The sequence below is a fragment of the Oncorhynchus masou genome, chromosome 7 (genome assembly GCF_036934945.1).
Source record: "Oncorhynchus masou masou isolate Uvic2021 chromosome 7, UVic_Omas_1.1, whole genome shotgun sequence".
Taxonomy (NCBI): Eukaryota; Metazoa; Chordata; class Actinopteri; order Salmoniformes; family Salmonidae; genus Oncorhynchus; species Oncorhynchus masou.
The window spans coordinates 22,886,366-23,030,544 of record NC_088218.1 but is presented as its reverse complement, the minus strand read 5'-3'; the positions used below and the strand labels follow the sequence as shown (position 1 = coordinate 23,030,544).

The 144,179-nt window shown below is 43.3% G+C and overlaps 6 protein-coding genes across 15 annotated transcripts in view; 5 read left to right on the top strand and 1 right to left on the bottom strand.

The window, feature by feature from the left end:
• Nucleotides 1-18,854, top strand: part of LOC135543523 (RNA-binding motif, single-stranded-interacting protein 1-like) — a 19,872-nt gene extending 1,018 nt beyond the window's left edge. Inside the window, exons 1-13 of one of the 5 annotated variants that reach the window (XM_064970860.1) lie at nt 4,312-4,533; nt 6,218-6,369; nt 8,132-8,190; nt 8,478-8,569; nt 10,273-10,433; nt 10,572-10,651; nt 10,751-10,863; nt 12,278-12,418; nt 12,573-12,623; nt 15,228-15,329; nt 15,532-15,615; nt 15,779-15,854; nt 15,972-18,854. In XM_064970860.1, the coding sequence (XP_064826932.1) occupies nt 4,501-4,533; nt 6,218-6,369; nt 8,132-8,190; nt 8,478-8,569; nt 10,273-10,433; nt 10,572-10,651; nt 10,751-10,863; nt 12,278-12,418; nt 12,573-12,623; nt 15,228-15,329; nt 15,532-15,615; nt 15,779-15,847 (1,137 nt within the window). In that variant the 5' untranslated portion in view covers nt 4,312-4,500 and the 3' untranslated portion in view covers nt 15,848-15,854; nt 15,972-18,854. Of the gene's footprint in view, nt 1-4,311; nt 4,534-6,217; nt 6,370-8,131; nt 8,191-8,477; nt 8,570-10,272; nt 10,434-10,571; nt 10,652-10,750; nt 10,864-12,277; nt 12,419-12,572; nt 12,624-15,227; nt 15,330-15,531; nt 15,616-15,778; nt 15,855-15,971 lie in introns of those variants that run through there. The other 4 variants (XM_064970855.1, XM_064970857.1, XM_064970858.1 and 1 more) reach the window with 4 other exon arrangements.
• Nucleotides 18,855-28,524: 9,670 nt separating this feature from the next.
• Nucleotides 28,525-41,169, top strand: LOC135543521 (integrin beta-6-like). Of its 2 annotated transcripts, XM_064970853.1 has the most exons (16): nt 28,525-28,596; nt 28,749-28,824; nt 29,291-29,370; nt 30,072-30,270; nt 30,561-30,807; nt 31,312-31,477; nt 31,700-31,861; nt 32,150-32,245; nt 32,552-32,641; nt 34,014-34,148; nt 34,304-34,721; nt 34,874-35,096; nt 38,021-38,118; nt 38,988-39,104; nt 39,895-40,061; nt 40,162-41,169. In XM_064970853.1, exons 2-16 carry the CDS (start codon nt 28,767-28,769, stop codon nt 40,264-40,266), a joined length of 2,361 nt encoding a protein of 786 aa, XP_064826925.1. In that variant the 5' UTR covers nt 28,525-28,596; nt 28,749-28,766; the 3' UTR covers nt 40,267-41,169. The 2 variants fall into 2 exon arrangements, with proteins under 2 accessions (XP_064826925.1, XP_064826926.1); XM_064970854.1 differs by lacking the exon at nt 28,525-28,596 and having other exon boundaries at nt 28,603-28,824.
• Nucleotides 41,170-41,351: 182 nt separating this feature from the next.
• Nucleotides 41,352-67,255, top strand: pla2r1 (phospholipase A2 receptor 1). The gene is made up of 28 exons (XM_064970852.1): nt 41,352-41,603; nt 43,142-43,522; nt 46,039-46,212; nt 46,357-46,521; nt 46,792-46,905; nt 47,209-47,361; nt 49,572-49,766; nt 51,674-51,831; nt 51,943-52,053; nt 54,034-54,146; nt 54,271-54,443; nt 55,655-55,863; nt 56,087-56,232; nt 56,708-56,928; nt 57,392-57,427; nt 57,593-57,753; nt 58,277-58,341; nt 58,454-58,557; nt 58,662-58,798; nt 59,607-59,864; nt 60,030-60,174; nt 60,510-60,745; nt 63,413-63,590; nt 63,719-63,853; nt 64,277-64,399; nt 64,748-64,924; nt 65,224-65,259; nt 65,412-67,255. The coding sequence occupies exons 1-28, from the start codon at nt 41,465-41,467 to the stop codon at nt 65,627-65,629; spliced, it is 4,461 nt and encodes a 1,486-aa protein (XP_064826924.1). The 5' UTR covers nt 41,352-41,464; the 3' UTR covers nt 65,630-67,255.
• A 477-nt stretch (nt 67,256-67,732) lies between these two features.
• Nucleotides 67,733-112,891, top strand: LOC135543517 (lymphocyte antigen 75-like). 2 transcript variants are annotated; one of them, XM_064970848.1, is made up of 34 exons: nt 67,733-68,209; nt 70,595-71,020; nt 74,278-74,451; nt 76,387-76,548; nt 77,421-77,540; nt 79,255-79,395; nt 79,707-80,083; nt 80,485-80,589; nt 80,792-80,880; nt 81,144-81,313; nt 81,496-81,695; nt 81,924-82,066; nt 82,638-82,716; nt 82,806-82,877; nt 83,642-83,765; nt 85,034-85,069; nt 91,205-91,374; nt 91,892-91,956; nt 92,168-92,244; nt 95,186-95,322; nt 95,824-95,929; nt 96,085-96,239; nt 98,129-98,258; nt 98,554-98,774; nt 99,073-99,235; nt 99,467-99,628; nt 105,462-105,584; nt 105,833-106,024; nt 106,158-106,381; nt 106,566-106,776; nt 109,785-109,958; nt 110,810-110,926; nt 111,177-111,368; nt 111,589-112,891. In XM_064970848.1, the coding sequence occupies exons 1-34, from the start codon at nt 68,116-68,118 to the stop codon at nt 111,759-111,761; spliced, it is 5,304 nt and encodes a 1,767-aa protein (XP_064826920.1). In that variant the 5' UTR covers nt 67,733-68,115; the 3' UTR covers nt 111,762-112,891. The 2 variants fall into 2 exon arrangements, with proteins under 2 accessions (XP_064826920.1, XP_064826919.1); XM_064970847.1 differs by having other exon boundaries at nt 67,738-68,209; nt 99,464-99,628.
• Nucleotides 112,892-113,716: 825 nt separating this feature from the next.
• LOC135543518 (E3 ubiquitin-protein ligase MARCHF7-like) lies at nt 113,717-123,573 on the bottom strand. 4 transcript variants are annotated; one of them, XR_010456219.1, is made up of 12 exons: nt 123,514-123,573; nt 120,210-120,402; nt 118,979-119,119; nt 118,050-118,218; nt 117,518-117,706; nt 116,175-117,354; nt 115,774-115,943; nt 115,558-115,661; nt 115,202-115,303; nt 114,918-114,966; nt 114,697-114,787; nt 114,391-114,469 (listed from the first exon to the last, which is right to left on the bottom strand). XR_010456219.1 is itself a non-coding variant. In XM_064970849.1 (11 exons), the coding sequence occupies exons 2-11, from the start codon at nt 120,390-120,392 to the stop codon at nt 114,372-114,374; spliced, it is 2,385 nt and encodes a 794-aa protein (XP_064826921.1). In that variant the 5' UTR covers nt 120,393-120,402; nt 123,514-123,573; the 3' UTR covers nt 113,717-114,371. The 4 variants fall into 4 exon arrangements, 3 of the variants coding, with proteins under 3 accessions (XP_064826921.1, XP_064826922.1, XP_064826923.1); XM_064970849.1 differs by lacking the exon at nt 114,697-114,787 and having other exon boundaries at nt 113,717-114,469; XM_064970850.1 differs by lacking the exons at nt 114,697-114,787; nt 123,514-123,573 and adding an exon at nt 123,275-123,507 and having other exon boundaries at nt 113,717-114,469.
• A 15,607-nt stretch (nt 123,574-139,180) lies between these two features.
• LOC135543516 (bromodomain adjacent to zinc finger domain protein 2B-like) overlaps nt 139,181-144,179 on the top strand; it is a 92,416-nt gene continuing 87,417 nt past the window's right edge. The window contains 1 exon segment of the mRNA XM_064970845.1: nt 139,181-139,493. The gene's annotated coding sequence lies outside the window, so the exon portion shown is untranslated.

Here is a 144,179-nt window from a genome sequence, read left to right as displayed (position 1 = left end):
TTCAAATGTAGGCCTACGTTATTCTATCTCTACCTCCCCAAGTCTTGAAGGAGAAATCCATGATTTCTTCAGCATGTTTTTAATGAAAATAGGCCACGCAGGTCACACACAAATGTATGGCATTTAAATTGAAGTTCATATGTCCCATTTGTTCGATTCCTTGTAGGTTTGAATAGAATAGCAATAGAATAGAACATAGTAATATAGAATAGAATAGTTATGATGATGCATAGCTACAGAAGGCACTGCAGGCCTACTACAGCTTAGATTCCTTGTTGGTATTGTTAGAATAGACATGCTCTGTATAGACCGAGTACTGATACAGTAGGCCCTGCTCACCTGTGTTTTGGTTCGGCCCAGTAGGCCTTCTAGTGAGCGGCGTGCTCAGCTTCTGCCTAATGTGGGTCAGTGTGCTGGAGTGAACATGGGTGTTCATGCATCTAAAATGAGCCTTTTCAGGTGTAGCTACCTATGCAGTGGTTCTGTACCACTACTCTGTAGTTCACCACTGATTCAGCCATCTAGTCCACAAGATGGAGGTGATTGCGATTTGTAGCTATATCCGCCCTGAATGATTCCAATTGGCCTAATAATCAGGTAGTCATCTAAATGAGTTGGTACTTCAGTCCTTCTTTACCACTCCACACTGTAGTTCACCACTGATTCCAACCTGGACTCAGGGGAAGAGGTAACATGTAACTCCGGGACACCCCAATTAGTATGATATGTTACGTTTCGTATGGTATGTAATTCATTTGCGGATGTCCGTCATCCATTTCGTATGATATGTTCAGAATTTCCAAAACCTATGCTATGTTATGAATTCCAACTTGTTGTGGCTAACGTTAGCTAGGTGGCTAATATTAGCGAGGCTAGGAGTTAGGGTTAAGGTTAGGAGTTAGGTTAAAGAGTTATGGTTAGCTAACACCCTAACTAGTTGCAAAGTAGCAAAAAATGTGTAAGTAGTTGCAAAGTTTCTAATTAGCTACAATGCAAAAGTTGTCCGTGATGAAATTCAAACACGCAACCTTTGGGATGCTGGACGTACACGTTATACGCCCGATGCAGAAATTGTTGTGCCATTTCCTGATTGCTAAAAATCTAATAGTTAGCCTAATTTCAGTTTGTGGCCAAATAAACTAGTATAGTGTAGAGAATCATTGTACCATCTAAACCGCTGTGATATATTTTCCATAAGCAAATATATTGTTGTTTCAGCTGTTTGAAGCTGGTGTACAAAACCAAAAGTAAAAGACGCAAAAACAAAACTTAAGAACGGGAAGCATAGAAAACAGATCTACTGCTTCTTAGACTTGCGTTCAAGTAGAATGATAGCTCTATAACTCACATTTCTAGGTGAATTTGGTTGTGTTGCCCAAAAAGTGACATATTGCCACTTTAAGTAACCTTCTGTCTTATGTAACCATACCAAACTTAACCTATACTAATTTCAGTGCTCCCGATTTACGTTTACTAAATCAAATCACATTTTATTTGTCACATGCGCCGAATACAACAGGTGTAGACCTTACCGTGAAATGCTTACTTACAAGCCCTTAACCAACAATGCAGTTCAAGAAATATAGTTAAGAAAATATGTACTAAATAAACTAAAGTAAAAAATAAAATAACAATAATGAGGCTATATGCAGGAGGTATAGGCCACGCAGTCAATGTGTGGGGGTGCAGGTTAGTCCAGGTCATTTGTACATGTAGGTAGGGGTAAAGTCACTATGCATAGATGATAAACAGCGAGTAGCAGCAGCGTAGAAACAAAGGGGGGGGGGGGGGGGGTCAATGTGAATAGTCCAGGTGGCCATTTGATGAATTGTTCGGCAGTCTTACAGTATGTCTTGGGGGTAGAAGCTCTCAAGGAGCCTTTTGGATGTAGACTTTGCACTTTGGTACCACTTGCCGTGCGGTAGCAGAGAGAACATTATGACCTATGGGTTGACTGGAGTCTTTGACCATTTTTGGGGTCTTCCTCTGACACCGTCTAGTATATAGGTCCTGGATGGCAGGAAGCTTAGCCCCAGTGATGTACTATGTTACGTCTAGTCTATGAGACCGGGCTGCTGATTCAACCATCTAGTCCACAAGATGGAGGTGATTGTGTGTCGATTCTGTCGGTAGGCTTAGTATATCTCCACCCGTAAAGATATCCATAGGCATAATCATCTGTTGTTTATCTGAATTAGTTATGCAAAGGCTCTTCATTCTTCGCTTCGTCAAAGATTCTAGTCCACAAGATGGAAGTGATTATGTGTGCATTCTGTGAGTAGGCTTAGGATATCGCCATCCTAAACGATATAAGTAAGTCCCAGCCCTAATTCAATGTGGTGGCCATCTTAATGTAATTTAGCTCACCATTTTGTTTTGGTAAATATGTTTTCAAATGGTGGAAGGCAGAACATGTTTTTTCTTAATCCACAGATGAATTGGTCTGCCGCATGCCATTCTAGATTTTCCTGGAGTGGCTTCTGCGGGGTTGGAGCTATTTTAATGAGTAAGAGGAAGGAAATGTCTTGCAGAGGAGGGCTCTGGTTTGCCTCAGAGAATGTGTGGTAGGTTACCACTGACACACCAGACCAGACTGTAGTACTAGGAAGGAACCGTGATGGAAGGAGTATAGACAGCACCCCACGCAAGAATGTCACCAGGGAAATAACCTAGTGGCAGGTAGGCTAGCGGTTAGAGCATTGGGCTAGTAACCAAAAGGTTGCTAGTTTGAATCCCTGACCTGAAAGTGTGACAAGTCTGTTATTGTTCCCTTAAGCAAGGCACTTAACCCTAGGGTAGAACCAGGGTGACGGTTTGTTCCTGACCATGTGACTAGGAAAAACTCCTACCCCTATTCATCTCATTATATTTCACTGCCGACATTCTGGAGCTTGGTGAAATGGAAAAACTTCATGCTAGAAAATTCTAGAAAGAACAGTAGTGCTGAATGTCTTTTCACCAGGCATAATGGGACCCATGTCATCTAAAAAAAAGTTAGACTTTTAAATAATCTGTCCATAGGACATTCTTCCGAGAGTCTTGATGAGTGCTTTTTTTTGCATCCAGGTGCTTTTTGGCAAACTTGAATCAACTTTGGATGAGATGGGTCCAATTATCTCTGGTGAAAACCAAACACTGCATTCCACACTAAGAACACTAAGCATGGTGGTTGTCGTGTGATAGTTTGAAGATGCTTTGCTGCCTCAGGACCTGGACAACTTGCCTTAATAGAAGGAACCATGATTTCTGCTCTGTATCAGAGAATTCTACAGGAGAATGTCAGGCCATCTGTCTGTGAGCTGAAACTGAAGGTGGGTCATGCAGCAAGACAATGATCCAAAACACACAATCAAGTCTATATGAAAATGGTTAAAAAGCAACACATTTGAAGTTTTGGAATGGCCTAGTCAAAGTCCAAACCTTATCCCAAATTGAGATGTTCTAGCAGGACTTGAAATGAGCAGTTCATGCTTGAAAATCCACATATCCTTGAGTTAAAGCAGTTCCGCATGCAAGAGTGGGCCAAAATTCCTCCACAGCGATGTGAGAGACAGATCGACAACTATAGGAAGTATCTGGTTGCAGTCATTGCATCTAAAGGTGGCACAACCAGTTATTGAGTGTAAGGGGCAATTACTTTTTCACACAGGGGAATTATTGGGTGTTGCATACTGCAACTTTGTTAATTAAATAAATTAAATAAATATATATATTTAATTATTTGTAAAATCAGGTTCCCTTTATCTAATATTAGGTTTTGATTGAAGATCTGATAACATTTAGTATAAAAAAATATACAAAAATAGAGAAAATCAGAAAGGGGGCACATACTTTTTCACAGCACTGTGTGTGTATATAACACGGAACAAAAAATATAATGAGCTGAAATAAATGATCCCAGAAATTTTCCATACGCACACAAATCAAATTTCTCAAAAATGTTGTGCACAAATGTGTTTACATCACCGCTAGTGAGCATTTCTCCTTTGCAAAGATAATCCATCGATCTGACAGGTGTGGCATATCAAGAAGCTAATTAAACAGCATGATCATTACACCTTGTGCACCTTGTGCTGGGGACAATAAAAGGCCACTCTAAAATGTGCAATTTCATCACACAACAACATGTTAAAAATGGCTCAAGTTCTGAGGGAGTGTGCAGTTGTCATGCTGACTGTAAGAATGTCCACCAGAGTTGTTGCCAGAGAATTGAATGTTAATTTCTCTACTATATGTCGCCTCCAACGTCGTTTTCGAGAATTTGGCAGTACGTCCAACCGGCCTCATAACCGCAGACCACGTGTAACCACGCCAGCCCAGGGCCTCCATATCCAACTTCTTCACCTACGGGATTGACTGAGACCAGCCACCCAGGCAGCTGATGAAGCTCATCTGCATGCTCATCGTCCTCACCAGGGTCTTGACCTAAATGCAGTTTAGCGTCGTAACCGATGGCCACTGGCCCGCTGGAGAAGTGTGCTCTTCACAGATGAATAGCTGATGCTCAACAGACTACACATTCTCACCACTACGGTCAGTTGTAGCAGGGTGCTGTCAACTACTATATGCTCTCCAGTGGTGTAAAGTACTTAAGTAAAAATACGTTTAAGTACTACTTAAGTAGTTTTTTGCTATATCTGTACTTTACTAGTCATATTTTTGACTACTTTTACTTCACTACTTTCCTAAAGAAAATAATGTACTTATTACTCCATACATTTTCCCTGACACCCAAAAGTAGTCATTACATTTCGAATGCTTAGCAGGACAGGAAAATGGTCCATTCACACACTTATCAAGAGAACATCCCTGGTCATCCCTACTGCCTCTGATCTGGCGGACTCACTAAACACACATGCTTCATTTGTATCTATCTGTACATTTTTAAAACAAGAAAATTGGCCTTTCTGGTTTGCTTAATATAAGGAATTTGAAATGATTTACTTTTGACACTTAAGTGTACTTTAGCAATTCCGTTTACTTTTTGATACACAAGTATATTTAAAACCAAATACATCTAGACTTTTACCCAAGTAGTATTTTACTGGGTGACTTTCACTTTTCCTTGAGTCATTTTCTATGAAGGTATCTTTAGTTTTACTCACTTATGACTATTGGGTACTTTTCTTCCACCACTGATGCCCTGGAGTTACTTTTATAGCTACAATGATATGCATTGACCTAGTATGTGACTGTGTGTAACTCACAGTGGTAAGTCAGTTGATTAGGGCCACGAGTGCACACACATACAACCTTGCTATCTCCCTGCTTCACTCACACATTATATCACAATACACATTAGAATGTCATCATGGTTTGGATGTTCAAAACCAGGTGGGAAATGACCCGATAAGATGGCATAGACTGTACTGGATAAAAACACATCATGATGTGTTTGTGGTCTATGTGAAATAGATTCTCGGTGTCACGTCACCAGCTAAGAATGGCACGTGAGCCTGTCATGTCACAAGCTTCGGTTGATTCAGTTTAGCTATAGACTAGCTTGGGGGTGGGGGGCACTGTTTTGCCTTGCGTGTCAGGAAGCAGAAGCTAGGTATATAGCTGAGCCTTGTTGACAGTCTGTGCTCAGTGCCGTGGGTCTTATCAGCTACCTGCGTCTCACCTTGAGTAAAAGCATGAAAAACATCATGATACTGTGTACGTTTCCTGCCAGGAGTTGACTTGACTGTAGACTGTTGTGTGTTCAGGAATCTGCTGAGGCTGTTGTGTGCTGTTGGGGAGGGGGGGGGGGGGGATTTCCTAGATTCCCAGATGTATTTTCAGGGTGTGGCACAAAGGCCACAGGAGGCCATGTTTCATATATCCGTAGGCAAGGGACACCAGTTTGTCTCTGTGTGTGTTTGTGTGTCTGTGTACGTGAGGAGTGTGTGTGTCTGTGTGTCTGTGCACGTGACGGTGTGTGTGTCTGTGTGTGGGTGTGTCTTTGTCTGCGTGCATATATGTGTGTATATTTGCCTGCTTACCGGTGTGTGTGTTAAGTCAGTGGCATTGTGTGTACCCGATGTCCTCTCTTGTCTCTCTCCTGTGTAAATACCATACCAATACCAACTTCAAATCTTTCTGAGTTTAAACTCGTCTCTAGTCTTTCCAGGGATTTCCATTTCTTTCCTGGTTGAGACACAAACACCGCTGTTAACGGAGGGCAACGGAATGGCCGTGTGTTTACTGTGTACCTGACCGTGTCTCTTCCTTGCAGTCGTACCCCATGGCTCCAGCCAGCCCCAGCACGGTGAGCACCAGCAGCAACAGCAGCACCACAGGATGGGACCAGCTCAGCAAAACGAACCTGTACATCCGCGGCCTGCCTCCAGCAACCACTGACCTGGACCTGGTCAAGCTCTGCCAGCCGTGAGTACTGCTCAGCACACACACACACACACACACACACACACACGCATGTGCACGCGCACACACACACACACACACACACACACACACACACACACACACACACACACACACACACACACACACACACACACACACACACACACACACACACACACACACACACACACACACACACACACACACACACACACACACACACACACACACAAGCACTGCCTGACTTACACACATTATTATATGATGAATTAGAACAGGTTGTTCCAACTATATATGCCAATAGCATATTCGTGTGGACCATGCATGAACCAAGCATAGAGGCCACTAGCTAGCATCCATCCAACCAACTAAACCATGGGAACTATGATACATGATACCGATACTGTATCTGTAGAGACGAGAGATTAGGGAATGTGACTGTTTTCTACAGTATTGGGATTGGTGAATGCAGCAATTGTCATGTTTTGTTGGGTTTGTCTCTATGCAACTCTGGCCTCTGGACCACAAGCATATGGAGCGAAGCATTCAACCATGTTACCAGGGGCAACAGCCGCTGTTGCTGTGTTGTTTGCTTGTGTTTTGCTCCCAACGGTGGTGGCCTGCTCGCCGGGCACCAAGCAGAAATGAAAGAGCCTTTCATTGCAACCAGGCCTAATGTTAGCCAAGCGTTTAGTTCAACCAAAGCACGATGCACGTCCTTAAAATACCAGTTCCGCAAAACGGCTTGGCATCATTTCAACTCGGCTATTTCTGTCTGAGTTTGAGCGCAGTTTATGACGCAGGCTGTTTTTCAAGTACGGTAACACGGGCGCGTTGACATGAACAAATACTTAGGCTATGCTAGGCATCCATCGTTATCTCTTTGGTCGAGCGTTAGGCTGCTCTTTGACATAATGTCGGCTGTTGTAGCAATGTTTGTTATCTCTTTATATACCTACATCCCACCACACATATTTGACATATTCTGGATGTTTGTAGCTAAGTCCCTGTGTGGGGAGTCAATTTGTTATTTTTACAGTGCCCAAAGCTTTCAGAGTTTCATACATACATTTGTATGCCACTGTGTAAATGCTGCAGTGTGTGTTCGCATGGATTGCATTAACCTCTTGTCTTTAGCCTGTTGTAAGTATTGACGTCGTTCAGTGACTCGGCAGAAGTGCTTTTTAGTATGCCCGTTAGTACGAGGGTTTCATTCGGTTAAAGACACAATGTGGTTAAAGATACAATAATGAATTGATTCTCTTAAATGAGTCCACTGAAATAACATGGTGTGCTGTGTGGTCATTAAGGCTCAATATGTTCCCTCCAAGCCTCACAACCCGGTTGCCTCACCCGGCTTACATGGCTGCCTTTTTCTCAGCGATGATGTCATATGCATTCTTGTGCAAGCCTAGCGTTCTGACTCCCGGCCCTTGTTGTAGAAGTTTAGCAGTAGAGCGACACTCTGTCTGTGATGTAGGGCATACTGTATTTTTTTAAACAAATTCATATATTTGAAGCTAAAATGAAACCCCCCCAGCAAGTGGTTGAAATGACGTAACTACAACCATATCTGGTTTGTTAACTGATTGATCATTTCAACCAGCTTTAACCACTGAGCCTTCATAACACATACTGTACCAAATAAAGAGGATCGGGTAGATTGAAATATAGTTTGACCTTTAAAACAATAGTGTATGCATATTGTAGTGATAATCAATGCAATTAAAGGATAAGAGAGCAACATCCTGTTCTTAACATTTGATTCTTCTTGTGTTCATAGATACGGCAAGATCGTGTCGGCAAAGGCAATCCTCGATAAAACAACTAACAAATGTAAAGGTCAGTATCATGTATTCTGATATTGATCTCCTTTTCTCCAATTTACCGAAACAACTGATACATTTTACGGTTGTCAGATAGTATTACACACTGGGGTTTTAGGCTGGGTTTCTGTACAGCACTTTGAGATATCAGCTGATGTACGAAGGGCTATATAAATAAATTTGATTTGATTTGATTTGGTATGCTACTCAGCAAATGCATTTGCAATGTAATGTAAAGCAAATGAATGTCAAGTTGTACTACTGTATATGACGGTTGTTTCTGTGCTCCTACTCTTCCTCCAGGGTATGGGTTTGTGGACTTTGACAGCCCTGCAGCAGCCCAGAAGACGGTCCATGCCCTAAAGACCAGTGGGATACAAGCCCAGATGGCTAAGGTGAGAGGAACTCTGTGTTCTTCTGTTAGAAGAACAACAGACTGTCTGTCTCGTAGCACAGCAACTACTAAGTCATGTGCTCTGGTTAGGATACTCCTGGTTAGCATGTTGTGCTGTGTTATGAGTTAGCATGTTATGCTAATGTTCCATTCCACGTCTCTGTTTTGTAAATTACAACGACAGATTATTTGCAGCAGTAGACTGTGTGTGTGTGCATTTAACTGTGTGTGTGTGTGTGTGTGTGTGTGTGTGTGTGTGTGTGCATATGTTTGTGTGTGTGTGTGTAAAGCAGAGCAGCAGAGTTAGTCACATGACCCCAGCTGACTGGCTAGCTGTTCAGGCGGTGACCCCATTCACGTTCTCAAATGAAGCCAGATGTCCTCCCTTCCCTCTCCCACTCGCTGCCAAAAAACAGTCGGTCCGCACGCACAGAACAGGACGGGCAGCTTTCTGCTGCTATGCAAATATTATGACTGTCTCGTAGCTCAGCAACCACTAATTAATGTGCTCTGGTTAGGATACTCCCAGGTAGCATTTTATGCTGTGTTATGAGTTAGCATGTTATGCTAACGTTCCATGTCCAGTTACTGATGTTATGCTTATTAGTTTGAATACTTCTTTGGTGAAATAGGGTGGTCTTTTTTTCAGCCTCGACCTATGATTTGAACAACTCCTCTTCTCCAGTGGTGGAAAAAGTACCCAATTGTCATACTTGAGTAAAAAAGATACCTTAATAGAAAATGACTGAAGTAAAAGTGAATGTCACCCGGTAAAATTCTACTTGAGTAAAAGTATAAACGTATTTGGTTTAAAATATACGTAAGTATCAAAAGTAAAAGCACAAGTATAAATCATTTCAAATTCCTTATATTAAGCAAACCAGACAGCACCATTTTCTTGGTTTTTTAAATTTACGGATAGTCAGGGGCACACTCCAACATTCAGACATAATTTACAAACAAAGCATGTGTGTTTAGTGAGTCCACCAGGTTCAGAGGCAGAAAGGATGACCAGGGATGTTTTGTTGATAAGTGTGTGAATTTGACCATTTCCTGCTAAGCATTCAAAATGTACTTTTGGGTGTCAAGGAAAATGTATGGAGTAAAAAGTACAATATTTTCTTAAGGAATGTATTTTTTATATAAGTACTTTAACACCACTGCTCTCCTCCCTCTCCCAGTTTCACCGGTTTCACTTTACCAAATACATTTCTCTCTGTCAGCACATTTCTGCTATCTCTCTCTCGCTCTCTCTCTCTCAGGGACCTGTGTCTAGCTAGCTCCTGTATTTCTGCCGAGGCCAGCAAAACACAGTGTGCCTGTATGGTAGCTGCGTAACTGTACTGCTTAGCTGTTGAGTTCGTAATGGTAAAGATGGGAGTCCTTGATAACGCATTTACAGAGTTGTTGACTGAAGGCCCCACATGACCTGGACGTGACCGTCACTAAGGCAACACACAACCCTAGCTAACTCATGTTCAGTTGTGTTTTTTGTTGTTGTTATGGCTTGGATATCCTGGCTTGGATATCATCACAGACTCAAATCGTGTCAAGGCATAATTTTAATCCGAGTGAAATGTTCATGTAATTGTCCTCTAGTGCTATTGTGGTTTAAGTTGGTGTTGCCGTCCAAATTACCATAGATTCTTTGGAGGAAAATTATCCTAATACCCCTCTATTCATTTCTCTGTCCCTCTCTCTAAGCAGCAACAGGAGCAGGACCCCACCAACCTGTACATCTCCAACCTGCCTGTGTCTGTAGACGAGCAGGAGCTGGAGGGGTTGCTGAGGCCTTTTGGACAGGTCATCTCCACCCGCGTCCTCAGAGACTACAGCGGGGCCAGCAGAGGGGTCGGCTTCGCCAGGTGGGAACATCTCAATGCTCCGTAACAGTTTGACGGAGGGCCAAGTTGGTAACTCGAAGGGTTGTGGGTTCAAATCCTGCTACTTTTTCTCATTTAGGTCCCATTGATTCATGTGTGACTTATGTCTACTATTCTCAGGATGGAGTCCAAAGAGATGTGTAACTCAGCCATAGCCCACTTCAATGGGAAGTTTATCAAGACGGCGCCTGGAACTATGGGTAAGGTCTATTTTCTCTTATTCTCTTTCATGTTTTGGGCTGCGATGCTCACTTTTTGGTTTCACTAATGGTGAGGATGATGTGTTTTTTTCTCTCCAGCTCCCTCTGAGCCCCTGCTGTGTAAGTTTGCCGATGGTCAGAGGAAGAGGCACAGCCACAGTCCATACATCCCCAGCGGTCGCACTTGGCCCCGAGAGGGAGAGCTCAGACTTGTAAGTGCCTCTCTGTCCGTCTCATCTGTCTGGATGTCTCTGTGGGTGGACCCACAACTGCAAGTTTTCTCTCCCTGCCAGACTAATAAAGGCCATTTTAAGAATAAATGCAATGACCTCATTTCTAGTGTTGACTAACTTGCCCAGGGCCCAGTGTTAATCCTATCCTGAGAGACCAGTTCATTATAGCAGGGGTTTATTAACTTTTTCACTCGGGTCCCCCTTCCAACATCCCCCCCCCCCCCTCCCCCCCATGGCAGTTGAGCACACGCACCTTGTCTATTTCTATGGGCACAAGAACTGTTCATGACGAGTGGTGTAAAGTACTTAAGTAAAATTACTTTAAAGTGCTACTTAAGTAGTTTTTTTGGGTATCTGTAGTTTACTATTATTATTTTGGACTACTTTTACTTTTACTTCACTACTTTCCTAAAGAAAATAATGTACTTATTTCTCCATACATTTTCCCTGACACCCAAAATCCTTGTTACATTTTGAATGCTGAGCATGACAGTAAAATGGTCAAATTTGCGCACGTATCAAGAGAACATCCCTGGTCATCCCTACTGCCTCTGATCTGGCAGACTCAATAAACACACATGCTTCGTTTGAGTGTTGGAGTGTGCCCCTAGCTGGAGTGTTGGAGTGTGCCCCTAGCTGGAGTGTTAGAGTGTGCCCCTAGCTGGAGTGTTGGAGTGTGCCCCTAGCTGGAGTGTTGGAGTGTGCCCCTAGCTGGAGTGTTGGAGTGTGGAGTGTGCCCCTAGCTGGAGTGTTGTGCCCCTAGCTGGAGTGTTGGAGTGTGCCCCTAGCTGGAGTGTTGGAGTGTGCCCCTAGCTGGAGTGTTGGAGTGTGCCCCTAGCTGGAGTGTTGGAGTGTGCCCCTAGCTGGAGTGTTGGAGTGTGCCCCTAGCTATCCAAAAACTATGAACGGATGCTGCCTGGTTTGCTTATATAAGGAATTTGAAATGATTTATACTTTTACTTTTACTTTTGTACTTAAGTATATTTGAGCAATTACATTTACTATTGATACTAGTATATTTAAAACCAAATACTTTTGGACTTTTACTCAAGTAGTATTTTACTGGGTGACTTTTACTTTTACTTGAGTCATGTTCTATGAAGGTATCTTTACTTTTACTCAAATATGACTATTGGGCATTTTTCTCCACCTCTTGTTGGCGGACTGAATTTTGCAGGTTTAAAGCTTATGTCCTGCAGTTCTACACAATTCTACCGGTGCCCCCCTGCTGTCTCACAATTCTACCGGTGCCCCACAGTTTAGGAACCACTGCATTAGTGCATAGCCATTACAGATCATGGTATTGATTTAATGGTTGGTATTGGGATGCTAATGTGGCGGGTAAATGATAGGGATCTGGCTTTGTGTGAAGGTTCTGTTTTGTCCTAACCAGGGCGGGATGACTCTCACCTACGACCCCACCTCAGCTGCTATGCAGAACGGCTATTATGCCTCTCCCTACACCCTAACGGCCAATAGAATGATGGCTCAGCAAGCCATGTCTCCCTACATGTCTCCTGTCACCTCCTACCAGGTAGGCACATCATTATCCTGGAGTTAATTCAATATAAATGATCAAAAGATGATAGTAGCTTTGGATGAGAGCGCCTGCTGAATGACTCAAATGTAAATGTTATGTAAATCTGAAGAATGTGGCATGAGGTTAACCCTGCCCTTTCATGCTCCAGGTTCAGAATCCTTCCTGGATGGCCCACCAGCCTTACATCATGCAACACCCAGTAAGAGAAATGAAATGATGTCTTTCTTACTCCACACACACAGTGCTAGAAAATATGTGTCAGGCTTCATTTTTGTTGTACAAAAACACAGTGGTAGAAACTCATTCTTACTCAATTCATAGAGCTATACATGTAGACACTACAGACATACTGCAAGTAAACATTTGATTGGACGATGTATGCCATGCTTGTCTCATACATACGACTAGTAATACAGTTAGTCGGCTACTTCCCATATACAAAAACATAGTGAAGGAAATGGTCAAATAAATATCCAGGGGCGCAACTTTGGTTTTAGAAGTGGGGGGGACATATACACTACCGGTCAAAAGTTTTAGAACACATACTCATTCAAGGGTTTTTCTTTATGTTTACTATTTTCTACATTCTAGAATAATAGTGAACACATCAAAACTATGAAATAACACATATGGAATCATATAGTAACGCAAAAAGTGTTAAACAAATCAAAATATATTTTATATTTGAGATTCTTCAAATAGCCACCCTTTGCCTTGATGACAGCTTTGCACACTCTTGGCATTCTCTCAACCAGCTTCATGAGGTAGTCACCTGAAATGCATTTCAATTAACAGGTGTGCCTTGTTAAAAGTCAGTTTCGCCCCTGTATATATCTTATTCCACTGATAGTATATGTTGAGGTGCTGACATATGATATGTTACCTCAGTTAAAAATACCCTGATTCAAAAACAGAATGTGTTACTTTAATCAGCGAGTTCTGCTGATGCTGCAGAATAAACACCCCCAAAATCTGTGTGGGAAGAGAACAGAACAGAACAAAACAGAGCCGAGCCCAGTTCTGGGAACCGGAACATTCCCTCATATTTCAGTGAGTGCGGAACAAATCAATTGTTTTGATTATGATTTAAAGGGGAACCTCCCCTGGTGAGTTTAAGCTCTTGAGCTCTTTTCCTTTTATCATCTGGATGTGACACGCTGGATTAAGGTTGTGTCTGAATTTGCACCCTATTCCCTATATAGTGCACTATTTTTGACCAGAGCCTGAGACAAAAGCAGAGAGCTCTCTTTTCCTGTAGCTAACTGACTCTGAGGCTCTGGTCAAAAGTTGTGCACTATGTAGGGAACAGGGCAGGGGTATTCAACTCTTACCCTACTAGGTCAAGAGCCTGCTGGTTTTATGTTCTGCCTAATAATGAATTGTACCCACCTGGTCTCCCAGGTCTAGATCAGTCCCTGATTAGAGGTTGAACAATGAAAAATGGTCCAGAGTTGAGTTTGAGGGAAAAGGGTGTAATTTGGGACCGAGATACATCTGTGCCTCTCTGGCCTCTAGTTCTCTGCTCCCACTGCTGTATGGAGCCAACAGGAAATGCCTGCGGCAGATACGGTCTTATGACTGAACAATTTTCATCCTCTCAGCAGATGGTTTCAAGTAGAACAAGTGTCTGTGTCTGTTTCCCCCCCCATTTTGACAAGGAAATGGTACATTCCCTCAAGGCCTTTTGGCTTAGGCCTTGAGGCCTAAAAAATATGTATTTTTGGGGGGTGCTGAGCTTGTCTGATTAATCTAACTAACTTGAAGTCACAAGTTACACTTGGTTAGTGCTGAGCTGTTAGTGCTTTGTGAGATTGTTTCAGTTTCTGTTAGATTATTACAAAATAATCACGGTTTTATTTTTATTTATTTTTTATTTATTTTTACATTAAATGGACTATGCAGTATGTGGGTTGAATGCTGTAACAACACAGAATAAAACTATTATTGATGGTAGTGACTGACCATTACTGCTTATCACTTATTAACCATCATTTATTCACATTAATATAGTTTAATCAAATATTTTATTTGATGACTTTATTATTTTAATCCAAGTCATTATCTCATCTCTATAAAGCTGCTGCCACTGCTGTCTGACAAAATCACTATTTTAGTAGTTCTTCAAATTAAATAAGGCATACTATTATGACTGCTGAAAACCAACTATCAAACACTTAGATCCTGCATTTTCAAGCTCACAAAGCAACTCCGTTCTATCCCTCTCATTCTCTGTTCTCTGTCTCCATGTCTGCCCCGCACAGATCGGACAAGTTTAAACCGGGCACACAATGGATTATGGTCATTGTAGTTAATTACCATTTTTCCCTCGCTAAACTATGTAGAATATTGGCCTGTTTGAAACTACAACTCCCTACTATATCGCACAATTCAGGCTTGATCTGATTTATCTCTACAGAAAATCTGCACATCAAAGTCACCAAAAATAAATGAACAAAATGGAATTAAAATAATTTAACCAATGTCAGTCAATTAGTTGTTTAAATATATATTTTTTAAATAACCAACATTTGTTAGACTTGTTAATGTAATTAAGTGTAACCAGTCCCTGTTCAGCTCTGTACCGAAGCAGTGTTATGAATTAGTTATTACAGTTAAACCTAACCACAAATTCCAATAATTTTAAAGACAGATATTTTTGCCTGCAGACCTTCCATTGATCCTCAATGGATTTGAGTATGAGGATGACCTTGTATTGATTCTAGAATTATAATATTTCTCTCTCTCTCTCTCTCTCTCTCTCCCCCTCTCTCTCTCTCATTCTCTTTCTCTCTCTCTGCTACAGCAGGCTGTAATGTCGCCCTCTGTGGACCACACCATGACAATGCAGCCCACCGCCGTCATGACACAGCAGATGGGCCATCTCTCATTGGGCAGCAGTGGAGCGGTGAGGGGGATTCTGGGAAGTGGGAGGTGCAATTTAGTTAGTCTCATTTTACCTGATGCAAACTCAGATCTAAAGTGCACAGAGGCTAAGGAATATTGATTTAAGATTGGGTGAAAATGAGTTGGCTACCTTCCGAGGTGTACAGTATCCCTTAAATCCCGATTTGAGCTAATCTAATATATTGTTGTTTTTCTTGTGACAGCAGTATATTTCAGCCAACGCTGCAGTCCAGGCAGCCTATATTCCTCAGTACGCCCACATGCAGCAGACAGCCGTAGGTTCCGAGGTTCGTCCTTGCCATCTCATTGTGTTGATCTCCTCTCATTCATCCATGTCTCATCATGAGTACAGCCATTTTACATCAATTTTGACATCCCATACCATTACTTACTTGATGGTGCTAATACCAGATATTAAGATGTGAAGTTACACAGTTTTTCCCTCTTCAGGAAAATGGTTCACAGCAACAAGTGGATTCGTCCAATAATTCGTCTCCCTACAGTCAACAGAGCAAGTAACGATAAGGTATGTGCTTCCTTTATGAGTCCCTATATGAGATGGAAGTGACAGTTTTAATTGTACTGTAGCACTGCTCATAGTAGGAGTAGTGATCCCGATCCTGATTGTGTTGTGTATTGTCAGGTGACTTCTGTGAGCAGTAATGGATGCTGTGGGCGCTGACTCATGATGTCACAGTCACAGCCTCTCCTGATTGGACCAGACCAGACTTCAGTAAGAACTCTTTTGCACAGCTTCAACCAAACAACTGTGTATGATGGAACCAACAGCAATGATACTATGGTGTGTAAAAGGAAGACCTTTACAGAGGTGTAAAAATGGACAAAACCAACAATTATCCCCCCCCCTTCAAAACAGGAAGAAATGTTTTATTTTGATAAACGAAAAGACGTGTATTTTTTACCACGGATTCTCCAAGTGGATGCAATGGGACAAGTAGCCTACAGCGTGATGTTAAAAGATGCATGAGATTGATTCTTTTTTTTGTGGAATCTGTTGACTTAAGGAAAAAGAGATTTCCAATGGGTTTTATAGGTAGTTTATGAGCCAAGATATATGATGAAAAAAATGTTGCTTGCAAAAAGTGTTCATTTGGTGAGGTGTTACTGGTTTTTATTTTTGGTCTTTATAAGATATTATCATTCAATTAGGCTTCTAGGGTTAATGTCTGACATGATTTTCTGTATCAGATTAAATATGTAGAATTGGCCGTTTGGCAGCTGTCAATCAATCTATGAATAGAGAACTGATAGAGAAGCTAAAGAAGCAAATGTTTTGCCAAATAGATGATGGGTTGGATAATGTGCCTTCCGCTAACATCACAACAGTCATTTTTCATAGCCTGGCAGAATCCGAACTGATTCCCTAACGTTTCACTGTTTCACTTCATGGTGATCACAGTATTCAGTCTGGTCTAACCAGGCTACATTAAAAAGAACAGCCACTCTTAATTATAACTCCTGTCAGTCCATTATAAGGTCTCTTTAGACTTTGACAGTGTAGGTGTCTTGTTTTGTCATATTTCACACACAGCCAAGGATTTTGACCTCCATCAAATGCTACACCTACTGATCTCATCTCCCTAATTAAGACAATATAGCCTAAAATTGAAATAAGAAACACAAATAGATTTAAAAGAAATGCAAGCTTGAAATTGTGAGGTAACGTCAAGGTCGGCTGGATTTTTTTCTCTGCTATTTTTTACTTCAACAGACACAGTAATATTAATAGAAAATGCCCAACTTTAATGATGAAATTACAATCTGTTTTTACTTTACGCTAAATTGACGTGGTTGTCTTTAAAGAAAATTACATTTTTTGCTCTAATGGTCATCTTGACCATGTGTGTTCATGTGTGACTGGTTTTATCTACCTCAGAGTTCTGTCTGGGCTGGTATGGCTGGGTTTGCAGGTCCAGCCCGCCTCACCAGAGAAGAACACAAAAGCGTCGGACCAAATCGCACCATTTTCCTTATGTAGTGCATTACTTTTGACCCATAGGCTTTTCACATAGGGCTATGTTCAAAACATAGACTTAGATAGACATCACATCATTGTATTTATCCCATTATGGCGTCTGTGAGAGCACGGGCAGCTCCATTGAAGCCATCTCCATTTTGAAGTACATTTCTTCTACTACTTCTGAGTTGGTGAACAAACTGAAAGGGTGCCCACTGCCATCTGTGTTGTTTAAACAGGTATAAAGATAAGGTTGGTGACATACTGCCACCTGTAGTTATGGAATATTTACTCACAATTATAATTCATTGGCTGATACCTCGTGGTGACCTGGATGGAATTATGTGATCCTTCTTTAAAGGGATACTTCGGGATTTTGGCAGTGATGCCCTTTATCTACTAGCATGCTAGCAGATACCCATAGACTTTCAGTCATTGCGCTAACACTAGTTATCATTGGCTCGCGAAACAACCTCTAACTTCAATGATACTGGACACAGAGACATAAAAATGGTATCCACAAATTCATTTGACTCTGGAGAAGTAGATAAAGGGCCTCATTGCCAAAATCCTGAAGTATCCCTTTAACCCATTGGAAGTCCCACCCAGTTGACTACTTCAAAATGGGGAAAGTCCTCGATGGCGCTGCCAAGCCAATAGGCTTCTGGGCACTAGAGTCCTCTATGTATCTCTATGGGTCAAAAGCGTTGCACTCTAAAGGAAATAGGATGCGATTTGGAATGCACCCAAAGCCAAGCTCAGGAGCTGGCCAATAGCAATTTTTACAATTCTTCCTCCTACTACTCTGTCCTCAAATAAAAAAACATTCTGTTTTGTTTAGTATAGTATCATGCTGAATCTTGTTTTTGTTGTGTTTTTCCGATATGAACATTATTACAGGTAGAATATGGTTTTAGCTCCGCCTTAGTTTTGGAGTCTCTTAAAAGAAAAACCAAGTGCTGCTTGTCGAACAGATGTTCCAATAGGCTGGGGAATGAGGCGATTTTTTTTTTTTTTTATATTAGAGGAATGCAAACCCACCACGTGGTAGTGTAGGCGGCTAGACTTGATCTATTCTTCCCTTGAAACACACACACACCTTCGCTGTATGGGACTTTGTGTTGGCAGTTAATGTGGTGAGGGGGGGGGGGGTTGCAGAAGTCTGAAAGATGGAAGTTTAAATTGCAACCATACTATAGTCTTGCATAGCTAGCGATGTCTGAACCAAGTGCAATTCTGTGTCTGGATCAATAGGCTAGTTGTACAGCAAATTCCACCAACACTTGTGTGATATAGACTGGCTGATGACGATAAATAAAATGAAATAGTAGTAATTTATGCAGAAAGATAGATTTGTTTGTTTTACATGTCCGGGTGATGATGCTGCTGTGTATCATCAGTTAGAAAAAGAAAAATACGCTCATTTTGTATTTTTGTTTCTTTGTGTATGTTACAGCCATTGTTTCACCAGATTGTTCTCTTCAATCTTATCCTTGTGCTTTCCTTTATAAAAACATTTGAATAAAAACCCACCATGAATCAGCCCTATGAGGTGAGTTTGTTTAGTCATTTATGTCTCACATTTCATTTTTCGATGTAGTTGCTTACTAAATCTTAACTTGAACCCCTTCAGTTACAGCTATTGTGGCTATTGTTTTGGTTAGAACGGGATATGACAAGAACCATGTAATTTTACATAGTACCCTCCAAGCTCATCATTTAGCTCAGGGCCCTGGGTCTGAAGCCCGCCCCGTGCAACTGGGACCTGGACTTCCTGATGGGCCGTCCCCAGGTGGAGAAGGTAGGAAACAACACCTCCACTATGCAGATCCTCAACACAGGTGCCCCACAAGGGTGCGTGCTCATCCCCCTCCCGCACTCCCTGTTCACCCATGACTGCGTCAATTATAGAGTTTGCAGACGACACAACACGCCTGATTACCAACAACGACCAGGCAGCCTACAGTGGGGAGGCGACGGCCCTGGCGGAGTGGTACCAGGAAAATAACCTCTCCCTCAACGTCAACAAAACGAAGGAGCTGATTGTGAACTTCAGGAGACAGCAGAGGGAGCACGCCCCTATCCACATTGACGGGACCGCAGTGGAGAAGGTGGAAAGCTTCAAATTCCTCGGCGTACACATCTCTGACAATCTGAAATGGTCCACCCACACAGACAGTGTGGGGGAGAAGGTGCAACAGCACCTCTTCAACCTCAGGAGTCTGAAGAAATTCGACTTGGCCCCTAAGACCCTCACACATTTCTACAGATGCACTATAGAGAGCATCCTGTCGGGCTTTATCACCGTCTGGTATGGCAACTGCACCGCCCGCAACCTCATGGCTATTCAGAGGAAGGTGCAGTTCTGCCCAACACATCACCGGGGGCACACTGCCTGCCCTGCAGGACGTATACAGCACTCAATGTCACAGAAAGTCCCAAAAAATCATCAAGGACATCAATCACCTGAGCCACGGCCTGCTGACCTCATCCAGAAGGCGAGGTCAGTACAGGTGCATTAAAGCTTGGACCGAGAGACTGAAAAACAGGTTATATCTCAAGGCCATCAGACTGTTAAATATTAATCACTCGCCGGCCTCCGCCCAGTACCCTGCCCTGAACTTAGTCACTGTCACCAGCCGGCTACCAACTGGTTACTCAACCCTGCAGCTTAGAGGCTGCTGCCCTATGTACATAGACATGGAATCACTGGTCACTTTAATCATGGAACACTGGTCACTTTAATAATGTTTACATCATGTTTTACTCATTTAATATGTAAACTCAGCAAAAAAAGAAACGTCCCTTTTTCAGGACCCTGTCTTTCAAAGATAATTCGTAAAAATCCAAATAACTTCACAGATCTTCATTGTAAAGGGTTTAAACACTGTTTCCTATACTTGTTCAATGAACCATAAACAATTAATGAACATGCACCTGTGGGGCAGTCGTTAAGACACTAACAGCTTACAGACGGTAGGCAATTAGGGTCACAATTATGAAAACTTAGGACACTAAAGAGGCCTTTCTACTGACTCTGAAAAACACCAAAAGAAAGATGCCCAGGATCCCTGCTCATCTGCGTGAACGTGCCATAGGCATGCTGCAAGGAGGCATGAGGACTGCAGATGTGGCCAGGGCAATAAATTGCAATGTCCGTACCGTGAGACGCCTAAGACAGCGCTACAGGGAGACAGGACGGACAGCTGACTGTCCCCGCAGTGGCAGACCACGTGTAACAACACCTGCACAGGATCGGTAAGTTCTAACATCACAGCTGCGGGACAGGTACAGGATGGCAACAAAACTGCAGAGTTACACCAGGAACGCAAAATCACTCCATCAGTGCTCAGACTGTCCGCAATAGTCTGAGAGAGGCTGGACTGAGGGCTTGTAGGCCTGTTGTAAGGCCGGTCCTCACCAGACATCACCGGCAACATTGTCGCCTATGGGCACAAACCCACCGTCGCTGGACCAGACAGGACTGGCAAAAAGTGCTCTTCACTGACGAGTCGCGGTTTTGTCTCACCAGGGGTGATGGTCGGATTGACTTTCATCGTCGAAGTAATGAGCGTTACACCGAGGCCTGTACTCTGGAGCGGGATCGATTTGGAGGTGGAAGGTCCGTCAAGGTCTGGGGCGGTGTGTCACAGCATCATCGGACTGAGCTTGTTGTCATTGCAGGCAATCTCAACACTGTGCGTTACAGGGAGGAAAACCTCCTCCCTCGTGGTACCCTTCCTGCAGGCTCATCCTGACATGACCCCCCAGCAAGACAATGCCACCAGCCATACTGCTCGTTCTGTGCATAATTTCCTGCAAGACAGGAATGTCAGTGTTCTGCCATGGCCAGCGAAGAGCCCGGATCTCAATCCCATTGAGCACGTCTGGGACCTGTTGGATCAGAGGGTGAGGGCTAGGGCCATTCCCCCAAAAATGTCTTTCAAGGTGCCTTGAAAGGGTAACATCTCACAGCAAGAATAGGGAGATCTGGTGCAGTCCATGAGGAAGAGATGCACTGCAGTACTTAATGCAGCTGGTGGCCACACCAGATACTGACTGTTATTTTTTATTTTGACCCCCACTTTGTTCAGGGACACATTGTTAAATTTCTGTTAGTCACCTGTCTGTGGAACTTGTTCAGTTTATGTCTCAGTTGTTGAATCTTGTTATGTTGATACAAATATTTACACATGTTAAGTTTGCTGAAAATAAACGCAGTTGACAGTGAGAGGGCGTTTCTTTTTTTGTTGAGTTTATATACTGTATTCTACTGTATTCTAGTCAATGCCACTCCAACATTGCTTGTCCTAATATTTCTATATTTCTATATATATTTCTATAATTTCATTATTTTACTTTGAGATTTGTGTGTACTGTTGTGAATTGTTCGATACTACTGCACTGCATTTCGCTACACCCGCAATAATATCTGCTAAATATGTGACCAATAAAATGTTATTTGATTTACCTTAAGTACCTTCAATCAACAGCAGAGGGGGCTATGCATTCAGATCAATAAGTAGACCTAGTAGATGTCCAAAATCATATAAATAGAATAATATTTATTTTCAGATTCCACTTTAAGTCATCGTTAGCACTGTCTTGATAAGAACTTGATGTATCAATGTACTTGCTAACCAGTGATGTATATAAACGTGAGTATACAGTATATATCCATGACGCTAACCTTGCTCTTTGTCACACTGTTTCTAACATCCAGGGGGTTTGTTGTAATGTATCCTTTGTGATATCAGTGTCTTTTATGGGGCTTCTCTGTTAAAGCCTGCAGCTTACTTGAGCTGATGCCATAGACACAAAGGCACCATGTCCCATATATCTTACCAGTAAAGGGATGAAAAATAACTGGGGTGCAAGATCCCCCATTACCACACACACATACGCCCCGGACACCACCCAGCCAGACTGTAATGCCAGGCATATGCCCCCCCCCCCCCCCCACGCCACGCAGGAAAATCGACCCTATGAACATAAGGAGCAAATGATGGAGGATTAGCACTCTCTCTCTCTGTCTCCCCCCCACCCCCCTTCTCGCTCGCTCTCTTGCTCTTATTTATCTCGCTCTTTCTGATGTCTAATTCTCCACAGCTGAAGGGACACATGGCGCTATTCCCTGAAGTAGGGCCAAGGTCAGATTGGGGGTGCCTGTGCAGACATCGGGGGTGCAGACATTGAGAGAGTCTGTGGTCTCTCGTGTCTTGATTCATTCATTCATTTCTGTTCAATGGTATTTCATAGGAAATGGGCTGATTGACCTTTAAAGAAATCTTTCTGCCACATATCTTTATGGGGTTACAGTATGGCCTATGGATACATTTTACAATGGCAATGTAAAAAGTGACTAATGTGTTTTACTCTACAGTAGTAGAGGGTAACTGTACCACATGGCAAAGAGTCAGCCTGATTAGCCTGGTAGCCATTTTGAACCAGAATCGTTACCACATTGACTTCTGGGAATGATGCCTTGCCTGAATGTGCAGTTTGACTCTCATTCCTACGATGTACGCCTTGTCCACCTCCTTTCTCTCTCTCTCTCTCTCTCTCTCTCTCTCTCTCTCTCCGTATCTTTTTTATGCCCACACGCACGCACACACACACACACACACACACGCACACGCACACGTACACGCACACACACACACACACACACACACACACACACACACACACACACACACACACACACACACACACACACACACACACACACACACACACACACACACACACACACACACACACACACACACACACATTCCAATCATACCACCATAGGGAGAGTCAACATTAATACAGTGTCACTCCTTTCATCTCTGACCTTCCTCTGCACTTGATTCAATTAACTCACTGGCTTGATGTTCACTTCCAAACACAAGACAGCGACATAAACAACACACACATGCCCTCAATATTTGTGCTTTACATCTTGACACAAGTTCCTCACAGGGAGCTGTAACCTACTGCCTCAACCAAGAGAGGGCAACACTGGCACATTTGGCCTGTCAGTCAATCTGCATCTCTGCTACTCTGCTACCATCCCTTTCTAATGAAGACGGCTGTTATTTGTATGTCTCAGACCCACCAGCAGTTGCTGCCATCACTCATCAGCACCCCTCCACCCCCACCAGCCTGGGAGCATGGGCAGTGGGGAGGGTGAGAGGGACAGGCAGCGTCATGCTTCATAAAGCTGTCTGTTACTGTAGGTTTATAGTTACTCCTGCCCAGGGCTGCAGTTGCAACTGGACGTTTTGAAGGCCGGCGGCAGTGGCGGCGTCTCCCTGATTCCTCTCCCCTCATTTTTCAGGCGGTGACAAGGACACAGCGCCCCTTTGACAGGACAGCATGGTACTAGAGGAGGCCCCTGTAGGTGAGTTGGTCTCATTGCAGTGCCGACCGTTGTAATGTATTGTGTATTAACACGGCCTGCCCGGCACACACACACACACACACACACACACACACACACACACACACACACACACACACACACACACACACACACACTGATATATCTGTGATATCATATCACACAGCACTGCGTTCAATCCTGAGCAGGCATCTCATTGTAAGGAATGACAAGGAGTAATGACTAGGATTCAGTTTCTTGGGAATCCCTAAACTTGACAAAGCCAATGTCATGTTCATGTCTCAACAACGGGAGTAGAAGTTGGAGTCTCGTTAGGAATGCTGGCAGGTTTTGTGTGGGAGAATCTTCCTCCCTCACAATGGGACGGATGGTGGGAATGAAACCTTGGAAAAGCAACATTGAATATGAAAATAAGTTTTTTCTATTTCTCACTGTATGGTTAGACATGACCATCTGACCCAAATATTGGCTAAGGGTTTATTGACATGCTGGTGTACACTTTATGGGGACACAGGGCTGGTTAGGTAGGACAATTTATTGAAATAATGATTATCGAGGCTGGTTTGGTAGGACAATTTATTGAAATAATGATTATCGAGGCTGGTTTGGTAGGACAATTTATTGAAATAATGATTATCGAGGCTGGTTTGGTAGGACAATTTTTTGAAATAATGATTATCGAAGCTGGTTAGGTAGGACAATTTATTGAAATAATGATTATCGAGGCTGGTTTGGTAGGACAATTTATTGAAATAATGATTATCGAGGCTGGTTTGGTAGGACAATTTAATGAAATAATGATTATCGAGGCTGGTTTGGTAGGACAATTTAATGAAATAATGATTATCTAGGCTGGTTAGGTAGGACAATTTAATGAAATAATGATTATCTAGGCTGGTTAGGTAGGACAATTTAATGAAATAATGATTATCTAGGCTGGTTTGGTAGGACAATTTAATGAAATAATGATTATCTAGGCTGGTTTGGTAGGATAGTTGAATGAAATAATGATTATCTAGGCTGGTTAGGTAGGACAATTTAATGAAATAATGATTATCGAGGCTGGTTTGGTAGGACAATTTAATGAAATAATGATTATCTAGGCTGGTTAGGTAGGACAATTTAATGAAATAATGATTATCTAGGCTGGTTAGGTAGGACAATTTAATGAAATAATGATTATCTAGGCTGGTTTGGTAGGACAATTTAATGAAATAATGATTATCTAATGAAATAATGATTATAGGCTGGTTAGGTAGGACAATTTAATGAAATAATGATTATCTAGGCTGGTTTGGTAGGATAGTTGAATGAAATAATGATTATCTAGGCTGGTTTGGTAGGACAATTTAATGAAATAATGATTATCTAGGCTGGTTTGGTAGGACACTTTAATTAAATAATGAATATCGAGGCTTGTTTGTAGGATAGTTGAATGAAATAATGATTATCTGGGCTGGTTAAGTAGGACAATTTAATGAAATAATGATTATCTAGGCTGGTTTGGTAGGACAATTTTATGAAATGATGATTATCTGGACTGGTTAGGTAGGACAATTTATTGAAATAATGATTATCGAGGCTGGTTTGGTAGGACTATTTAATGAAATAATGATTATCTAGGCTGGTTTGGTAGGATAGTTGAATGAAATAATGATTATCGAGGCTGGTTTGGTAGGACAATTTAATGAAATAATGATTATCTAGGCTGGTTTGGTAGGACAATTTAATGAAATAATGATTATCTAGGCTGGTTAGGTAGGACAATTTAATGAAATAATGATTATCTAGGCTGGTTAGGTAGGATAGTTGAATGAAATTATGATTATCGAGCCTGGTTTGGTAGGACAATTTAATGAAATAATGATTATCTAGGCTGGTTTGGTAGGACAATTTAATGAAATAATGATTATCTAGGCTGGTTTGGTAGGACAATTTAATGAAATAATGATTATCTAGGCTGGTTTGGTAGGATAGTTGAATGAAATAATGATTATCTGGGCTGGTTTGGTAGGACAATTTAATGAAATATTGATTATCTAGGCTGGTTTGGTAGGACTATTTAATGAAATAATGATTATCTAGGCTGGTTTGGTAGGACAATTTAATGAAATAATGATTATCTAGGCTGGTTTGGTAGGATAGTTGAATGAAATAATGATTATCTAGGCTGGTTTGGTAGGACAATTTAATGAAATAATGATTATCTAGGCTGGTTTGGTAGGATAGTTGAATGAAATAATGATTATCTAGGCTGGTTAGGTAGGATAGTTGAATAAAATAATGATTATCTAGGCTGGTTTGGTAGGATAGTTGAATGAAATAATGATTATCTAGGCTGGTTTTTTAGGACAATTTAATGAAATAATGATTATCGAGGCTGGTTTGGTAGGACAATGTAATGAAATAATGAATATCTAGGCTGGTTAGGTAGGATAATTTAATGGAAGAATGATTATCTGGGCTGGTTAGGTAGGATAATTTAATGGAAGAATGATTATCTGGGCTGGTTAGGTAGTATCATTTCATGGAACAATGATTATCTGGGCTGGTTAGGTAGTATCATTTCATGGAAGAATGATTATCTGGGCTGGTTAGGTAGTATCATTTCATGGAACAATGATTATCTGGGCTGGTTAGGTAGGACCATTTAATGGAAGAATGGACATCTAAGATGGTAAGGTAGGACAATTAAGTAGGACAATTTAAGGAAGGACCTGAGTGGATTAGGTAGTGCAATTAGGTTAGACAATTTAATGAATGAATGGATGTTTAAGTTGTCAGATAGCAACAGATCATATTTTAAAAGGTCACACTTGTGTATGTTTTAAAGATTTTTATGGGTGGCCTGTGCACCTTCTCAGAACAGCGGTGGCAAAACAGTACAAATGTTTGTCCTCTAGTCAGATAAAGAATGGAGGGAGCTGCAAAGTGGCAGAGGACAAGTGCTGTCATTCCGCTGTCACTCCATCCATCAGCTGAGATGGGATGACAGTGGGAATGACTGAAGGCTGGGCGCCTCTAGGAGTGGAGGAGGACAGGATAAATGATGACTTGGCAGAAGACTGGAGAGAAGAGGAATAGACTATAGGAGAGATTATAATGGAAGAATCATTTGGAGAGTTGAGTAAATATGAGAGGAGAAGTGGAGAAGGGAGCAGAGGAGGGGGGAGAGTAACAGAGAAGGAGAGGAGGGGGTTTGGAGTAACAGATGAGGGGCTTACTGCGATTCGGAGGGGTGTGATGCTGCTTTAGTTGGATATTCCGTCTGGAACGGACAAGCTGAGAAATCCACACTGCAGCTGTCAATTGTTCACCACCTACACACACCGCCTGTGAAGACACACACTCCATGTGCTACGCACACACACATTCACCGCCTATTCACTCACAGGTTATATACGCACACGCACGCACCCACACACATCAGTTTATGAGGATTTTTGTATTGAGCAATAGACTACTTTTCAAAAGAGCCCGAAGTGTAGTTTTTCGTCCCTACTGTTAATCATTAAATCAAAATGAACCCTTGAGATATTTACATTTCTGAGGGGTTTGTCATGTTAAATATTAACATATTTTTTTCAGTTGCAGTATCTCATCTGAGTAATTCAGGGGTAAAGACTTACGGTGTGGCACGTCTGGGCAGTTGGTTGTCCCTATAAACAATGGTTATCACAATGGTTATCACGTTGCCCTACAACCCCCTTTATGCACAGCTCCAGAATGGATCAGGTCAGATCGCTATATAGGTCAATACAACATATGATTATGATGTTAAAGCCAATAGACAACAGTTGATGGAGACGTGTTATCGTGCAAAAATGGTACAAACAAGACAATGTGTGCCACGATATAATTCATCTCAAGGACAGGGCAGTGAAGACCTGATTAAACATATACTGCAACACATTGACAGACAGGCAGTCATGACCCACTGAACTATGGGTAAGTGAACTATGGGCATATTCTGGAAGTTCGAAAGTATGATGTTTTACAACCACTGGGATTTGACTTGATTAAGTGTATTCGGTCCTGTGTGGCTCAGACGGTAGAAGAGCTTGGCGCTCGAAATGCTAAAGGTTGTGAGTTCGATTCCCGCTGGAGTCGCCCATATGTCAAATGTATGCACGCATGACAATAAGTCGCTTTGTATAATAGTGTCTGCTGAAAAGAAAATGTTGGATTTATATCGTGATCACTAGGGAATCGGCCCACTGGCCTAGGTATGTATCAAGTTGCCATTATAGGTCATAAGGCATTAATACAAGTGAATTACCCATGTATAAGAATACGTCAATTTACACACCTTACGAATACTATGGCCTTCGTAACTGCAGCAGTACTCATATTCTACGAGCCCATATATTTTGCAGTGAATCCGAGGTCCTGTCATGGCAGATTTAAAATGAAGAATGATCAGTCCTCGGGCACATTACAGACTTCTTTAGAAAGGCAGAATGAAACATGCTATTTCCCCATTTTTGAAATATTGGTGAACGTTTGAAACACTATTTCAAAGATATTACATTTGTGTGTACAAATAGTTACATGGATTTGATCATTTATCCCATAACCTTTACTTCAATATATGTTATAACAATTTAAGATTGCAGGCTAACAAATTATATTGATTTAAAAAAAAATATATATATATATATGTAAAAATACAAGTTCATTTCTGTTATATTTCGATTATCATATAATCTTCCATTGAAATAAAACCCAGTTCAATGTAGCTGTTGTCTCTGGCTTCTCATAGCTCACGTCCGTACACTCACTTCTCACTCACTCTCTGTAGTCCCGTTCCGTTTATGTTCTCACCTGTACGGAAGTGAACATAAAAGGCTGGGCAGGTAAGAATGTCTGAACCACGCAGGCACTCAACGTCTTTCCTGCCAGGTAAGAAAGACGGCGCATTCTCTTGTCGTTTAGCCTAGACAGTGATACCAAGAGAAGCTTACTAAGGCTGGAAATACCTGTTTGTTTGGTCAATTTTACTGTACATATGAGAGTACCAGAGAATGTTTTGTTGTTCTTTCATATGCCTATAGTAGTAACCGCGAGGACCAATGGGGACTGCTGTACTTCTGCTCCTGATTCTTCGGCATTGGATCAACAACGTGGAGGGTAAGACCAGAGACCGGATCGAATGGCTTTGATTAATTAAATAACTCCTCCTTTCAAGCTTATCCATTCAAGCTTATCCAGATTTTCCCCAAGATTATAACAGCTTTATTTGACTTTTATAGAGGTAAATATTCCACGTCATACATGAATGCAATGTATTGATTGCATTTCAATTAGTTTATTTGATCCAGTGGTTTACATATACAAATATTTATTTTTACCCCCCCGCACAATTATTATTGTGATTTATCATGATAACATAACCTAACATTTGCTCTGGTTATTCATGCGCAAATTAACCAGGCGCATCACAAAGACAGAGGCACTAAACATTAACTCATATACTGATAGACAAAAGTATAACACGCCAGGCAGCAGTGCCGTGAGAAGATGTAACCCGTGCTAGATAGGGACAACCACGCTGACCACTTCTATATTCTATATTCCCCGTGTGGTGTCCATGTAGGAACATGTTCGGTTGGCAGTGCAGTGACTTGTGACGAGTGTCTCCAGCTTGGTCCCCACTGTGCATGGTGCACACAAGAGGTAGGCTATACATCTAGGGCAGGGGAACCCAATTACATTCAACCGTGGGCCGATATTTATTTGAGCGGATGGTCGGGGGGCCGCATTATAGTTATAAATAATTTGTGCCCTACAAATTGACCGCAAGAATTCCAAACAGATAAAATATTTGACAAAAACAGAAGGATTTCAAACTGGAATTACATTAGGATACGATCACATATGCCTGTCTATTTATGCGTGGGAATACTAGGGAACAGAGTTCCTGAATAAAAATAACGTTGACGCCATTTTCTGCTGATTGTACAGTCTTTTATGTCCAAGAACGAAACGTATATAGGTATCAAAATATAGATATATCTATATTTTGCACAAAACTAAAATAAAATCACTGCCTATTGAGGAACGCAGATCTAGGGGATAACAGTGATGCAAGTCAAGCAGGAAAACGTGTCATGAATTCATAAATGTGCAACTAGCCTAACTTGATATGGAATTCTGATGCGACATGTTGTTGATGGAGCAAACTGCAGTGCAGAGTCAAAAAAATATTGTGAAATGATTTAATGATGGCAATATTTGCAAATGATCTTCAGAAGTTCTACCTTCCAGGTAGTACTATAGTATGAATATGACTACTGACTGACGTAACACCAATAAAATATGTTAGAGTCTCTGTGTCAGATTGGTTGTAAAACCTTGTGGTGTTTTTAACCTCTCAGAATTTCACGGACTCCTTTTTAATCAGTGAGCGATGTGACACGCCGTACCTCCTCCTAGAGAGAGGCTGTCCCCAGGACCAGGTGGAATTCCCAGTGACCACTTCCGAGGTCCTCCGGGACCAGCCTCTCGGGAAGAAGACAGGAAATACCAACAGCACAGAGATATCACCACAGAAGATGGCCCTCAAACTCAGAACTGGTAACCCCCTATTTATACAGTTACTGATGGAGACCTGGGGGTAGTCGCTGTGTCCATTATTTATACAGCTATTGGGCACACTGCTCACACTGTGGGTACACGCTGGCGATGATTTGAAGTTGATTTAGAAACTCTTTTTGATGAATGAAGGATGTTTAATTTATATTTTCACACCATTTTTCACATCAAGATAATAATATCAATAGAATTTCTCACTAGCATGGTCAGACCTTGAACTGAACGGAGCCCGGAGAGAGAGACAGAAAACAGTTTCTTATTTTTTCTTTCAGGCAGTGAGGTGACCTTCCAGGTCAGTGTGCAGCAGACAGAAGACTACCCTGTAGACATCTACTACCTGATGGACCTCTCAGCCTCCATGATTGATGACCTGGAGATGATTAAAGACTTGGGCTCCACCCTGTCCAAGGAGATGGCAAAGCTCACCAGTAAATTCAGACTTGGATTTGGGTCCTTCGTTGAGAAACCAGTCCTCCCGTTCATTAAGATCACTCCTGGAGAGCTGGATAACCCTTGTAGGTAGGGTACAGTGTGCTTGTGAGAACTGAAATGAAAACCACATCCTCTATGGTTGAAGTACAAATGCACTTTCTTTATTTAATAATATAATATATCCCATTTAGCAGACACTTTTATCCAAAGCGACTTAAGGTCATGTGTGAATATGTATGGGTGTCCCGGGGAATCAAAACCCACTACCCTGGAGTTACAAGTGCCATACTCTACCAACTAAGCTACAAAGAACCATCTTTCTGTGGAAGAGACAGATTTTCTCACTAAAAGAGCTTAGTAAACGACACAGTGTGTTTGAGTATGTCTATAACAAGCTTACTTGTTGTAAGTAATAATAATATCTAGTAATAATTCATTAGTTAAACGGTGATGGAAACATTTGGCCCCCAATGTCTTATCTGTAGACATGGGAAGTCATGGAAAGTTCTGTTATTTTGAATTTGTCTTAGAGAGGGGGAACCCCGGTCGTAGATGTAATACACTATGTTTCTGTATGGTACTCCCATGCAGGAGTGTGGATGAGAGCTGTCTGCCAACGTTTGGATACAAACACGTCCTACCCCTCACCAGCAGCACAGAGAAGTTCAACAATATCATCACCAAACAGCGTGTGTCTGCCAACATCGACCTGCCGGAGTGTGGCTTCGATGCCATTATGCAGGCTGCTGTCTGTGGGGTAAGTGAGCGAGTCTGTGGTTCAGGTTTGATTTGATTTGTCCCCAAAGATGGTAGCCATTTTTAACAGAATAGAATAGAGCCGAATAGAAAATAATACTGCAGAATAGAATCTAAAGGAAGGGAATAGAATATCTTTATTTTTCAAGGGAACTTCGGGCGTGCTTTGACAATGGCCTATAGTATTATTGTGGTATAATAATCTCTCATCTCTCCCTGTTAGGACAAGATAGGCTGGAGGAACGACTCCATGCGTCTGCTGGTGTTTGTGAGCGACGCTGACTCTCACTTTGGGATGGACAGCAAGATGTCAGGCATCGTCGTCCCTAACGACGGGGAGTGCCATCTGGACAGCAACAATGAATACTCTATGGCTGCCCATCTGGTAAGGGGACAGTCACATCAGATTCATTTATTACTTCTATGACTGGGGTTGTAGTACAAGGATTCACTGTTTATGATACTATAACATGGCTTTCATTCCTATCCATGGAGAAGGAGTGTCCCTTTACTGTAAAGACTACTGGCTCTTTGGGGCCGAGGCCGGGTGACTGTAAATCACTTTTTATTACTGTTGATGTGAAAAGGGCTTTAGAAATACATGTAATTGTTTCATTCATTGGGATGAAATACTATAGTCTGAGGTTTTTAAATACTGACTTTGTCCATCCAGGAATACCCAACTCTGGGACAGCTGATGGATAAACTGGTGGACAATAATATCCTGCTTATATTCGCTGTGACGGAAAATCAGAAACACAACTACGAGGTGAGAACTTCTCCTTCTCCCTCCATTGTCCTTTTCCCAACAGCAATGTGACGTTTACCTGTCAGAAAACACCGGGTTGCAACGAGGTATGCGGCAAGCCGGTTATGGAATGGAGAAGGAAAATGTATCTCTGTGTATCGTTGGGGTTTGCATGTTTGATTCGCTACCTGCTCTCAGTGGACGTGTTGGAACAAGCCCTCTCTTCTTCCTGTTTTCGGTAGAACTTACTTCCTTATGATGTTGCTGTGACTGGTCGGCCAACCTACATGAACAGTAACAGTGTGTCTGTTGTGTGTTTTATCACAGAACTATGCAAGTTTCATTCCTGGCGCCACGGTGGGGGTTCTGGAGTCAGATTCAAGGAACATCCTGGAACTGATTGTGACGGCGTATAAAGTGAGAATACAATTCTGTCACTGTGGGTGTACAGTGTGTTTGTTAGTTAGCAGGACTATTGAGACTTGCAGAATACATGGACACAGTGACCTCTGACTAGCTCCCTCGGGTTAGATCCTTCCTTTCTGTTTATCTCTTCTCTCTCCCTCCTCTCCCCACCACCCCTCTCCCTCCTCTCTCTCATCCCCGTTCCTTCCCCCCTCTCTTCCTCTCCTCTCTGCACCTCGGTATGCTGTCAGCAGGTCTGCACTCGCCCCTGCTGTTTGATCCTCTATCGTGGCTCGGTGTTCCTCCCTACTGTCTAATCCCTATTGGCTTCAGGCCTACAGGCAGCGTGTGTGTGTGTACGAGTGTGTGCACGAGGGTATGCGCGAGTGGTGTGTGTGTGTGTGCGTTGAGGGGGATGAGAGCAGACCCACAGCTTCTAATCACTTCATCAGACACTTCCTGAACAGCCTACCATAGCCAAGTCACGTCTGGCTCCTCTAGTTATGCCAAGGGGGCTTTATTCATCACCGAGCTAATGGCAAAGAATTTAGCATCTAGCATCTAGCACAATACGAAATGTACAGGACATACTTTATGTGAAAGCGATAAGAGGTTAGCCACATTACCGATGTAGCTTATTTTTGTGATAGCTAGATTTTGATTTAGTGCTCCTCCTAGTACACTGTACATGAGTACACGGTGTCTCAGCTCAAGCTGTTTCTCTCAAGCATCACACAGACCACATCTTCCCCCAAGGAACTGAAAGGATAAAAATGTCAAGTACTCTGTCAACACTGTGCTCACTTAGAGAAAGAGTTATATTAGAGTCATATCTACCTCACTATACCCTGTGGTGATTGGCTACTAACACCTGGGACACCTGGGAGCTTGACGGAATACCTGGGAAGTTACAGGGATCATGACTCAAACCACTCAGAGAAAGGGACTTACCAATATAGTGGAAGACTAGGAATGAATAGGCCCAGCTGAGTAAACCTTAGCAGTGTTGGAACACACTGTAGACTTAAAAAGGGTGTAATAAGTCAGTGGTTGCAGAAGCTTATAATGGTTCCCTTTCTCTCTTTCACACACACACACACACACACACACACACACACACACACACACACACACACACACACACACACACACACACACACACACACACACACACACACACACACACACACACACACACACACACACACACACACACACACACACTCCTATTACACCCCCCACACTAAAGAGACCGCATAATCCATTGAGTGTGAGGTAAAATACAGCATTGAATAAACTACAAAAAGACTCTAACCTGAACTCTTCCCTCACGAGGTCTAGGACCTGGCCATGACCCCGTTATAGGTTACCTTTGTGTTTCCAGGAGCTGCGGTCTGAGATAGAGCTGGAGGTGCTAGGAGACACAGAGGATCTACAGATCTCCTTCACAGCGATCTGTCAGGATGGGACGGTACTACCTGGACAGAAACGATGCTCCAACGTCAAAGCTGGAGACACGGTTTGTTCCCATTTTGCTCGTCAGCTGGTCAATGATATTAAAGAACAATATTCCTATATTTTCATATTGTCGTAAAACAAGTTTCCAACTGACTTTACAGCCACCTCAATGCATGTATGATATAACATCCACCCTTCAATCTCTGTGATTCCCAGGTCTCCTTCAACGTGACTGTAGAACTCTCTGAGTGTCTCGACGGTCCCCAGCGTTTCCTCATCAAACCGGTGGGCTTTCAGGACCCCCTGGAGATAGACCTGGAGTCCCTGTGCTCCTGTGCCTGTCAGCAGACCCCCGAGCCCAACAGCAGCCACTGCAGCTTGGGCCGGGGATCTCTGGAGTGTGGCTCCTGCCTGTGTGATCCCGGGTACATGGGTTCCAAGTGTGAGTGTACGGAGGAGAGCGTCCAGAGCAGTAACTGCAAGGCCAGTGGTGCTTCGGAGTCCTGTAGCGGGCAAGGGGAGTGTTACTGCGGCCAGTGTGTGTGTCACCCGTCTGGTTTCGGACGCGTCTACGGGGCCTACTGCGAGTGTGACGACTTCTCGTGTGTGAGGTTCCGAGGGTTACTCTGTGGAGGTGTGTACGTACGAAACACGGACTCTCATGACGAGCATTGTGGTTTCACCTCTTCCTCTTTTGATGAAAGCAGATAATATACTGACATCACAATGACTCAGTAATATAACATATGACCTAATGTGCTCATGTGTGTGTGTGTGTGTGTGTAGGTCACGGGGACTGTGACTGCGGCGAGTGTGTGTGTCATAGCGGCTGGATAGGGGAGTACTGTAACTGCAGCAGCAGCAGGGACACGTGTGTGTCGGAGGACGGAGCGCTGTGCAGCGGGCGGGGGAAGTGTGTGTGCGGGAAGTGTGTGTGTTCCATGCCCGGAGCCTCTGGAGACACCTGTGAAAGATGCCCTACCTGTGGAGACTCCTGTAGCTCAGCTAGGTAAGAAGAACATACACCTGTCCAGTTTCCCAATGGGTCATGTATTACAGTGCCTTCAGAAACTATTCACACCCCTTGACTTATTCCACATTTTGTTGTGTTACAGCCTGAATTCAAAATGGATGAAATAAATACAAATTCGCACCCATCTACACACATTACCCCATAATGACAAAGTGACAACATCTTTTTAGACATTTCTGCAAATGTGTTAAACAATTTAATCCAGAAATATCTCATTTAAATAAGTATTCACACCCCTGAGTCAATACATGTTGGAATCACCTTTGGCAGTGATTACAGCTGTGAGTCTTTCTGGGTAAATCACTAAGCGCTTTGCACACCTGGATTACACATTATTCTTTAAAAAATTCTTCAAGCTCTGTCAAGTTGGTTGTTGATCATTGCTAGACAGCCATTTTCAAGTCTTGACATAGATATTCAAGCCAATATAAGTAAAAACTAACTAGGCCAATCAGGAACATTCAACGTCGTCTTGGTAAACAACTCCAGTATATATTTGGCCTTGTGTCTTAAGTTATTGTCCAGCTGAAAGATGAATTTGTCTCTCAGTGTCTGTTGGAAAGCAGACTGAACCAGGTTTTCCTCTAGGATTTTTCCTGTGCTTAGCTCTATTCCGTTTCGTTTTATCCCTCAAATAACTCCCTAGTCCTTGTCGATGCAGCCACCACCTTGCTTAAAAATATCAAGACCGGTACTCAGTTATGTGTTGTGTTGGATTTGCCCCTAACATAACATTTTGTATTCGGGGCATAACGTTAATTTCTTTACCATATTTTTTAACTGTTTTACTTTAGTGCCTTGTTGCAAACAGGATGTATGTTTTGGAATAGTTGTATTTCATACAGGCTTCATTCTTTTCACTGTCATATAGGTTAGTATTGTGGAGTAACACTGTTGTATAGGTAGTATTGTGGAGTAACACTGTCATATAGGTTAGTATGGTGGAGTAACACTGTCATATAGGTTAGTATTGTGGAGTAACACTGTCATATAGGTTAGTATTGTGGAGTAACACTGTCATATAGGTTAGTATTGTGGAGTAGCTATAATGTTGTTGATCCATTCTCAGTTTTCTCCTATGACAGCCATTAAACTCTGTAACTGTTTTAAAGTCAATATTGACCTCATGGTGAAATCTCTGAGCTGTTTCCTTCCTCTAGCAACTGAGTTAGTAAGGACACCTGTATCTTTGTAATGACTGGGTGTATTGCTACACCATCCAAAGGGTAATTAATAAGGCATTGGAAAACCTCCCTGGTCTTTGTGGTTGAATCTGTGTTTGAAATTCACTGCTTGACTGAGGGATCATTCAGATAATTGTATGTGTGGGGTGCAGAGATGAGGTAGTCGTTCAAAAATCATGTTAAACACTATTATTGCACACAGAGTCCATGCAACTTATTATGTGACTTGTTGAGCACATTTTTACTCCTGAACTTCTTTAGGCTCCATAACAAAGGGGTTGACTTATTGCTTCACGACATTTCAGCTTTTCATCCTGAATTATATAGTACCATGTTGTAAAAACATAATTCCAGTTTGAAATGATGGGATATTGTGTGTTGGCCAGTGACACAACATTCAGAATGTGGAAAACCTCATGTGGTGTGAATACTTTCTGAAGGCACTGTAGGATATCGGCTTCAGGAATGGTAACAGCGACTGGAGACAGTACAGCAAACAAATACAGTACTGAAAGTGATGAGATCCCAACACTTATAGCAAATGTCTAGACCACACTAGCCCACATCCTGTGAAATCTTGTTCCTGTTCCACACTAGCCCACATCTGTAACGGGATTCTTCTGTTGAAGGAGAGGCGGACCAAAACGCAGCGTGGTTATAGTGATACATCTTTAATAAAGATGGAAATAGAACAATTAAGGGTTGTTGTATTTGTTGTCACCTCTTTTCAGTACTGGGATATAGTGTTCACCTCATCTTGTCTGAATTTGTTCCTGAGGGCATCAAAAGACAGCCAACACACACAGTCCATCTGACACCACCATTATGTGCTAGACTACACAGACAGACAGACAGACAGAGAGAGAGAGAGAGAGAGAGAGAGAGAGAGAGAGAGGTCGTATTTATGCTTATTTATTTTATATTGTGTCCTTTAACCATTTGTACATTGTTAAAACACTGTACATATATCATATGACATTTGGATTGTCTTTATTGTTTTGAAACTTCTGTATGTATAATGTTTACTGTTAATTTTTATTGTTTATTTCACTTTATATATTCACTTTATATATTATCTACCTCACTTGCTTTGGCAATGTTAACACATGTTTCCCATGCCAATAAAGCCCCTTGAATTGAATTGAATTGAGAGAGAGAGAGAGGGAGAGAGGGAGAGAGAGAGAGAGAAAGGGAGAGAGAGAGAGTGAGGGAGAGAGAGAGTGAGGGAGAGAGAGAGAGGAGAGAGAGAGAGAAAGGGAGAGAGAGAGAGAGAGAGAGAGAGAGAGAGAGGGGGAGATAGAAAGAGGGAGAGAGAGCGAAAGAGAGAGAGAGAAAGCAAGAGAGAGAGAGAGAAAGGGAGAGAGAGAGAAATGGAGAGAGAGAGCGAGAGAGAGAGAGAGAGGGGGGAGAGAGAGGGAGAGAGAGAGAAAGGGAGAGAGAGAGAGAGAAAGTGAGAGGGAGAGAGAGAGGGAGAGAGAGAGAGAGAGAGAGAGAGGGAGGGAGAGAGAGAGAAAGGGAGAGAGGGCGAGAGAGAGAAAGAGAGAGAGAAAGAGAGAGAGAGAGGGCGAGAGAGAGAGAGGGAGAGAGCAACCTTGGGAACAAACTGAAATTTGGCTAAGGCTTCTTCTGTTCATTCTTTATCAGGGAACACAAATAACCCTCCTCTTAAGGCCAGCACTCAACACGTGACAGATGTTGTGTGTGTGTGTTCCTCAGAACCTGTGTGGAGTGTCATCTACAAGCAGAAGATGAGGCCACAGAGGAGTGTGTCCAAAGGTGCAGCGTCCCTCACGTCTTCATCAACAATTCCACAGGTTAGTTACTCCTGCCTGTCACGGGTAGCCGAATCATGACGGATAAGATTCAAACAAATTTTGTGAAGAGTGAAATGAGAACTACCGAGAGAGAGAACATTAGAAACAGCATGACACACACCTTTCCAGATTGTACCACTTGTTTTAATCAAATGTGTGATTGCGAGGCTTGATGCCAGACTATGTCTGCATCCCACAATGGTACACTGTTTCCTTGCCAACCACGATGAAGAAGTTCCTGGTGGGAACTTTCTCTTGTCTGGCCCTTTCTCTTACCTTTTTAATATGATCGCCCCGCGTTGTTTGCCCCGCGTGGGTAGTAAACAGACTAGCATGTGAAGTTCCCCTCTGGAGCAGAGATCTGGAGGTATGCTGGCCCGTCCTCCATCAAGTGTCTCTCCGTGCCCCTGTCTTCACTCTCTCTCTCTCTCTCTTCCACCCTCTCCATCAGAACACTGTCTGAGTCCGGTGTTCATCAGACGCTAGACAAAGGGGAACATATTATTTACCATGTCCTACAGACGGGTCTATTGTGGTGCGGGTCGAAGATACAAGGGACTGACTCTTGCGGGTTTGTTCCTTTCAAGGGGAGCTTATTTTGAACCCGCTCACACAAGCTGAGCGGTGTATCTGATCATCGCACCGGATCTTCAGGACTCAGATGTGAAATGCAATGGTGTGACACGGGCACACACACACATTCACACAATATAGATCTTGGCCTTTGATATGGGAATCATATTGGCAGCAGAATAGAGAGGAGGGTGTCCTCTTACGTCCTCTTACAATGCAGAGGGAAGTTGATGTATGGCGTTTTTTTCATTCATCCCATCTTCATAGCTGGTGTATGTGTCCACATTCCTTTTCAGAATACGATGAGAGCCGGTCCACGCTGTGTACCCTAAAGAGTGAGAACAACTGCCTCATCTCTTTCAGTGTGGTGGCTGGAGACGCAGGGAGCACTGTGTATAATCTAAAGATGTACGGTAAGAGAGGTTTTTGAACGTCGCATAAAAGTACGAACAGTGAGAGAATGAAGGTCGTGCATGCGAAGGAACGAGGCCAGAGGTTTAAGTGGACGTAGACCATCATGGGGAATCGTTTTTATACAGTCCTTTGCGGAAGTAGCGAGTGCAACCGGTAAAGGGGCTTAGTGAATCTGATGGGTCCGTTAACAGTAAGTCCGTTAACAGGCAGAGGTGAATATCTCAGTGGGAAACATGGGGAACGGAATGCCCAATGATCTGTTTCCACATCATTGTTTATATTTGTTATTACCTTTATTTAACCAGGCAAGTCAGTTGAGAACAAATACTTATTGACAATGATGGCCTACACCGGCCAAACCTTGATGACATTGGGCCAATTGTGCGCCGCCCTATGGGACTCCCAATCACAGCCGGTTGTGATACAGCCTGGAATCGAACCAGGGTGTCTGTAGTGACGCCTCAAGATGCAGTGCCTTAGATCGCTGCGCCACTCTGGAGCAAATGATGAGTCTGATCACTGTAATGATCTGTAATGACTCATCATGTGACCAATATAAAATATATATATTCATAACATTAGCATAAAAGTTCTCCATTTCTATCTCACAACCAGGGTAACGGTTACTCTAATGATCAACGAATTTATCTCGCTAAGTGTGCTAACAAAACTTGCTATTACAATTACACCTCAAAAACGTGTCTCTGTGATGACTACGGACGTAACTGTGTGTGTGTGTCTCTCTCTCTCTCTCTCTCTCTCTCTCTCTCTCTCTCTCCATCCTTCCAGACTGTCCTGAACCCCCCAACATAGCTATGATAGTACTGGGGGTCTCTCTGTCCATCCTCACCATCGGCCTCATCCTGCTGGGGGTGTGGAAGCTGTTGATCTCAGTCCACGACCGCAATGAGGTCGCCAAGTTTGAGGCCGAGAGGGCAAAGGCTAAATGGCAGTCGGTAAGATGGTGTCCTCGTCCTCATTTGCTCTGTCTCATGTCAGTTACTTTGAAATTCTTGTATAATTTACTGTTAAACAGTTTTTTTTCTTTCTCCACAGGGTACAAACCCTCTGTTTAGAAGCTCGACATCAACGTTTAAAAATGTAACTTACAAAAGCGCAGGGGGACAGAAAGTTGATATTCATTCAATGGATGGCTACTGATGATGACATCAGCTTGTATATGTAAAATATTTACCAGCAGTTGAGTGCACTGGAAGTCCGTTAGGGCAGTTGTGGAGATGTTTATGTTGTATAGTATCTATGTGTGTGTGTGTGTGCGTGCGTGTGCGTGTGTGCGTGCGTGTGTGTGTGCGGGTGCATGCGTGCATGTGCATGCAAGTGTGTGTGTGTATGTGTGTGGTGTAAGGACAAATTGTAATCACCACAATGTGCAACATTGTATCACTCCATAAGGTCTGGATCTTCTTCAGGGATGCTATGTCATATCAGCAGACAAACAGTGGAATGTCTAGCTATGAAACATCTCTACGTGAAATGACTTTGATTTTGCTGCTCTTAAAGTTGTCTTTGGTAGAAACGCTCTGCTGAAACTGAACACTGGATTTTCCCATTTAGGTTGTTACAGATGTAGGATTTTAATTTGATCACCCTGTTGCAGGAGAACTTTCCTGCCATGCAGGAAATGCTAAACTTGTGGTGTATTTGAGGTTTAAAAAGGTTTCTGAAGTTTGTAATTTCCACTTTGAAATGTCCGATTTGTCCATTAATTGTAATCCACATAATAATTTACATTTCTGGTTGCTGCAGGGTTATTTTCTTGATGTAGCAAACTGGCTCAAATTAAGAACCTACATCTTTACTTTTTTCATAGACTTTGGGTTGGGACATAGGTAGCCTAAAACTGAGAATAAGCTGAGTAGGCTTGATACTACTGCAATAATGTTTCATGTTTTTTTGTGTTATGAATGTTTTGCTTTGGGTTTTGAGTCGAGGCTGAGCCTTGAATTGTGTAATCTTGATTGGAATCATTTTGAGAAGAATAATTGATTAACTTTAATGTATGGCGCAAAAATAAAGTTGAACTTTTGAGTTGTTGCCACATCATCAGCTTCGTCATGTTTTGATTTGTTATCGTTGAGTGTAAATGATGTAAACCTATTGTTGAGTATTATTTGAAATAGACTATCAATGTTCTTCTAAAACGTGTGTAAAAACCATAAAAGCCGACCCCCGCCCAAAAATTGTCTGGAAGAAATGTAGGCTATGCTTCCTTTACTACCCCGCAGAGACCTTGGGCCGTGACGTCGCGATTACCCAAACTTTCGGAAAGTTTTTCAGGAGAAAAACAACCACCGAATGTTCGAACTCCTGCCTTTTTATTCAGCAACTTGTCGTCGAAATGAGAGTATATTTATCACGCTGTACAGAATCTTCAGGAGTGCTCTTGTTAATCTTTGCAATAGTCTTTATGAATAGCTGCGACTGTGTGATTGAAGACGATGTGGTGTTGGAGAAAAAAGATCTTTCCGAACTCTACAGTAAGTTCAACTCAGACTGCATCGGACATCGAAATGTGTCCACTAGTAGCCTGCTGTTCAGTTTTATTTCAAGAATTATAAATGATAGGTCAGTCATGCAAGTCAGGACAAGAAAGTCTACAATAAGAAAGACTCCTATGTACGCAAGTGTGGTATACTGTATGTGCAAGACAAGATATAGGCTTCTGTAGGCTACAGCGCTGCGCCGCTGGATGCATGGCGAGATGCATTGTATTATTCTCGGTTTCGATTATGGAAAAATACAATGAACAATATAAGAAAAGATAGTTGAATTGTTGTGTCATCTGGGAGTACTGCAAAATGGTTTCGTAATAAGAACATTTTGCCCTTTTTATACATGATCAATTAATGAATGGACTCATCATGTGACCATCAGGCTTCTGATGCAGATCGGAAAGGTCAGAAAGAATAAAACATCAACGTTGATGCTGTTATGGGTAGAGGGACGGACAGATTAGGGTCAGGTAAAGGTAACCATGGATAGACTGTTTGCACAGTATAGCAACTGTAGGCTGTAGATGGCATGTTTCCCTGGTATAGACAGGAGAGAGCTCAAATTGGGTCATGGAATTATGCCAAAGGAATGACGGGAGGACACACATTTTTATTTTATGTTAATTTAACATTTATTTAACTAGGCACACATACACAGAGAGAGAGAGAAACAGGCCCAGATATGTTATTTGGTTGGGCACAGAGAGCAGGCCTGTCCATGACCTAAACTCCAGTCTCCAGTCTCATTGAACTTTAAATGTTTATCGGATATGACAATCTAGCCTAGTGGTGATGTTGTTATAGTAATGTTATTATGCGTAGGCCTAATAATACAATTTTAGCAGCCTATAAAAATTCGCACTTGTTTCAGACATGTGTATAGGAGAATGACACGGATAGGCCCCTGAACAATTAACAGTTCGGAACAATACGTGCATATATTATGAAGATCATTTGTGAATTTTTTGTGTGTTTTGGTTTTCGGCACGTTTTTTTCGACTGTTCGTGCACACAAAACAGTTTCTCGAGGCATGCCGAAGTTTGGAACCGAAGTCTACGCCCCATCATCTGTCATTGGTCAACTGTAGGGATTCTTCAATAAAGTGTTAGTTGCCATTCAACAATAGATGACTCGTATTCATGGCATTTTTTTACTTGAGAAATACTGCACCAAACATCATAAAACATCATAAAATTGCGCTACTAAGATCTCGATAAAAACGTCAAAATTAATGACAGATATGTATGTAATTCTGACTGTTTTGAGGAAGTGTATACTGGCTATGGCTTCTCAAGTTGGACAAACAGTACTTTTTCTCGTTTTTCAAGCAAAGGTCTTTTACGGGAGTATGCGAACACACCCGTTCAGTCCAGCAGAACCGAAGCATGCCTTAAGACAGGGCCTTTCAGTACTCAAACACCAATATTGGTGTCGTAGAGAGCATATTAAAGTTTACAGTAGACGATGCTATTATTCTTCCCCACTACCCTACATTTCCACCCATCAATCCCTCTATTCCCAGACAAGGGTCTGTTCATCATGGAGAGTACCCAGCTGAAGCGCTGCATCTCCTCCTCCTCCTCGAACCTGGTCCTGGAGAGCTGTGAGAGGCCCACCCGCCATATGCTGTGGAAGTGGGTGTCTCGTCACCGCCTCTTCAATCTGGGTAGCAGCCTCTGTCTGGGCCTGAACATCAGCGACTCCACCCAGCCCCTGGGCACCTTCGAGTGTGACTCACCCCTCCGGACCCTGTGGTGGAGGTGCAATGGGAATACGTTGTACGGGGCGTCCCAGCTGAAGCTGTCCGTGGCTGGACGCCTGGTGGTGGTCAAGAGGGCCAGTTATCATCAGTGGAGGAGGTACTCTACACCGGGGGAGGGGCCATGTGCCTATCCTTATGAGGGTAAGTAGTCAACATTAGTGATGCGCGTGTCAGCTGTTTGTTCACCCGCACGCGCCCGCAATTGCTAATAACCCATTCGTAACCCCCGACTATATATGACAAATTGAAAATCTGAGGCTCGCACCCAAATCCTAAAGCCGCAAATATAGAAAAAGCGCTGTACAGTTAGAGAAGGTGGAACAATTTTTTTGACAGGCCTTTTTAGATAGGCATATGTCATTGCTTATCATTAACTTACATTTTGGTAGACTATTTTTCAGTCAAGGAACTTGTCTGTGATTAGATATGTGCAGCTTCTCTTCTGTCATTACTTGTTGCCCTAGAAGACTAAATAAACCATTGCTCATCAGAATAATGTCATACATTTATAGAATAAATGCAGCAATGTAGTTGACATCGATAACGTTTGTTTTCTCTGTTCTCTTCTGTTTCTGCTGCTCTTGCAGAGCAAAGACATTTAGGGACCGGGGAGAAAATGCCATTTTTGTCCGGTTTTAAGAAAATTCAAAGCTGTTAAAATGACCCAACATGTTTTTGATAAGATTTCAGTTAGTTTTGGATGCATATTCTATGTGGTTGAAATTCTATCAGCTTCTGTTATGCTGATAAAGATAGCACCTTTACAGACAGTTCCTAACTGCGCATTCATTCTCTCAAGATGCTGAATGAAATAAATCACATTTCTCCACTCCTGTTTACACTTGGTGTTAGGGCTGAGAATTGGGACTTCACAATATGCTATTATCAAATCATTTCCAATTTTATTTGTCACCTGCGCCGAAATACAACAGGTGTAGACATTACCGTGAAATGCTTACTTACAAGCCCTTAACCAACAATGCAGTTAAAGAAATAGAATTAAGGAAATATTTACTAAATAAACTAAAGTAGAACATTTGACAAAAAGTAACACAATAAATTAACAATAACAAGGCTATATACAGGGAGTGCCGGTACCGAGTCAATGTGCGGGGGTGCAGGTTAGTCGAGGTCATTTGTACATGTAGGTAGAGGTAAAGTGACTGTACATAGATAATAAACAGCGAGTAGCAGCAGTGTAAAAACAAAGTGGGGGTGTGTCAATGTAAATAGTCCGGGTGGCCATTTGATTAATTGTTCAATAGTCTTATGGCTTGGGAGATAGAAGCTGTTAAGGAGCCTTTTAGACCTAGACTTGGCGTTCCGGTACCGCTTACAGTCTATGAGAACAGTCTATGACTTTGGTCACTGGAGTTTTTGGGCCTTCCTCTGACACCGCCTAGTATATACTGTAGGTCCTGGATGGCAGGAAACTTGGCCCCAGTGGTGCACTGGGCCATACGTACTACTCTCTGTAGCGCCTAGGATGCCGAGCAGTTGCCATACCAGGCGGTGATGCAACGGGTCAGGATGCTCTCGATGGTGCGGTTGTAGAATATTTTGAGGATCTGGGGACCCAAGACAAGTCTTTCAGTCTCCTGAGGAGGAAAATGTGTTGTCGTTCCTTCTTCATGACTGTTTTGGTGTGTTTGGACCATAATAGTTCGTTGGTGATGTGGACACCAAGGAACTTGAAACTCTCGACCCGCTCCACTACAGCCCCGTCGATGTTTAATGGGGTCCTGTTCGGCCCTCCTTTTCCTGAAGTCCACACTCAGTTCCTTTGTCTTGCTCACATTGAGGGAGAGGTTGTTGTCCTGGCACCTCACTGCCAGGTCTTTGATCTCCTCGATACGACATGTATTGCAACTCCCACGGTTTTATATGTATTGCAATTCAATACCGTTCCAAAAATACTGCTTACGATACGATAAATCGTCAAAAATAGTATCCCGACATGTAACCGTTTCCCCCCCCCCCGTCACTATAGGTGTATCGTTTTACTGCAATAAATAATAATTAGGCTATGAGAAGTTCTCAACCTACAGTCAGTGTCCAGGTCAGCTGCTATCACATTTAACCTATCTGAACAGTACAGTTCCCTAGACAGTTCCCTCCGACATTTTTCCAAAAAAGCATTTGGCAATCGGTGTGTTTTTGGCGCTCTACGGTTAGTCCGTAATGTTTAGGCCGAGACTGTTTAAGTTTAATGTTTAGGCCGAGGCTACACACTAACGCCAGATAAAACAAATACAAGACCAACCTCATTGTAACATATGAATTGCATAAGGATGAGACATTTATGGATTTTTAATGCATCGTTTCTCTTTATTCAGCCCGCCCCCCATCCACCCGTCCTCCATGAACACAATATTTCATGACACTAAACCCACCCGCCCTGCGGATATAACCGCGGGGGACTGCGGGTTATGAGTCAACCCACGCACCACTAGCATACATAGGATATTATAGTAGTGACATGCACTGACTGACCTCTTTCTACACAGACAGTTTCATTGAGACACAGTTGGTTTGATATTAATGCAGCCATGCAAATGCTGCTCATCCCTTACATAAGAAAACAAACAGACTGACTCACTCTATAACCGTGAACATGAGCCCAAAGAAGGTGGTGGTGACAATGTTTTTCTCTGTAGAGATCCACACACTGTTGGGTAATGCCCACGGCATGCCTTGTGCCCTGCCGTTCAAATACAACAACAAGTGGTACTCGGAGTGCACGGCAGAGGGGCGCGAGGACCACCATCGCTGGTGTGCCACCACCAGTCGATACGACCAGGATGAGAAATGGGGCTTCTGTCCCAGTCAAGGTGATGCGCGCACACACACACACACACACGCACACACACACGCACACACACAGTATTGTTGTACAGTGTGGGTTTGATCGATTTTTTCTCTCTCGATACAACACAACCATGATCATATTCAAATGTCTTTGTCTCTGCCTCCAGAGTTGAGCTGCGATACGTTCTGGGACTCGAACCAGGAGAGCCGTGCGTGTTACCAGTTCAACCTGTACACCATCCTGACGTGGAGCCAGGCCCACTCCTCCTGCCTGGCCCAGGGAGGAAGTCTACTCAGCATCACTGACCTCACTGAACAGATGTACATCAGAGGTACATAAAACTATTTTATCACTATATTTAATAGTTCTATCTAAACATTCAAAACTTTATTTGAACTTTTAGTCAGGAAAGGAGACAAGGTGGGTGGTATGGTCTGAGCTACACATACTTTATAAACTGTATAAACTATAAACTCTTGGGTGCGGTATTATGCCTTAAAACGGACTTGTGCTCATAGTTTTTGTTATTCAGGTTGGAGAAAGTACAAGACGTTTTGACCAGAGTTAGTGGTTTTCATGCGTGTGGTTCTGTGTCTTTCAGAGCGGTTGGCTGACGTGGGGGTGATGGTGTGGATCGGACTGAACCACCTGAGTGAGAGAACAGGGTGGCAGTGGTCTGATGGAGCTCCTCTGGCCTTGGTTAACTTCACCTCAGGTAAGAGACTTGGGCTGCTCTACAACCTTTTCATTCCCACTCCAAGGCCCAGATTCCTCCTTTAAGATGTAAATGAACAGCATTAGCGTTAGTAATAAGATGTAATAGCTTCATGTAGCCCTCTGAAGTGGAGTTTCTGGCCATTTTGCTCAGACCGGTCCAGTCCATTTGGATCTCAGCGGGGAGAATCAAGAAGTTCCTGCTGTAGCAGTGGTGGGAGCCAGAAATGTGTGTTTGAAACTAGGCCAACGTTTCTCCCTTTCTACCTGTAACTCCCCCGTTACCTGTGTTGGTCTCTCCCAGGCCTATCATCCAGTCCTCTGCAGGACAACAGGCAGTGTGGAGTGTATAACTCAGCCTCGGGGGGGCACCAGTGGCAGAGTCTGTCCTGTGAGTCTGCTCTACCCTACATCTGTAAGAAGACCCCCAATGACACCAGGAGAGCTGAGCCTCTAGGTAAGACGTCAATGGTCCTATATGTTTCATATTGTGGCCCTAACCTGGTCCCATATCTGTTTGTTTAAAACAGTGTTTGTCATGACAATGAGTGACAGAGAGTTGGCGTGATAGCACAAACAGACGGGCGCTCAGTCTATTGTTGCCTTAGTGCTCAGCCATTGTACTACAAGAAATGATTCATAATCTGCACTGTAACATAAAACTGTCAATTATACAGTAATTTGGGGTATTTTCAACAGTGAAATACTCTGAAATGTTTTGCTGCAGCATACTGTAAATGATGGTGCATTGTGTGAAAGTGTTGTGGGTGGGGCATAGAATTGCTGTATTTCGAATGGTACTGTAATTCCAACCCACAGAATACAGTACCGTACCGTACCGCTTTGGAGCGCCAAAAATCTTTTGGCCACTAGTTGGTGCATGGTACTGTTGTTTCTAGCTAATGAACATATTCTGAGGTGTGCCTTCTAAAAGACTATATTTGTTGCACCTGGAAGTGAGAATGCTGTAGCAGTTTAACTCCTATGTGGTTATAGTGCCCCACAGTCAGGGACAGATACAGAAGGGGACACATTAAAGTCACTGCCAGTTTGGAAGCCTTTGTTAGGGACTCCAGAAGTACACGTGATATAAAACACCAAATTGTAATTCATATACTGTAATGTGTAAACACTTTACCTAGCAGCCAACCTGCTTGCTACTGTAAAATGCTGTGAAATAGAAACCCCTCCCCTCAATGAATTTCATGAATTCATTCATTCATTCCGATTACGTTAGCGTTCACTTTTTTTAGTTACAATATATAATACAGTATATGTTAAGGTATTGTACTGTGTGTTATTACACAGTACTTGCTTTGATACTGCATTTATGTTACAGTAGGTGTACTGTTATATGGCGTACAGAATTTGACTTGCCACCGAGCTGCCTGTAAGCTACTGTCAGATTCACAGTAACCTCTTCACATTGTGGTTTATAGGTGCTGATTACATGTAGAGGCTGATCAAAAGGTCCGTCTGGCTCTAGGGCCTAGGGAATTATTCATCTGCATCCCAAATAGCACCCTATTCCCTATATAGGGTGCTACTTTTGACCAGGGCTCATAGGGCTCTGGTCAAAAAGAGTGCATTATGTAGGGAATAGAGTTTGGTTGTGTTTGGTACTTGAGTCAGCTGTCTCTGTCTGGCTCAAAAGGGCTTGGTGAGCTATCCCATTTGTCATATTCTTATACACAGTCTCCAACTAGTACTTGTTAACAGTTCTGAACAGCCCTTTCTAATAGGTCAAACTGCATAACCATGAGCAACGTTTGTCTGTTTGTTTTGGTTGATACGGATGACTCAATTGTTTCTGTCGGGCTCGAGAGTCGTCTGGTGAATTATCCATCTGTAATGTTCCAAAACGATGTTCTTCCCATCAAGAACTGTTGAGTGGTACTAAAAAACCTTCTCTAACAGGTCAGCATTTGGGCACAGCTTGGATGTTTTTTTCCTGCTAGTAGTCTTGTTATTTATCCCAGTGACAGTAGAAGTTCTGAGTCACTCCAGTGAGTGATGTCGTTTGAATGATCCTACGAATAGAATGGGAGAGGAGCTCCAGCTAGCAGCTCAACAGCTGTGTTCCACCTGGAACATGAACTCTTGACCTCGGCTTCTTCCACGCTAGGCTATAACAGGGCTATAACAGAAAACATAGGTTGGGTACGATTCAGTAGGCATGACACTGGAAATGTTTTAAAATGGAAGATGAGCGTTCTTATTAGATAAGTTCACAAGTAGCACACCTCCATTTGAGAATGTTTCCACCTAGGACCGAACTTCCATTTCCTTTCCTTCATTTATATTTCTCCAGAGTGATGAACGTCACTTGGAAGAGTGGCAATGCCAGATTACTCTTTCGTGTGTACGCATTGATATGTAGGCTACGTGGGCCTTTAACAAATTTTTTTTATTTAGTTCTGTCCTTGAGCTGTTCTTGTCTATTGATGTTCTGTATTATGTCATTCTGTATTATGTTTCATGTGGACCACAGGAAGAGTAGCTGCTGCATTGCAGCAGCTAATGGGGATCCTAATAAATGACCAAATACCAAATACTTGGACCTTTTCTCTCTTTACCCCTAAATCGTAGAATGACAGGTGCTAATGTTTTTGTACTGAATTGGACCGTTACCTCTCGTCTCCTTTCCTCTCCGTCACCCGCCCACAGATAACTGGCAGTACTACCGCACGGTGTGTTCCGAGGGCTGGCTGGCCCACAACCGTTACTGCTACAAAGCCCTGGCAGAGGCTGAGGCAGGGAGCTGGGAGGACTCCTCCACTGCCTGTAACTCCATAGGGGCCAACCTCACCAGCCTACACTCGCTATCTGATGTGGAACTGTTGCTGGGCCTGCTGGCTAACGGTGAGTCTGGATCTGGGGTTCTATATTCTAGTATGTGGTATATAGTGTGTTCCCTGTTCTGGGATAGTGTGGACAACATAATGGATCATGGGACGGTGTATAGTGTGTTCTCTGTTCTGGGATAGTGTGGACAACATAAAGGATCATGGGACGGTGTATAGTGTGTTCCCTGTTCTGGGATAGTGTGGACAACATAAAGGATCATGGGACGGTGTATAGTGTGTTCCCTGTTCTGGGATAGTGTGGACAACATAAAGGATCATGGGACGGTGTATAGTGTGTTCCCTGTTCTGGGATAGTATGGACAACATAAAGGATCATGGGACGGTGTATAGTGTGTTCTCTGTTCTGGGATAGTGTGGACAACATAAAGGATCATGGGACGGTGTATAGTGTGTTCCCTGTTCTGGGATAGTGTGGACAACATAAAGGATCATGGGACGGTGTATAGTGTGTTCTCTGTTCTGGGATAGTGTGGACAACATAAAGGATCATGGGACGGTGTATAGTGTGTTCCCTGTTCTGGGATAGTGTGGACAACATAAAGGATCATGGGACGGTGTATAGTGTGTTCCCTGTTCTGGGATAGTGTGGACATTATAAAGGATCATGGGACGGTGTATAGTGTGTTCTCTGTTCTGGGATAGTGTGGACAACATAAAGGATCATGGGACGGTGTATAGTGTGTTCCCTGTTCTGGGATAGTGTGGACAACATAAAGGATCATGGGACGGTGTATAGTGTGTTCTCTGTTCTGGGATAGTATGGACAACATAAAGGATCATGGGACGGTGTATAGTGTGTTCCCTGTTCTGGGATAGTGTGGACAACATAAAGGATCATGGGACGGTGTATAGTGTGTTCTCTGTTCTGGGATAGTGTGGACAACATAAAGGATCATGGGACGGTGTATAGTGTGTTCCCTGTTCTGGGATAGTGTGGACAACATAAAGGATCATGGGACGGTGTATAGTGTGTTCCCTGTTCTGGGATAGTGTGGACAACATAAAGGATCATGGGACGGTGTATAGTGTGTTCCCTGTTCTGGGATAGTGTGGACAACATAAAGGATCATGGGACGGTGTATAGTGTGTTCCCTGTTCTGGGATAGTGTGGACATTATAAAGGATCATGGGTATAGTGTGTTCCCTGTTCTGGGGTGATCATGGGACGGTGTATAGTGTGTTCTCTGTTCTGGGATAGTGTGGACAACATAAAGGATCATGGGACGGTGTATAGTGTGTTCCCTGTTCTGGGATAGTATGGACAACATAAAGGATCATGGGACGGTGTATAGTGTGTTCTCTGTTCTGGGATAGTGTGGACATTATAAAGGATCATGGGACGGTTGTAACGCTCGTCTGAAGAAGAGGACCAAACATGTTCATGATTATTTATTCAAACTGAACACTGAAACAAAATAACAAAATGGAACAAAATGAAACAACTCTGTCTGATGCAGACACAAAACTGAAAACAACTACCCACAAAACACAGGTGGGAAAAAGCTGCCTAAGTATGATTCTCAATCAGAGACAACGATAGACAGCTGCCTCTGATTGAGAACCACACCAGGCCAAACACAAAGAAATAGAAAACATAGAAATAAAGAAACGAGACTGCCCACCCTAGTCACACCCTGGCCTAACCAAAATAGAGAATAAAAACCTCTCTATGGCCATGGCGTGACAACAGTGTATAGTGTGTTCTCTGTTCTGGGATAGTGTGGATATCATAAAGGATCATGGAAGGGTATTGTCTTTTAGATAGTTTTTTTTCACGTTGACAAATCAACTAAGTATGTGTGTGTGTGTGTGTGTGTGTGTGTGTGTGTGTGTGTGTGTGTGTGTGTGTGTATATATATGTGTGTATATGTGTGTACATTTCCATATATGTGTGTACTGTAGTCTCAGGGTCTGGCTCAGAAGTGTGGATCGGCCTGATAAAGAAGCTATCGTCCTCAGCTGTAGAGTGGTCAGACGGCGCCCCAGTTGACCTCACTCTCTGGCACATGCACCATCCTACCCATAGCAACAGTCAGCTCTGTGCCAAGGCTGACCTAACGGTACAGTCAACTGAATCCTTTTCACGGATGACTACAGTTTGCTGTTGGTTCGTCATCGTTATTTGACTGAATATAGTAAATGACTCAAATATGTGTGTGTGTTTGTCCTAGGAGGGGAACTGGCTGTTGGCACCATGCGATGAGAAGCTCCCTGCAGTGTGTAGGAGAGCAGGACTTCTGTCCCTACTCCCCACTGAAGCATGGGACGAGGGCTGTCCTGAGGTAGGCATACACACACACACACACACACACACACACACACACACAGACACAGACACAGACACAGACACAGACACAGACACAGACACACAGACACACAGACACAGACACACAGACACACAGACACACACACACAGACACAGACACACACACACAGACACAGACACACACACACACACACACACACACACACACACACACACACACACACACACACACACACACACACACACACACACACACAGACACAGACACAGACACAGACACACACACACACACAGACACAGATACACACACACACACACACACACACACACACACACACACACACACACACACACACACACACACACACACACACACACACACACACACACACACACACACACACACACACACACACACAGACACACACACACACACACACACACACACACATAGATGATCTGATAAGAAACCCTACAAGATATCAGCGCTGTATATGTCCTAGCCCTGAGCAGAAGAATGCATATCTGCCATATCCATGGAAGGTGAAATTGAAATTCAACATAGCTCTCTTATCAATCTTAACACAACTGTTTCCAGAAGAACTTCATGGCACCATGCATTGTTGATTCCTTACGTCCTTTGTCAGACAGAGGATCCGTGGAATGCTGTGTGGTCAGAATAGTGGCGTTCCACATATCCAGACATGCATTAGCATTGCAGCGAAAGTGCCTGGTTGGCTTCAGATCCCTGCTTAGGGCGAGTCTGCTCTGCATTCAGTACAATGAGCTGATTCAACAGCTAGATGACGTATTGTCTGACTGTCATGTGGTGTTGTGACCTCTGTTTACGAGGACATAAGCAGATTGACTCATAAGGGCCGTTTCCCTGCTCACCATGTCCTAAAACGGACAGGAAATCGCCCTGGAGGTGTAGTATCAATAGGCACTAAAAAATATGGGACATCACAGAATAAAGACTTTTTTTCAGAGACTGTATTTGATTATATTCAGGCCACGTTGTGAAATTCACACAATCACCCGAGCTGTGTTCATTGACAACGGCCTCAGTTGGAAAGGGATTTGACAACATAAAGAGAGAATCTCCTTCGTTGCGGAGGAACTGGTGTTCATTCCTTCTACACGCACGTGTCGGCAAGTGTTGCCTGCGATTGGTCATCAAGTGTGTATATGGGGAGGTGGGAGTGAAATGTAGGACACTTGTCAAAACACGACTACTTCCTGTCCCTAAGACACTTCCCAAAGCCCCCTCCCCAAGCCCCCTCCAGTCCTAACAGATGGGCCCAGTCATAGCCCTAACCTCCTAAACCCTCCACCCTCCGTTCCCCTAACCCCAATCCTCCACGTGTGTTTGCTTGTATTAGCCATTGCCATCTACTGCTAATTCCAAACTATGCTCTTACTGCCAGAATGTTTGGAGTGTAACCCAATCCAGTCAGCTTGGCCGGCTCTCCTGAGCTTGTTGCTATTCTTGTCCACCGGCCCAGACTCCTTTCAGGTGTCTGTGTGTATTGACATGGAGTAATGTGTGAGTCTGGCTCCCACCTCTAGTCGATCTCCTCCAGTATATTCAGCGCATTGTCTTGGCTGCTCTCACTCCTGGATGGTGTCTGCGGTAGAAACATTCACGCATATAATGTTTTTGCATTTGTTTTTTATTCATTTAATCAAACTGAGATACAGACGTTGGATCTTCATTCGGTCACTCGTTGGTTCCCTCGCATGTACCTGCACGGCAGGAAATGCGAACTTGTAGTGTATTCGAGGTTAAAAAAGGTTTGCAAAGTTTGTCATTTCCACTTCAATTTCAGACTTATCTCGCCGTAACAAAAGAAAGTCTGGATCAACCCCTACAGACAATGTCTTTTGATTATAATCCACATAACGATTTGCGTTTCCTGCCACTGTGCAGGATTATTTTCCTGCTGTAGCAAACTGCCTCAAATGAAGATCCTCCCTCTGTATCTCTTCCCCACAGGACTGGAAGCGGAAGGGCCGCTCTTGCTACATGGTGACGAGCCACGAGCAGAGCTATGAAGACGCTGTCAAGGGTTACTACTGCAAGGCTCCTCTGGTCACAGTGGAAAACAGGTCTGATTTCTGACTTGGACTTCTCATCTTAACCATTTCTTGCACACCTTAAATGGGAACTCCCATATTTCATAGTGACAAGAATACATTCTTATGAATGATTGTTGATTTCTCTCCATGGCAGGTTTGAGCAGGCCTTTCTGAACAGCCTGGTGAGTGAGATGGGGGCCAACGGTAGCGTCTTTTACTGGACGGCCCTACAGGACCAGGGTAACCAAGGAGAGTACAGCTGGCTGGGGGGACACAACGGATCCACCCTACCCCTGCTCTATACAAACTGGAACAGGCATCAGCCAGGTAGGGAAGGGAGATGTGGTGGGCTGGGCTGTAGCGTCCTATACTCTATGTTCCAGGTACAAGTTGCCCCTTAACCACAGATCCAGGGTCAGATTACCCAGCAATGTATACTAACGGCTCTAACGGCTCTCTAATCAGTAGGGTAAGGAAACCAATCTGACCCTGGATCAGTGGATAGGGACAAACGTCAACTTACCCTGTGTCAATAAACGATAGTCTCCCGTGTAAAGACCACTGTTTTCTCGTAGTGGACTGAGTGTTTCCTCCATTCACCTCTGCTCTCCCAGACCACTCCACTGTCAACAGTCTTCCCTCTCTTCCCCACTGGCATGTGGTCTCCATCACACAGACCAGCTCCACTTAGACAGCAATAGGGCTGAGACAGAACAGACAGAACAGACAGACAGAAAGACAGCCATAGCTGTGGGTTAGTTTAGCCCCAGGTGGATGTGTCGGCTGTCTACTGTCCTTCATTCGCCCCCCCCCCTTCACTTCACTTCACACTGTGGTTTAGTCCCAAATGGCAACTTATTCCCTATGTAGTGCTCTACTTTAGTAGTGCACTGTGAAGGGAATAGCCGAATAGAGTACCATTTGGGATGCTGCCTATGATTAATGAGTTGAAGTGTAATTTAGGTTTCACAATCTCAGCTTCCTTCAGTCAGTGCGAGAGCATCGTTAATCATGCTGTTGCTATGGTGAAGTGGCAGGAGGACTTTGAAGTAGAATTCCCATCATTTAGTTAATAAAATACCGTGGTGCTAACACTCTCACCAATGCATGCTTAGCTTGGCGTTGTGGATCTGTTTCTCACAGCTCAGTCTCTCTCTTTCTTTCTTTCTTTCTTTCTTTCTTTCTTTCTTTCTTTCTTTCTTTCGTTGTTGGTTTGTTTGTTTGTTTGTCTCTTTCTTTCTTTCTTTCTTTGTTGGTTTGTTTGTTTGTCTCTTTCTTTCTTTCTTTGTATCTCTCTCCCCCCTCTCTCTCTCTCTCTCTTTCTCTCTTTCTTTCTTTCTTTCTTTCTTTCTTTCTTTCTTTGTCTCTCTCTCTCTCATCTCTCTTTCTTTCTTTCTTTCTTTCTTACTTTGTTGGTTTGTTTGTTTGTCTCTTTCTTTCTCTTTCTTTGTTTGTTTGTTTGTATGTTTGTTTGTCTCTCTCTCTCTCTCTCTCTCTCTCTCTCTCTCTCTCTCTCTCTCTCTCTCTCTCCTCTCTAGTCAGTGCAGGTGGCTGTGTGGCTATGACAGGCGGACAGGCCTTGGGTCACTGGGAAGTGAAGGACTGCAAATCCCAGAAGGCCTTGTCAGTGTGTAAACAGAGCATCAGTGGTTACCAGGAGGTCCTGCTCCCTACAGTCCATATTGACGCTTACGCCCCCTGTCCTCCAGGCTGGGAATCACACTCCGGCCTGCTCCACTGTTACAAGGTCATCTGCCTTTCCTTATCTTCTCCCCTATCTCTTTCCTGTATTTCTCGTGTCTTCCTCAGTTATTAACTTGATGTGATAAGCAATGCTTATGCTACCACATGATCACTGGAGTTCTCCAAATTATAGAGGTTGCCCCATTAGCTGTCACTTGAAAACCAACGTAGAAAAGGAGATGCTGTAGTCAAGGCGACGTAGTGTCATTGTTGACTGTGGTCCTCAGGCGTTCCACAGTGAGAAGGTCCTGATGAAGCGGTCGTGGGAAGACGCTGACTTCTTCTGCCAGGCTCTAGGAGCTCAGCTGGCCAGCTTCCACCACTACAAGGAGCAGGTCTTCGTCAAAGGACTCCTCCACTCCATGTTTGATGGGTTAGTTAGTGTGTTTTATAGCCTACACCTCTGTTTTTCCCTTTTTATAATACTGTGTTGTCCCAGGGAATCAAACACACACATTTTCTTCAGGAAATACCCTTACCTTTTCTAAAATACCTGTACCTCTCTCTCTCTATCTCTCTCTCTGTCTGTCTCTCTGTGTCTCTCTGCCTCTCTCTCTCTCTCTCTCTCTCTCTCTCTCTCTCTGTGTGTCTATCTCTCTGTGTCTCTCTGTCTCTCTCTCGCTGTCTCTCTGTCTCTCTCTCTCTCTCTCTCTGTGTCTGTCTCTCTCTCTGTGTCTCTCTGCTCTCTCTCTCTCTCTCTCTCTCTCTGTGTGTCTGTCTCTCTGTGTCTCTCTGTCTCTCTCTCGCTGTCTCTCTGTCTCACTCTGTGTCTCTCTGTCTGTCTCTCTCTCTCTGTGTCTCTGTCTCTCTCTCTGTCTCTCTCTCTCTCTACACTTCCTCTTTTTCAGAACAGAGGGTCGTTGGTTCTGGGTGGGCCTGAATAAGAGAGACCCCCAGTCAGCAGGATCTTGGGAGTGGTCTGACGGCACCCCCGTGGTGTCCTCCTTCGTAGAGGATAAGAACGAGGAGGATGACCGACGTAGCTGTGCCGTGTACAGCGACCTGACCAACGCCCTCCTGCCACAGCCCTGCGACACCAAGCACGAGTGGATCTGCAAGGTTCCCAGAGGTAATCACTGTTATAATAACTAATGGGTTGGATTAATATAAAGCCTTTCTGCCTACAGTACATCTCTTACAGAAAAAAAACACACAAATTTCACGTGAACCCGCGTCGTGTTCCAAAAACACATGTTTTCATGTGATCACGTGATCTCGTGTGAAGTTAACGTGACAACATGTACATTTCATGTGAATCCATGTGGTTTTTCTGTAAGGGGTAGTAAGGGGGGGGACTCACCTCTTCTAACATCAATGGCACTGTATATACAGTAAAGGGAAAAGGGGATACCTGGTCTGAACGCATCCAACTGAAATGTGTCTTCCGCTTTTCACCCCTCTGAATCAGAGAGGTGCGGGGGGCTGCCTTTATCATGTATGTAACGTTTGAAATCTCAAAGTTGCTTGTTGATGTATCCTTACTGATTTGAAAGGTTTATCAATAAGAATGTCTGTCTTATTTGTCTCGATAGGTATGGAGCTGAACAAACCCTACTGGTATAGCAACCGTAAGTAAATGTATTCGTTTTGATGTATTTTCTTATATTTGACATTTTTGATGTATTATATTGAGTTATTATGCATTCATTTACTTATTTGTGATATCAATTGCAGTTGTGACTCTGAGAGAGACTGTGTGATTGTGGGCTGTGTAACCTTCCTCCGTCCTGTAGAGAACGAGCCCTGGGTGTTCTACAGAGGAGCAGAGTATCTGCTGGCCAAGCAGCCGTTTCCCTGGGAGGGTGTTAACCTGGCCTGTATGATGATGGGCGCCCACTTGCTGTCTGTCCACTCTAAAGAGGAGCTCCGATTCATCAGAGAGCGCATGGGGAAGGTCTGTACACACACACACACACACACACACACACACAAGCCGACACGAGTTCACACACGCCAGCCGAGACATTCACACGCGAGCGCCCTCAATCCCACACGCGCCTGTACATTCACAGTTCACACACAAGTGCCCTCACACACTTTCTCTCTCTTACACACACGCAGACACATTCGCACATTCGGAATAAAATAAAGGGCTTTGTTTGACTACAGCTCAGCGTCTTGGATCAAACTGAAGGGCCCTCTGGTGGAGAGGCTTTTGAAGGCTATAAAAAGGACAGAGCTGTGGATAAAACAGCAGAGGCTGGGGCCAAGGCCAAAGAGAGAGGCTGAATGAGGCCATGGCCAAGGAGAGGGGCTGAATGAGGCCACGGTTGAGGAGAGGGGTTGAATGGGCTCTCGTGGCGTGAAAGAGGCTGAATGGCTGACCCTTCACTGGAGCGAGGGCAGAATGCAGGAGGACGGTAACAGGCCTTAAATGAGTGAGCTAAGCATTCCTTTTCTTCTCTTGGTTCTCTCAGCTCTCTCTGGGGTCGACTGACTGGTGGATAGGGCTGTCCACAGACCTCGTGAGGGAAGAGTTCAGGTAAGTGTTTTTTGTAGTTTATTCAATGCTGTATTTTACCTCACACTCAATGGATTTTGCTGTTTCTTTAGTGTGGGGGGTGTAATCGGAGTGTGTGTGTGTGTGTGCGCAGTTGGAGTGATAAGTCCGCTGTGGATTATCAGAATTGGGCAGAAGGAAGCTCCCATGATGCCCCAGTGAAACAGAAACAGTGTGTGACCATGTCCTCTATCTCAGGTGAGATCACAGGCACACACACACACACACACACACACACACACACACACACACACACACAAAACACCATGACTGACTTCTCTTTGACGTGTTGCGACCAACAGGTCAGTGGTCGGCGGGTGAGTGTGGCGGTCTCCATGCTCACGTATGTAAGCGCCGGACCGTGTCCGTGGTGGAGATTCCCAGACAGCCTCACTACATCGGAGGCTGTCCAGAGAGATGGCTCTACTTCGGACACAAGGTTCACCTCATCTCCCATGTTTTTATTGTGTTACTATTTCCTTTTTTATTTAGCAAATATTTGTCATACTTTTTTACTCTGAATTGTTGGTAATGGTCTCGTAGGTAAGTCTGGGTAAGTCTAGGCATGTGACCAATAACATTTGATTTGATTTTCTCTTGGCCATCTGACCGTTGTCGTGGACATTCAGTACTGAGAGAGACTTTTTTTCAAACAATCAACTTTATTTAATATTGATTAATTATTTCAATATTGAGGCTGCTCGACCCCACACCCTTGAGTGTTGGACCGAGTAACCTAACCTTTACACAAATGCAGAGTACTATATATACTAACAATGCTCAGTCATGGTTGGTTCAACCCTCTCTCATGCAGACCAAGGAGCATCATAAGTCACTCTGGGTTCATCCTGTCGTTATCTAAATGTGGGTTGTTGTCTTAACCCCACCCTGGCTTAGTTTCCCAGATGCAAGTGTGATTTCGAGACAATGAGGGATTGTTCTACTCCTAAACTATCTCTAGTAAAACACATTCTTGTCTATTAACTCATTTGTCAGCTCAAGCCATCTCCAGTGACAATACGCCCAGATTAGCTACAGGGAACTAGAGTGGAGCACATGAAAGCACAGACACTAGTAGGACAGAAACGTCCTACTATTAGTTAAATATTAATTGTTAACCATTAATATCAAATAGATCAGTTAAATACGTCATTTTTCTTTCACACCGTACAAGGAAAATCTAGTTGGTGGAACTTTACCAAAACCTTGCTAGATTTCCGCCCTTTGTTTTGTGTGTCTTCTGGTAGTGTCTCCTGCTGCACCTCCCCAACAGTTCTGAGGAGGGGAAGAGCTGGAGAGACGCCCAGTCTATCTGCTCCTCTTTCCAAGGCACGCTGGTCGCCATCCAAGACGAGATCGAGCAAGCGTACATCACCATGCTGCTTCAGGGCAGTACAGTGGGTGTTTGGATTGGTCTACGGGATGAGGACACCATGAAATGGACCAATGGGAAACCTGTCAGCTACACCAACTGGTCCCCTGTAGAACCCAAGAACCCTCTGACGGTAAGGTTAAATGAAACATCAGATATTGTCTTTGTGCTTTGGTGATGTTCTCTGTATAGTGTATTGATTAGGGGGGGGGGGGTTGTTTGTGTGTGTGTCTGTGTAACTTTCTCTGTGTGTGTGTGTGTGTGTGTGTGTGTGTGTGTGGGCGCCCCTCCTCTGCAGGATGAGTGGCTGAGCGGGCCCCTGGGCGGGGACGATCCTCTGTGCACGGTGCTCTCCAACAACCACAACTTCCACCTGACAGGGAAGTGGTTCGACGAGAAGTGCACAGAAAGTGGATACGGCTTTGTCTGTCAGAGACCCCAAGGTAGGACTCCCCTCTGTCTTCGTGCCTTCTGGGTCACTCGCTCACCCCTCATTCAGACACATTGGGGCCTATTTTCAGAGCCCAGGACTGAGGTATATAACCAATCATGTCTGTATTACCTCATTAATGAAGCTGTTGTTTTTGGTTATAGCTTCCCATTTTGTGCTCTCAAAATGTCACCCCGTTGAGTCTGCTCACTGAGAGAAATCCCCTTCAGGAATTGTTGAACAATGAAATGAGTGTTTCTGTTGATTTTGGGTCGAATCCATGCCTTTGCTTCTCCCTGAAACAACCTCTCTGATCTTTTCCTCTCCCTCTCTCTTTCCCTGCAACAGACACAACTAAACCCCCATCCCACTCCTACCTCCACCCTCTCCCTGACAATATTGAGTACAAGAACCACAGATACAGGGTTGCCCGTGGCAACATGAGCTGGTACGAGGCGCTGAATATGTGCTTAGAGTCTGAGTCTGAGCTGGTGAGCGTTACCGACCCCTTCCACCAGGCTTTCCTTACTGTCCTTGTCAATAGATTGGCATTCCCCCACTGGATTGGACTGTATAGTCAAGACGTATGTATTATACTATATTGCTAAGTACTGCTACCTGCCTGTGCTGTGTGTGTGTCTGTCTGTCTGTCTGTCTGTCTGTGTGTGTGTCTGCGTGTGAGCGGGCGTGCGCGTAGATAATGCTCGTTAACAAGCACGTCGAAGTTGGTCTGTGGCATGAATTGACCTTTGATGATGTTAGGAGTGTGTGCAGTAGATTTACGTCACGGCAAGGAAACAGCTAAGAGCACTAGCTAGAGGTCTTCTATAAACAGCATGGCCGCAATGAAGTAATGCTGTAAATACAGAAATGCCTGAGACCACGTGCATCTGACAGTCTGTTTACTCGGATGTTGTCGCTCTCTCCCTCTCCAGTCCATGTCATTCTTTCAAAGCATGGGGATTTCATCTCTGTGACTATTCACAGCATGCTTGCACCATATCATCACCAAACGTATCTGATCTCCTCCAATCAAAAGTGGGCCTACCTATGTCCCATATGCCCTTTCTATTCACATACACGCATTCACATTTCTACAACTCTTATGTGAATACAGTGCATTCGGAAAGTATTCAGACCCCTCCCCTTTTCCCACATTTTGTTATGTTACGGCCCTATTCTAAAATGGATTAAATAATTGTTCCTCGTCAATCTACACACAATACCCCATAATGACAAAGCGAAAACTGTTTTTTTGAATTTTTTGCACATTTCTTAAAAATAAAAAGCAGAAATACTTTATTTACATAAGTATTCAGACCCTTTGCTATGAGACTCGAAATTGAGCTCAGGTGCATCTAGTTACCATTGATCATCCTCGAGATGTTTCTACAACTTGATTGGAGTCCACCTGTGGTACATTCAATTCATTGGACATGATTCGGAAAGGCACACACCTGTCTATATAAGGTCCCACAGTTGACAGGGAATGTCAGAGCACAAATCAAGCCATGAGGTTGAAGGAATTGTCCGTGGAGCTCAGAGACAGGATTGTGTCGAGGGACAGATCTGAGGAAGGGTACCAAAAAATGTCTGCAGAATTGAAGGTCCCCAAGAACACAGTGGCCTCCATCATTCTTAAATGGAAGAAGTTTGGAACCACCAAGACTCTTCCTACAGCTGGCCGCCTGGCCAAACTGAGCAATTGGGGGAGAAGGGCCTTGGTCAGGGAGGTGACCAATAACCCGATGGTCACTCTGACAGAGTTCCTCTGTGGAGATGGGAGAAACTTCCGGAAGGACAACCATCACTTCAGTACTGCACCAATCAGGCATTTATGGTAGAGTGGCCAGACGGAAGCCATTCCTTAGCAAAAGGCACATGAAAGCACGCTTGGAGATTGCCAAAAGGCACCTAAAGGACTCTCAGACCATGAGAAACAAGATTCTTTGGTCTTATGAAATCAAGATTGAACTCTTTAACCTGAATGCCAAGCGTCACGTCTGGAGAAAACCTGGCACCATCCCTATGATGAAGCATGGTGGTGGCAGCATCATGCTGTGAGGATGTTTTTCAGCGGCAGGGACTGGGAGACTAGTCAGGATCGAGAGAAAGATAAACGGAGCAAAGTACAGAGAGATACTTAATGAAAACCTGCTCCAGAGTACTCAGGACTTCATAGTGGGGCGAAGGTTCACCTTCCAATAGGACAACGACCCTAAGCACACAGCCAAGACAGGCTTCGGGACAAGTCTCTGAATGTCCTGGCCCAGCCAGAGCCCGGACTTGATCGAACATCTCTGGAAAGACCTGAAAATACCTGTGCAGCCAACCTGATAAAGCTTGAAAGGATCTGCAGAAAATAATGGGAGAAACTCCCCAAATACAGCTGTGCCAAGCTTGTAATGTCATACCCAAGACAACTTGAGGCTGTAATCGCTGCCAAAGGTGCTTCATCAAAGTACTGAGGAAAGGGTCTGAATGCTTATATAAATGTGATATTTCCATTTTTTATTGTGTGTAGATTGATGAGGGGGGAAAAAACAATTTAATCCATTTTAGAATAAGGCCTTAACAAAGTCAAGGGATCTGAATACTTTCTGAACGTGCTGTATATCTGGTGTTTATATACCAATATATGTCTTACAGACATATAATATCCTGTGACAAACAGAGGTATTTATCAAACGGTAACTTATCCCATCACTGCAGTTGTCCAGTGTGCTCCCCAGAGCTTTCCTCCTGGCCCACAGCCCATGCATAACTATTTTGCGTCCCAAATGACACCCTATTCACTTTATAGTGCACTACTTTTGTCCAGGACCGATAGGGCTCTGGTCAAATGTAGTGCACTATGTAGGGAACGGGGTGCCATTTAGGGCGCATTTTTGTGTTTCACTCACACGGTATGGGAGTAGTTTTCCTCAACCACCAAACCCGGCTGGGAGGAATTCTAAGCCACTCACAACATGTGGATCCAAGGATCCCATAGACTCAAGGAATGACTTGCTCGTGAAATATGGAATGAGGACAGGAAAGGAGAGAATTGATTCACAGCGCTCTACACAATGCCAGACACATTGGTCTATAAACACCCCCAAGCCGAACCTTCTTCCCTCTACTCTTTCTGCTCCGTTGCATGACATGACCTACAACCCCGTCATCTCCCTTAGCAACCCGCCTTAGCAACGTAGGCTCACCCTGAGAGTGTGTGTCACCTCCTCCCTGCCTGTGACTGTACGTCCCTACAGGATGGGATCAACTACCAGTGGTCTGATGGCAGTGACACGGTCTTCACCCACTGGGTTGCGGCCGATGATGATGATTTCATCCTGGGGGACTGTGTGTACATGGATGTCACCGGGGGCTGGAGGAGGGCCGACTGTGAGATGCCGCTCCAGGGAGCCCTGTGCCATGTCCCACCACCTAGTGAGTATAGCCTGGGTTCCTAGCACATTATAAAACAGTGGCTACTAAAGCGTGCTGTGCTGTTAGTCAATCCTCAAGAGTTTCAAATGCACAATGCTGCTTTTCTAAAAAAATCTAAAATCCCATAGAGAGTAATGCGTTCACCACCTACGAGGTTGTGTGTCCATCGACGTGGGTGAGGTTTGGCGCCAGCTGCTACAGCTTTGAGCCCGTGGTCCAGAGACTGACCCTGGAGGAGGCCAGAGAGCACTGCAAACACAAAGGTACAGCAACAGATGTTGCCCTCAAGTACAGATTTAGGACCAGTTTCCCCTGCCCAAATTCTAACCTTAGCACATAAGGGGAAATTGCAAAACTGTCCTTAGTTCAGCAACTTCATCCTACTGTGGTAAGTGTCCAGTACACCATGGAGCCAATTAGGTCTCATGCTAGGATGGATCAAGGATTTAATGGATCTCTCTCAATGGGAATTCCCTTGTGATGACTCCCTGTTGTGATTGTGCAAAATGTAATGTTTGGTGAGAGCTCCCCCTATAGGATCCATGTATTAACTCCATTCCAGGAGCTAATACTGTACTTTAGCTATAGATCTGAAGGGGCAAAACATTCACAGAGAATTGCCTTCTTCATGCTCAGTAATACACATGTAATAATGAAGGTTTTTAGTGGTGTTTTACCTCTTCCAGCGAACACGTCAGAGGTCCTGACCATACAGACAGAGACGGAAAACAGATTTGTCCTGGAGCAGCTGTGGTCGTATGGCTTCCCACATCAAGCCGTCTGGCTGGGGATGTTCTTCAACACTGACAGTAAGCATATGCTTCCCCAAGTTTCCTCTCTTCAAAATAAGCAGCTTGCTGGTTTTGGCGTGCAATATAAACCAACAGCTGGCAAAAGACAGGCATTGTAAGTGCTTCGGACAGAACTGGGATAAGACACAGCTTAATAGGGTTAGTAACATAATGAATTTCAACATTTTTCAATTAGTATTTTGATACTATTTATTGACTTAGTGTTTTAGCTGGTGAGTTGATAGAAGCACTAGGGGGAAAACAGCAATGACCTGGGGCAGAGTTGTAGGGTGGAAGGAGAGGGGTCGAATGAACCAATTCACAACTTCTTTATTAAACATTTTATGTTTGTCCGGTCCGATTTAGCGGGCTCCATGGCATGGCTCGATGGTTCTCCTGTGGACTACTCCAACTGGAACTTCAGGGCCCCAGACCCCAGCCTGCTGACAGCAGACACCTGTGTGTCCACCAGAGTGTCTGATGGGATGTGGCTCCTCTCTCAGTGCACTGACAGACTGGGCTTTGTCTGCAAAACTAACTCAGGTGGAGTAGAGACATTTTGGCTGCATTTACACAGGCAGCCCAAGTCTGATCTTTTGCCACTGATTTGTCTTTTGACCAATCAAATCAGATCGTTTGCCAATAATTGGTATTTTGACCAATCAAATCAGATCTTTTTGCCAATATTTGAAATAAATATCAGAATTGGGCTACCTGTGTAAGTGCAGCCTCTCACTAGCCTCCAACTGCCGTTATGACAAAGCTTTGTGTTATGCGTTTGTACAGTGTACATGTATGTATTCTATAGATCAGTCAAGTTAAACAGATCGCTTTCTTTGCAGATATGATCCCTGAGGTAGAAGTGGCGCCACTAAATGGTAGGTATTTAATTGCGGCTATTAACAGTTATGCTGTTTTTCTCATTTGCATTCTAATAATTTGGCAACTCAAGGTATCTTGGGAGCAGCCTCTACCATGACTAACAGAGCCTTCAATGTCCAGTAAACTCACCCCTCTGTGTCTTTTCCAGGGTTGCACCACGGTATCGTCCCAGCTGCAGTCCTGGTGGCCATGCTGATCTTCGCCGTGCTGGTGGCGGCGCTCTGGTTCGTCTACAAGAGGAACGTGACGCGCTTCCGCAGACTGCCGTCCCTGGGAAACGCGTACTACAGGCATACTAGTTCCCAGGCCACAGACTCCGATGGAAATGTTCTCATCGCAGATCTGGAAGCTCACTCTGGAGAATAGGGCTGTATCTGAAATGGCACTCGTTCCCCTATATAGGGCACGGCTTTGGTCAAAAGTAGTGCCCTCTATAGGGAATACGGTGCCGTATTCAGATGTACTATAGGACTTATTGGAGACAGCAAAATGGTGGTGCTCTCGAAAGTTGGGTAAAGCATGGGAATGGGCCGGACTCTCTGTATGACTGTGAACATTGGTATGTCTCTGTGGAGTCTGAAATGGACCACAGCAAGGGAACGTAGAGAATAATGTCAGAGCCCAATTAGCTTTATCCACTTGAATCCCACAGGAGGCGGCTGAGGGGAGTACTGCTCGTAATAATGGCAGGAAATGAGCAAATGGAATGGCATCAGACATCTGGAAACCACGCGTTTGATGTATTTGATACCATTCAACTCCGGTCATTACAAAGGAGCCCGTTCTCCCCAATTCAGGTGCCACCAACCTCCTGTGCTTTATACAAGTAGTTGATGAATTAGGAACCAATCGTGTGGCTGAGAGTGAGGAAGTGCATCTTCATGTGAAGTAAGTTTTGTCTACAAAGGATTAGTGCCGTTATCCCAAGTACTTTGAAAGGTGCTGTCATTTTAATGTTTAGCGTTTGAAAGTCAATAGATATTCTTTGCACTGTAAACTTGCTGTTTCGTTATTATGGTACAATGCCAACTGCTCCCACTAACGCTGGTGCCCACTGTATTTGTGAGTACAAGTCTTTCACACAGTGAAGACTAGTTTTCTGTAATGCCGTGTACAGGACCCAAAACGATTTTATTCTTGTTTAAGATAACAATGGCCGCGATTCAGTTGTTCTTTACAGCAAAGACAAAGTCATACTTTTGCAATACATTCTGAAGTCATCTTCTATGTATTTTTTATTTTTTACATTTATGAACAGAAATAAGACCCCAAATCACTTTCAAGTTGTGCTTTTGAAATCAAAAAGTGTCATTAAAGTACGGTGTTTCTTTGTCAGCACTTTATTGCACAAAACTCCATTAATGCAATACGGAAAGATGTTTTAGTTTAGATTTTTTTGTTTGTTTGTTTATGTGCATTCCTGTTGCATATTTTCCTACACACAGAACACACACTCACACCCTCACAGTATTTCTTAAGTGGCTTATAAGTACATACATGATATTCATAAGAGGAAGGGAAGAAAAAGTAAAGAGAAAAATGCAGGCATTTATTTATGTTTTATTATTTATCGTTACGAGAAAAATATTTGTCATTCACTTCCATTTTGTTCATTTGGTCCACACGTTTGTCAAATTGTAGGAGTAAAGAAACCTTTATTGATGAAACAAAAATGATGTAACAAAGTGCTGTTATGTAAATGGTAGCTCTTTGAGAATTAATCCAGTATTCTAAGTAGACTGATGTGCGGGTTGTTAATTATGAGGTACAGTCTTTGCTGTGTTACCTGTTGTAGTTGTTCTATATTGGGTACACAGAGTTATTAGATATGAAATATGTTGATGTAGGTTTTTCTGTTGTGTGGAAAGAAATACATGAAAGAGGATAACACGGATGCTTGAAAATGTTTACTGTCTTTTGTTATTTTGTATTGATAATGTTTGTAACACATGCTATGTGCCTTCAGTGTAAATAAAATGAAGCTGTATCCAAGTTGTATCTGAACTGTGTCTTGCTATACCACGTTGGCTTTGAAATGAGTCGTCTGCATTGAGATGGTCTGCAGTGCACTGTGGGGGTGGTATCCGAATATTGTCTTTTTGCATTGAGATGCTGTGTGGTGAGGGACTAGGGCAGGGGTGACATCATGTGGATGAGGGAGAAGTGAGTAGGATGGACTCGTGGGTCTCTCTTTAGGTTCCAAATGGCATCCTATTCTCTATTTAGTGCACTACTTTTGAAGAGGACACATAGGGCTCTGGTCAAATGTAGTACACTATATAGGGAATAGGGTATCATTTGGGAGAAATGATTTTGTCTGGCAATGGCATCTACGGACTGGCCTGACGGTTGTTGTTGGCTGAGAATGCAGGCTTCATGGTTGAGATGATTCACTGCATGATTTTCATTGCTGTTCTTATTTGCTTGTCTTTGAGAGAATTGACAGTGGCTTATGATAGTCGGAGACGCAGCATCAACATACTTTTCTTTGTTTATCAGTGTCGTTTGTCGTTGACTCAGCATAATACACACGTACTGTGAATTGTGTATTATATTGCAAAATAACATCAATTCAGTTGTAATTTTCAGTTCGCGGACTGGGAGTGGTCCTGTTATGCGTAGTTGATTATTGGCGAATCACAAGCTTGCAATCTTCCATGCGGAAAAACGCAGAACACCGTAACAGCCTAGGAAGCGGACTTGAGGAGTCACAACCAACTGTCAGTCAACAAGTTTAAAGTAGGCTCTTGTTACTTTAAAACGCAGAATTGGGTATGCGCAAACTGTAGGCTGGCTCCTGGAGACGTGTGGATCCGAATAGAGAATACGTGGTATTATAACCATTAGAGAAAATGACACTCCAAGCAACATTTTACCTATGTTTTTTCTTATTCTTTTGTGATAAAACGATTTGTTTTGGAACTTGCGCATCAACTACATATTCCGGTAAGTAGGGTGCTTTCCATTTTCATCACTAGGCATGCGCGCCCCGTTCCTGGCTCAACTCGTTGAACGATAATCTCGTTTCCATAGGCTCAACTGCTATTTAGAGAGTCCGTGGTAAGCACATTATTGTTTTGAATGGGGTTTAGGTTCAATAATGGGACTTCAAGCCCCTTTGTTCAATTTAAAAAGCAGGAAGTAACGTACGCTTGCCGTATAATTAATTTCCTAATTTCGCATCTGCATTCAAAATGCGTAATGACCATTTTATAAAGTATATCCATCATAATTAAAATAACGACCTCTTGAAATTTGCTGCTAGATTTAGCAATTTTTCAGACGACCCTGGCAACTTTTTTTCAAACATCACCTAGCAACAAATGTGGCTACATTTAAAAATGTATTTGGAAATTTTAGCAACTTTTGAAAAGTGACTCAAACGCTAAAATGCATGCATTTTCCCTCTAAATGACACACAAATGATTTTCTCTGTCACACACTCAGTCACAACACACGTGCCTGGCTGCAAAAGTGCGTTGTGAGTGACGTCAGCAGCCCGTGCTCAGGTAGCAGCAATTTCAGTAAATTGCAAATCATTGTTGGCTGACTGCAGCAGCAGAGTATGGATTCTACGAGCAAAACCCAATGAATAAAGTTGGTCACGAATGTTTGATCTTGAACATAACTTACAACACCAATCAACATGTCTCAATCAAAATTGTACAGAAAAGAGTGGGAGTCTGTACCTGAACAAATGTCAAATCAGATTTTTTGACGAGATGGCCAGTCAATTTGAGTAACATTATTGTGTAATGTCACGCAATGACATCACAACGTCATTTAGCAACAAATCAACCTGCCTCTAGCAACTTACCCTGAAAATTAGTTGGCAACACTGCTATTGAGTATTTGGTACAATGGTGCAAAGTCATTGCTGCAAGGTTGCATGCAGTTGAAGTGATCCAAATGTTGCAGGATGTGGTCCTTATTGGTGTAACTGTAAAAACAGTTTGCATGATCACATGTTACAGTTCTCTCGCTCTCTCCCAGTAAGCCTCTCTTTAATGAGCATAGGCCACCTTATTAGACATACACAATGTTGCAGTACCAGCCTATAAATAGCTAATCTCATGCTCATCATAGGCTGAATATGTTCAACTCAGAGATGCAGTCTGTTTTGCTTCTGAGTTCAACTGCTAACCTATTATTGTAAAGGCACAAGGCGAGACCCAAAGGCAGACACAGGAGGCAGATGGTTAAGCTCTGATATTTATTAGAACAAAAGAGGTGGGCAAAAGGCAGGTCAGGGACAGGCGAGAGTTCATAAAACAGGTCAGAGTCCAAACAGTACCAGGCGATAGGCAGGCTCGAGGTCAGAACAGGCAGAGTGGTCAGGACAGGCAAGGGTCAAAACCAGGAGAACGGTGAAAAATAGGAGCTAGAAAAACCGCTGGTTGACTTGGCAAAACAAGATGAACTGGCACAGAGAGACAGGAAACAGGGATAAATACACTGGGGACTAATGGGGAAAACAGATGACACCTGGAGGAGGGTGGAGACAATCACAGAGACAGGGGAAACAGATCAGGGCGTGACAATTATACAGTACACATGATATCGTTTATGGTTTTACATTTACGACAGCTACTGTCAGTTGAGTTTTTCTTCCTAGTTTGTTCAGTAAATCAGGTCAATACATTATGGAGAATTAAACCATTTAATTTTATGTTGTTTACTGTTTAATAGTTCCTTATATGGTCTTCCTTATTCCACATGCACGTTCACATTTGCACACTTTATACTGTATCTAATTGTTGAAAATAAAGGCTATTTTCAGCTCATCGAAAGTGTTTCAGAGTGAAACATCATACCCAGTTGTATTCAATTGGCCTCTAATTCAATGAAATTCTTTAGTCCAGATTAGGAAATGATAAAACCACTCTGTATTGTTGGTAGAATGTTTTTAATGGATTTAAGGCTGCCGCATGATGCAGGATAAAAGCAATTGGCCTGCACACTGAGAATATTATCAGCAATCAATGTTGGAGACCATGAAAAGCACAGGCCCAATAGACCCCTTGCATGTTTAGATGATGCTTTTTTGCTTATCTGACTTGTTGATTGCCTTGAAATTGAGTCTTGGTTCCCTGCCTCCACGGCAAGCTGTATTTAGGAAAAGATAACCAGCAGCTAAGCTGACAATTAGATGGGACGTTGTAGATATCGACCAAGCATTCTAATGAGTAGTGATACAAGAATCTATTGTAAACATACTAAAATATTTTGTTGAGTGAACTTATATCGTTGTAGTGATGTCACTATACTTACTAACACTTTTATTATGACTATAATATCACTATATTTACTCATGTTCATGATCATTTCCAGGTAACGACACCTTCACCATACAGCATGTGAGCACAGGGAAGTGCCTGGTAGCTACGTCCACGTCTGGGACTGGAGTTTCCGGGATAGCAGGGGCTAAGTCTGGAGGGTCCGGGTTCAACGTGACCCTGGGGGAGTGTGACGGCACCAGGGGGTCCCAGTGGAAGTGGGGGTCCGGCCACCGTCTCTTCCACGTGGGCACGTCCCAGTGCTTGGGTCTGGAGGAGAAGACCAAGGCCCTGTCTCTGTTCAGCTGTAGCCCCATGGAGAACACCATGCTGTTGTGGCGCTGCCTGGACGGGGCCGTCTATACGGTAGACCAGATGGGCCTCACGGTGACCGACGGGCTGGTCAGTGCCAAGCGTGACTCCTCAGACGCCTGGAGGAGGGATGAGTCGACCGATAATATCTGCCAGCGGCCGATGCGCAGTGAGTGTGTTCTGCCCTCTGAGCGGCTTATTCTCCTAATGGAATAGAATAGAGCATAATAGAATATAATAAACATAGGCCTACATGAGATGGGCAAAACTATCTATGCTTATTTACATGTATAAAACCTCTAGCCACATTTTACAAGAATGCGCTGAACTTAGATATACACTACCGTTCAAAAGTTTGGGGTCACTTCGAAATGTTCTTATTTTCTTTGAAAACATACATGAAATGAGTTGCAAAATGAATAGGAAATATAGTCAAGATGTTGACAAGGTTTTAAATAATGGTTTTTAATTGAAATAATAATTGTGTCCTTCAAACTTTGCTTTTGTCAAAGAATCCTCCGTTTGTAGCAATTACAGCCTTGCAGACCTTTGGTATTCTAGTTGTCAATTTGTTGAGGTAATCTGAAGAGATTTCACCCCATACTTCCTGAAGCACCTTGCACAAGTTGGATTCCGTTGATGGGCACTTCTTACATACCATACGGTCAAGCTGCTCCCACAACAGCTCAATAGGATCCGGTGACTGTGCTGGCCACTCCATTATAGACAGAATACCAGCTGACTGCTTCTTCCCTAAATAGTTATTGCATAGTTTGGAACTGTGCTTTGGGTCACTGTCCTGCTGTAGGAGGAAATTGTCTCCAATTAAGCGCCGTACACAGGGTATAGCATGGCATTGCAAAATGGAGTGATAGCCTTCCTTCTTCAAGATCCCTTTTACCCTGTACACATCTCCCACTTTACCACCACCAAAGCACCCCCAGACCATCACATTGCCTCCACCATGCTTGACAGATGTGGTCAAGCACTCCTCCAGCATCTTTTCATTTTTTTTCTGCATCTCACAAATGTTCTTTGTGATCCGAACACCTCACACTTAGATGTGTCTGTCCATAACACTTTTTTCCAATCTTCCTCTGTCCAGTGTCTGTGTTCTTTTGCCCATCTTAATCTTTTCTTTTTATTGGCCAGTCTGAGATATGGCTTTTTCTTTGCAACTCTGCCTAGAAGACCAGCATCTCGGAGTCGCCTCTTCACTGTTGACGTTGAGACTGGTGTTTTGCGGGTACTGTTCAATGAAGCTGCCAGTTGAGGGCTTGTGAGGCATCTGTTTCTCAAACTAGACATTCTAATGTACTTGTCCTCTTGCTCAGTTGTGCACTGGGACCTCCCACTCCTCTTTCTATTCTAGTCAGAGCCAGTTTGCGCTGTTCTGTGAAGGGAGTAGTACACAACATTGTACGAGATCTTCAGTTTCTTGGCAGTTTCTCGCATGGAATAACCTTAATTTCTCAGAACAAGAATAGACTGACGAGTTTCAGAAGAAAGTTCTTTATTTTTGGCCATTTTGAGTCTGTAATTGAACCCACAAATGTTGATGCTCCAGATACTCAACTAGTCCAAAGAAGGCCAGTTTTATTGCTTCTTTAATTAGCACAACAGTTTTCAGTTGCGCTAACATAACTGCAAAGGTGGTTTTCTAATGATCAATTAGGCTTTTAAAATAATAAACTTGGATTAGCTAACACAACGTGCCATTGTAACCCAGGAGTGATGGTTGCTGATAATGGGACTCTGTAGATATACCATTCAAAATCAGCCATTTCAAGCTCCAATAGTCATTTACAACATTAACTATGTCTACACTGTATTTCGGATCAATTTGATGTTGTTTTAAATGGACCATTTAAAAAACATTCTTTTTTAAACAAGGACATTTCTAAGTGACCCCAAACTTTTGGACGGTAGTGTACCTTTCCAGAATATCTTTCTGAACAACATCCGGTATCACTTGGAGACAATAGATTTAGCATGGTCTGTTGTATGCTAATGTTCAGGTGCACTGTCCTTTGCTTGGCCGTCAGATGTTTTATTAGTTCCGTTTGGAATTGAAGGGGAGCCTTTCCAACCAGAATTAGCATAGTCTTCCTTGTAACCGTGTTTGTTAACATGGCTAATATGACTCAGCAAGGCTAAACGTAGGGTATGGTAACGTGACAGGGGCAAAGGGATTTTTGTTTATCAAGTTGAAGCTCATTTGCTGCATTTCTGCACAATTTTAAAAACTCTAAAATGCAATTTGGAGAACAGCTTAATTGACTCCAGCCTTTATCACCTTGGCTGCTGTAGGTTCATTTGGCTCAGTCGATAGGGGACTTAACTATCTACGAACACATGTCATACAGCGGTTAGCAGCTACACACAAAACTCTAGTTTTGTTTCCTTTCAAGTCAAACGGCAGTTTTCTAGCTATCTACAGCCATTTTCCACCTCTGCACTGTTTTGAGAGAAAAGTTGCGTAGTTCACTGCAGCCTTTCCTCTCGCTCAGAGGCGTCCTAAAACATGTTCTCTACTAGCGATAGTTCACTGCAGCCTTTCCTCTCGCTCAGAGGCGTCCTAAAACATGTTCTCTACTAGCGATAGTTCACTGCAGCCTTTCTTCTCGCTCAGAGGCGTCCTAAAACATGTTCTCTACTAGCGATAGTTCACTGCAGCCTTTCCTCTCGCTCAGAGGCGTCCTAAAACATGTTCTCTACTAGCGATAGTTCACTGCAGCCTTTCCTCTCGCTCAGAGGCGTCCTAAAACATGTTCTCTACTAGCGATAGTTCACTGCAGCCTTTCCTCTCGCTCAGAGGCGTCCTAAAACATGTTCTCTACTAGCGATAGTTCACTGCAGCCTTTCCTCTCGCTCAGAGGCGTCCTAAAACATGTTCTCTACTAGCGATAGACAGCCTGCCTCAGAGCTGTCCACAGTTCTAATGCTAGCCCGCAAATATTGCTAAACTGCATTTGCATTAGAATGATTTTAGTCGCCTATTTTAAATTGTTGGTGTTGAACTAGGGTATGGTGACTGCCATACTGTGCCATACCCAATTGACGCCCCCTGCGCATCACATTAAATAAATACCCTTGACCCTGTTCCATTTGAAATCGTATCTATGGCACTGTATGCCAGTTGTTTGCCAGTAGCCTTCTGCTAAATGATACAGTTTAACATGATCTAAACTCTGGCCCTCCATTGAAAGCAGCAGCTTTTGTATTCAATGTGTTCTGTGTCCTACATTAAGGACCTGTACACAGACCTGTCCTACATACTAAATCCAGTTGAGTTGACACTCAAACTGTGTGAGGTTGTATCTTTAGATATGTCCAGATTGAATACTGCCTCCAATATTCCTAATAAACTCATTTGAAATGGGTGCCATGGGATTCATTCTAATTATTTTTCTCCTCTACCCAAAGTTGTCCACACCACCAATGGGACGTCGACCGGGGAGCCCTGTGAGTTTCCCTTCCACTACAACGGCAGCTGGTTCCACGAGTGCCTCCCCGACGACCAATCACCTGGACTATACTGGTGTTCCACAACCTCCGACTTTGACGCTGACAAAATAATGGGATATTGTTTAAAACATGGTACGTTTATAGACACAAATCATGATTCTGGAATCAATCTACTACTTGTCTTCTTGTACCGTTTCCCTTCACATATAATGATTACTGGAACTAGTACTAGTAGAGAACACATTCTTATTTTCAATGACGGCCTAGGAACGGTGGGTTAACTGCCTTGTTCAGGGGCAGAACAACAGATTTTTTACCTTGTCAGCTCTGGGATTCAATCTTGCAACCTTACAGTTGACTAGTCCAACACTCTAACCACTTGATTACATTGCACTCCACGAGGAGACTGCCTGTTACGCGAATGCAGTAGAAGCCAAGATAAGTTGCTAGGTAGCATTAAACTTATCTTATAAATCAATCATAATCACTAGTTAACTACACATGGTTGATGATATTACTAGTTTATCTAGTGTGTCCTGCGTTGCATATAATCGATGCGGTGCGTATTCGTGACAAAGGACAGTCGTTGCTTATGGTGTACCTAACCATAAACATCATTGCCTTTCTTAAAATCAATACACAGAAGTATACATTTTTAAACCTGCATATTTAGCTAAAAGAAATCCAGGTTAGCAGGCAATATTAACCAAGTGAAATTGTGTCACTTCTCTTGCTTTCATTGCACGCAGAGTCAGTGTATATGCAACAGTTTGGGCCACCTAATTTGCCAGAAGTTTACGTAATTATGACATAACATTGAAGGTTGTTCAATGTAACAAGAATATTTAGACTTATGGATGCCACCCGTTAGATAAAATACGTAATGGTTCCGTATTTCACTGAAAGAATAAACGTCTTGTTTTCGAAATGATAGTTTCCGGATTCGACCATATTAATGACCTAAAGCTCATATTTCTGTGTGTTATTATGTTATAACTAAGTCTATGATTTGATAGATCAGTCTGCCTGAGCGATGGTAGGCACCAGCAGGCTCGTAAGTATTCATTCAAACAGCACTTTAGTGCGTTTTGCCAGCAGCTCTTCACTGTGCTTCAAGCATTGAGCTGTTTATGACTTCAAGCCTATCAACTCCCGAGATGAGGCTGGTGTAACCGAGGTGAAATGGCTAGCAAGTTAGCGGTGTGCACGCTAATAGCTTTTCAGACATCACTCGCTCGGAGACTTGGAGTGGTTGTTCCCCTTGCTCTGTATGGGTAAATCTGCTTCGAGGGTGTATGTTATCGATGTGTTCCTGGTTCGAGCCCAGGTAGGAGCGAGGAGAGGGACAGAAGCTATACTGTTACACTGGCAATACTAAAGTACCTATAAGAACATCCAATAGTCAAAGGTATATGAAATACAAATGGTATAGAGAGAAATAGTCCTATAATAACCTCAACCTAAAACTTCTTACCTGGGAATATTGAAGACTCATGTTAAAAGGAACCACCAACTTTCATATGTTCTCATGTTCTGGGCAAGGAACTTAAACATTAGCTTTCTTACATGGCACATATTGCACTGTTACTTTCTTCTCCAACACTTAGTTTTTTTACATTATTTAAACCAAATTGAACATGTTTCATTATTTATTTGAGGCTAAATTTATTTTATTGATGTATTATATTAAGTTAAAGTAAGTGTTCATTCAGTATTGTTGTAATTGTCATTATTACAAATACATTTTTTTTAAATCGTCCTATTAATCGGTGTCTGCTTTGTTTGGTCCTCCAATAAATCGGTATTGGTATCGGCGTTGAAAAATCATAATCTGTCGACCTCTAGTTCAGACACTGTTTTTATTTGGCATATGTTTGACGATAAGTTTTCCTGAAATATGGAACGATACATTTGTCTGTTGGATGCTAGTTGAGAAATGCTGGAGCAAAACAATGTGTTCAGCGGTATTGTTGGATACGCACAAAACCCTCGACATATACACACACACACACATACACACACACATACTACCTCAATTCTGAAACCCCTCTCTGATCTCTCTCACAGAGGAAGGCTGCAAGGCCCTGTTTGATGGCCCTGAGGAGGGACCCTGTTATGAGTTTGTGTCCCAGGTCGCGGTGACATGGCAGGAAGCGCTGGACTCTTGTCGCAGCCAGGGAGCTGACCTGCTCAGCGTCTCCAGCTCAGAGGACCAAGCCTTCCCCATCTGTAAGACTGCCTTCCACTATAGTGGCTGTCTATGGCCTCATTCAAACAAAACAAACATCCCAAACCTGTATTACAGGAAGAGTAATATGAATCATGTACTGCAAAGATGCAATACTTGGAACTACTCGGCACATACTACTTACTTGGAATTAATTGGGGCTACAGTACTTGGGACTACAACTACTTGGCACATACTACTTACTTGGAAGTAATTGGGGCTACAGTACTTGGGACTACAACTACTTGGCACAAAAATAGTATTGTAGTGTAGGAGTTTATAGTGTAGTATTTGTGCCTGTACTTTCAGGATTAGACACACTGGAATTACACTCTCAATTGTTTAGAAACAAAAATACATACATATCACGAGTCATTGTCAGTTTTCATACTTTCACTTCAGTTTTGGCAGCAGCTGCGGTTTGAGCGGGCGCACGCACCCACACCCTCAGAGAAAGAGAGCAGCCACAGCTCTTTCTCTATGACTGTTCCTTCACCACACAGGAAAGGAAAGTCTTTGTGTGCACTGCAGGATGGTGCACTTTGCAGATGTTATTTGATCTCATTGGATTACAGAGAGGGAGATTTATACAAGGAAGCTTTTAGAGGAGAGACACTGCACAGCAAGCACAACTGTTATTGTTCAGAGCCATCACCATCTATCATTATTACACTATTATCCCAGGTTAGAAGACATATAAGGAACCTATTTCCCTGACTGTTAAGAGGGGGTAAAACATAGCTATTTTTTTATTGACTAATTGCCGATATGATATATGCCCTCAAGGTCAGTAAAAATGAAGATTCCGTCATTTACTTTGTAGCTAGATTAGCTTGTCTAATCTTGTCTCGTCTCTGTTCTGTGTGGACTGAAGTGGACGTGGCCCATAACAGCAGGCCAGACAGGATGTGGATCGGCCTACACCAGCTGGACTCGTCTCAGGGCTGGCAGTGGTCAGACGGCTCACCCCTCAACGACGTGCGCTGGGACGACGGTGAGGACGTCAGCATGGTACTTTGTACAACTGTGGTACAACTATGTAATAACCATGGTACAACTATGGTACATATATGGTACTATGGTACATATACATGTATAGCAATGTCACAACTAGGTTACAACTATTTATAGTACAACGATATAGCCGTGGCACATATACTGTATAGTACATGCATTGGTTGGTACGGTATGCCACAATCATACCACCCTACTGCCTGGCACCCATCTCATTCTCCAGCCTGTGTCACAATGCCACCAGGGAAACACAGAGGCCAGTGTTGTGTTGTGAGCAGGCAGGCAGGGTTGTTGTGACTGAATGCAGCACTGCACAGGGACAGGCAGTGTGTGTGCTTGAGGACTGTCGTGAACGAGCTTGAACAACAAGTCAACTTGCCTGAATGGGCCTCTGTATATAACCATTAGCACGTGGCCTAGTCAAAAGGAGTGCACTGTATATGGGAATAGGCTGCCATTTGGGGCGACTGCTGTGTCAGAGTGGTGATGACGTCATTATCACGGTTCATGTTTCGAAGTAACAATGTTTATTACAACAACAGGAGCAAAGGTGCAGGATGACAGGCAGGGTCAGGTCAGGCAGAGGTCGATAATTCAGAATAGTGGGGTAAAGGTACAAGACTGCAGGCAGGGTCAGGTCAGGCAGAGGTTGGTAATCCAGAATAGTGGGGTAAAGGTACAAGACGGCCGTCAGGGTCAGGTCAGGAAGAGGTTGGTAATCCAGAATAGTGGGGTAAAGGTACAAGACGGCAGGCAGGGTCAGGTCAGGTGAGGCAGAGGTCGATAATCCAGAATAGTGGGGTAAAGGTACAAGACTGCAGGCAGGGTCTGGTCAGGCAGAGGTCGATAATCCAGAATAGTGGGGTAAAGGTACAAGACGGCAGGCAGGGTCAGGTCAGGTCAGGCAGAGGTCGATAATCCAGAATAGTGGGGTAAAGGTACAAGACTGCAGGCAGGGTCAGGTCAGGCAGAGGTTGGTAATCCAGAATAGTGGGGTAAAGGTACAAGACGGCAGTCAGGGTCAGGTCAGGCAGAGGTTGGTAATCCAGAATAGTGGGGTAAAGGTACAAGACTGCAGGCAGGGTCAGGTCAGGCAGAGTTTGGTAATCCAGAATAGTGGGGTAAAGGTACAAGACGGCCGTCAGGGTCAGGTCAGGCAGAGGTTGGTTATCCAGAATAGTGGGGTAAAGGTACAAGACGGCCGTCAGGGTCAGGTCAGGCATAGGTTGGTAATCCAGAATAGTGGGGTAAAGGTACAAGACGGCAGGCAGGGTCAGGTCAGGCAGAGGGGTCACTAGAAAAACTAGAAAACAGGAATTAAGACAAGACAGGAGAAAACTGGCAACAGAGAACACAGGTATAAATACACAAGGGCGTGACAGTCACTGTCCTTCCTCAGAGCCCTTTGACCTCTCTGGGTTGTGTTTTTGTCAACCCTCAGTACCGAGGAGTTTACTACAAAGCAGTATCAATGAGCAAGCCTGCTAACTTTGATAAACAAACAGAAATAACTACTGATTTGCTGGTTCATTAGGAAAGCTAAACTAAGAGTGTGTGTGTGTGTGTGTGTGTGTGTGTGTGTGTGTGTGTGTGTGTGTGTGTGTGTGTGTGTGTGTGTGTGTGTGTGTGTGTGTGTGTGTGTGTGTGTGTGTGTGTGTGTGTGTGTGTGTGTGTGTGTGTGTGTGTGTGTGTAGGGATGCTACACACATCGATCCTTAGGGAGTCAGACTGTGGATTCATGAATTCGAAAAACTACTACGAGAGTGAGATCTGCGATAAAAAACTTCCCTACATCTGTAAGAAAAACGTCAACGTCACCCAGTCGGTAGCAACAGGTGAGAGTCGACCAGTTTATCACATTAATAGGGAAGGTCTTACTCTTTTATCCTCCAATTAGATACTCTGTATTTCTGTCCTCTGCCAAAGAGATTTATGTAGCACTTTTCCAAGGTGCTGAAGCACTTTACATTTGAAGGCCATCCTAGATTTGCAACTCAATTCAACTGTATTTTTCCCTCTGTTTTTTATCTTTAGAGTGCTCTTCCAAGTGCTCAAATGTTTGATTTACATGTCAGGCCATCCTAGCCTTTTAACTCACACAATATTATTTCTATCTATCTTTTCTTGATCTTGTTTTTCTCTGCAGAGCCTTTGGTGTATAAATCCACCATATGTGACGAGGGCTGGGCCCCTTGGAACATGTTCTGTTACAAGCTGGTGACGGATGAACCAAAGATGTTTGATCAGGCCGAAAATTACTGTAAGACCATCGGAGGAGGCCTGGTCAGTCTACACAGCCTGGACAGCATGGAGATGATCAGCACTCAGTTCCATGCAGGTACACCGCACACTCAGGGAAACCAATCACGGGATGTGTTGGGTGTGTGGATCGGTCTGAACGGGACGGGGAACCCAGCCATCCTTAGCTGGGTTGACGAGACACCTGTCTCCTTCACCTACTGGGACAGGAATCATCCTATCCAACCCTCAGGACACTCTCACTGTGTCTACTACTTTGGAGAGGTGTGTGTGTGTGTGTGTGTGTGTGTGTGTGTGTGTGTGTGTGTGTGTGTGTGTGTGTGTGTGTGTGTGTGTGTGTGTGTGTGTGTGTGTGTGTGTGTGTGTGTGTGTGTGTGTGTGTGTGTGTGTGTGTGTGTGTGTGTGTGTGTGTGTGTGTGTGTAATCATTATGCAAGATGGTTTAGCCTACAACAGATCTTGCTTGTTTACTTCTGGATATGTTTCAACAATAACATGCTTTGACAGGCTAGCCATTTGCTAAGAAATAGGCATTGCTCACTTCATTTCATCAACATGACATTGTACTCATAGCAGACCTTATATGTTGGGCATTTACAACCCCTATAGGAAGTCTATGTACGGTATCTCTCGACCCATGCCTTTATCTCCTTTTTCTGTTTCCAGTCTCATGGCTGGAGGGTTGGGAGCTGTACCCAGGAGCTGCCTTTCATGTGTCAGAAGAAAGGAGAGGTGAACGAGTCTTCTACGACAGGATGCCCTCCTGAAGGGGTAAGCATTGTTCCCCAGCCCCAACCTCCTCTTCCCAGGACACGCTGTACCTTGTCAAGCTCTTTTGATTGATTTAATTTGTTTAATTTATTCTTTTGTTTTCTGAGGACAAACAACAAATGGCATCTAGCTGTAGGGTAACAGTTCAATGATTATTGATTTCATTTATTCGTTTTGTTTACATCTCTTCACCTTCCTGAAGGACTGGAGGAGACATGGGAACTCGTGCTACAAAGTGGACTCTAAAGAAGTGTCGTTCAGGGACAGGTGTGACCTCACCATAAACAACAGGTACAGCCATTCCTAGTTTTCTCTTTCATTCCTCCTTTTAGCTCTGTATTGTCCAGTCACTGTAAAGTCAACGCTGTATTTCAGAGAAATTGCCTTGGAAGGGTGCCAAAACCCAACAGCATTCCACATCAACTCTCAACATTCAGTGCGGTCTCACTAATTGTCTTGTTCCCTCTTGCAAAGTCTAAAGTAGTGCACTATATAGGGAATAGGGTGCCATTTAGGACGCAAGGCTCAATCGTTCTTCAATGTGTTCTCCACAGGTTTGAGCAGGCCTTCATCAATAGACTCCTTGCAGAAGAGATCAACGTAAAGAGACAGTATTTCTGGACGGGCCTCCAGGACATAAAGACTTCAGGGGAGTACCAGTGGGTCGCTCAGGATGGCTCGGAAACCAACGTCACATACACCAACTGGGGCGTGTTTGAACCAGGTTAGTCCCGACTGAGAAGTATTCTGTAATTGGATGAGGGTTTAACCTTGTTGGGGTTTCAGTGGTCAGAAGTGGAGAGAAACGAGTGATTGGTGTGCCTGAGTTACGTGTGTGTCTGTGTGTGTTACATATGTGTGTATGCGAGTTGCTTACGTGTGTGTCTGTGTGTGTGTGTGTTTCAGCCCTAGCAGGGGGCTGTGCAGTGATGTCCACAGCCAATCCTCTGGGTAAATGGATGGTAAAGAACTGCACCATGTTTAAAGCTGGCTCCATCTGTAAGAGAGACATCGCCGCTCCACAGCCCCTAGAGCCTGAGCCTGACCCTAACCTCCCCTGTCCCGATGGATGGACATCCAGGCCTGGCATTTCCTACTGCTACAAGGTATGTGTAGGCTTGTGTGTGTCCTTGAAATGAATTGAGGCAGATTCAGTTTACTTCACTCAGCAGTGTCCCCTCGATGCGCCTTAGTGACCGTGTTGGTTTAAGTTACTGTGTCGTTGCACATTGAGGTCTCATGGTGACCCGATTGCGGTATGTTAGTGTGTTATAACAACATTACCGTAGGGTCTTGGTGTGTTAGTATTGGTAACCATGGCAATGCGGTGCCAGGTGTTCCACGAGGAGAGGCTGAGTCGTAAGCGGTCCTGGGAGGAGGCAGAGAGGTTCTGTGAGGCCCTGGGGGCCCATCTTCCCAGCTTCAACCACCCACAGGAGATGAAAGCCCTACACTATGTTATGAGAGACTCCATCAGGTAGGGGCCCTTGCATGCACACACACACACACGCTGCACCTACCACTTGCGCATATGCTCACATGCACGCACACACGTCATTCTTTTAATCTCAGCGATAACACAAACTCAATAGTCAAACTGGTCTAGCCACCTCAACTAAACAATGTGAATGTATGTTTATAGTCACATTCCAACAACAGCAACTTAATGCCAGCTTTATGCAGTACACACCACACTGCCATATCACTCGTAGGTCAGAGCTTACACACCGCTCTTGTTCCCACCACTGTAACTGTCCCCAACACCCAACACAGTTACCACACACATCTGTGTTTTCAAATTCACACAGGATCATCGTCTTTATGCTGATTCCAGTCTAAAGTAACATGTATGGTTCATACCAGGACACACCCTGTTTGTCCTGCAATGCTCTGCAGGGGGAAGGTGCATTCACTAGCAACAATATACTTAAGACACTGGAAGATTGTTTAAACACTGCCTTTTGAGCACACAAAAATTATAATAAACCCCCCAAAAAGATGTGAGAATGAATTGTTTGTTAACAGTGTTTGTGTCCTGTCTGTCCCAGTGATGACCGGTTCTTCTGGGTGGGGCTGAACAGGAGAAACCCAGCTGCTGGTTCCTGGGAGTGGAGCGACAACAGGCCTGTGAGTAGAGGACAAAAACATTGTACCTCTTGTGTGTAACTATAATAAGTAACCATTATTATAATATACATGTTGTGATTCATCCGAAGGTGTCCATGACCATTTTCCCCCAAGAGTTCCACGAGGATGACGAGTACAACCGGGGCTGCACAGCCTTTAAGGTGGGTTGGTTCAGATACTGGAATACAGCCGCAACACTGCAGAGCAGCTGCTGGTGGGCGGTCGTGGCAGTTGTCACTACTTAAACCCGCCCTCATTCTGTGTCCATGTCAGCTTCCTCCTACATCACATGCTCCATTTCACTACATCTTTTGCACTGTCATTATCATCAGGGCCAGGAGTTTTACTACCTATAAAAGCCACTGGCTCCAGGGTACAGAAACATGTTGGCGATGAATATCTGTCTACAGTTGTCATATTGATTTTATTTATTTGTCCATTATTTTACCAGGTAAGTTCTCATTTGCAGCAACGACCTGGGGAATAGTTACAGGGGAGAGGAAGGGGGTGAATTAGCCAATCGTAAACTGGGGATTATTAGGTGACCGTGATGGTTTGAGGGCCAGATTGGGAATTTAGCCAGGACACCAGGTTTAACACCCCTACTCTTACAATAAGTGTCATGGGATCTTTTTAATGACCTCAGCGAGACAGGACACCCGTTTAACTTCCCTTCCCGAAAGACAGCACCCTACACAGGGCAGTGTCCCCAATCACTGCCATGGGGCATTGGGATATTTTTTAGACCAGAGGAAAGAGTGCCTCCTACTGGCCCTCCAACACCACTTCCAGCAGCATCTGGTCTCCCATCCAGGGACTGACCAGGACCAACCCTGCTTAGCTTCAGAAGCAAGCCAGCAGTGGTATGCTGAAATGGTTTGTAGTCTTGAAACAAATGTCTCTTTCTCTCTCTCTCTTTAACCAGACACTGAAAGGAACCTTAAAGAGTTTTTTTGTCTTCCTGATGCATGAATTCCCTCCTCTGCCGTTCTACGCCACCCCATTCCACTGTGACGTCAGGCTGGAGTGGGTCTGTCAGATCCCCCGTGGTAACCACACACACACACACACACACACACACACACACACACACACACACACACACACACACACACACACGTCAGGCTGGAGTGGGTCTGCCAGATCCCCAGTGGTAACCACACACACACACACACACACACACACACACACACACACACACACACACACACACACACACACACACACACACACACACACACACACACACACTGTGACGTCAGGCTGGAGTGGGTCTGCCATATCTCCAGTGGTAACCACACACACACACACACACACACACACACACACACACACACACACACACACACACACACACACACACACACACACACACACACACACACACACACACACACACACGTCAGGCTGGAGTGGGTCTGCCAGATCCCCAGTGGTAACCACACACACACACACACACACACACACACACACACACACACACACACACACACACACACACACACACACACACACACACACTGTGACGTCAGGCTGGAGTGGGTCTGCCATATCTCCAGTGGTACCACACACACACACACACACACACACACACACACACACACACACACACACACACACACACACTGTGACGTCAGGCTGGAGTGGGTCTGTCAGATCCCCCATGGTAACCACACACACACACACTCACTGTGACGTCAGGCTGGAGTGGGTCTGTCAGATCCCCCGTGGTAACCACAGACACAAACACACACACACACACACTCACTGTGACGTCAGGCTGGAGTGGGTCTGTCAGATCCCCCGTGGTAACCACACACACACACACACACACACACACACACACACACTCACTGTGACGTCAGGATGGAGTGGGTCTGCCAGATCCCCAGTGGTAACCACACACACACACACACACACACACACACACACACACACACACACACACACACACACACACACACACACACACACACACACACACACACACACACACACACACACACACACACACACACACACTCACTGTGACGTCAGGCTGGAGTGGGTCTGCCAGATCCCCAGTGGTAACCACACACACACACTGGCCACGTGATTGTAAACCTGTCCTAGCTCCTCCTTAGTTTCAATTCAAAAGTGTCTCTTGTGTAGTGTCTGAACGTGAACCGGTTGGCCAACATAAACAGTCCTCTGTCCATTTTTACAAGAAACCCTAATTTAGGAGTCAGAGTTTGGGGAAATGTTTGGTGACCTTTACACGTTCAATCTTGCATTCTCATAGTTGAAAATAACTGTTTGTTTGTTCATTTTGAAATAGGAAAAACTCCAGAGAACCCAGAGTGGTACAATCCTGGTAAGTCAATCAAATTTCAATTAAATGTATTTATAAAGCCCTTTTTACATCAGCCGACAAAGAGCTATACAGAAACCCAGCCTAAAACCCCAAACAGCAAGCAATGCAGATGTAGAAACCAAGAGAGGAACCAGACTCTGAGGGGTGGCCAGTCCTCTTCTGGCTGTGCCGAGTGGAGATTATAACAGAATACGGCCAAGATGTTCAAGGGTTCATAGATGACCATTAGGGTCAAATAATAATAATCAGTGGTTGTAGAGGGTGCAACAGGTCAGTACCTCAGGATTAAATGTCACTTGGCTTTTCAAATCCGATCATTCAGAGTTAGAGACAGCAGGTGCAGTAGAGAGAGTCGAAAACAGCAGGTCTGGGACAGGGTAGCACGTCCGGTGAACAGGTCAGGGTTCCATAGCCGCAGGAATCTGGAGCAGCAGCACGGCCAGGTAGACAGGGGACAGCGAGGAGTCATCAGGCCAGGTAGTCCTGGGGCATGGTCCTAGGGCTCAGGTTCTCAGAGAGAATTAGAGGGAGCATACTTAAATTCACACAGGACACCGGATAAGATAAATACTCCAGATATAACAGACTGATCCTAGCCTCCCGACACAAACTATTGCAGCATAAATACTGGAGGCTGAGACAGGAAGGGTCGGGAGACACTGTGGCCCCGTCCGACGATGCACTCGGACAGGGCCAACCAGGCAGGATATAACCCCACCCACTTTGCCAAAGCACAGCCCCCACACCACTAGAGGGATATCTTCAACCACCAACTTACTACCCTGAGACAAGGCAGAGTATAGCCCACGAAGATCAAACCCACGGCACGAACCAGAGGGGTGCGCCAACCCGGACAGGAAGATCACATCAATGACTCAACTGACGTCCCTTCTAGGGACGGCATGGAAGAGCAACAGGAAGTCAGAGACTCAGCTGCCGAAATAGGGTTAGAGGCAGAGAATCCCAGTGGAGAGAGGGGAACCGGCCAGGCAGAGACAGCAAGGGTGGTTCGTCGCTCCAGTGCCTTTCCGTTCACCTTCACACCCCTGGGCCAGACTACACTCAATCATACAGTGCCTTGCAAAAGTATTCACCCCCCTTGGCATTTTTCCTGTTTTGTTGCATTACAACCTGTAATTTAAATAGATTTTTATTTGGATTTCATGTAATGGACATACACAAAATATGTATTCACCCCCTTTGCTATGAAGCCAGTAAATAAGATCTGGTACAACCAAATACCTTCAGGAGTCACATAATTAGTTAAATAAAGTCCACCTGTGTGCAATCTAAGTGTCACATGATCTGTCACATGATTTCAGTATGTATACTATACACCTGTTCTGAAAGGCCCCAGAGTCTGCAACACCACCAAGCAAGGGGCACCACCAAGCAAGGGGCACCATGAAGACCAAGGAGCTCTACAAACAGGTCAGGGACAAAGTTGTGGAGAAGTACAGATCAGGTTTGGGTTATAAAAAAATATCAGAAACTTTGAACATCCCACGGAGCACCATTAAATCCATTAATAAAAAATGGAAAGAATATGGCACCACAACAAACCTGCAAACCCAACACCTCTCATCACCCAGAGAACATCATCTCCACAGTGAAGCATGGTGGTGGCAGCGTCATGCAGTGTGTATGTTTTTCATCGGCAGGGACTGGGAAACTGGTCAGAATTGAAGGAATGATGGATGGTGCTAAATACATGGAAACCTGTTTCAGTCTTCAAGAGATTTGAGACTGGGACGGAGGTTCACCTTCCAGCAGGACAATGACCCTAAGCATACTGCTAAAGCAACACTCAAGTTGGGGAAGGGGAAACATTTAAATGTCTTGGAATGGCCTAGTCAAAGCCCAGACCTCAATTCAATTGATAATCTGTGGTATGATTTAAAGATTGCGGTACACCAGCGGAACCCATCCAACTTGAAGGAGCTGGAGCAGTTTTGCCTTGAAGAATGGGCAAAAAATCCCAGTGGCTAGATATGCCAAGCTTATAGACATTTCCCAAGAGACTTACAGCTGTAATTGCTGCAAAAGGTGGCTCTACAAAGTATTGTTTCACAATAAAAAAATATTTAGCATCTTCAAAGTGGTAGGCATGTTGTGTAAATCAAATGATAGAACCCCCCCCCCCCAATATATTTTAATTCTAGCTTGTAAGGCAACAAAATAGGAAAAATGACGGGGGGGGGGTGAATACTCTTGCAAGCCACTGTAGAAACTACTGAAGGGATGAGTCTTCAATGAACACTTAAAAGTTGAGACCGAGTCTGTGTCTCTCACATGGATAGGCAGACCATTCCATAAAAATGGAGCTCTATAGGAGGAAGCCCTGCCTCCAGCTGTTTTTTTTTTGAAATTCTAGGGACAATAAGGAGGCCTGCGTCTTGTGACCATAGCATACGTGTAGGTATGTACGGGGGGACCAAATCGGAAAGATGGGTATGAGCAAGCCCATGTTGTCATGCATAGGTGTAATAGGTGGCAGGGAAGTCAGGCGCAGGAGAGTCAAATGGAGTGTAAAATGGAGTCTTTTAATAAAGTCCACGGAGTATGCTCCATAACACAAAGTACATAACAAACAAACAAACATGGGTACAAGGACCCGACGCGCACCTATAAAACAAACACACTACACTGACAATAAAACAATCTCTGACAAAGACATGAGGGGAAACAGAGGGTTATATACACAACAGGTAATGAATGGGATTGAAAACAGGTGTGTGGGAAGACAAGACAAAACCAATGGAAAATGAAAAAAAGGATCAATGATGGCTAGAAGACCGGTGACGTCGAACGCCGAGCACCGCCCGAACAAGGAGAGGCAACGACTTCGGCAGAAGTCGTGACACATGTAATGCTTTGTAGGTTAGCAGTAAAACCTTGAAATCAGCCATAGCCTTAACAGGAAGCCAGTGTAGAGAGGCTAACACTGGAGTAATATGATACAATTTTGGGGTTCTAGTCAAGATTCTAGCAGCCGTGTTTAGTAACTAATTTGAAGTGTATTTATTTATCCGGGTAGCCGGAAAGTAGTCATTGCAGTAGTCTAACCTAGAAGTGACAAAATAATGGATACATTTTTCTGCATAGTTTTTGGACAGAAAGTTTCTGATTTTTGCAATGTTACGTAGATGGAAAAAAGCTGGCCTTGAAACAGTCTTGATATGTTCTTCAAAAGAGAGATCAGGGTCCAGAGTAACACCGAGGTCCTTCACAGTTTTATTTGAGACGACTGTACAACCATCAAGATTAATTGTCAGATCCAACAGAAGATGTCTTTGTTTCTTGGGACCTAGAACTAGCATCTCTGTTTTGTCCGAGTTTAAAAGTAAAACATTTGCCGCCATCCACTTCATTTATGTATGAATCACAGGCTTCCAGGGAGGGCAATTTTGGAGTTTCACCATGTTTCATCAAAATGTACAGTTGTGTATTGTCCGCATAGCAGTGAAAGTTAACATTATGTTTCCGAATTAGAACACCAAGAGGTAAAATATATAGTGAAAACAATAGTGGTCCTAAAACGGAACCTTGAGGAACACCGAAATATACAATTGATTTGTCAGAGAACAAACCATCCACAGAGACAAACTGAAATGTTTCCGACAGATAAGCTCTAAACCAGGCCAGAACTTGTCCGTGTAGACCAATTAGGGTGTCCCATCTCGGAGCTTGGTCTGACACCATTAAACGGTAATTTACCACCTTCACGAGTGCAGTCTCAGTGCTATGATGGGGTCTAAAACCAGACTGAAGCTTTTCGTATACATTGTTTATCTTCAGGAAGGCAGGGAGTTGCTGCGCAACAGCTTTTCCAAAACATTTTGAGAGGAATGGAAGATTAAATATAGGCTGATAGTTTTTATATTTTCTAGGTCAAGGTTTTGCGTTTTCAGGAGAGGCTTTATTACTGACACATTTAGTGAGTTTGGTACACATCTGGTGGATAGTGAGCCGTTTATTATGTTCAACATAAGAGGGCCAAACACAGGAAGCAGCTCTTTCAGTAGTTTGGTTGGAACAGGGTCCAGTATGCAGATTGAAGGTTTAGAGGCCATGACTATTTCCATCAATGTGCCAAGAGATATAGAGATATAGTATTAAAAAACAGACTCAGGACAACTGAGCTTTGGAGAAATACGCAGATTTAAAGAGGACTCCGTAATTTGTTTTCTAATGATCATGAGTTCGTGAATGTATCACTGCTGAAGTGAAAGCCATCCTCTCTTGGGGAATGCTGCATTTTAGTTAGCTTTGCAACAGTATCAAAAATACATTTTGGATTGTTCTTATTCTCCTCAATTAAGTTGGAAAAATAGGATGATCGAGCACCAGTGAGGGCCCTTCGATAATGCACGGTACTGTCTTTCCAAGCTAATCATAAGACTTCCAGTTTGGTGTAGCGCCATTTCCGTTGCAATTTTCTGGAAGCTTGCTTCAGGGCTCGGGTATTTTCTGTATACATGGTCCTTTGCTGTTGTTCTGGGATTGATTTGCACTTTTCACGCCAAAGTATGTTCATCTCTAGGAGACAGAACACGTCTCCTTCCTGAGCGGTATGACGGCTGTGTGGTCCCGTGGTGTTTATACTTGCATACTAGTGTTTGTACAGATGAACCTTCAGGTGTTTGGAAATTGCTCCCAAGGATGAACCAGACTTGTGGAGGTCTACACATTTTTTTTTCTTCTTTTGATTTTCACATGATGTCAAGCAAAGAGGCACTGAGTTTGAAGGTAGGCCTTGAAATACATCCACAGGTACACCTCCAATTGACTCAAATGATGTCAATTAGCCTATCAGAAGCTTCTAAAACCATGACATAATTTTCTGGAATTTTCCAAGCTGTTTAAAGACACGGTCAACTTAGTGTATGTAAACTTCTGACCCGCTGGAATTGTGATACAGTGAAATAATCTGTAAACAATTGTTGGAAAAATTACTTAGATAAAAGTAGATGTCTTGACCGACTTGCCAAAACTATAGTTTGTTACCAAGAAATTTGTGGAGTGGTTAAGAACCGAGTTTTAATGACTCCAACCTAAGTTGTATGTACACTTCTGACTTCATCTGTAGGTCCAGAGTATGACTGTGGCATTGAGTAGGTTCCGGACATATGTTGGACAAAACCACTGAGTCGATGATGGCTCCGAAAACTTTTTGGAGTGGGTCTGTGGACTTTTCCATGTGAATATTAAAGTCACTAAAATGTCAATATTATCTGCCATGACTACAAGGTCCAATAGGAATTCAGGGAACTCAGTGAGGAACGCTGTATACGACCCAGGAGGCCTGTAACCAGTAGCAATAAAAAATGATTGAGTAGGCTGCATTGATTTCATTTCTAGAAATTTAAAAGATGAGCTTTAAAAAAAAAAAATGAAATTGAAATTTGTGTTGTAAATGTTAGCAACACCTCCACCTTTGCGGGATGTGCAGGGGATATGGTCACTAGTGTACCCAGGAGAGGCCTCATTTAACACAGTATATTCATCAGGCTTAAGCCATGTTTCTGTCAGACCAATCACATCAAGATTATGATCAGTGATCAGTTCATTGACCGTAACTGCCTTGGAAGTGAGGTATCTAACATTAATTAGCCCTATTTTGAGATGTGAGGCATCACAATCTCTTTCAATAATGGCAGAAATGGAGGAGGTCTTTATTCCGGTGAGATTGCTAAAGCGAACGCCGCCATGTTTAGTTTTGCCCAACCTAAGTTGAGGCACAGACACGGTCTCAATGGGGATAGCTGAGCTGACTACACTGACTGTGTTAATGGCAGACTCCACTAAGCTGGCAGGCTGGCTAACAGCCTGCTGCCTGGCCTGCACCCTATTTCATTGTGGAGCTAGTGGAGTTAGAGCCCTGTCTATGTTCGTAGATAAGATGAGCGCACCCCTCCAGCTTGGATGGAGTCTGTCACTCCTCAGTAGGCCAGGCTTGGTCCTGTTTGTGGGTGAGTGGTGTTGACATGTAGGTTTGGTAATATCTCTTGACTTTTTCTGATGAAATGATATACCAATGTATGATAAGCCATCAGAAGTATGAGCTGAGTTTGTTTAATATATTGAGTACTAAAAATAGGATTTGAGAATAATAATAATATTCATCTGTTGCAGGTGGGCACCATGAGACATCCATATTCATTGACGGTAACGAGTTCTGGTTTGTGACGGAACCAAAGCTGCCATACGAGGAGGCTAGTTTGTACTGCAACAGCAACGGCAGCAAGCTGGCAGCACCACAAAGCTCCAATGCAGCCATACAGATCCATAATAATCTGCCACAGGTACGGAATAGTGCAATTACAGTACCGCAGTGAATAAACCAGACTTACTGTACGTTATAAATCTAGCTAGTATAAGAAACAGTTTAAAGCTGGAATCCATAATGGTGTGACTGCCACGTTTGCTTGCAATATTACAACAACGAACACAGTTCTCCCCTGACATCATTGCACATACAATAGAACAGTAGAATATGTACTACAGTTTTTATTTTTAGCCACGATGCTGGATGTTCCTCTCCTACGTTTCATCAACAGAACAAAAACAATAACGTGCTGGGGGCAAACTATGGCGCTGTTTGTGCTCATGCAGATTTCAGCTTTAAGGCTTGTATATCAACCCTGACTGATGGATATAGAGCAGTAATGGAGTGGAAGAAGGCCACTGAACTATCCTAATAAAATGAAGACAACATTGATCAAGAGAGAGAGAGACCACTGTGTGAGAGGGCAGCAGGGAGTGGCTTTGTTTTGTCCTTGTGTGTTTATGTATTCATTGACTTGTGACCTGATTGGGCAGATGTCGGCAGGGAAGCAGAGCTGGTGGGTGGATGTAAGAGACGCTGGACACTACTTCCCCATAAGGTGAGTCACACAGTCACGCAGTCACATGGCAAGTCACTCCTCACCAACCAACAACCATCCCCTGACACGGTCAGACAGCAACAGCAACACACGTTCTAAAACACTGCCTTCAAAACGTGTCTTGAGATCAGAATTGCAGTCAAATATAAGTGATGTGATTGTGTGTGTCGGTTAGAATAAAAGTGAATGACTTTCTACTCCTGTCCTCTAGGTTACCCCTTATGCAAAACTACCAGGCTACGTTCCTGGGCAGGTGTACAACCATCAGTGACAAGAACATCTTCCCAGGTGAATGACAATGTAACTACAGTACAAAGAGTAGTTGAAATCAAGTTGTTTCCTTTTAAATCATGTAGAAAGGATTATAATGTAGGCTGTTGGTTACTAGGACACTTCCCACTGAGCACACACTGGTTGAATCAACGTTGTTCGACGTAATTTGTCAACGTATTGCAACCAGTACTGTTTTCATCTGATTTCAAACAGTGTTGTAAACATTGAAATTAGGGGAAAACTTAAATAAATGTACTTAACCTGACTAATAGGTTGTTACATCAATCTAATTTCAAGACATGCTAACCTCTCACTATTACAATAACAGGGGAGGTTCGCATTTTTTGCCGGGTATGATACTTGTGCATCTAACTTTCTCACTCATCATTATTCACGATTCATTTAGGATTATCCGTAATGGTAGCAACCACATTAATGTAGAACTGTTTAGACACCTAGTATATTCTTATTTACAATACAAGTGACTCCAAAATGACACAATACAATATTTATCATACATTCTATTGGGCACAAAATAATCTGACACAAATCCAAAACAAACAGCAAATGCATCCAACCAATGTGTGGAGTCACAAGCTTGATGTCGTCATTGCATGCAATGAATATGGGACCAAATACTTAACTTTTTACTACTTTAATAAGCATAAGTGAATTTGTCTCAATACTTTGGTCCTCTAAAATGGGGGGGGGGGACTATGTACAAAAAGTGCTGTAATTTCTAAACGTTTCACCCGATATGGATGGAAATACCCTCAAATTGAAACTGACTTGAACCTCAGTCATTGTATCATTTCAAATCCAAAGTGCTGGAGTTCAGAGAAAAAAAACAACAAAAATTGTGTTAAGTCTCCCAATACTTTTGGAGCTCACTGTATGTTGTTCATTATATACAATAGGCCCTATATATACTATAGGCCCTATATAGGCCCTATATATACTATTCCAGTAGAAGATATCCTTCAAATGTTGATATTTGGTTGCGTTCTCAATTCATTATCCAGTTTGTCTACAAATTAATTATTGATATGTTGGATTCACGTCTCCATCTCAACCAAACATCTAACTTAAAGAACACCAGTAAATTTGATTGAGTCCCATTCTTGAACTTAGATTTTTGGTTCAGATGGTGAAGTATATTAACTTGTAGATTTAATTTGAATTCAACCAACCTTCCTTCATATACAAGAAAATATCAAAAGGTAAAAGTCATGAATATCATGAATTTGGCATCGTATTTATAGAGCTAATGGTAACTACTTCTAAACTTCTAAGTGTGGTGTGTTTCCAAAGCTGAGCAGGGTACATTGAGGTTTTCATCTGGATTGTCGACTCATTCTCACTGAAATGCATTACCCCTCATATACCAGTAGGAGTCACTGTTCAGGCAGAAATCATTGGACTTCGTCTTCGCATGTTATTTGAATATACCTCTTTATTTAGGTTGAAACAATGACGTTGATTCAAACATACCATTTTACTATCAACATTGAAACAAGGCAAATTAAAATATGTCTAATCTAAAATTCAACAATTTCAACCACCCAATATGCTGTATATTGAATATATTATTGAAACATTTTGTACGTTTCTATGTGGAATGTAACTCAATGTCAATGTATAAATAGTTCTGATGATTATGTCAATTAAATTGATGTAACAACCTGTTAGTCAGGTTAAGTACATTTATTTATACAGAACAAAAATATAAATGCAACATGCAACAATTTTAAAGATTTGACTTGAGTTACAGTTCATATTGAAATCAGTCAATTGAAATATATTCATTAGGCCCTAATCTATGGATTTCACATTTTTGGGTATAGAAATATGCATCTGTTGGTCACAGATACTTTTTTTTAAAGTCAGTATCTGTTGTGACACCATTTGCCTCATGCAGCACAAGACATCTCCTTCGCATAGAGTTGATCAGGCTGTTGCATGTGGCCTGTGGAATGTTTCCCACTCCTCTTCAATGACTGTACGAAGTTGCTGGATATTGTCGGGAACTGGAACACTCTGTTGTACATTTCGATCCAGAGCATCCCAAACATGCTCAATGGGTGATTTGTCTGGTGAGTATGCAGGCCATGGAAGAACTGGGACATTATAAGCATCCAGAAATTGTGTTCAGATCCTTGCGACATGGGGTAGTGCATTATCATGCTGAAACGAGGTGATGGCGGATGATGATGAATGGCATGACAATGGGCCTCAGGGTCTCGTGTCCGTAGCGTATTCCTCCTGCCCATACCAGAACCCCACGCCACCATGGGACACTCTGTTCACAACACTGACAAACGGCAAACTGCTCACTCACACAATGCCATACACGTGGTCTGCATTTGTGAGGCCGGTTGGACGTACTGCCAAATTCTATAAGACGACTTGGAGGCGGCTTATGGTAGAGAAATTAACATTACATTCTCAGGCAACAGCTCTTGTGGACTTTCCTGCCATCAGCATGTCAATTGCACACCCCTTAAAAGTTGAGACATCTTTGGAATTGTGCTGTGTCATAAAACTACACATTTTAGAGTGGCCTTTTATTGTCCCCAGCACAAGGTGCACCTGTGAAATGATAATGCTGTTTAATCAGCTTCTTGATATGCCACACCTGTCTGTTGGATGGATTATCTTGGCAAAGGAGAAATGCTCACTAACAGGGATTTAAACAAATTTGTGCACAACATTTTAGAGAAATTCGTTTTTTTGTGCGTATGGAACATTTCTGGGATCTTCTATTTCTGCTCATGAAACATGGGACCAACACTTTAGTAGTACCGGTTTGACAACTTTATTCATTTCCAATTGGTTGACACATTACGTTGAAACAATGTTGATTCAACCAATGTGTGCCCAGTGGGTTGTTACCTTTTATGGTTCAAATGTGACCGGTCACACACACACTCACTCAGACACACTCCTGCCCCTCCAGAGTACGAGTACAGCTGTGAGCTGCAGCTGCCATTCGTGTGTGAGAGACACAACACCACGGCTATAGAGACCCACTCTGGAGAGCCTCACCCCGATGGTCTGCCCTGTGAGAGCGGCTATTTACGCTTCAGGGACAAGGTCAGTCTGTCACACACACACACACACACACACACACACACACACACACACACACACACACACTGGAGACTGTCATATAGTAACAGCTGAAATTGAATGAATGGAACGGTATAAAACACATGGAAACCAGTTGAGATACTGTTTAATTCGTTCCGTTCCAGCCATAACAATGAGCCTGTCCTCTGATTTAGTCTACATACAGGTATATTCTGTGTAAGCCAGAGTGGGTGCGGTATATGGCCAATATACCACAACTAAGGGCTGTTCTAAAGCACGACACAACGCAGAGTGCCTGGATACAGCCCTTAGCTGTGGTATATTGGTCATATATCACAAACCCTGAGGTGCCTTATTGCTGTTATAAACTGGTTACCAATGTAATTAGAGCAGTAAAAATACATGTTTTATCCCGTGGTCTGAAATACCAGCCAAACAACATTCAGGGCTCAATCCACCCAGTTTCTAACAATTGTTATTGAATGTTGCCGTTGCCTTTTCCAGTGCTACGTGGTGATCACGCCTCTGTACGTTACTTTTCAACACGCCAACGAGCAGTGTCAGTCGATGAGAGGCACTCTACTCACTATCACAGACCAAGTTGAACAGGGTGAGTAGTGAAACTTCTAGTAGATCTCTTTTACCTGTCTGTCATGTTTGTCATTGGACAACCTTCCATTCTCCTAGACATGATTGATGTCCCTTCAATGTCAGTCTTATCCGGCGGTTGTTGACTAGTTGCGCCTATCTGTTTGTTGTGGTCAGACTTTGTGACCTCCCTGTTGCCGGCGCAGCCCCGTAAGACATGGATTGGCCTGAAGCTCAAACAGCAGGACCCAGAGTGGGTGGATGACTCCCCGGTCTCCTACCTCAACTTTAACCCCCTGCTTCATGGCCTACTCAGGCCCATGCTTGTCAAAGTGAGTTCCCTTCTCAATTCTATTCAGCATGGCCACGGGGATCAGTGGGCTATGAGTTGAGTTATAACTTATAACTCCATCAAACCCCAGGTAGCATGTACAGTAAACATACCTTTTTTTAACATTCAACTGAAACCATATGATGTTTTTACTGTAAAAATACCAGGTATACTCCCCTCATAGGGCAGTTGGTCAGAATCAGGGGTGAAAGTAAGCCAGAATAGTGGGGTACCCCATACCGGTAAAACATGAGCCTATCACAATAATTCAAACAGATTTTTAACAAAACTGTAGGCTATTACACTATTTATCATTGCCGCACGCGTGACGCATGAAAAATGTGTGAATAGACTTGAAAACTTGTGGAATACGCTCAAAATGCGATGTGGTTCAATGATAACACTGACATTTTGCCATGGCAGAGATGAGTGTCTGAGACCCTCGCGGACAGCAGTGTACGCATCAATTCAGGTTACAAGACTTGTGTCGGGTTAATGGATGACAATCATAAAATGTCATTCACAACACTTTGGTGTTTTGTAAGTGGTCTCTGCATTTATCATTTATCACTATATGCATGAATGGCAGAATATAAGAAGCATAATAGCTGGAATAGTAACTGTCTGGACACTGACTGTAGGCCTCACATGTAGCTTATTATAATATTAACTGCTGTGTTCCTCACGATAAAATTATAGACCGAAATGTTCCTTTTGTCTCGGGAACAGAAGGGGAGAAATATGATTTCTTTCTTTCAGCATTTTGAGAGAATGAGAAATCTGTTGTAGCCTAAACGTGCAATTTCTTTCAGCGACATAAAAGCTGACATAACATATGCATCCAAGATGAACTCAAATACTATCAGAAACATGTTGGATCGTTTTCACAGTTTATAACCTCCTGAAAACTGGTCAAACTGATGTCATTTGGAAATCTCCTTGGTCGCTTAAGGTCCATGTGAGAGAATTTAAGAGAGAGAACTTTACTGCTGTCAGCTGGATTGTTGATGATGCGTCGATCATTCTATCGATTTATGACATCCTTCTGGTGAGCAAGGCTTTATTTCATCTTCCAAACAATCATCAAGTAATGACAAGAGAAGCTGCACGTATCTAATTATGGACAAGTGGACGAACAAGTCAGCCAAAAGTCGGAAATTATAAGGAGAAAAATATCTGCGTGAGGCATAAATGTTTTATCATTTGTTTTGCACCCTGTCGTTCCACCGTCCCTGAGTAACGTGAGCAGGCAGCCTACATGAGCCTTTTTGAAGTAATTGTTTGAAAATCAGATGACAATATGACTGGTTGTGTTTATGTCATATTATAAGGTTAAAGTTAAGACGACAAATTTTGACTATTAGGCCCATAGAGAGTGAATAGGGATTCTATATGTAATTCCATGATTAGGCCAATAGAGATCCTATTACATGAATAGGGATTCTATATGTAATTCCATGATTAGGCCAATAGAGATCCTATTACATGAATAGGGTTTCTATATGTAATTCCATGATTAGGCCAATAGAGATCCTATTACATGAATAGGGTTTCTATATGTAATTCCATGATTAGGCCAATAGAGATCCTATTACATGAATAGGGGTTCTATATGTAATTCCATGATTAGGCCAATAGAGATCCTATTACAAGAATAGGGATTCTATATGTAATTCCATGATTTGGCCCATAAAAAACTAAAAATACCAATAGGTGGTCTCCATACCGGGAAGAAATACAATGTTTATTTTACTACATAAACGTTACTATGATAGACTATACTAAATACCAGTCTCTAAAAAACATGTTCCACATCTGTTTCAAAGTTCAAGGTCATCATCACCTATAACTAACTCTCTGTGTCCCTGTTGTTGTTGTGTCTGTCTGCAGTTTCATGACCCAGAGAGCATGGAGCTGTGTGTCTTCATGTTCAACGACCCCAACTCTGCTATGATGGGCTCCTGGGACTACACCCCCTGCTCTGACCAGCAGCATGTGGCCATCTGCCAGCACTACGCAGGTACACCACCACTACCTAGCAGCAGAGGGCGCCAAACACAACCAATTATCTGTGCTTATCTTGTCCGTTTTGGTGAAAGAACGGATGACGCGTGGACCCTACAGTCAGAAGGCTTGTGATAGAAAGACTTGATATTAAGTGTCTTTTACATACAGAAATTAAGTGTATGAAGTAGACTGATATTATTGATAGTTGTTACTTGATATTGCTACTGTTTAGCGGAGGGGAAATTGAGCATATCGAATAGGGTTTGAACCCTCGCCTGACCACTTTTAAGTCCCTCTCATGTTCTCAGACAAGCCAGAGGTGCCCCAGTTCCAGTTGGAGCCGTTCCAGGTCAACAATCACACCTTTAAGCTGCTTCAGAAGAACATGACGTGGCACGAGGCTCTGGTGGAGTGCAGGAACCAGAACATGGACCTGGCCAGCGTAGCCGACACCCTGCAGCAGTCAGTCCTCACCGTGCACGTCACCCGCGCACGCAGCCCCATGTGGATCGGCCTCTTCAGCGCAGACGTAAGTGGCCATAGCTTTTCACCCCAACCCGTTGCTGTTCGCAGATCTGAAAGAAAGGGATGGGTTTAAGGCAATATGGCAAAGCAAACAACCTGTAGCCCATTGGGAGGCTAGGTGGCACCGTCACCATGTAGAATAGGTCACACCCATCCTGTTCCTTCAGTTCTGCAGTCACTGAAGGATAGTGACTGATTTCATAATGACGATTTCACACATTCTACAGTGCAGGTCAGTTAGTTCTTAATTGACTTGCCTGGTTAAATTAATAAGGAACTCACTCAGCGTTTTGTATTGTCAGATTGGTGTCCACTACCGCTGGACAGACCACAGTCACACGGTGTTTAGTCGCTGGTCCTCAGAGCCCACCGTTGGACACTGTGTCTTCCTGGACACGGACGGCTTCTGGAAGGCTACAGAGTGTACGGAGCAGTTGGCAGGGGCTATCTGCCATGTTCCACACGGTAAGACAGCAATACAGTGGCTCAGTTGGTAAGCGCTGGGGTCTTGTAATGTAATGGTCGCAGGTTCAATTCCCACAAGGATCAAATACCAAAAGTGTAAGCACTTTGGATACAATTGTCTGTTAAGTGGCATAATTGAAACAAGACTGGAGGAAAATTAACTAAGCACTCTCCTCAGACAGCAACTGTGTGTTTTTTTAAATGAATGAACACTTTCAATGTTTCCAGAAGAGAACGTCACCACCCATGAGGACAACGCTGTGAACTGTCCTCACAAGAGCAGCGGACCAAACTGGATCCCCTTCAAGAACAACTGCTACACCTTCCAACTGGCATCGTCCAGATGGGAAGAGTTTGGCAAGGGCCAGATACTTCAGACATGCAAGAAACTGGGTAAGGAGCAAGGACACTGTTTGGCAGAGACAACCATTTGTACTGTGAAGAACTCCATAAACAAGATGCATATTAGAAACATGCCTTATAGTCTCAATTAGAAATGCGATAAGAGGGAGCTCTGCTTTGGCATCAAATATAAAGACAGAGTGATGCTCATTGGAGAATGGGGTACAATTTATAGCAATCAAATGAAGTTGCAGCTGTGTGAAAACATCATACTTCCAAAAATCCAAGGCATTCTCTCTTGTGGAAAAGTTTTAAAAAATCTTTCATTTTAGCAGCTTATTGCAGAGCAAAACATTCAAACTCACCAACGTGTATTGCTCACCAGTTTCTCCAGGGTTCACAGGTGCATAGTAGTGACAGGTGAAATGAATGACCATAAATTAAAGGGCCGTGGACAATATTAACCAATAGATAATGAGGAAATAATGACCCCACCCCCCCCAAAAAAATTAAAAAAATAATAATACAAGTAAATCAATCAATTATAACTATTGGCCAATATAATGTTTCACACAAATAAACAACTCAAGATTATTAAAAGATATATAGGAGCAAAATCTATTTCATTGTTCAACCCTGAAAGACAGTAGCTTTGAGTGTGTGCATCCAGAAAGTAAAAGACACTGAAGCTTGTAATCTCCCCTCTTGTTGATGGATACCACCTCTATGGCCATGGCTTTAAGCAATTCCGGGCTACCATGGCCAGCTTGTTGGTAATGCACGGCCGTGGGATAATTGTCATTCACTGTTTTGATGGCATATTTATGTTCTGCCAGTCTGTCTTTTAGCGTTCTTTTTTGTGCGACTAATATAAAAACAACACCACGGGCACTCCAACCTATAAACAACAAATGCAGGGATGCAATTCACAAAAGATTGGATCTGGTAAGTTATTTTCTTGTGTCATTGAACGTCTTGTTTTTTTTATTTTTTCTGTTGGGGGGTGGTTGCAGTCCGCACAGAAAGGTGCCAGTGGGTTGGGAAAAGCCCGTTGGCTTTGACCTTGGGGGGAGTTTGTGACTGCACCAGCTTCTCCCTTTGGGTTGGAGCGCGTCTAGAAGAAAAGCATGGAAGCTCAGTGAAAACTTCACCTAATGCAGGGTCACTTTTTATGTTACTCCAATTCTGTTTGATGATATTCTTTATTTGAGATGCCTCTCTGCTGTACTGGGTAACAAAATAGATTTGGTTTGACTTTTGGGGCCTTTGTTATTGTCTGAGCATATTTTCTCTTTCCATGGCCTCTGTGTGGAGCTGAAGCAGTTCATTTCCAGGTGATCGAAACAGCAAAATTACATTTACATTTACATTTAAGTCATTTAGCAGACGCTCTTATCCAGAGCGACTTACAAATTGGTGAATTCACCTTCTGACATCCAGTGGAACAGCCACTTTACAATAGTGCATCTAAATCATTAGGGGGGGGTGGTGAGAAGGATTACTTATCCTATCCTAGGTATTCCTTGAAGAGGTGGGGTTTCAGGTGTCTCCGGAAGGTGGTGATTGACTCCGCTGTCCTGGCGTCGTGAGGGAGTTTGTTCCACCATTGGGGGGCCAGAGCAGCGAACAGTTTTGACTGGGCTGAGCGGGAACTGTACTTCCTCAATGGTAGGGAGGCGAGCAGGCCAGAGGTGGATGAACGCAGTGCCCTTGCTTGGGTGTAGGGCCTGATCAGAGCCTGGAGGTACTGCGGTGCCGTTCCCCTCACAGCTCCGTAGGCAAGCACCATGGTCTTGTAGCGGATGCGAGCTTCAACTGGAAGCCAGTGGAGAGAGCGGAGGAGCGGGGTGACGTGAGAGAACTTGGGAAGGTTGAACACCAGATGGGCTGCGGCGTTCTGGATGAGTTGTAGGGGTTTAATGGCACAGGCAGGGAGCCCAGCCAACAGCGAGTTGCAGTAATCCAGACGGGAGATGACAAGTGCCTGGATTAGGACCTGCGCCACTTCCTGTGTGAGGCAGGGTCGTACTCTGCGGATGTTGTAGAACATGAACCTACAGGAACGGGCCACCGCCATGATGTTGGTTGAGAACGACAGGGTGTTGTCCAGGATCACGCCAAGGTTCTTAGCGCTCTGGGAGGAGGACACAATGGAGTTGTCAACCGTGATGGCGAGATCATGGAACGGGCAGTCCTTCCCCGGGAGGAAGAGCAGCTCCGTCTTGCCGAGGTTCAGCTTGAGGTGGTGATCCGTCATCCACACTGATATGTCTGCCAGACATGCAGAGATGTGATTCGCCACCTGGTCATCAGAAGGGGGAAAGGAGAAGATTAATTGTGTGTCGTCTGCATAGCAATGATAGGAGAGACCATGTGAGGTTATGACAGAGCCAAGTGACTTGGTGTATAGCGAGAATAGGAGAGGGCCTAGAACAGAGCCCTGGGGGACACCAGTGGTGAGAGCGCGTGGCGAGGAGACAGATTCTCGCCACGCCACCTGGTAGGAGCGACCTGTCAGGTAGGACGCAATCCAAGCGTGGGCCGCGCCGGAGATGCCCAACTCGGAGAGGGTGGAGAGGAGGATCTGATGGTTCACAGTATCGAAGGCAGCCGATAGGTCTAGAAGGATGAGAGCAGAGGAGAGAGAGTTAGCTTTAGCAGTGCGGAGCGCCTCCGTGATACAGAGAAGAGCAGTCTCAGTTGAATGACTAGTCTTGAAACCTGACTGATTTGGATCAAGAAAGTCATTCTGAGAGAGATAGCGGGAGAGCTGGCCAAGGACGGCACGTTCAAGAGTTTTGGAGAGAAAAGAAAGAAGGGATACTGGTCTACAAAATGGATTAAGAGGATAACAAAAAAATCTCTCCAACCACGGTCCTAAAAACACATTTGCGTAGTTGGGTGCAATACTGGCGGCCATTACTGTCCATTTGACTTGTCTGTAGAGTTGGTCCTGAAAAAGAACGTTATTGTTTAGTGCTCGCTCTGTTAGAGAGAGTCTGGAGTTGCGCTTCCCTCTGGCCTGAGTTGAAGATGGTGTTTTAGAGCCTCGAGACCCTCACCGTTTACTAAACTCACCAAAAAAAGATAATTAGTAAAAATCCAAATAACTTCACAGATCTTCATTGTAATGGGTTTAAACTCTGTTTCCCATGCTTGTTCAATGAACTATAAACAATTAATGAACATGCACCATTGGAACGGTCATTAAGACACTAACAGCTTACAGACGGTAGGCAATTAAGGTCACAGTTAGGAAAACTTAGGACACTAAAGAGGCCTTTCTACTGACTCTGAAAAACACCAAAAGAAAGATGCCCAGGGTCCCTGCTCATCTACGTGAACGTGCCTTAGGCATGCTGCAAGGAGGCATGAGGACTGCAAATGTGGCCAAGGCAACAAATTGCAATGTCCATACTGTGAGATGGCTAAGACAGTGCTACAAAGAGACAGGACGGACAGCTGATCATCCTCGCAGTGGCAGACCACGTGTAACAACACCTGCGCAGGATTGGTACATCCAAACATCACACCTGCGGGACAGGTACAGGATGGCAACAACAATTGCCCGAGTTACACCAGGAACACCAGGAACGCACAATCCCTCCATCAGGGCTCAGACTGTCCGCAATAGGCTGAGAGAGGCTGGACTGAGGGCTTGTAGGACTGTTGTAAGGCCGGTCCTCACCAGACATCACAAACCCACCGTCGCTGGACCCTGCATTACAGGGAAGACATCCTTCTCCCTCATGTGGTACCCTTCCTGCAGGCTCATCCTGACATGACCCTCCAGCATGACAATGCCACTAACCATGCTGCTCGTTCTGTGCGTGATTTCCTTGCAAGACAGGAATGTCAGTGTTCTGCCATGGCCAGCTAAGTACCCATATCTCAATCCCATTGAGCACGTCTGGGACCTGTTGGATCGGAGGGTGAGGTCTAGGGCCATTCCCCCAAAAATGTCTGTGAACTTGCAGGTGCCTTGGTGGAAGAGTGGGGTAACATCTCACAGCAAGAACTTGCAAATCTGGTGCAGTCCATGAGGAGGAGATGCACTGCAGTACTTAATGCAGCTGGTGGCCACACCAGATACTGACTGTTTATTTTGCTTTTGAGGGACACATTATTTTGAGGGACACATTATTCCATTTCTGTTAGTCACATGTCTGTGGAACTTGTCTGTGGAACAGTTGTTGAATCTTGTTATGTTCATATGAATATTAACACATGTTAAGTTTGCTGAAAATAAATGCAGCTGACAGTGAGATGATGTTTCTTTTTTTGCTGAGTTTATATCCCAAATGTCAGAGACATTCTATGGGAAGAGAGACTGCAGATTCTTTCAAACAATTGTATTATAAGATTTGCAAAAATGAAGCAATCAACCATCCGTAAGAATAGTCAGAGTTGAAAGCTCAACGGACTGAGTTCTCAGCTTTTATTTAAAAAAGTCCGACCTCTATGTGGCAGTTAGCAGATGTGTGCAAACAGGGTTGGGGAGCATAGTGTATAAAAGGCGTTTAGCTTGTCTGTGTAGATGAAGATAGCTGATGTTGACCACCATTGTCTGTTCCTTTCTGCATGTTTCCATCGAGAGGAGTTCCTACAGACAGTACAAACGGGATGTCACATACTGCGGTCGCACCCGGCTCTTATCTGTACAGCCAGAGTTATAACTAAGTCACACAAGACAACAAGCCTGCATCAGGGGAAAAAAACACAATGGACAATTGACAATTCTCTAAGTAAAAACAGCATAGTATGTTTAATTTTGTAATTTTTCGTGACATGTTTCATACAGTATTTTCCACGGGATTACAAGTTGCAGTTCTTGACACAAACCGGCACTTACAGTTGAAGTCAGATGTTTACATACACCTTAGCCAAATACGTTTAAACTCAGTTTTCACAATTCCTGACATTTAATCCTAGTAAAAATTCCCTGTCTTAGGTCAGTTAGGATCACCACTTTATTTTAAGAATGTGAAATGTCAGAATAATAGTAGAGAGAATGATTTATTTCAGCTTTTATTTCTTTCATCACATTCCCAGTGGGTCAGAAGTTTACATACACTCAATTAGTATTTGGTAGCATTGCCTTTAAATTGTTTAACTTGGGTCAAACGTTTTGGGTAGCCTTCCACAAGCTTCCCACAATAAGTTGGGTGAATTTTGGCCCATTCCTCCTGACAGAGCTGGTGTAACTCTGAGTCAGATTTGTAGGCCTCCTTGCTCATACACACTTTTTCAGTTCTGCTCACACATTTTCTATGGGATTGAGGTCAGGGCTTTGTGATGGCCACTCCAATACCTTGACTTTGTGTCATGCACAAAGTAGATGTCCCAACCGACTTGCCATAACTATAGTTCGTTAACAAAGAAATTGGTGGAGTGGTTGAAAAAACGAGTTATAATGATCCCAACCTAAGTGTTTGTAAACAGCCGACTTCAACTATGCCTTTATTGTCTTGCCCATTCACCCTCTGGATGGCACACATACACAATCCATGTTTCAATTGTCAAAAAGGCTTAGAAATCCTTCTTTAACCAATCTCCTCCTCTTCATCTATACTGATCGAAGTGAATTTAAGAAGGGATCCTATAAGGAATCGTAGCTTTCACTTTTCTCTTTTCACTTTTCCACAAGAGAGAGTGCCTTGGATATTTTTTAAATATGATGTTTTTACATAGCTGCAACTTAATGTGGTCGCTATAAGTCTCAATGAGACTTTTTAGAGATAAAAAGAAAATGGACATTGATGCCTGGTCAAAACAGACTTCTTCTGTGGTCTGATTTGAAGGCGTTTATTAATTAAACACACACACCGCTCATGTACGAGTAATAAAGTCTTTATGAAGTGTTACCGGTTGATGTTCTCCTCAGCTCCTGATGCAGACATGCTGACCATCAGGAACGAAGTGGAGAATGAGTTTGTGAAGGAGCAGCTGCTTCCCTTCAAAGACCTGGTGCAGTTTGTCTGGCTCGGGGTGTTCAACGATGACAACGGTGAGTTCCCCCGTATTCATCTCCCCAACACTCAGCATGGACAGTGTGTCCTTATGTTCGATCTGCTGTTTGGACTTTCATACTATCATTCATTGCCCTGCATTATGAGGAGACGCTGAATTGGATCCTTGTAAAATGTCTACTGTATCATCAAGTCTGAAGCTTACTCATTGATCATTGTTCTATTATTGTGTGATAAGACGTGTCATAAATGCGTAATGTCAAGAGGTTGCTCTTGTCCTTGGTAGATAACCAGATGAAGTGGTATGACGGTACCAACGTCCAGTACTCTAACTGGGTCGATGGAAGACCAAGCTTCTCAGCCAGCGATGAGTTTATGGCAGGTCTCAACACTGACGGAGTCTGGAAGATATTCACTAACAAACACCACTTCAGTCCCTTCAAGCAGAGAAGCATCGTGGCCTGCAAACTGGATAAAGGTTGGTAGACCCCATTCAGACAAAGATACTTCACCCATTCACAAGGAGTACTATCGTTATTTTATTTTGTTACGATAAAATAATCCATTTTGCGCTTGATTGACTCTATTAAGCCGTTTTCTTCGTCCCCGAGACTCTAAGGACCAATACAATCAGTCGGCCAGGGACTTTGAGCGCTATGGCAACCTGAGCTACCACGTGATAACCAGGAAGTTGAGCTGGTTCCAGGCCCTGGAGGAGTGTGGCCGTGGCAACGGACACCTGGCCAGCGTGCATGGCACCAGGCACAACGCTCACATAGAGCTTATCGCCAAGCGAGACGGCTTCCCGCTGTGGATCGGTCTGTCCAGTCATGATGTAAGGGAGCTCAGCCACAATGCCACTAACACGGCGGCCATTTGTATTGAGAATAACGCCATATTTTGCAGAAATTTAGCTCAGAGCATTAAACGGCAGGTAGACACTAAATTCAACATTTTCTAAGCACCTCCAGTGTGAAGTTTGTTGAGTAATACTGCATCCCCCTCCCCTCTCTGCGCAGGCTAGTGGCTCTCAGTCTTATGAGTGGTCTGATGGGACTAAGTATCACTACAGTCAGGCAGGACTCTCTGACACGGTTGTCACGTCCAGCTCAGACCCTCAGAGTGTCTGTGTGTACATCACTCCCCATGGCACCTGGATGAGAATGGACTGCAATGCCAAGCTGGACGGAGCCATCTGCTACAACACAACCATCACCACCCCCACTCAGAGTAAGACCCAGTCCTATTACCTAGCCTATTACAGCAATGCCATCACCACCCCTATTAGAATTATATCACCATCCCCAGTACCTAGCCTATTAGAATTACATCACCACTCAGAGTAAGACCCAGTCCTACAGTCTTAGTACCTAGCCTATTAGTATTACATCTCCACCCCCACTCAGAGTAAGACCCAGTCCTACAGTCTCAGTACCTAGCCTATTAGTATTACATCTCCACCCCCACTCAGAGTAAGACCCAGTCCTACAGTCTTAGTACCTATCCTATTAGAATTACATCCCCACTCAGAGTAAGACCCAGTCCTACAGTCCTAGTACCTAGCCTATTAGAATTACATCCCCACTCAGAGTAAGACCCAGTCCTACAGTCCTAGTACCTAGCCTATTAGAATTACATCCCCACTCAGAGTAAAACCCAGTCCTACAGTCCTAGTACCTAACCTATTAATATTACATCACCACTCAGAGTAAGACCCAGTCCTACAGTCTTAGTACCTAGCCTATTAGTATTACATCTCCACCCCCACTCAGAGTAAGACCCAGTCCTACAGTCTCAGTACCTAGCCTATTAGTATTACATCTCCACCCCCACTCAGAGTAAGACCCAGTCCTACAGTCTTAGTACCTATCCTATTAGAATTACATCCCCACTCAGAGTAAGACCCAGTCCTACAGTCCTAGTACCTAGCCTATTAGAATTACATCCCCACTCAGAGTAAAACCCAGTCCTACAGTCCTAGTACCTAGCCTATTAATATTACATCACCACATCACCAGAGTAAGACCCAGTCCTACAGTCTTAGTACCTAGCCTATTAGTATTACATCTCCACCCCCACTCAGAGTAAGACCCAGTCCTACAGTCTCAGTACCTAGCCTATTAGTATTACATCTCCACCCCCACTCAGAGTAAGACCCAGTCCTACAGTCTTAGTACCTATCCTATAAGAATTACATCCCCACTCAGAGTAAGACCCAGTCCTACAGTCCTAGTACCTAGCCTATTAGAATTACATCCCCACTCAGAGTAAGACCCAGTCCTACAGTCCTAGTACCTAGCCTATTAGAATTACATCCCCACTCAGAGTAAGACCCAGTCCTACAGTCCTAGTACCTAGCCTATTAGTATTACATCTCCACCCCCACTCAGAGTAAGACCCAGTCCTACAGTCTCAGTACCTAGCCTATTAGTATTACATCTCCACCCCCACTCAGAGTAAGACCCAGTCCTACAGTATTAGTACCTATCCTATTAGAATTACATCCCCACTCAGAGTAAGACCCAGTCCTACAGTCCTAGTACCTAGCCTATTAGAATTACATCCCCACTCAGAGTAAAACCCAGTCCTACAGTCCTAGTACCTAGCCTATTAATATTACATCACCACTCAGAGTAAGACCCAGTCCTACAGTCTTAGTACCTAGCCTATTAGTATTACATCTCCACCCCCACTCAGAGTAAGACCCAGTCCTACAGTCTCAGTACCTAGCCTATTAGTATTACATCTCCACCCCCACTCAGAGTAAGACCCAGTCCTACAGTCTTAGTACCTATCCTATTAGAATTACATCCCCACTCAGAGTAAGACCCAGTCCTACAGTCATAGTACCTAGCTTATTAGTATTACATCTCCACCCCCACTCAGAGTAAGACCCAGTCCTACAGTCTTAGTACCTATCCTATTAGAATTACATCCCCACTCAGAGTAAGACCCAGTCCTACAGTCCTAGTAAATAGCCTATTAGAATTACATCCCCACTCAGAGTAAAACCCAGTCCTACAGTCCTAGTACCTAGCCTATTAGAATTACATCCCCACTCAGAGTAAAACCCAGTCCTACAGTCCTAGTACCTAGCCTATTAATATTACATCACCACTCAGAGTAAGACCCAGTCCTACAGTCTTAATACCTAGCCTATTAGAATTATATCACCACCCCCACTCAGAGTAAGACCCAGTCTAACAGTCATAGTACCACTCAGAGTAAGACCCTGTCCTACAGTCTTTGTACCAAGCCTATTAATATTACATCACCACTCAGAGTAAGACCCTGTCCTACAGTCTTTGTACCTAGCCTATTAATATTACATCACCACTCAGAGTAAGACCCTGTCCTACAGTCTTTGTACCTAGCCTATTAATATTACATCCCCACTCCGAATAAGACCCTTTCCTACAGTCTTTGTACCTAGCCTATTAATATTACATCACCACTCAGAGTAAGACCCTGTCCTACAGTCTTTGTACCTAGCCTATTAATATTAAATCACCACTCAGAGTAAGACCCTGTCCTACAGTCTTTGTACCTAGCCTATTAATATTACATCACCACTCAGAGTAAGACCCTGTCCTACAGTCTTTGTACCTAGCCTATTAATATTACATCACCACTCAGAATAAGACCCTGTCCTGCAGTCCTAGTACCTAGCCTATTAATATTACATCCCAACTCAGAGTAAGACCCTTTCCTACAGTCTTTGTACCTAGCCTATTAATATTACATCACCACTCAGAGTAAGACCCTGTCCTACAGTCTTTGTACCTAGCCTATTAATATTACATCACCACTCAGAGTAAGACCCTGTCCTACAGTCTTTGTACCTAGCCTATTAATATTACATCACCACTCAGAATAAGACCCTGTCCTACAGTCTTTGTACCAAGCCTATTAATATTACATCACCACTCAGAGTAAGACCCTGTCCTACAGTCTTTGTACCTAGCCTATTAATATTACATCACCACTCAGAATAAGACCCTTTCCTACAGTCTTTGTACCTAGCCTATTAATATTACATCCCCACTGAGAATAAGACCCTTTCCTACAGTCTTTGTACCAAGCCTATTAATATTTATTTATTATACACACAACTTGAATTCTAGTGTAAAGAAGACGATGTCAGTGAGCGATCTGAGCAGAATTTGTTGCAGAGGTTTACACACCAATCTTTTAAGATCCCATCAAATAAATCCCTCTGATTTGTTTGTCTGAATCAGGATCGAACCTCGCAGCTCCCCAGGTGGCCAACAACTGCCCTCAGAACAGTGGCTCTCAGAACAGTGGCTCTAAGTGGGTTGAGCACCAGGACCACTGCTATGCTTTTGACATGACCTTCTATAACTACTCTGTGTACAGCATGGAGGATGCCAAGAGCATCTGTGAAAGGCTTGGTAAGTCACCCACTAGCTCTCCTATTTGACACATATATATTTCTGTATTACTGTATATAAGTTGTTTTGAACATTGTATTATTGCAGCGTCTTGGGTTAGGTTGTTATGGTAAGAAAATGGTTTCCCTATAACCAACCTGATTAAAAAAAATATATATATATTTACTCTAAACCGGTAGTTTGGTTCCTGGATGCTGATTATCTGACAGCTATGCTATATCAGATATTGTAAACTGAGTGGTTTGAGCCCTGAATGCTGATTGGCTGACAGCCGTGGTATATCAGTCCTCATACCACAGGTTTGACAAAAAAATACTTTTCACTGTTCGAGCGGCAGGTAGCCTACGAGGTTAGAGCGTTGGGCCAGTAACTGAAAGGTTTCTGGTTTGAATACCAGAGCTGACAAGGTAAAATAAATATGAAATAAAATCTGTCGCTGTACCCTTGTGCAAGGTACTTAACCCTAATTGTTTCAGTAGCGTTGTACAATGGCGACCCTGGTCAGGAGGAGTTGGGATATGCAAAAAATAATAAAAAATCCATTACAGACTTGTGTGTAACAGGACAAATATAAGCGCCCTCCAAATGATTATTCTAATTACGTTGGTAACCAGTTTATAAATAGCAATAAGGCACCTCGGGGGTTTGTGGTATATAGCTAATATACGACAGCTTTGGGCTTTGTCCAGGTACTCTGCGTTGTGTCTCGCTTAAGAACAGCCCTTAGCCATGGTATATTGGCCATGTACCACACCCCCTCGGGCCTTATTGGTTAACACCACAATCAGATCAGGTGGTTTCTTACTTACAGTACAGTACATGTATGCCTTCTTTTTGCCTTTGATTCACAGATGCACAGCTGCTGACCATAATGACCAGAGAGGAGAATGACTTTGTCTCTGGCTACATGGCAGACAACCCTCTCATCACCAGTAGGGTGTGGCTCGGCATGGACCTGGACAAACAAGGTAAACTGACCCGACCCGTACAATAGGATATGCTTGTTACTTATTACTATATACGGATGTTATGAGACATTATATTTATATTGGACAGTATGCTCCATCTTAGGAAGTTATGTGTGCACTTCATTTGGAAAGTCAGGCACTTTAAAATACATAAAAATCCTACATGCCAATACAGTACATTATACTCAAAGTTGTCTATTTTAACTCAGCATAGAATCAGTAATGATTCTGTGTTTCCTCTGTCTTCCAGGTCAGCCAGTGGGCTGGGTGGACGGTTCCTCTCTGGCCTTCTCTAACTGGGAGACCAAGGGTTCTGCTAGTGGGGTGAAGACAGTGACCCAGCAGAACCCCTGTGCTGTCATGGTGTCTGCAGACGGAGGCATCTGGAGCAGAGTCAGCTGCGAGGACAGCCACAGCCGCATCGTCTGCAAAGTGCCCGCACGTGAGTACAATAGTGCAATGTGTTTTTACTACGTGCATAGCAGCATGCTCTGGTGACTGCTCCAAGCTATTGCATGTAACAAGAGTTGATTTATATATAGCTCTTAGATTTCCCCGGCTTCGCTATGGTTATTATATATTTGTAAATATTGATGTGCTTGAAACAGGGACTTTCTTGGCCAGTTTGGAGATGTGTTTCTGACTGGCTGTGTTGTCTCCAGGGTCAGGGAGTGCCCCGGTGGTGCTGGTCTTCTTCCTGGTCGTCCTCACCTCTCTCCTGGCGGCCATCGGCTTCGTCGTTTATAAGAAGAGCAGGGCCAGATTCAACTCCACCGTGCGCTACAGGAGAACCATTGATGATGCTGACAGCACTAGTATTATGGATGCAGAGTGAGACTTGTCTTGACTTCATCTATGCAGTTTAAAGAAGCAGTTATGTGCCTACAGTATAGAAATATTATAATCAAGCAAACTGAAACCTGGCTTCCGTTTCATTTAATTTATTTGTATAAATTCCCAAGCAGTTTTTTTTAGTATTTTCTGCGATATTGTAAATATTGGCAAAAGGATTGTGAAAGTCCCCAAACGAGCATTTGTTTTGTTGAACTGTGATTTTAAAGAAAGAGCTGCCACATTGAACAGTTGCTGCAGGGTTGGACTTTGGGTTGATGAAAAAGACACTGGATACGTGATGCTTGTCAGGGTATTTTTCCTTCTCGAAGCACTGATGTTTTTCTCTGTTTTCACTCTTGTGATTATTTTTGTGATTATTTTGTAATGGAGGAAGACGTGCTTTTGATGGTCATCGAACGAAAGAAGAAACAACTGCATCATGTTATTAATAGAACTATAATCTTTATTAGCTTGGCATAGCTTCATAATTTCTTACAATTATTTAGTCTAATACATGTTGTCGAGCTAATGCAGTCCAACACAGACGTTCTTAGAGAATTTGGATAGTGGCATGCATTCTCATTTGCCATTTCAACTACAAGCAATTCATCCCAACTGTAAATGCCATTGATGCATTGGTTTCTGTTTTGTCATTATGACTGTAACCTCCCTCTCCTATGCACTCAAACTCCTGAGAACATTTGCACTTTAAATTGAAATGTTTTGTGAATAATGCCTTTAGCAGTTGTTTCTGCCATCTTCAAGCACAATAGTTGTCTTGTTTGAGTATACGTTTTTGGGGTGTTAATTTGTGGTTAACGTTTTCAAAGGTCGCGACTGGCTGAGGCCTCAAACTGCACACACAGCTGCTGTAAATGCTTTGTAAATATTTACATTTTATTTTATGGAGAATCTAAACCAAAGATTTTTTTTTTTTTTTTTAAATCTTGTGAATGTTAATAACCTGGACATTCCTCTAGACTTTATTTGGATCTGCCTTGCAACAATGCTTGTTAACTAGGATTACCATTCTCAAATGTTCCAACAGTCATATTTACATTGGTCCCAAGCAGACCATCCACTCTGGTCAAATATGGTTATGGTCTTTTAATAAAATAAGTTTGTCTTTAAGGGCTGGGTCATGTCATTTTTGTTGTTGAGGAACATGGGTATCACTGACCTACCAGAGTTCAGATGCCTGTATAATAAAATTTAAAGGCTTGTCGGTTGGTTGGAGGGCGTTACACGCAGATCGCGACCTGCAAAGTTACTTGTTCAAATCCCAATTGTGACTGTTTCCAACCGTACATTATAAACTAAATACATTTCTAATCTAACCTAACTTTTAACAGCTTCAAATCTGATAACGCAGATTGTGCCTTCCTCACCCCTAGTGCAGTGAGATAAGGACCATAGGTTTAAATCTTGCCAATAACATTTGTTCAACTACCTGGTCCAGGAAACAAATGCACTTTAAATGAGACGCCACTAGCACGTCATGCAAATTACGTTTACAGGAGGAATCCCAACATGTATAAAGTGGTAATACCAAATTTAGCTAGTTGTGCCAGACATTTTATAAAGATTACTAGTGTATCATTTAAACGTGCGCATGCTTTTAGCCTTTGGAAAAAAACTTAATTCTGAAGGGGGTGAGGAAATTAAACTCTTCTCAGTAGGGTACACACCTAAGCATCTTCGGTCGGAGGAGGCTACCAAGGAGCAAATTCCTCCATTAAACTATTAAGGAATTGCCACTACCTATGGCGACCGGTTTCTGGGTCACGGAGAAGAGTGTGGTGTTTACCTCAAAAGGATACGGGGAGCTTCTCAATTAACTACAGAGGTTTTTGAGCAACAGTTGTTGAAATGGCCTACATTAACCCTACTTCCTATATTAACTTCAGTGTGTCCTTGTTCAGTTTTGTTCAATGAAATGATGCCTGCAAACAGCTGTACATTCAAAACTTTTATTGCATTAATTAAATGAAAACCAGTTCTAGGGGCAAGCAAAATAGCATTTTCATACTACAGACAAAAACAGAACAAACTCAATTATTCAGCTGTGAAAAGTAAAGTTATCACTTTCTTTCACACATTTTTTTGAAAAATTTCAAAAAAGGAAAATTCACATAAGAAAAACAGTAAAGGGGATAATTTGCCACTTCTTGATAGATTCTCCCCTAAACGCCCAACCCGCTAAACTAACGAACCAGTGGTGTTTAGGATTCCATCTCTTTTTTTTTTTTTACACAATATCTCACCACGGTGGACAGATCTGCTTTTTTACAGCAGTAACATTTAAAGCACTCGTGGTATAACAGTTCAAAAGGATAGCTTGCATTTTAACGGAGTAAAGCGCACTCAAATCTGGAGACCTCAAGGAAAGGCCAAATTAACAATAGGGGGATATAAAGCATTTCCTCACCTCAACGTCAGTCTGCATATCTATGACATCATTACCTCTACGTCAGGAGTGACTTCCCATCTACTTGGCTTTGGCTTCAAAAATCCCACAAGCCATTGCACTCAGTAAAACCACGAGGTGAAACAGAGCAACAGAATGGGTTGCTACTGGAAGGTAACTCGTTCAACTCGTCGCCTCCCCCGATCAATTGTACTCCTCTTCCAGATCTTCATCGAGGTCACAGAAATCGATTGCAGGACGGGTATCAACCACCTCCTCTTCATCTGACTCCCCATAAGAGCCTGCAGCAGAGGGAACAATTATCAGTCAAATCAGAGACTAGTTTATTAGTAGTCCATTTCATTATTTTTGAATAAACAGTTTGCAAAATGTATCTTTTAGTTTAGAATGGTGTTCAAAAGTAAAATATTAAGACCATTTAAAATTGTCAGTGATGAATACTGCAGTGCACCACCATGATATCAAAGCAACTAATAACCTCCACTGAGATGACCTTGTGCATAGTTACCTGAAGGGGAATAATTCACAGCGGTGTTGCTGGGCAAAAAAATAAAGTGTGCAGAGCTCTCCTCATGCTATGTGTAGAAACACGTATGGGCCTTTAACATCAGAGAAGGTCAATATAATCAAATACTTACCCATCAATTCATTAACAGTGACTAATAGCCCCGTATCAAGTTACTAAAACATGTGTACACCGCATTGGGGAGAAATTATTCAAGAACGTACTTTCAAGATTGTCCATGTGTTCATGAAGGGTCCTCGCCAGGTTGAAAAACTGAGCGAGAGAGGGGGAAATGGTTTTTTGGTTGTTGATTTTTTTTTAAACACTGAATCCTACTACATTTGAATTAAGTAATTTTTTCCCCCACAATACAATAGTTAGTGAATTATGAGGTCAAAGAAAAACATTGGGATTAACATTCAAAATGACTTCTCTGCGCCCAGTGCAAATGACTGACGTCTAGAATTTGTTTTGCATGGTGGTGCCGGGTGTAGGCGTGAGTTCTTACCCCGGCGTCGTTGGCAGCTCCGAGCACATCAGAGAACCTCTGCTCACACAGGTGGAGCAACACCACCAGGTAAAGGCCACAGCTGATGAACTCGTACTCAGACTGGACGGAAAGGAAGGAAGTGGTCACTTAAAACTGCAGATATGCGTTAAACTCAAGTTAGGACTGGGTCCCAGGCAGTTCAACCTTAGAGTTAAAACCAACTGTTCCGTAAAATGTTAAGTGTCCCGTTCTGCTATTCTACAGTTGAATGAGCAGCACAGGAGTGATTTCCTGCAGCACGTTTCCCCATTCAGTCTAACAGTTAGATAATGGATGTAGAGGAGACGTCTGGGGTTAACTGAACGTCCCCTCACCCGCTCATGTGTCCTGTGTAGCTCGTTGATGTCAAAGTTCTCAATGTTCAGGTGCAGCTTTTCTTTGCACAGCTCACACGTGGTGATGGCATCCAGATTAGTGCCTGGACAAGAGAGGGAAAGACAGCAAACAAATGTGCAATCGCCGCATAATACACCGAGGGGCAGAAAATCATTTGTTAAGGTCAGAGAGAGAGAGAGAGAAAGTATTCTTACCAGAGCTGATTTTGGAACGCAGCCACTTCTTGATGCAGTCCTGGTGAACATACTGCAGACTGCCTGTGCAGTGGCAGGGCTCGATCAGAGGGTTGGAGGGAGACTCCAAACCCATTTGGCAAATACGACACAGGTCCCCTTCCTCCTCGTCAGAGTCCTCCAACAGCAGGCTACAGGGGAGAGAGAGAAAGAGGTTTATTTACAGTGATCAACCATTCAAATCTGATGAAAATAATTAAAGTGTCGGTCCTGCAATAGAGGCATTTGAATGACGAGTGCGGCCACAATAAAGACGATGGACAACACAGAGACAGTGCCATGTACAACAGGGGGATGGGACACCACAAGCATGCAGGTTCAGCCCACTCCCCAGCAAGCTCAGAGAAGGACAGCCTCCCCACCTCTCCTGGATCTTCCTCAGTCTCTCAGGGTCTCTGGAGGAGGTGGGTTTCTCCTGGCCCTCCGGTTGGCTCCTGGCAGCACCCGTCATATCCACGGCAATCATGACGTTGTCGTGGACACGGAACAGTGGGCTGCTCATGAACCGCGCCAAACGCTGACTACTCCCCGCCATGTCTCTCAACTCCTCCTGTAGGGCGGCGGTAGCACCCATCGCCCCTGAGGCTGCCGCCGCCGCAGCCACCGCTCCTTCGTCGTCCTCCTCCTCGTCGTCGTCTTCGTCCGCCTTGGCCTCGGGGGTGTCTCTACTCCTGAGGGGGAACTGGGTACCGCGGTAATCCTCATCTGCACCGGACGCCAGGCGAGCGCTTTCGTCCCGTCCTTCTCTTCTACGGCGGGAGAAGAGAGGAGTGCAGCGGGTCCGGATGGAAGACGACAGCCAGGAGGAACCTGAAGTATTACTTCCAACACCACTGGTGCTGCCCCCTCTCCAGGCCTCCAGGACACGCTGGGTCTGGCCCTCCTGGACCGGGGATAGGCCCTGTCTGCGACGCCTCAGGAAGGCAAAGGCCTGGGCCGCGTCAGAGCCTCTGGGAACGGGCTCCACGCTTAGGGGTCGGACGTTCTCCTCGCTGGTAGCCACGGGTGCGTGGCCTTCTCCTCCAGAGACAGGGCTGTCCTCGGTCGAGTCGAAGGAACGGGAGGCGGAGCCAGAGCTGGAGCCGCTGGAGTCCTGGCTGGAGCGCCGAGAGAAGAGGCGGGAGAGGAGGCGGCGGGTGGAGCGACGTCCATCGGATGCCTCGCCACCCTCCGGGGTTGTCCTGGGGGTGGAGGTTGGCGCGGAGGGAGGGGGGCTGGAGTCCCGGGCCTCCCGTCTTGCTGAGGGGGTTGTGTACCAAGAGGGGCGAGAGGTAACGGAGACTCCTAGAGCGGGCTCTCGGCTCTCAGTGGGCTCCTTGGCGGTGCGGCGGGTGGAGGCGGTGAGGGTGGAGGTGGTCAGGGAGCGGCCGGTGGCCCGGGAGGTGGAGGTGGCGGAGTCCCGGGCCAGTGGGGAGCGCTGGTAGGTGGAAGAGAGGTGGCGGCTGAGGGAGCTGCTCTCCCTGCTAGAGGAAGAGGAGGAGTAGAGAGTCTCCTTGGGCCGGGCCCCCTGGGCATAGGTGGAGGTCACACGGTCTGGCCGGTCTAAAACACAAACATGTCCACATTAGCGATTGCATGCGTGTCAGTATTACGTTTGCGTGCGAATATGTAAATGTTTCAGTTTTATGACTGAATGCGTAAGTAAATGTGCCAATAGGTTTGTAAGTCAATGCACACAAATGAGTCACTGTGTGTGATTACATACAAAGGGATGAGGTGAGTCCGGAGCTCCTATAGCTGGTGTTATCAGCCACACTGGATAGACTCCTCGCCTCGCTCCTCTTCTCCAGCTCCCTTCTGGACCACAGGGGCTCTGAGGAGGAAGAGGAGGAGGAAGAAGAAGAGGAGGAGGACGACCTGGACAGAGGCCGGTACGACTTCCACGACGACAAATCTAAACACAAGGTGCCAGTTTGTTATTCACCTGCATGTTTGAAAAGTTAAGTTGGTTAAACCACGAAGGATTTAGGAAACATTAACGTCATTTCATCAACGTCGTAAGGTTAACTGAAGATTTAATATTATTATCATCACTCAAAGCAATGGCAATGATTGTTTGCATGATTATCACAAGACCTGCGCTCATCAAGTGTATGGAAACTAACAGCAGTATATTTAAAGGAAAAGTTCACACTTAAAAAAATTTGCCAGGTATTTTCATACATTAAAAAGGGCTCAAGGAAAGAGACTGTAAACATTTGTAACTCGAGCTCTCCTTTGAACCAGGGGTCAGATACCTGAGTCTCTGTTGAGGACACTGCTGGAGTAGGAGGAGCCAGTCACAGAGGGGCTTGTTGTATATGCAGCTCTGTTACTATAAGACAGTTTGGCCCGTTTGGTATCCCCATCATCAGTTGGGTTGCTGAGAAGTCCTGAGTACGTCCCCAGTCTTGTCTCTGAATCAGTCTGATAAAACAACCCACAGAATGCCATCACATGAATCAAAACGGACTTGAACCTTGGCAATACGCATCAGTAATATCACAATCAAAACCTAAAAGTAAAACGGTTTAATCCTGAAGTCTATTGACGCACGTATTAATCTAGGTAACGTCATTTAAAAATCCCCATCAAAATCCATCTAAGACAGCACGGGCTGTGTCTCAAGCCCCCACATCCGCCTGGGTCACCCTGACGCATCTGCGGTGGTAGGTGGCAGAGCTACAGCGGTGTTGGCCAGACCATGAGACATCCCCAAAAAAAAGTGGGGGACGGGACGGACAGTCTTCTCACAAAACTTAGCGTCTAAACTATGACAAAGGTGGAAAGGGGAGGCTCTCAAACACGATAGTGTTCTCAGTGTCGCTCTACGACCCCCACAAGTGTCACAGGACTCATGAAGGTTAAATATAGGTCAAAATAAATCATTATTTACCAAGCTCTCTTTTATCTCCCAGATATAGGACAGACACTTCTGAACCTTAAGTTACATTTTGTGACTGTCTTAACATTTATAAAATGTTTTAATCAACTAATTTCTATGGGCTATAATGGTAAAGGCCAAATTCTATATTTTATTCAAACATTTTTTTTTATTGATAGCTAAAGGGGTCCTAAAATTTGAAATCAAATGCCTAAATGATCCACAATATGACCATGTCAAAACAATTATGTATGTTAGCTTAGTGACCCAATGAACCAGATCCCCGTTCTATCGTGAGTTTACCGGTTTGCTGCGGCTGGTCAGTGAGGATTCGGCCCAGGAGCGATCGTAGGAGACAGAGGAGGTGGTCAGAGGGGATTTCCAGCTGGAGTGGCGGCTGTCAGAACTGCTGTAGTCCCTGGTCGAGCTGAGGAACCGAGAGCTCTGAGACACAAGGGCCGTGAAAACACACGGGGTTTAGCGCAAGTCAATACATGGAGCAATGTGAGGTAGCTGACACATGGTACAAATCCAAGATCACCACAAACAGGAGAAGAGTTTCCCCCAGGATTTCTTTCAGCAGCGATGGCAAAGTTAGCGTTGTAGCGGGTGTGCCAATGGCAAGACCAACAATTCTAAAGGCCCTCAAAGACAATTTAGCTGTAAAAGCTAAATACAAGTAACTTCCTGCAATTCTACACATTTCGCCACGGTTTCTGCCGTGTTCTTAAACTAGTAGAGCGACTCAAACAAAATCAATAGGGGCCTCTATTTGGAGTGGCGGCAACAATTTAGCAGCGGAGGCCAACACTACTAAATGAATAGAGGAAACACTGCATTTGTCTAAATATTCTTGTACCAATTACTCCTACATTCTTGCATGCTAGCTAGGTAATGCCATTGATCTTTTTTCATTACATCAAATGCATTCATTCTACTCAAATGTGTTTGCAAACGTGTCAACTAAGTCAGTTTATTGTGCATGAGCCGGGCCCAGGACTCTTCTGGAAGAGTAGTCAAATAGACAGACAGCCCAGTAGTAACTTTATCTAATGGCACAGTCCTTGACAGGACAGGCGGGCTGAAAATCACACTGGCAGGAATCTAGGCTGGCCTATAAAAAGCCCCAGCTAAAGTACACAGATACCTTCTCTGAACACGGCTAACTCGCCAAATAGAGAAGAGGACTGGAACCAAGAGGGAGAGTACCAGACGGTCCCTTAGACAAGAGTCAGATGGCAGCAAAGAAAGCCTGGTTCTTAGGGGGAGAAAAATAATTACCCACCCGACTGCATTTATTTTAAAGAGAACATTGGTTTTCATGAAAACAGGCTAAACTTGTCCCAACTGCCGAGCCTTACCCTTCCTTTGGTTATAAACACATTTGAAGTGTTCTTATCATTTTTTAACCGGCAGAAACTTCTCATTGAAATCCAGACCTAAAGGTCACATATGTTAGGAATACAAAGTGACATTTAGGGTCAGCAAATGTATGTGACCTGCCACTTTCCCCCTCTCATACGGTGTTCAGTACCTGGTGGTCGAGGTCAGGTTTAAGGGGTGTGGCCCTGGTGAAGCGATCACTGTTCAGGACACTGGATCTTCCATAGAGCCTACTGGATCCCAGGGAACCCAGGGAGGAGGGGGAAGAGGATGAAGAATAAGATGACGTGGTGCTGGACACCGTAAAGGGCAGCCGGCGAGGCTTGGAATCCATCACTGTTTGGCTGTGGAAAGATATTAGAAAAACAAAATGTTAGAGAACACATGCAATCAAACATTGTACAAAGTGGAATACAGTAAGCCTAGACATAGTCCAGTGTTATTTAATACGCAAGTACGAGGCTACAGCAGGGGTTCCCAAACTTTTTCCACTCAGGCCCCCCTTCCAGCATTGAACATCTCACGTCCGCCATGTCTTGTCTAATGTATATTCATGTGATGAGTGACAAACATTACAACCTAGCTAAAACAATGTTAGCTGACATGGGTTAGTTGATCGGCACATTTCTGACAAGCTATAAATAGCTCTAGGGTATTTGTTTTTATTATGGTTCCCCATTAGCAGTTGCCTCTTCCTGGGGTCCAGCAAAATTAAGGTAGTTCTACTTTTTTTCTCCACAATTTCGATCATCTCATCGCTGCAAATCCAACGGGCTCGGGAGGCGACGGTCGAGTCATGTTAACACACGCCTGCTTAAGCCAGAAGCACCAGTGTCGGAAACACAGTTCACCTGACGATAGAGGTCAGCCTATAGGCGCCCGGCCCGCCACAAGGAGTCGCTAGTGCACGATTAGCCAAGTCAAGCTCCCCGACCAAACCCTCCCCTAACCCGGACGACGCTGGGCCAATTGTGCGCCGACCTACGGGACTCCAGAGCACGGCCGGTTGTGATACTGCCTGGGATCGATTCCAGGTCTGTATTGACACCCCTAGCACTGCCTTAGACGACAGCGCCACGCGGGAGTGGAGCAGTTTAATTTTTTTTAAACATTACATTCACAAACAGATTTCACAACTATTAAGTGTATGCAATAATATAATAATATATCCCATTTAGCAGACGCTTTTGTCCAAAGCGACTTACAAGTCGGCTGGGGCCACTACTTTTACATATGGGTGGTCCCAGCGGGAATCGAACCCACGACGCTTGGCGTTGCAAGCGCCATGCTCTACCGACTGAGCCACACAGGACACGCAATGACAGGAGGAAAACTGATTATGCACTACCCAATTTTGAAATTGCACCTTGTGCATTCTACCATTAAGAGTAAGTTGAAAACTGTACTGAGTTCATTCAAATAAATGTGGAAACAATTGGTATCCAGTACTCATTCAATATACATAACTCAGAGCTCAATGTCCTGACCAAACCCTACTTTTGTTATTGCTAAAACCTTTTGTGCCTGTTCCACCCAAACCTTAGGCTAGGCTAAACATGATTTAACAACAAGATAAGACGAGATAGACCTAGCTGCGTTTTGAAACTGCAATCGTAAAGACCAGACTGAAGAGTCAGGGAATCTCCCAATCTGATAAAAGCCCAACAGTCAGGAAAAGGGGTTGGCTGGTCGCCGAGACAGCCGAAGTGTGACAGTGTACAAACTGTCCAGAAGCTTCTTGGCACCTAACCCCCACACCTGTCCTTGGATCACAATCACTGTTTGTTGCATCCCAAATGGCACCCTAGTAGGTGCACTACATAAGTATTAGGGTGCCATTTGGTACACACTGTCACAGCCATTTGATGGTGACATTTCCTGAGGAATGAGAGCGCAGCAGGGGGGCTGTGCAGGTCAAGCCTTGCATCACACACGAGATCGTCACTGCACGATAATTTATTAAAAAGGTGCATTCCTCTGTTTTACATGGATCACAGCACCCGTATGGTGATAGGAGAACCAGGAAGAAGAAACATGTCCATCTCCTTACAAAGCCCCGCCCACCCCCCTGCTCAACCTTTTGAGAACCTTTCCTAAAAAGTAAACTTAACTAATTTTTTATTTCACCTAGGCTATCACTTTTGGTAGCCTACATCTGTGGCTTGGAAATACTATTGTCATTAATTATATTGTTTTTATAGTTATGCTCCTAATTTAGCCCACAGCGAGTGTGGCTTCTCTCAATCACACTCATGACGCATGGGTGGTGCTAAACTTAGGCATCAGGAATGCAGTGTACACAAGAGGAAAGTTGTCTTGATAACATGTCGAACTCTGTTTTGCTTGTATTTAAGATGTGGAGACCTGCCTAGGTAAGACTGATGAAATCTTCACACAAGATGCCAAAACTTGCTTCTCTACTGTTAATATTTAATTGCGCAATAGTAACACGTTCAGTCAGGCTCTGCAAAACTGGAAGAGTGAATTTTTTTTTATTCGGCCACGGAAGTTAATTTCAGTTTTTTTTCTGAAACGTTTTGTTTTGAGGATACGGTTTGGCTGTTCTTCCTGATTCAGACAAGGCCAAGGATGCATGAGCTATTTTTTCCTCTACCCGTCTAGGCCAGTTATCTACCATATTTTCGGCAAATAAAACTATAGTTAGAGAAAGGACAAGTCTTATTAACGCAACAGTTGAGCAAAACGGGGATACTTTAGCACCTCAGTCATGATTGCAAACTAGCCAACAATAGCGTCATGGCTAATGTTAGGTTGGAGGCTACTGTAACTAAAAGGCTACCCAAATGTCCGAACCGACTTCTCAAAATGTCTGACAGTTTCCAAGAAAATAGTTCCCTTTTCTTTTGCTCACCAGATGTCGAAGGAGCTTGTCAGCTAGCTACCTAATGTAAGCAATACCCATGGCCATGGAAGAAAGCATGATCTCAAAGCTACACTGTCTGGGGCTAGTCAAGCTAGCCTCCCAAACTTGTTGTTGGCACGGCTTCGAAGTTAAAAATGGATGAAGAAAAACAGCTTGCTAGCTAACGTTACCTACTAGGCTAAATAGATAGTTAACGTTAGCCCACGACCACAAAGCATGCTAGGGCTACAATTGCTAACTACCATCCTAGTACTAGAAACCACTCGCAACTTCTAGAATAGAAACGACTCGATTGAGGACATGACAGTCATATCCACAAATAGGTCAATTACCGTGAATGCGATGAGATAATCTTGATGGTTTAGCTAGCGAACGGTAGGCCTATTTTTTTTATGCTGCTGTTGTTGATCATCCGTCCTGACATAACGTTGGGAAGCTAGCTAATCCATTTCTTCTATCAAAGGAATCAATTTAATCGTTGCCAAATTAAAATGTAAAACAATGTCGCAGGCTATAGCTAGAAACATCACGGATAAGGTGCTAACTTCGTGCAAAAGCAGCACACTCTCACCTTTGCTTCCAAGCTTCGCTGCATTCAATGATGACGGCGTCTGTGTGTTGATTAAGAGAAGGTCATGTGATTTACAATGCAATCAGACACCCCAGACAAGTACGTACAACTCAGGATGGTGAAGGACAATGTACTCCATCCAATAGAATATCAAACACTGTACTTGTCCTGCCCCCGTTTTAATTGACGTTGTGAATTTTGATTGAAAGTACAGTATGATTGTGATAGTAATGAATTGATTTTTACATTTTTTATATTTTATTTCACCTTTATTTAACCAGGTAGGCTAGTTAAAAACAAGTTCTCATTTGCAACTGCGACCTGGCCGAGATAAAGCATAGCAGTGTGAACAGACAACACAGAGTTACACATGGAGTAAACAATTAACAAGTCAATAACACAGTTGAAAAAAAGAGAATCTATATACATTGTGTGCAAAAGGCATGAGAAGGAAGGCAAATAATTACAATTTTGCAGATTAACACTGGAGTGATAAATGATCAGATGGTCATGTACAGGTAGAGATATTGGTGTGCAAAAGAGCAGAAAAGTTTATAAATATAAACAGTATGGGGATGGTAGGTAAAATTGGGTGGGCTATTTACCGATAGACCATGTACAGCTGCAGCGATTGATTAGCTGCTCAGATAGCAGATGTTTGAAGTTGGTGAGGGAGATAAGAGTCTCCAACTTCAGGGAATTTTTTTTCTCAATTCGTTCCAGTCACAGGCAGCAGAGAACTGGAACGAAAGGCGGCCAAATGAGGTGTTGGCTTTAGGGATGATCAGTGAGATACACCAGCTGGAGCTCGTGCTACGGGTGGGTGTTGCCATCGTGAACTGAGATAAGGCGGAGCTTTACCTAGCATGGACTTGTAGATGACCTGGAGCCAGTGGGTCTGGCGACGAATATGTAGCGAGGGCCAGCCGACAGCATACAGGTCGCAGTGGTGGGTGGTATAAGGTGCTTTAGTAACAAAACGGATGGCACTGTGATAAACTGTATCCAGCTTGCTGAGTAGAGTATTGGAAGCTATTTTGTAGATGACATCGCCGAAGTCGAGGATCGGTAGGATAGTCAGTTTTACGAGGGTAAGTTTGGCGGCGTGAGTGAAGGAGGCTTTGTTGCGGAATAGAAAGCCGACTCTAGATTTGATTTTAGATTGGAGATGTTTGATATGAGTCTGGAAGGAGAGTTTACAGTCTAGCCAGACACCTAGGTACTTATAGATGTCCACATATTCTAGGTTGGAACCATCCAGGGTGGTGATGCTAGTCGGGCGTGCGGGTGCAGGCAGCGAACGGTTGAAAAGCATGCATTTGGTTTTACTAGCGTTTAAGAGCAGTTGGAGGCCACGGAAGGAGTGTTGTATGGCATTGAAGCTCGTTTGGAGGTTAGACAGCACAGTGTCCAAGGACGGGCCGGAAGTATACAGAATGGTGTCATCTGCATAGAGGTGGATCAGGGAATCGCCCGCAGCAAGAGCAACATCATTGATATATACAGAGAAAAGAGTCGGCCCGAGAATTGAACCCTGTGGCACCCCCATAGAGACTGCCAGAGGACCGGACAGCATGCCCTCCGATTTGACACACTGAACTCTGTCTGCAAAGTAGTTGGTGAACCAGGCAAGGCAGTCATTAGAAAAACCGAGGCTACTGAGTCTGCCGATAAGAATATGATGATTGACAGAGTCGAAAGCCTTGGCAAGGTCGATGAAGATGGCTGCACAGTACTGTCTTTTATCGATGGTGGTTATGATATCGTTGATGATGTTGGGGAGTTAAGATTGAAAGGATGGTCGTGATTGAAAGGATGGTTGTGATAATGAATTGATGATGATGATGATGTTGGTGAGTTACAATTTAAAGTATGATTATGATAATACACTGAACAAAAATATAAACGCAACATGTAAAGTGTTGGTCCCATGTTTCATGAGCAGAAATAAAATATCACAGAAATGTTCCATACCACAGAAAGCTTATTATTCTAAAATGGTGTGCAGAAATTTGTTTACATCCCTGTTAGTGAGCATTTTGACTTGGCCAAGATAATCCATCCACCTGACGGGTGTGGCCTTTCAAGAAGCTGATTAAACAGCATGATCATTACGCAGGTGCACCTTGTGCTGGGGACAATAAAAGGCCACTCTAAAATGTGCAGTTTGCCACAGATGTCTCAAGTTTTGAGGGAGTGTACAATTGGCATGCTGACTGCAAGAATTTCCACAAGAGCTGATGCCAATGAGTTTAATGTAAATTTGTCTACCATAAGGAGCCTCCAAAGTCATTTTAGAGAACTTGGCAGTATGTCCAACCGTCCTCACAACCGCAGACCGCGTGTATAGCGTCGTGTTGGCGAGCGTTTTGCTGATGTCACCGTTGTGAACAGAGTGCAAACATAGTGGGGTTATGGTATAGGCAGGCATAAGCTACAGACAATGAACACAATTGCATTTTATCAATGGCAATTTGAATGCACAGAGATACCGTGACGAGATCCTGAGGCCCATTGTCGTGCCATTCATCCGCTGCCATCACCTCTTGTTTCAGCATGATAATGCACAGCCCCATGTCGCAAGGATTCCTGAAAGCTGAAAAGGTCCAAGTTCTTCCATGGCCTGAACTCACAAGACATGTCACCCAATGAGCATGTTTAGGATGCTCTGGATCCACGTGTACAACAGCGTGTTCCAGTTCCTGCAAATATTGGCAGGTAGCCTAGTGGTTCGAGTGTTGGGCCAGTAGCTGAAAGGTTGCTAGATCAAATCCCTGAGCTGACAAGGTCAAATTCTGTTGTTCTGCCCCTGAACAAGGCAGTTTAACCCACTGTTTCTAGGCCGTCATTGCAAATAAGAAATTGTTCTTAACTGACTTGCCTAGTTAAATAAATACAAATCCCGCAACTTTGCACAGCCATTGGAAGTGGCGTGGGACAACTTTCCACAGGCCAGAATCAACAACTCTTTGTGAAGGAGATGTGTCACACTGCATGAGACAAATGGTGGTCACACCAGATACTGACTTTTTTTCTGATCCACGCCCTTATCTTTTCTAAAGTGCCTGTGACCAACGGATGTGTATCTGTATTCCCAGTCATGTGAAATCCAAAGATTAGGACCTCATGAATTTATTTCAATTGACTTATTTCCTTATGTGAACTGTAACTCAGTCACATTTTGAAATTGTTGCATGCTGTGTTTATATTTTTTGTTCAGTATAAGTAAAGATGTCACTATTATCTGGTTAAAAACAGTTTTGCAGTGGTCAGTAGTCTCAACAGCATACCCTATATGTGAAGATGGCTATTTTCTGTCCTCCTCTTGAGTTCGAACAGAGAGAATGAGAAACCTTATAATACATATCTATATTTTATTATACAGTATATGATATAATAAACTACCTTATATGAGCTCTCTTTGGTTCAAACTGTAATATATATATCATTCAGAATACATGTCTCAAACCCAGCCGGGTCTGGAACAAGAAAAAAAACGTCCCCAAAAACAGATTTTTATTTTTCAAAAACTTTACATCCATCCTCCTCAACTTCACAAGTCTAAAGCAGCCACTGATGATGATGACGATGAGGACGATTATGATGAAGGAGTCTATATGGATACATACTGAAATAAATGTTATGATAGTTGCTCATTTGCCATTGATGATTCAGGCACTGATTGCTACGACATCTCATGTCTCGCTAATTGAATAATTGGGGCGCCAGGTATCCTAGCGGTTAAGTGTCCCTGAGACGGCAAGGTGGACAAATCTGCCGTTATACCCTTGAGCAAGGCGGGTAACCCCCAACAACTGCTCCCTGGGTGCCGATTATGTGGCCCCCAGCACCTCTCTGACTCAGAGGAGTTGGGTTAAATGTGAAACACACATTTTGGTTGAATGCATTCAGTTTGGCAACTGACTAGATATCCCCCTTTTCCTAAATACTACGAAATGTAGGCCTAATGATTAATGCCCTCATGATGCACAGCAGGTGATGTACATCATTCATAAAGTACGGAGATTTAGACTATTATTTTATGCTGACAATCAGAAATTGTTTTGACAACCTAAAAAAAAAACTTGTAGTAGATGGACTGCTATTGAAATAGAATCCATAAAACGGTTTCGTCCTCGAGGTTCTATGGATTCTATTTCTATGGATTCTATTCTATTTCTATTTCCATGACAACTAGCGCCATCTTTGCCCACAGACACTCATGAGCTGTTCATAGTGATATACACTAGGGGGAGCATCATCTGACATTTGAATCCAACCACGTTGTAAAACAGATTGTACTCTTCTATTATTTGGATGTTACAGGCATGTTTGTTTTGTCACCAATGTAATTAATGCCTTTGCCAACAGCTCTAATGAGCTTTATTTGAGTAATTGTTATAAAAGGTCTTGTAGACCTTCTAATGGAAAGAAGTCAAGGAAAAAATAAATCACAAGGTCAATACAGTACCTTTTTTTAAATTCATTTGCATTTTGCACAAAATGGTGCAATTAATTTAATGAATTGTTAATTAGAGTAAGCCTCAGAATATTACATTAATTGTGACAATTTTAGATAATTCTCTCATTCTGAGATCTGTATTATTTTCCACTTAAAGTAAATAAATCTCAATGTCAAGATTTATTTTTTTGTTTTAAGAAAGGCCTACAGAGGATAAACCACTATGAGCTTAACAAGCTGGCTTGTGAACTGGAGGGCATGTGAAAGATAATGTTGGAGGTCAGAGGTCAGGTGTTGAATGGAGGAGTGAACACGGTTAACGTATTGCTTTACAACAGATGCATATGTAGAAGCCAAGGTCAACAAGATGCTCGACCGATACACCCCCATCCACAGAGTGAGACATTGTTATTAACTCCACGGGCCGATGGCGTGGCGATCAGATCAGGTGTAAATACAACACACAAGGCTAATAGCGTGAGGTGAAGGAGAGAGTGGTGCCTCAGATTAATGGCTGACAAAAAAGGACATGTGACCTAGTGTCCTGATGAAGTGCAAGGCTCGATGAAATGAGTGGCTTTGGGGTGAGTCTCAATTGTATTTCCTCGATTTCTCACATCCTCCCGCTTCGTCTCCTTCTCAAAGCACAAGGTTTCTCCCCTCTGATCTTTATTATTCCAATACATTTTCAGAAGGAGGCAAGGAGAGAGGACGCGAGGAACTAAGGAAATATAATTGAGATTCACCCCTAGTCTACCGTTGCAGTTGGCCCTTACTCTTCCATTCATGTAATCATGTGCTCTCCCCCGATGTTGCTCATTGGACAACAAAATAACATTCCTTGGAGCCATTTTTCATTCATGTTTACTTTGAAAGGGGAGGAGATTGTAAAATAATTTCTGTTGGGGGTATCAGCAAGTCTTTCAGCATAGGAATCTTTTAGTTATAGGTATGTAGGGAAGAAATATAATGTGAAGCCATATTACATGAAACTTGATCCACAATCCTTCAGATACGGAGCTGTCACTCTCAATTTCTACCTCATCGAAGAGGGTAGAAGTCTAATAACAGGCCAAATGTCGACTTTTCAACCAAGAGAGATAAGGAGAAGGGAATAGGGCTACATTTATGTTGCTTTGTCAGTTCTAATCAATCAACCTTGTACAACTAATGGCCAAAGTCTCACAGACAAATGCGGTGATGAGAGGTTAGTTTGGTGCAATCTGCCACAAACTGTTACTGAGTTACAGAATGGTGCGCTATAGAAACACAGGCTATATTATCAGTCTTAACGAGTGCTGGAGAGCCCTTAGACACAGACTAGCTCCAAGAATGTCTGGACTTCTCCAGCGGTGTAATCACAAAGGAATGCCCTGAGACATTTCTGCCTTTCCTCCACCACAGCCTTTCTTTCCCACGGCTGCTCCAGGTCTTGAGAATCTCTTGGCCCGCTACTCTCACTGACTCTGTTCACTGGAGGGACACACATGAATATGCCACAAAGGGATACTGTATTAGAGAAGAGCACTATACACGACCTCAGTGTGAACGGGGATCACAAAGGGTTTGAACATGCCTCAAGTCCGAATCACCTGAACTCGAAACGTTAGCCCCGATGACGGAATGTTATACGTGATCCAAATAGGACATGTTGTTTCAATGTTGTTATAACGTTAGGGACCTTTTAATTGGAAGGAATTACACAGAGAGGGATTGATTGAGAATCAATGACTTTATGCTCCATTGATAATAATCTACACATAAAAAAAAACAAATGAAAGCCAAGAGAAAACAAATGGGATGAGATATCTTGTTGTCAAATGAATCCTTTGAGACGGCAAGTCATTACAATTACATAGACAATACACTTAAAACACTAATAAAGGAGACCGCTGTAAGGTTGAAGTAAAGCCACACTGACAGCTGGGGGAGGTCCTTTCATTTCAACTTTCATTAGACGCTTTTAATAAATCAAGCAGTCAGTCACACTACATTATATGGAATCATAAGAAACCTTCGTCCGAGCTCAGAGGCCTTGAAAACAGTTAAATCCCTAGACATTTTTTTCCATCTTTATTCTCCCCAGACACATAGTGCCAGATGTCATCTACTTTAGCCTACATGGTCTGTCCCAGTCCCTGCCTCTCCCTCTCTCAGTCCTTCTCCCCTGTCTCATCCCTGCTGCTCTTTGTTCAGATGAGCTCTGTCTGAGAGGAGCACACACACAAACACGCGCGCACACGCACACGCACACACCCACAGGAGTGATGATGTCACCGTTGTGATCATTACTGTAGTGTGGGTGGTGGTGGTGGCCTATTTTTGACCAGCCAGGCGTCATGGAGGGCAGTCCAAATGTCTGCCTCAATGCTGCTGCCTGGAGGAGCAGCGACCTGCCACCATTAATTAATACACATATGGTGACACACCACCATTAGCATAACACAAGACTAAAGAAGCTCTGACACACAAGACTGTGGTCTGGGTCTGACAGGGACGGTTAAGAGAGATTTTTTTCTGTTGTTTTTAACAAAAGCCTACAGTTGAAAAGAGGTGTGAGTAAATGCTATCTAATTTCAGCAGTTAGAAACTCGTCCTTCAGCAAAACATCAATCAAAAATAGGCTATAGGATATTTTTTGTCTGATACAAAGCTTTGAATATCACACATCTCTCTGGGTTTAGTCTTTCTATGAAGGACAATATTATAGTGGAGTAGATAGAATGGCCATCTGACGAAGAGGTGAACTCCCACATGCCCTCAGGGATCAGCCAACTGGGAAAACATGATAGAGAAGAGACTGTAAAAAATGTGTGGTAACATCCAGACAAAAGGGGAGCTGTGAAACATGAGAACGTGAGGCTTGTTTTCGGTTGGAGATGAATGTTTCTCTCTCTTCTCCAAGGCTATTTCCTTCCATGTCTGGTGTCATTCATATGGAATCATCCTGTAAGCAAAGGACAATGTTCCCACAGTCTATTCTGCCTCTGCTGATGAGTTTTCGTACTGTGTACGTCCAGAGAAATGCCGCGTATTTCTACATAGCGTAGAAGTTGAATGATGCGCAGGAGACTGAATACTATCTAGGTCACAGAAAAGAATGTGAATAAGGTGTACACGTTTGAAGTGAGCTGTGTGTGAGAAATGAATAAACTCTCTAAGGTGCATTAGAATAGTGGTATAATCAACCTTGAAAAACTAACACGAAAAGTCATAACTAAACCCTACTAGATCACAGTTCTATCTTGATTCTGAAATCCATGCCATGAAATGCCACATTTCATCCTCTTGAACACATTGTATAAAAGAGGGGCATGATAGGAATAAAAACCTTCACCTGCAGAGGAACGTTACGAGCTGTTGAAAAACAGGAATAACATAAATACAGCTTTGGTGAAGCAGTGTTCTCGTACAAAGAGAGAGAGGAGAGGCAAGAGAGGGATGGAGGAAGGGAGAGAGAGAGAGAGGAGAGGCAAGAGAGGGATGGAGGAAGGGAGAGAGAGAGAGGAGAGGCAAGAGAGGGATGGAGGAAGGGAGAGAGAGAGAGGAGAGGCAAGAGAGGGATGGAGGAAGAGGGATGGGAGAGAGAGAGAGGAGAGGCAAGAGAGGGATGGAGGAAGGGGAGAGAGAGAGAGGAGAGGCAAGAGAGGGATGGAGGAAGGGGGAGAGAGAGAGAGGAGAGGCAAGAGGCAAGAGAGGGATGGAGGAAGGGAGAGAGAGAGAGAGGAGAGGCAAGAGAGGGATGGAGGAAGGGAGAGAGAGAGAGGAGAGGCAAGAGAGGGATGGAGGAAGGGAGAGAGAGAGAGGAGAGGCAAGAGAGGGATGGAGGAAGGGAGAGAGAGAGGAGAGACAAGAGAGGGATGGAGGTAGGGAGAGAGAGAGGAGAGGCAAGAGAGGGATGGAGGAAGGGAGAGAGAGAGGAGAGGAGAGGCAAGAGAGGGATGGAGGAAGGGAGAGAGAGAGAGAGAGAGAGAGGAGAGGCAAGAGGGAGATGGAGGAAGGGGGAGAGAGAGAGAGAGAGAGAGAGAGAGGGGAGAGGCAAGCGGGGGATGGAGGAATGGAGAGAAAGAGAGGGGGGGGGGGGTGCAATTTTGCAAGGGTGCCAGTTTTGACAGAGATATTTCTGAAGACTGTATGGGTTTACAATATCCAGTGATTTAACGTTTAAAAAATCCATTAGGGGTATGTTGGCCAAACAATATCTTAAATTCCCCCTAAAGGCACTATCAAATGAAATTAGCTTTACAGACGTTGGCAAGCACTAAAGCTGAAAGCAAATCTCCCCGAAAATTGATCTGCTGTTCAAGGTTGTGTTTCTAACCCTCCCATGACAAACAACTATCTTATTTCTAGAGAAATAGAATATTGCAGGGTCTTCTTTTCTTGATAGATTTTATTTCAGTGAATCTCTCAGAGGATTCAATCCATATTCCACCAAATGTTTTCTCCATGTCAATCCTGCCAATGTTTTTCTTCCTCCCTTAGATAATTCACCCTTTCTTCAGAGAAAGTAACATACAACATCAGCATTTAAAAAGTCATTATACCTGGACAAAGAATGTAAAAACCGTAGAGAAGTAAATGTACTGTCTGCAATTCCTGTCAGATACAGTATGTTTGCCTTTCTCCATAATGAGTACCTGCCATGTAGACGAGAGGATATGACGTAGGCAGGTTGTGGAATTAGTGTCCTGTTAGTAGGAGTAGATTGTCATCTGTCTAGCTGAAAGCATGGTCAACCTAATGACAGATAAGACTCCCTGTACTCAAACATTCCCCAAACAAACAGCGTCTATTTTTACCTCTGTCCTGCACTTGCCTAAAGTAAACACAGAGTACATCCGAAATGGCACCATTTTCCCTAAATAGTGCATTACATTTGATAAGAGCCTCTGGTCTCTGATTTAAAGGAGTGCACTGCATAGGGTATAGACTGCGTGGGCCCTGGTCAAAAGAGAAAATAGGGTGCCATTTCGGACGAAACCTTTGTCAGTTTTGAGTGCTTTTAGCAAATGGAAAACTGCTGACATCCAGTGGTATGTTTGCACACACATTTGGCCGGGTGAAGATGTGTTTTTATTTGATTTCGGGCCATTTTGCTGCTTCGCTGAGGTGATGGTGACATTTTGCCGTGATCTCATTCTCTCTGTGAGGAGATGCATCATTCTGAGGCCATGACTTGTTTCTTTACTTTCCTAGCACTAATGACTCTGCTTTCCCACAAAGGAAGCAGCAACTCTGTGCGTGTGCGGGTGTGTGTGCGCATGTGTGTGTGTGCAAATGTCTCTTTCTCTCCCTCTGTCTCTCTGGTGTGCATCTCTGTCACCGTGTCCCTCTCTCTCTCCCTCTCTTTTCCTCTCTCCCTGTACGACAGCGTATGAGACTGTGTCTAAATAATGAGACATTCTTTACTAGGCTGTTATCCTGACGATTGTAAATGATTTCTCTCCACGGGATTACATCATGAACCGATTACAGCCTTATTCAATCAAACCTGGAAATCTGGAAAAACCCACATTTTGCCTGTGCCAAGAGGAAACATGTTTGAATGGATACAGATTAGTTCATGTTTGTTTTACCCAGTAAACATTGTTTTATTGAGCAACATGAATCCAAGTGTTTTTTGACCTGTATCTGTGAATCCCTGTTACGTTGTTGCAATGTTGTGAATAAGACCCTAAGAGGCTTTCTGTCTACAGTATATTGTACCTGACCTTTCTCTTTCTTCTCTCTCCTATGACTGATAGACGGTGTGATGGACGACTGAAAGACGACTGCGGTGCCAAAAATGCTCAAGACACAAAGGCATCTCATCTCTAACATCCTCTGACCCGCCTACTGTAGCCGGCCTTGTGCCCGGGTCAAGGGTTAATGCATTCTTCACTGTCACAATGAATTCCCATGAGCCACTTGTGGTAGCGTGGACTAGCATTGTTGCCTGCAGCTCCCAGTGTTCAAAAGTGGAGTGGTGCGCATCGCTGGCTCTGGCTACCATTACATTATTGCAAACCCCTCTTAGCCAGTGGTTGGAAGACACTGATCAATAGCTCTGTTCTCATCTTGCTTAATTGCAGAATTTCATGACAGTGAAAGCATAGGTCTAAGCCAAGGCATTGCTTGCAGCACAACACTAAGCCGTGATAGTTGAGGGTTGAGCGTCGCTGAATTTTCAAATTGTGTTTGTACGTTAATGAATTCATTAGATATTTGAAATGCAAATGTAGATCTTAAAAAGAAATTATGTAAACAACCTGTCTGACATAGCGACTGTGTTATTATGTTCTTTATTGGTCCCTCGGTGTTACAACAGTGCGGTTCAATTCATTGACTTTCTTAATCATTCCATTTCGGCATCAAACCAGTTCTAGGCTTACTGAAGCTATTGGAGGAATGTTACCAACAAGACAGAAATCAGCACGATAGACCTAATAGCTTTATGGCTTCTGCAAATTGATTTAATACGGTAGATTAAAAGCACCACTAGTGTAGTACTGATGGTGGATTTAAATGGAAGGAGTACAAGGTATCAACTGTGCTTGTATGTATTGAAATAACACAATATAAAGAGACTATTCTCTTAATTTCCGTTAGTGGCTATTTATTCATTCAGTGCCTTTATGTGGGGCATAACAAGAGGACCTTAATTCAATTATGTCGAAAGACAACCTTAGGGCCAGTTTTTCAGTTAGAGAGAAAGAGCGAGAACCTTATTTTCAGCTCTTACAGAACATGTGTGTCGTTGAAATTAAACTCCTCTGTGTTGCTGGAAGGTTTCTGTGTTTAATGGAAACCGGGAGGGAGTGAGTGGGGTTTAGTGTAAGCTACAGAGGAGATGAATCTGTATTCCCTGAATGTGTCTCGGGCTAAAATCAATAAATGCAATGCAAGCACAGCTCCCCGCTCCCCTCTCTCCTGATGGGTGTCCCTGTCTTTCCTTGGACTAATAGAACAATAATAATGAAATCCAAATCCCCACATTATAATTTGTTTTGCATCAGTCTCAGGAGAGATCTTCTTTAGCAGTTTATTTTAGTGGCTCATTATACTTCCTAATCAAGACATAGACAGACAGCCTGTTTGCCTGTCCCCCTCCCTCCCCTCTCTATCCTGAAGTGTGCTTGCTCGCATTGCAGTCATTGTGCTGGCACTTATTATGTTACAAGTGACCGAGGTACGGACAATGTTCTCAGTGCGTGCAAAGAGGACCCAGCCAGGCTACCCTGGCAGGCAAAGAGTGCTTCTTCTTTTAATGATGCAACTCGGAGAGGTGCACATACACCCCTCTCCCTCCCATCCCTCCACCACCACTAGCACCCCACGTACCCGCACCCCCCTGTGCTCTCTTTAATGAAGATTCTCCAATGCAATTAAGATTCTCTGCGTCTTGCTGCTACAGTATGAAAAAAAACACAGCCACTGTCATTTCTCATGTCTTGTCAGTCCCTGGCTGCTGATGACGATGCGGGGGAGGGATAATTCACCCGTTGCTACTGGCCACAGCACTGTGTGTGTGAGGAGCAACCAACCCCCATCTCAACAGGTAATGGAGAAGGAAAATCAATGGCCAAAGAGCATGGAGAAGGAGCTTATACAATGGCTTTACGTTTCAATAGCTGAATAAGGGGATTCTGTGGTCATCCTCTAAATTCAGCTAGGGGGGACTATCCATGGACCTTCACATTTATTTTAACTGTGTTCATTGCCATGTGCTTGGTGCTTGTCCTTGAGTGTAGATAGGTTTGCCTTTAGAGACAGATTATTATCACCAATGACTTGTATTTAGGTGATTGCAAAAGAAATACCCAGTGTTTAGGTAATGTTATAATAATGTATCCTCGTTATCACCTAATTACAACTCCTTTTAATGAATGCTCTTTTCAAACTAACATTAAAAATCATACACAATATTATTGCTCCCTTGTGATACATAGATATTGCCTTAAGTGACACAAAGGAAGCACTCTATTGTATTCTCATTTCCTCATTTCATCTTCTGAGTGGTTAACATTTCCATGGTGAGAGGGTGCCCTTACAAAAAAAAAGCACATGAAAAAAGCACAACACACAAAAAAACACCTTGAATCACCCCTGTTGACTTCAAAAGTTTTGCTTGATATTAATGGCACAAAAGTAACTCACTCACTAGAGGATTGCATCATATAATAACACTATTAATATACTAAATGGGGGGGGGGGGTCAGTTGGGTCAGTAACTGAAACGTTGCTTGATCGAATCCCTGAGCTGACAAGGTAAAAATCCGTCATTCTGCCCCTGAACAAGGCAGTTAACCCACTGTTCCTGGTCTGTCATTGTAAATAAGAATTTGTTCTTAACTGATTTGCCTAGTTACATTTCAAAATATATATATTTCAAAATACTAAAGGTTTTTAAAGTGGCAATCCTTAATTGAAACATTAACAAAGTGTTTTCCCCGCCACAGTTTCAGTAAAAAAGCTGAATGATGTGGCTGGAGAAACACAACCACTCTCAAATCCGAAAACTATGCTATGGATGCAAGGACTGACCATCCATGATTTCAAAATGATAGTTGTAACCATGTTTTTTAGCTATAGAGTGGTGGTTGAAATATACTTTGTTTACAAACATCGGAGTAAAACAAGCTTATATTTGGGGTTCTGATGGGGTAGGACAGTTGAACTAAGCTGATGAGGCAAAATACATCACTTTGTTCAAGAATCAATGGGTACATATCATTAATTTGTAATTCCAAAAATGGATGTAGCAACTAAGGAATGCCCTTTTAACACAAAGTGACCTTCATACGGCAGAACTATGTCGCCATTTAAATGTGACCCATTAACCTGTCCGAAATTTTTAAATTCTGTCCACTGTTCCGCGAATGCCCTGCAAAATCATTCCTTATCCCGCATTTGGGCTTTTTAGATGTGATCACCCTAATTCCACCGGTGGAAACATTGCTACTGCAACATTGCTACTGCAATATCTTTTCACATGTGAAGAGAATAACATTATTTCAACCCCACATGTGAACTTGCAATTCCACATGTTAAAGTGAGATTTTCACATGTGGAATTTTCTTGCATGTGAAACTATACATTTGATTTTCACTTTCACATTGCAATTCACATGTGAAAAACAATGACATGAGAAAATCGAATTTGCAGTTTTATATGTGAAAAACGTTCACGTGAAAATCTCACTTTCACATGTGGAATTTCAAGTTCACGTGAGAAACAATCACATGTGGATGTTTTTTGCATATGAAACGGCAAATGTGATTTTAACATATGAATGTTTTTCATGTGTGAAAATGCGATTCCACATGTAGAAATGCAATTTCACATGTGAAAGTAAGATTTTCAAATGGAGTTTTCTCACATGTGAACCTGCAAATGAGATTTTTAAACGATTGAATTTCACATGTAAACTTGCAATTTCACATGTGAAGTGAGTTTTTCACGTGAATGTTTTTCACATAGAACTGCATTGGCAATTTTCACATGTGCACGCTTTTAACATGTACACGCTTTTCACATGTGCACGCTTTTAACATGTCACGTGAATCTGTAACTCACCTGTGAGGTGAAAGCATGTTATTCTCCTCACATGTGAAAAGGTGGTGTTAACATGTGAAGTCTACATTTTGTACATGTGAAAATATGGTTTCACATGTGAAATTTAAGCTCGACATGTGAAAACAGCAAACAAAAAATTAAGGGTGGGGCAAGGCCATGTAAACAGAGCAGAGCAGTTGTACCCATTCTATCTTTAACCACCCCTCCCCTTGTTGTTTTCCAGTTCAATGAAATAATCTGGCTGCCTGCAGCCCGTCTGACTGACTAAAACCCTTGTCTGGGTCACAGGGCCCATGCTCAGCCTGTTGCTTGTTATGTGTTCAGAGAGGTATAGAGCGTACAATTAGGCACACAGATGGCTGTTGTGTCTTTGCCATGCAATGGTATTGATCTTCTCCTTAGGAAAAGATATGTGTATTTCTCCCCTGGATTTTCTGTTTTGCAAGTGCATTCTATATGAAAACCAAAAGGCAACATTTGCACAAGTACCTCCCACTTATTCTCGTTGTAAATCATTGGAAGTGGCATTAAGGGGAAACTTTGATCACATTTAAGATGATCATAAGAGGGTTCATCTGTCACTATAAACCTAAACAGATGATGAAAAAACACAGAAAGATTTGGGCAGCAGTATCACCGTCTATCCTGTCCAGAGATGAGGAAAGACAGAATGTGAGAGTTAATGTTAAATATGAACAACATTTGAGCATCACATGTATTGTCACAAATTATGACCAAACACATTTTGAACATTCATTTCAATCCCACACATGCATGCGTTTAAAAAAAAATCGGTATTATTATAGCATTTCCATAGACAACATGTTCACAAAAAATAATATATTTCCCTGATACTTGGAATCACATCAACGTGACTAGTTGATATCTAGCCTATGGAACATGCACTGAAACTAATCATTCAAATTTGAGAAGTTTCAGTCATTCCATACATTATTTGCATGATGCTATTAATAATATCAATGATTATGAATAATCAATTACATAACTTTTCGAAAAACAAACAAATAAACAAACAAAATAAGTCAATAAGATTCCTCATCCTTGAATCAATTCAATAGATGCTTTTGTTTGTCACATTAGCACATGGTATAGCCCTAGTCATAGTCCAACTGTCTAAACGTAGTGTACTATTGTTTTCCTAATTAAAACAAACATTGATCTCTATTAATGCCAAATACAAGTTTTCTTTTGTGGCAGCTTGTAAGCTGACGTCACTTTGGTTCCTTGAAGTGGAGCTGAATAAACCTTGAGAAGAGTCTCCTTCAATCTGCTGTTAGTAACTAACACACACACTCACTCACACCGAGACTCAATTACTGCCCAATTCCTTTCTTTATCATCTGTTACCGGCCTCTTTCAAAACGAAATCGAAAAGAGGCTAGAAGGCTACACGAAGTATTACTTGAAACAAAATCCCGTTGGAAATAAGTATTAGTGTCGAAACTAAAGGTAAGTGTCCTCTTATTTCAAGGTGGGGGTAAAGAAGACGGTCTGTTATATCATAGAACAAGCGATGTAGCTGGCTTGATTTGTTTCGCGAGGCGAGCTGTAGTTTCTTTGCTTACTGCGTGTGTCCCTCAATCGTCAACTGCAGATTGATATAAACTTATCAAATGGACACAATGTTATTCTAAGCAATCGGCATGTGCGCCTTTACTGCATGGTAAAATAATAGACTACACCAAAGTTGTTTTCTAGAGTAAACGGAGTGTTTTTTGTCGTTGCTCAGATCAAGCTAGTTTGTGACCTGATAGTCGGAATCGTCTTTGTGTCCTCTCTCGTGCGCTTTTAATTGAACTGTTCTATTTTTTTTTTAAATAAAAACTGTTTTATTTAGTTCAGGAAAACTTTTTTGAAGATGTTTTTACCCACTGTTATATATAAGTTAGCTAGTATTTTTTTGTGCACATTTAAAGGAACGATGTGGGAGTCAATGAAGGTAGGGAGCACAAGCTACCTTTGGTCTATTTAGCTGTCCGTTTACAGACAGGGCAAAATCCGAGCCAGCTAATAGCTCTTCAATGCGAAAATAAAATAATTAGTAAGCATAAACATAAATACTTGATTTAACAATATAATAGATTGTGTTATGGTTTGCCAGGTAAAATTACACATCTTATTAGTAAAATTAGTTTGATGTTTTTGTCGAGTTTCAGGCTCTTTTTTTTTTTTTACAACTGGCTAAAGCTATCTTTTGTTGCTTCCTCAAACAAGAAGCAGCTGCTGCCTGGCCGAGTCGTTGAAATGTATCCCTTTGTGTATATTACAATATCCTCCATTTTTCTACCCTTCCAAACAACAAGCCTTTCGCCATCTTGGTTGATTTAAATTCCCTAAGCACCCCACGCTTGAAGGAAACGTATCCATGTTTTACATAGAGAAAGTTTAAACTAGACTCTGGGAAAAGAAATGTAGACGGTGACGTCATGTGAAGTTTAAGAGAAATGTAGGCAACATTTAGCCTGTGATTGGAAGGAGGAACAATTTGGTGTTGCGTTTGAAGAATAGTGGGATTCAGCTACAACGTTACAGTGACATTATACAGTGTTGCAATAATCGGATACATGTTTTTGAACGCGCAAAACACACCAACGGTGTGTTTTAATAAGTAGTGGCAGGTGGAGATGGCATGCAAACTGCCTTTAAAAACTCGATTTTTTTTCTCTCACTGAACTTGGTTAGGTATTTTCTACATGCACGATTTCTAGTTTATCAATGACACTTTGATAAAGATGTTATTTGTCACAACACTGTTGTTCAATAACATGAATAGCACATATTATGTGTTTTAAACGTTCAACCGCTGGAATTAGGCAATAGGTTACACGGGCTAATCATAATCGATTAGAATAAATATGCTATATCAGAATGATGTTATGACATATAGCCCAGTGTATCATCATGTTTTGCTATTGCATTTAAAAAAAAATATTGTTGAATGGACTAATAGCCAAGTAGTCTAATGCGTTTAGACATTGGTCAACAGCTATGGATGTTTACACAAATGTCAACTTTTAATTAGTCAAGCAAAGCATTATTAGTATTCTTTTTTTTCCCATTTGCATTGTGGGAGTCGTTGACACTTGTTTACACATAAAAGGCAAAGATAGTGTGCCTAGGCTTATCTACTGGTAATATCACAATGTTCACCTTAGATGACTATAGGTCTGGGCCCAATTATCATGCCATAAGTGGTATGCGCTATTGAACAACATGTAGCCTACTCGTTATCCACAATCTCGTCATTGTAAAGCTCATTTCTGAGAAGATGGCAAAGGTGTGACAGAGACAGTAGGTAGCGATGACAGTAGGCTGGTTTGAGTTTTTTTTATTACCATGTTATAACTTATAACATGTTTCATTTGTGTGTTTTGTTGATGTTATAGCCGAGGAAAGATTTCAAACATCGGCTGCCCAAAGTAGCAAACTGTCTAGTTTATCATCGAAGAATCTCCTGTCACACTAGAGATTATACTCTCATCACCAGTTGTTCTGGTGATCATCCATCCACCATATCCCTGTGTGATAGTCTTTAAAATGGATCCCAGTTGTTGTCTCACAAGCAGTTGTTGTAAAAGAACAACAACAATGATGCTTTGTGATAGGGTAACTAATCGTTTCACCTCCCACCCTCTTTGTTTGGATATTTACTGCTGCAAAGCTAAAGTGCACCGGAGCAGATGCTTAGCCAAACATCCTTGCTGAGGGAGGCGCGATGCCTTTTTCCTTCTGGGAATGGCTCCTCTCCCTGTGCTGATGCATCGACATGACAGCTGCTTGATTTCATGGAGCTGCTAAGAAGCCATTAGTGGTATCAGTGAATTGAAACGGAACAGTCTCTCCCATTTTTCCACCACTATTACAAACGGCTATTGTTAGCTTCTTTTGTGTGTGTGTGTGTGCTGCAGCTGAACACACACAGCAGAACAGGGCAGAGGAGCACTAATATACTTGTGTTGCTGTGTGTTTCCCCATAATGCGAGTGAGAGAGAACAAATCTGTCAGGGCTTGTTTGTGATGTTGGTTTGAAATGGAAGCAAACTGTGCTACCTCAAGCACACTCAAATCAGGGATGTTTCCATGCCTGGCCAAGAGAAGTAAAAAACAACTGTAGTTCTCTCTCTCTGCCTCGCCTCCCCTCTCTCCCTCTCTTCCCCCCCCCCCACAGAATGTTGTTTTCTTTGCCAGGAGATAAAAAGGACTTCCGCTTGACTTGAACATTCAGGAATTAAAGATAGACATGTTTAAGCCCTATTTGCATGTCTACCCAACGCTGCACCAAACGGTTGCTATTGACTAAGCTGATTAGGAGAAATTAGGTTTAGGAGCCCCTGTGTCTGGGGGTGCCGAAACTGACAAAACTTGGACAGCTTTTCTACAGACAATCCCATATGCACACAAGTCTATTCTGTCTAATCCTGTACTATTGAAATTAGGGCTAATAATGGTAGAGGAACGTGCCTGCTTTGGTGTCCATCATTTTTTGTCTTTTTGAAATGAGGTGAGGGTGGTTATCCAGTCAACAATCAAGCAGTTTGTCTCGATCTATGCTGCCACCCTTTCAATTGATCTTAAACGCAATGCCCACACGGCTCTCACTGATTGCAGTGTGCACGGAATTTGATTAGCATGCTATATTCCTATACTGCACCTCCTTGTGCTAGTTTCAATGTTTCCCTTCATTGTTTGTGAGACACTGTAACGAAGCATTTATTACTGTAACCCTGGAAACGAAGTTCTACATTGTTTGTTTCTGGCATTGATTTCCTTGTTTATGTTGTTTTGTATGGCCTACACAGAGATTGATTAGCTTCTGTAAACATATCTTATGTGTGGTAAGGGAACCAACAGTTGGGTAAAGTCTGTGAAATCTCTGCACTGTGGTGGTGGTGTGATGTTCACACTCATTTTAAGTTTTCAACTCTAAAGAGGAAGTAAGTTTGTTTTGTGTTATGTGAAATGAATCAACCAGAGCCTAATTACCTAAAGCTGGATTGTCACCGAGTCATCCAACCCTGTATTTACTTCAATATCTCTCTCTCTCTCTCTCTCTCTCTCTCTCTCTCTCTCTCTCTCTCTCTCTCTCTCTCTCACACACTCACACACACACACACCAATCTTCTCAGAAGTCATGTACTAACTTTTATAAGGATGCGTGGTGAAATTGATGGCCCTTTAGGGATGCAGGAATTGGCTTAAAATCCAAAATGTTTAATTAGGCTACTGCTGATTATTATTGTTGGCTATTGAACCTTTGTTACTGTGCACGATGATTGTCAAGTCTGAAAATGTTCCTTGCAGCAAGTGTTGCGAATACTCATTCACACAACTGTTGACAGAACATAACATAAGTTAATGACAGTATGACAAGTGTGTTAGTGCTCCTATGATCTACTTCACCTTCGCTTTGCTATTCTAGTCACACTGTACATTAAGTTGACATTAAGTAGCGACATGCATTTTTACATAGCCTAGCCTACATTATAGCACACACATCCATTTTACAAACATGGTGGTAGTATGCAAGATGAATGTCAGCAATATGCAAGAACATACTATGGGCTTCTATGGTGGCCTGGTTCAGTTTGTGACATGAACTGAAAGTAACTGTCAAGGGGGAGCATTACTGGTACAAGCAGATGTCAGTTAAACAGCAGTCTGGCTTGTTTAACACGTACAAATCATCTCTGTGTTATTGTTGCTTTCGTAGACTCCAAAAATGGTAGCATAAATGCCTTTTGTACAACCAGGTCACGCCAAGTTCAGTTTGTTTCTGAAATACCAAAGACACGGAGGCCATGTTTGGGAGAAAAGGAGGCGTTCAGCTGCTAAGGTCTTTGTTTTGTCTGTCCCCTGGGCTTCTTCCTATTTATCATTCAATGTGAGAATTTCCTTGATGAAACTCAAGGTTATTTTTTTATGGTCTGTCTGTCTGTGTCTGTCAGGATGCTTGTTGTTTCACTGGCAAGGTGAAGAGGTCGATTTCTCCCTCAAGTAATGCCTCATTTTCAAAGTGCTTGAGCTCCGCAGAAAGTCTGTAAAGGAGTAGGCTAGCCTGTCTGTCTGTCGATTCATTTTTCCTTCTTTGTACTGTATCATAAAACCTGCCAGTTTTCTCAAAACAGTCGCAAAGGGAAAACCAGGCCTATTGACTTGGTTTGTGTGGGTGTTTGAGGCAGAGACAAAAAAACTGTCTTTAATTTCAGCTGTAGGCTATTGCTTACAGTAGCCAGGTATTAGGCCTTACAGTAGCCAAGTATTAGGCCTTACAGTAGCCAGGTATTAGGCCTTACAGTAGCCAGGCATTAGGCCTTACAGTTTCCTTCCTTCTGTCTTGAATGAGCACACTTCAATCTAAGATGCTGATAGCCTGATGAGAACTAAGAGCATCGGTTAGGCTAACTGATGTAGGAACTGAGCCAAGATTAGACTACTGAAGACGATCCTTTTTTCCCAAAACAACATGGTTCCGTTCATAGCCTAGTAGTAGATTAGCTAGGCATGCTGCTTAACGCCAGCCGCCCTGTCTTGTCTGTAGCCGTGCTAAACGTGTATGGCTTTGATACCCTATGACAAAAGAGTCAGATAAACCACAGCTCTGCTCAACATGAGTCCTTCAGAGTGG

Excerpts from the sequence above, each read along its gene's own strand:
- pla2r1 (XM_064970852.1), top strand. The coding sequence starts at position 41,465 with ATGAGAGTATATTTATCACGCTGTACAGAATCTTCAGGAGTGCTCTTG. Across the intron at positions 55,864-56,086 it reads GCCTGCTCCACTGTTACAAG|GCGTTCCACAGTGAGAAGGT; the intron begins GTCATCTGCCTT and ends TGTGGTCCTCAG. Across the intron at positions 60,746-63,412 it reads TTGGACTGTATAGTCAAGAC|GATGGGATCAACTACCAGTG; the intron begins GTATGTATTATA and ends ACGTCCCTACAG.
- LOC135543521 (XM_064970853.1), top strand. The coding sequence starts at position 28,767 with ATGGGGACTGCTGTACTTCTGCTCCTGATTCTTCGGCATTGGATCAAC. Across the intron at positions 28,825-29,290 it reads TTGGATCAACAACGTGGAGG|GAACATGTTCGGTTGGCAGT; the intron begins GTAAGACCAGAG and ends GTGTCCATGTAG. Across the intron at positions 38,119-38,987 it reads CTTCATCAACAATTCCACAG|AATACGATGAGAGCCGGTCC; the intron begins GTTAGTTACTCC and ends ATTCCTTTTCAG.
- LOC135543518 (XM_064970849.1), bottom strand. The coding sequence starts at position 120,392 with ATGGATTCCAAGCCTCGCCGGCTGCCCTTTACGGTGTCCAGCACCACG. Across the intron at positions 117,355-117,517 it reads CGGACTCACCTCATCCCTTT|ACCGGCCAGACCGTGTGACC; the intron begins GTATGTAATCAC and ends TTTGTGTTTTAG. Across the intron at positions 114,470-114,917 it reads ACACATGGACAATCTTGAAA|GCTCTTATGGGGAGTCAGAT; the intron begins GTACGTTCTTGA and ends CCTCTGCTGCAG.
- LOC135543517 (XM_064970847.1), top strand. The coding sequence starts at position 68,116 with ATGACACTCCAAGCAACATTTTACCTATGTTTTTTCTTATTCTTTTGT. Across the intron at positions 77,541-79,254 it reads CGACGTGCGCTGGGACGACG|GGATGCTACACACATCGATC; the intron begins GTGAGGACGTCA and ends GTGTGTGTGTAG. Across the intron at positions 106,025-106,157 it reads GGCCTGCAAACTGGATAAAG|ACTCTAAGGACCAATACAAT; the intron begins GTTGGTAGACCC and ends TTCGTCCCCGAG.